This window comes from Ranitomeya imitator, chromosome 3, assembly GCF_032444005.1.
Source record: "Ranitomeya imitator isolate aRanImi1 chromosome 3, aRanImi1.pri, whole genome shotgun sequence".
Lineage (NCBI taxonomy): Eukaryota > Metazoa > Chordata > Amphibia > Anura > Dendrobatidae > Ranitomeya > Ranitomeya imitator.
The window spans coordinates 214,877,851-215,022,029 of NC_091284.1; the positions used below are offsets into that span (position 1 = coordinate 214,877,851).

Consider the following 144,179-nt stretch of genomic DNA (forward strand, 5'->3'; position numbering starts at 1 on the left):
GAAAGACACCCAATCATCCTGATCAGCAGACACAAAGCATCTCAAATAGGTCTCCAAGGTCTGATTAGTTCGCTCAGTTTGGCCATTAGTCTGAGGATGAAACGCCGAAGAAAAAGACAAATCAATGCCCATCCTAGCACAAAAGGCCCGCCAAAATCTAGAGACAAACTGAGAACCTCTGTCAGAGACAATATTCTCCGGAATGCCATGCAAACGAACCACATGCTGAAAAAATAAAGGAACCAGATCTGAGGAAGGCAACTTAGGCAAAGGTACCAGATGGACCATTTTAGAGAACCGGTCACAAACAACCCAGATAACAGACATCTTCTGGAAAACAGGAAGATCCGAAATAAAATCCATGGAAATATGCTTCCAGGGCCTCTCAGGGACTGGCAAAGGCAAAAGCAACCCACTAGCGCGGGAACAGCAAGGCTTGGCCCGGGCGCAAGTCCCACAGGACTCTGGTACCAAAAATCCCAGGAAGACCAGCCAACACTGAACAATGAACCTCAGAAATAACCTTACTTGTCCATCTATCAGGAACAAACAGCTTCCCCACTGGACAGCGGTCAGGCCTATCAGCCTGAAATTCCTGAAGCACCCGCCGCAAATCAGGGGAGATAGCAGAAAGAATTACCCCCTCCTTAAGAATGCCAACCGGCTCAAGGACTCCAGGAGAATCAGGCGAAAAACTCCTAGAGAGGGCATCAGCCTTAACATTCTTAGATCCCGGAAGATACGAGACCACAAAATCAAAACGGGAGAAAAACAGGGACCATCGAGCCTGTCTAGGATTCAGCCGCTTGGCCGACTCGAGGTAAATCAGATTCTTATGATCGGTCAGGACCACAACGCGGTGTTGAGCTCCCTCAAGCCAATGTCGCCACTCCTCAAACGCCCACTTCATAGCCAACAACTCCCGATTGTCGACATCATAATTGCATTCCGCAGGCGAAAACTTTCTGGAAAAAAAAGCACACGGTTTCATCAAAGAACCATCAGACTCCCTCTGAGACAAAACGGCCCCTGCCCCAATCTCAGAAGCGTCGACCTCAACCTGAAAAGGAAGAGAAACATCCGGCTGATGCAACACAGGGGCAGAAGTAAATCGGCGTTTAAGCTCCTGAAAGGCCTCAACAGCCTCAGAGGACCAATTCGTCACATCAGCGCCTTTCTTCGTCAAATCAGTAAGGAGCTTAACCACACTGGAAAAGTTGGCAATAAAACGGTGATAGAAATTAGCAAAGCCCAAAAATTTTTGAAGGCCCTTCACAGATGTGGGTTGGATCCAGTCATGAATAGCTTGGACCTTAACAGGATCCATTTCTATAGACAAGGGAGAAAAAATAAAACCCAAAAAAGAGACCTTCTGAACTCCGAATAGGCACTTAGACCCCTTCACAAACAAAGCATTATCACGAAGGATCTGGAACACCATCCTGACCTGCTTCACATGAGACTCCCAATCATCTGAAAAAATCAAAATATCATCCAAATATACGACCATGAATTTATCAAGAAAATTGTGGAAAATATCATGCATGAAAGACTGGAACACAGATGGAGCATTAGAGAGCCCAAATGGCATCACAAGATATTCAAAATGGCCTTCGGGCGTATTAAATGCAGTTTTCCATTCGTCACCCTGTTTAATACGAACAAGATTATATGCCCCTCGGAGGTCAATCTTAGTAATCCAACTATCCCCCTTAATCTGAGCAAACAAATCAGTAAGCAAAGGCAAGGGGTATTGGAATTTGACCGTTATCTTATTAAGAAGACGATAATCAATACAGGGTCTCAAGGAGCCATCCTTAGCAACAAAAAAGAAACCCGCTCCCAATGGTGACGAAGAGGGCCGAATATGCCCCTTCTCCAAAGACTCCTTAACATAACTCCGCATGGCGGCATGCTCTGGCACAGACAGATTGAAAAGTCGGCCCTTAGGGAACTTGCAACCAGGAATCAAGTTAATAGCACAATCACAGTCCCTGTGTGGAGGAAGGGAACTGGACTTGGGCTCATCAAATACATCCTGGAAATCCGACAAAAACTCAGAGACCTCAGAAGAGGGGGAAGAGGAAATTGACATCAAAGGAACGTCACTATGTACCCCTTGACAACCCCAACTAGTCACCGACATAGTTCCTGTAACCATGGAAAACCCAGTATAACAACATCATGCAGGTTATGCAACACCAGAAAACGGCAATCTTCCTGATGTGCTGGAGCCATGTACATAGTCATCTGTGTCCAGTACTGAGGTTTATCCTTGGCTAAGGGTGTAGCATCAATACCCCTCAAAGGAATAGGGCTCTGCAAAGGCTGCAAGGAAAAACCACAGCGCCTGGCGAATTCCAAGTCCATTAAGTTCAGGGCAGCGCCTGAATCCACAAATGCCATGACAGAAAAGGACGACAATGAGCAAATCAGGGTCACAGATAAGAGAAATTTAGGCTGTATATGGTAACAGACCTAGCGACTCTCTTAGTACGCTTAGGGCAATCAGAGATAACATGAGCAGAATCACCACAGTAAAAACACAGCCTATTCTGACGTCTGAATTCCTGCCGTTCTGTTCTAGTCAAAATCCTATCACACTGCATAGGTTCTGGACTCTGCTCAGAGGATACTGCCATATTGTGCACAGCTTTGCGCTCGCGCAGACGCCGATCGATCTGAATGGCCAGAGACATAGACTCGCTCAAACCGGCAGGCGTAGGAAAGCCCACCATAACATCTTTAAGGGCTTCAGAAAGACCTTTTCTGAAAATAGCAGCCAGAGCCTCTTCATTCCATTTAGTGAGCACAGACCATTTTCTAAATTTCTGGCAGTATAACTCTGCCGCTTCCTGACCTTGACACAAGGCCAACAGGGTTTTTTCTGCATGATCCACAGAATTAGGTTCGTCATACAATAATCCGAGCGCTTGAAAAAATGCATCAACATTCAATAATGCCGGATCCCCTGTTTCAAGAGAAAAAGCCCAGTCTTGAGGGTCACCACGCAGCAAGGATATGATGATTTTTACTTGCTGAATGGGATCACCAGAAGAACGGGGTTTCAAAGCAAAAAACAATCTGCAGTTATTTTTAAAGTTCAAAAACTTGGATCTGTCCCCAAAAAAACAAATCAGGAGTAGGAATTCTAGGCTCTAAAGCCGGAGTCTGGACAACATAGTCCTGGATACTCTGTACTCTTGCAGCAAGTTGATCCACACGAGAAAACAAACCCTGAACATCCATGCCAAAGCATAGATCCTGAACCACCCAGATATCAAGAGGAAAAAAAAGACAAACCAGAGCACAGAAAAAAAATGGTTCAGAACTTTATTTTCCTTCTTCTGAGATGCATTTAATTCATTTTTGGCCACTTGTACTGTTATGATGCGGTGGTCTAGGAGCAACATGGAACAAGCTCTGAAGGAAGTGGTAACTGTACTGACCGCAGTCTCTAAGCTCAACACAACACAGGAGGCCAGTCTAGCTTGATAGATAGGACAGGATGGAATACTGTGCAGGCAGTATTAAACACTACAAAAATCCACGCAGAGTTTACAAAAAAAATCTCCACACCTGACTAACGGTGTGGAGGGTAAATCTGCTTCCCAGAGCTTCCAGCAAGACAGAATTAATTCATACTGACAACGCTGGACAAACATAGAAAGCACTGAACGGATAAGTCCACAATCTGTGAACAGAAAAGCGCAAGCAAAAACTTAGCTTTGCTGAACTGGTCAGGATAACAGGGAAATCCAAAGAGATGTGAATCCAACCAGGAACCATTTACAAGTGGCACTGGCTGAAGGAACAGCCAGGCCTAAATAGCCGAGCAGAAGAGACGATAAGTGGAGGCAGCTGATGACAGCTAACTCCAAGGAGCAGCCATACCACTTGAAACCACAAGAGGGAGCCCAAGAGCAGAACCCACAAAAGTACCACTTACAACCACCGGAGGGAGCCCAAGAGTGGAATTCACAACAGCGGTGGTCCTGGGTCACTTCGTTGTCGTTTAGGTACCCGCTGGTCGTCATCTCTGCTCCTTGATCTGCAGTGGCACACACACGCTGCTCCTCCATTTTCTGGGGTTGGAGCTCCTGCATCCATGAGCTCGTCATCCTGCAGCTGTAGTCGGAGAGGGCGGTCGCTACTTTTGGCGCCGCTTTCCCGATCTCCTCCCATGGCACACCCTCCTTCTTCTCCTGCGCTTCTCGTGGCGCGGCAATGGCAGCGGTTTTGGCGGGAATCTTGGCGGCAAATAGCAATACACAGTCTTTGCAATAAATCACAGTTCAAGCACAATTCAATCACAGTTCCAAGGCAAACATGACCTGATTCTTCAGGCTTAAGTACATCCTGTTCGTGATGCCAAGTTGGAGTGCCCCAGACGCAGGGCCGTGGGGTTTTCGGTACCGGTCCTCTCTGTCTCGATGCTGGGGTTGTCACGGTGGCTGGACCCAGTCCGTGACCCTCCTAAGTGGCGTCCAATGAAAGGGTGATGAAAGTTTGTCAAGGGTTCGTGACGCCACCTGTGGTATTTGGTCAGGGTGACCGACGCTGCTTAGGGGTCCGCTGGGGTGATGGAATGGCAGCTAGATGGTATACCTTCTCACAGGTGAGGTATATCCCCAGGGCTTCCCAGTAGTGTAGGTGGCGATGATGTTAGGCGCAGTTAATAACGAGGACACAGGGTTGCAGTCTCTTTACCTTTTTACTGAAGACTTCGAGATCCGCAATCCAGAGCACTGCTAACAGGGCTGGCTGAGTCCGGCCGGTCCGAAGGCACATCCAGAGTTCCCTTTGCAGGTGGAGATCAGTGCCTACCAACTAGCGCCTGTGTGTTGTAGTCCTTCCCTGCTGAGCACCACGGGATAGTCCTCACAACTTTCGTATTCGTTCGTTCTCTCCATCCCCCAAGTTTATCTGGCTAGGACGCACCCGTTTGACGGGAAGGCCTGGAGTTATTCTGGGACCCTAGAGACGCCCCTCTCCCACAATTGCCCCCTATGTCTGCTTAGGTGATGTAAGGTAGACAGCCAACCTATAATCAACTGTCCTGCCGCTGTTTGAAGTAACGCTTGAATTCTGTTACTTCCTCGGCGTTCCGGCCACCGGCTATGCGCCTCAGTAGGATGTTGCCGATCTCGGGGCACGACTCCTACTGGTCTATCTCCTTGTGCTGTGATCTCATTTCTCACTTCTCCACAATATCCTTCGCTTCGTGTCCTTCCTTAGGATGCCGCCTGTTATGAACTGGTGATTCAGAAACACAATGGACCTGGTGTTTAAGAGCAAACAAAGTGACCTGATAGTTACTAACAACATAGGACGAGCTCTGAGACGTGGGAACTCTGCTGACCGCAATCCCTAATCCTAACACACCACACTAGAGGTAGCCGTGGAGCGCTCCTGACCAGACCTAGGCGCCTCGGGCACAGCCTGAGAAACTAGCTAGCCCTGAAGATAGAAAAATAAGCCTACCTTGCCTCAGAGAAATTCCCCAAAGGAAAAGGCAGCCCCCCACATATAATGACTGTGAGTAAAGATGAAAATACAAACACAGAGATGAAATAGGTATTAGCAAAGTGAGGCCCGACTTACTGAATAGACCGAGGATAGTAAAGATAGCTTTGCGGTCAGCACAAAAACCTACACACAACCACGCAGAGGGCACAAAAAGACCCTCCGTACCGACTAACGGCACGGAGGTGCTTCCTCTGCGTCCCAGAGCTTCCAGCAAGCAAGAAAAACCAATATAGCAAGCTGGACAGAAAAAATAGCATACAAAAGTAACACAAGCAGAACTTAGCTTATGCAGGGCAGACAGGCCACAACCCGATCCAGGAGAGAGCAAGACCAATACTGGAACATTGACTGGAGGCAAGGAACAAAGAACTAGGTAGAGTTAAATAGAGCAGCACCTAACGACCTAACCTCGTCACCTGAGGAAGGAAACTCAGAAGCCGCAGCCCCACTCACATCCACCAGATGAAGCTCATGGACAGAACCAGCCGAAGTACCACTCATGACCACAGGAGGGAGCTTGACCACAGAATTCACAACAGTACCCCCCCCCTTGAGGAGGGGTCACCGAACCCTCACCAGAGCCCCCAGGCCGACCAGGATGAGCCAAATGAAAGGCACGAACCAGATCGGCAGCATGAACATCAGAAGCAAAGACCCAGGAATTATCTTCCTGACCATAACCCTTCCACTTAACCAGGTACTGGAGTTTCCGTCTCGAAATACGAGAATCCAAAATCTTCTCAACTATATACTCCAACTCCCCCTCAACCAAAACCGGAGCAGGAGGATCAACGGATGGAACCACAGGTGCCACGTATCTCCGCAACAATGACCTATGGAATACATTATGGATGGAAAAAGAAGCTGGAAGGGTCAAACGAAAAGACACAGGATTAAGAACCTCAGAAATCCTATACGGACCAATGAAACGAGGCTTAAACTTAGGAGAGGAAACTTTCATAGGAATATAACGAGACGACAACCAAACCAAATCCCCAACACGAAGTCGGGGACCCACACAGCGCCTGCGGTTAGCGAAACGTTGAGCCTTCTCCTGGGACAATGTCAAATTGTCCACTACATGAGTCCAAATCTGCTGCAACCTATCCACCACAGTATCCACACCAGGACAGTCCGAAGACTCAACCTGCCCTGAAGAGAAACGAGGATGGAAACCAGAATTGCAGAAAAATGGCGAAACCAAAGTAGCCGAGCTGGCCCAATTATTAAGGGCGAACTCAGCCAAAGGCAAAAAGGACACCCAATCATCCTGATCAGCAGAAACAAAACATCTCAGATATGTTTCCAAGGTCTGATTGGTTCGTTCAGTTTGACCATTTGTCTGAGGATGGAAAGCCGAAGAAAAAGACAAATTAATGCCCATCCTAGCACAAAAGGCTCGCCAAAACCTCGAAACAAACTGGGAACCTCTGTCAGAAACGATGTTCTCCGGAATGCCATGTAAACGAACCTCATGCTGGAAAAACAATGGCACCAACTCAGAGGAGGAAGGCAATTTAGACAAGGGTACCAAATGGACCATCTTAGAGAAGCGATCACAAACCACCCAAATGACCGACATCTTTTGAGAGACAGGGAGATCCGAAATGAAATCCATAGAGATATGTGTCCAGGGCCTCTTCGGGACCGGCAAGGGCAAAAGCAACCCACTGGCACGAGAACAGCAGGGCTTAGCCCGAGCATAAATCCCACAGGACTGCACAAACGAACGCACATCCCGCGACAGAGACGGCCACCAAAAGGATCTAGCCACCAAATCTCTGGTACCAAAGATTCCAGGATGACCAGCCAACACCGAACAATGAACCTCAGAGATAACTCTACTCGTCCATTTATCAGGGACAAACAGTTTCTCCGCTGGGCAACGGTCAGGTCTATTAGCCTGAAATTTTTGCAGCACCCGCCGCAAATCAGGGGAGATGGCAGACAAAATTACCCCCTCTTTGAGAATACCCGCCGGCTCAGGCAAACCCGGAGAGTCGTGCACAAAACTCCTAGAAAGGGCATCCGCCTTCACATTCTTAGAGCCCGGAAGGTACGAAACCACAAAGTCAAAACAGGAGAAAAACAGCGACCAACGAGCCTGTCTAAGATTCAACCGTTTGGCAGACTCGAGATAAGTCAAGTTCTTGTGATCAGTCAAGACCACCACGTGATGCTTAGCTCCTTCAAGCCAATGACGCCACTCCTCGAATGCCCACTTCATGGCCAGCAACTCTCGATTTCCAACATCATAATTACGCTCAGCAGGCGAAAACTTCCTGGAAAAGAAGGCACATGGTTTCATCACCGAGCCATCAGAACTTCTTTGCGACAAAACAGACCCTGCTCCAATCTCAGAAGCATCAACCTCGACCTGGAACGGGAGCGAAACATCTGGCTGGCACAACACAGGGGCAGAAGAAAAACGACGCTTCAACTCCTGAAAAGCTTCCACAGCAGCAGAAAACCAATTAACCACATCAGCACCCTTCTTGGTTAAATCAGTCAACGGTTTAGCAATACTAGAAAAATTATTGATGAAGCGACGATAAAAATTAGCAAAGGCCAGGAACTTTTGCAGACTCTTCAGAGATGTTGGCTGAGTCCACTCATAAATGGCCTGAACTTTAACAGGGTCCATCTCGATAGTAGAAGAGGAAAAAATGAAACCCAAAAATGAAACCTTCTGAACACCAAAGAGACACTTTGACCCCTTCACAAACAAAGAATTCGCACGCAGGACCTGGAACACCATTCTAACCTGCTTCACGTGAGACTCCCAATCATCCGAGAAGACCAAAATATCATCCAAGTATACAATCAGGAATTTATCCAGGTACTCTCGGAAGATGTCATGCATAAAGGACTGAAATACTGATGGAGCATTGGAAAGCCCGAATGGCATAACCAGGTACTCAAAATGGCCCTCGGGCATATTAAATGCTGTTTTCCATTCATCGCCCTGTTTAATACGCACAAGATTATACGCACCACGAAGATCTATCTTGGTGAACCAACTAGCCCCCTTAATCCGAGCAAACAAATCAGACAGCAGCGGCAAGGGGTACTGAAATTTGACTGTGATTTTATTTAGAAGGCGGTAATCAATACAAGGTCTCAGCGAACCATCCTTTTTGGCCACAAAAAAGAACCCTGCTCCCAATGGTGACGACGACGGGCGAATATGACCCTTCTCCAAGGATTCCTTTACGTAACTCCGCATAGCGGCGTGCTCAGGCACAGACAAATTAAACAGTCGACCTTTAGGAAACTTACTGCCAGGAATCAAATTGATAGCACAATCGCAATCCCTATGCGGAGGTAGGGCACTGGACTTGGGCTCATCAAATACATCCCGGTAATCCGACAAGAACTCTGGGACCTCAGAAGGGGTGGATGACGAAACAGACAGAAATGGAACATCACCATGCACCCCCTGACAACCCCAGCTGGACACAGACATTGATTTCCAATCCAATACTGGGTTATGGACTTGTAGCAATGGCAATCCCAACACGACCACATCATGCAGATTATGCAACACCAAAAAGCGAATATCCTCCTGGTGCGCAGGAGCCATGCACATGGTCAGTTGGGTCCAGTACTGAGGCTTATTCTTGGCCAAAGGCGCAGCATCAATTCCTCTCAGTGGAATAGGATACTGCAAGGGCTCCAAGAAAAACCCACAGCGCCTGGCAAACTCCAAGTCCATCAAATTCAGGGCAGCGCCTGAATCCACAAATGCCATGACAGAATAGGACGACAAAGAGCAGATAAAAGTAACGGACAAAAGAAATTTCGACTGTACCGTACCAATGGTGGCAGACCTAGCGAACCGCCTAGTGCGCTTAGGACAATCGAAAATGGCATGAGTGGAATCACCACAGTAAAAACACAGCCCATTCCGACGTCTGTGTTCTTGCCGTTCAGCTCTGGTCAAAGTCCTATCACATTGCATAGGCTCAGGTTTATGTTCAGATAATACCGCCAAACGGTGCACAGTTTTACGCTCTCGTAAGCGTCGATCGATCTGAATGGCCAAAGACCTAGACTCATTCAGACCAGCAGGCATAGGAAATCCCACCATAACATCCTTAAGGGCTTCAGAGAGACCCTTTCTGAAAATTGCTGCCAGCGCACATTCATTCCATTGAGTGAGCACAGACCACTTCCTAAACTTCTGACAATATATCTCTACCTCATCCTGACCCTGACACAGAGCCAGCAAATTTTTCTCTGCCTGATCCACTGAATTAGGTTCATCATAAAGCAATCCGAGCGCCAGAAATAACGCATCAATATTACATAATGCAGGATCTCCTGGCACAAGGGAAAATGCCCAGTCTTGCGGGTCGCCACGTAATGAAGAAATAATGATCTTAACTTGTTGAACTGGGTCACCAGAGGAGCGGGGTTTCAAAGCCAGAAATAGTTTACAATTATTTTTAAAACTCAGAAACTTAGCTCTATCTCCAGAAAACAAATCAGGAATAGGAATTCTAGGTTCTAACATAGAATTCTGAACCACAAAGTCTTGAATATTTTGTACTCTTGCAGTGAGATGATCCACACAAGAAGACAGACCTTTAATGTCCATCACTACACCTGTGTCCTGAACCACCCAAATGTCTAGGGGAAAGGAAAGGCAAAACACAGTGCAGAGAAAAAAAAATGGTCTCAGAACTTCTCTTTTCCCTCTATTGAGAAGCATTAGTACTTTGGGCCTCCAGTACTGTTATGAACTGGTGATTCAGAAACACAATAGACCTGGTGTTTAAGAGCAAACAAAGTGACCTGATAGTTACTAACAACATAGGACGAGCTCTGAGACGTGGGAACTCTGCTGACCGCAATCCCTAATCCTATCACACCACACTAGAGGTAGCCGTGGAGCGCTCCTGACCAGACCTAGGCGCCTCGGGCACAGCCTGAGAAACTAGCTAGCCCTGAAGATAGAAAAATAATACTTTGCTAATACCTATTTCATCTCTGTGTTTGTATTTTCATCTTAACTCACAGTCATTATATGTGGGGGGCTGCCTTTTCCTTTGGGGAATTTCTCTGAGGCAAGGTAGGCTTATTTTTCTATCTTCAGGGCTAGTTAGTTTCTCAGGCTGTGCCGAGTTGCATAGGGAGCGTTAGGCGCAATCCACGGCTACCTCTAGTGTGGTATGATAGGATTAGGGATTGCGGTCAGCAGAGTTTCCACGTCTCAGAGCTCGTCCTTTGTTAGTAACTATCAGGTCACTTTGTGTGCTCTTAACCACTAGGTCCATTGTGGTTCTGAATCACCTGTTCATAACAGTACTGGAGGCCCTGGACACATATCTCTATGGATTTTATTTCGGATCTCCCCGTCTCTCAAAAAATGTCGGTCATTTGGGTTGTTTGTGATCGCTTCTCGAAGATGGTCCATTTGGTACCCTTGTCTAATTTGCCTTCCTCCTCTGATTTGGTACCATTGTTCTTCCAGCATGTGGTTCGTTTACATGGCATTCCGGAGAACATCGTTTCTGACAGAGGTTCCCAGTTTGTTTCGAGGTTTTGGCGAGCCTTTTGTGCTAGGATGGGCATTGATTTGTCTTTTTCCTCGGCTTTCCATCCTCACACAAATGGCCAGACTGAACGAACCAATCAGACCTTGGAAACATATCTGAGATGTTTTGTTTCTGCCAATCAGGATGATTGGGTGTCTTTTTTGCCTTTGGCTGAGTTCGCCCTTAATAATCTGGCCAGCTCGGCTACTTTGGTTTCGCCGTTTTTCTGCAATTCTGGTTTCCATCCTCATTTCTCTTCAGGGCAGGTTGAGTCTTCTGACTGTCCTGGTGTGGATACTGTGGTGGATAGGTTGCAGCAGATTTGGACTCATGTGGTGGACAATTTGACATTGTCTCAGGAGAAGGCTCAACGTTTCGCTAACCGCAGGCGCTGTGTGGGTCCCCAACTTCGTGTTGGGGATTTTGTTTGGTTGTCATCTCGTTATATTCCTATGAAAGTTTCCTCTCCTAAGTTTAAGCCTCGTTTCATTGGTCCGTATAGGATTTCTGAGGTTCTTAATCCTGTGTCTTTTCGTTTGACCCTTCCAGCTTCTTTTTCCATCCATAACGTATTCCATAGGTCATTGTTGCGGAGATACGTGGCACCTGTGGTTCCATCCGTTGATCCTCCTGCCCCGGTTTTGGTTGAGGGGGGAGTTGGAGTATATAGTGGAGAAGATTTTGGATTCTCGTATTTCGAGACGGAAACTTCAGTACCTGGTTAAGTGTAAGGGTTATGGTCAGGAAGATAATTCCTGGGTCTTTGCCTCTGATGTTCATGCTGCCAATCTGGTTCGTGCCTTTCATTTGGCTCATCCTGGTCGGCCTGGGGGCTCTGGTGAGGGTTCGGTGACCCCTCCTCAAGGGGGGGGTACTGTTGTGAATTCTGTGGTCAAGCTCCCTCCTGTGGTCATGAGTGGTACTTCGGCTGGTTCTGTCTATGAGCTTCCGCTGGTATATGTAAGTGGGGCTGCGGCTTCTGAGTTTCCTTCCTCAGGTGCCGAGGTTAAGTCGTTAGGTGCTGCTCTATTTAACTCCACCTAGTTCTTTGTTCCTGGCCTCCAGTCAATGTTCCAGTATTGGTCTTGCTCTCTCCTGGATCGTTCTTGTGGCCTGTCTGCCCTGCATAAGCTAAGTTCTGCTTGTGTTACTTTTGTTTGCTATATTTTCTGTCCAGCTTGCTATATTGGTTTTTCTTGCTTGCTGGAAGCTCTGAGACGCAGAGGGAGCACCTCCGTACCGTTAGTCGTGCGGAGGGTCTTTTTGCCCCTCTGCGTGGTTGTTTGTAGGTTTTTGTGTTGACCGCAAAGCTATCTTTCCTATCCTCGGTCTATTCAGTAAGTCGGGCCTCACTTTGCTAAATCTATTTAATCTCTGTGTTTGTATTTTCATCTTAACTCAGTCATTATATGTCTATCTTCAGTTATGCGGAGTTATGTTAAGGAGTCTTTGGAGAAGGGGCATATTCGGCCCTCTTCGTCACCATTGGGAGCGGGTTTCTTTTTTGTTGCTAAGAAGGATGGCTCCTTGAGACCCTGTATTGATTATCGTCTTCTTAATAAGATCACGGTCAAATTCCAATACCCCTTGCCTTTGCTTACTGATTTGTTTGCTCAGATTAAGGGGGCTAGTTGGTTTACTAAGATTGACCTCCGAGGGGCATATAATCTTGTTCGTATTAAACAGGGTGACGAATGGAAAACTGCATTTAATACGCCCGAAGGCCATTTGAATATCTTGTGATGCCATTTGGGCTCTCTAATGCTCCATCTGTGTTCCAGTCTTTCATGCATGATATTTTCCGCAATTATCTTGATAAATTAATGGTCGTATATTTGGATGATATTTTGATTTTTTCCGATGATTGGGAGTCTCATGTGAAGCAGGTCAGGATGGTGTTCCAGATCCTTCGTGATAATGCTTTGTTTATGAAGGGGTCTAAGTGCCTATTCGGAGTTCAGAAGGTCTCTTTTTTGGGTTTTATTTTTTCTCCCTCGTCTATAGAAATGGATCCTGTTAAGGTCCAAGCTATTCATGACTGGATCCAACCCACATCTGTGAAGGGCCTTCAAAAATTTTTGGGCTTTGCTAATTTCTATCACCGTTTTATTGCCAACTTTTCCAGTGTGGTTAAGCTCCTTACTGATTTGACGAAGAAAGGCGCTGATGTGACGAATTGGTCCTCTGAGGCTGTTGAGGCCTTTCAGGAGCTTAAACGCCGATTTACTCCTGCCCCTGTGTTGCGTCAGCCGGATGTTTCTCTTCCTTTTCAGGTTGAGATCGACGCTTCTGAGATTGGGGCAGGGGCCGTTTTGTCTCAGAGGGAGTCTGATGGTTCTTTGATGAAACCGTGTGCTTTTTTTTCCAGAAAGTTTTCGCCTGAGGAACGCAATTATGATGTCGGCAATCGGGAGTTGTTGGCTATGAAGTGGGCGTTTGAGGAGTGGCGACATTTGCTTGTCCGCGTTGTGGTCCTGACCGATCATAAGAATCTGATTTACCTCGAGTCGGCCAAGCGGCTGAATCCTAGACAGGCTTGATGGTCCCTGTTTTTCTCCCATTTTGATTTTGTGGTCTCGTATCTTCCGGGATCTAAGAATGTTAAGGCTGATGCCCTCTCTAGGAGTTTTTCGCCTGATTCTCCTGGAGTCCTTGAGCCGGTTGGCATTAAGGAGGGGGTGATTCTTTCTGCTATCTCCCCTGATTTGCGGCGGGTGCTTCAGGAATTTCAGGCTGATAGGCCTGACCGCTGTCCAGTGGGGAAGCTGTTTGTTCCTGATAGATGGACAAGTAAGGTTATTTCTGAGGTTCATTGTTCAGTGTTGGCTGGTCATCCTGGGATTTTTGGTACCAGAGATTTGGTTGCTAGGTCCTTTTGGTGGCCTTCCTTGTCACGCGATGTGCGTGCTTTTGTGCAGTCCTGTGGGACTTGCGCCCGGGCCAAGCCTTGCTGTTTCCGCGCTAGGGGGTTGCTTTTGCTTTTGCCGGTCCCTGAGAGGCCCTGGACGCATATTTCCATGGATTTTATTTCGGATCTTCCTGTTTCCCAGAAGATGTCTGTTATCTGGGTTGTTTGTGACCGGTTCTCTAAAATGGTCCATCTGGTACCTTTGCCTAAGTTGCCTTCCTCCTCAGATCTGGTTCCTTTATTTTTTCAGCATGTGGTTCGTTTGCATGGCATTCCGGAGAATATTGACTCTGACAGAGGTTCTGTTTGTCTCTAGATTTTGGCGGGCCTTTTGTGCTAGGATGGGCATTGATTTGTCTTTTTCTTCGGCGTTTCATCCTCAGACTAATGGCCAAACTGAGCGAACTAATCAGACCTTGGAGACCTATTTGAGATGCTTTGTGTCTGCTGATCAGGATGATTGGGTGTCTTTCTTGCCGTTGGCCGAGTGTGCCCTTAATAATCGGGCTAGTTCGGCTACTTTGGTTTCACCTTTCTTTTGTAATTTTGGTTTTCATCCTTGTTTTTCTTCTGGGCAGGTTGAGCCTTCTGATTGCCCTGGTGTTGATTCTGTGGTGGACAGGCTGCAGCAGATTTGGACTCGTGGTGGACAATTTGACGTCTCAGGAAAGGGCTCATCGTTTTGCTAACCGCCGTCGGTGTGTTGGTCCCCATCTTCGTGTGGGGGATTTCGTTTGGTTGTCTTCTCGTCATGTTCCTATGAAGGTTTCTTCCCCTAAGTTTAAGCCTCGGTTTATTGGTCCTTATAAAATTTCTGAAATTATTAATCCGGTGTCTTTTCGTTTGGCTCTTCCAGCCTCTTTTGCCATTCATAATGTTTTCCATAGATCTTTGTTGCGGAGATATGTGGTGCCCGCTGTTCCCTCGGTTGACCCTCCTGCCCCCGGTGTTGGTTGAGGGAGAGTTGGAATATGAGGTTGAGAAGATTTTGGATTCTCGCTTTTCGAGGCGGAGGCTTCAGTATCTTGTCAAGTGAAAGGGTTATGGCCAGGAGGATAATTCTTTAGTTGTTGCCTCCGATGTCCATGCCACCGATTTGGTTTGTGCTTTTCATTTGGCTCGTCCTGATCGGCCTGGGGGCTCTGGTGAGGGTTCGGTGACCCCTCCTCAAGGGGGGGGGGGTACTGTTGTGAATTCCGCTCTTGGGCTCCCTCCGGTGGTTGTAAGTGGCGCTTTTGTGAGTTCTGCTCTTGGGCTCCCTCTTGTGGTTTCAAGTGGTATGGCTGCTCCTTGGAGTTAGCTGTCATCAGCTGCCTCCACTTATCGTCTCTTCTGCTCGGCTATTTAGGCCTGGCTGTTCCTTCAGCCAGTGCCACTTGTAAATGGTTCCTGGTTGGATTCACATCTCTTTGGATTTCCCTGTTATCCTGACCAGTTCAGCAAAGCTAAGTTTTTGCTTGCGCTTTTCTGTTCACAGATTGTGGACTTATCCGTTCAGTGCTTTCTATGGTTGTCCAGCGTTATCAGTATGAATTAATTCTGTCTTGCTGGAAGCTCTGGGAAGCTCTGGGAAGCAAGAGCTTTAGTCAGGTGTGGAGATTATTTTTGTAAACTCTGCGTGGATTTTTGTAGTGTTTTATACTGACCGCACAGTATTCCATCCTGTCCTATCTATCAAGCTAGACTGGCCTCCTGTGCTCATCCTGGTTTCATTCTGTGTATGTCTTTTTCCTCTCCACTCACAGTCATTATTTGTGGGGGGCTAATCTATCCTTTGGGGATTTTCTCTGAGGCAAGATAGTTTTCCTGCTTCTGTCTTTAGGGGTAGTTAGCTCTTAGGCTGTGACGAGATGCCTAAGGAGAGTTAGGAGCATTCCACGGCTACTTCTAGTGTTGTGTTGAGCTTAGGGACTGCGGTCAGTACAGTTACCACTTCCTTCAAAGCTCGTTCCATGTTGCTCCTAGACCACCGCATCATAACAGATTGCCCAGCTTGCCCAGTCACATAGTATATTGGCCAGCCACATAGTATATTGCCCAGCCACGTGGTATACAGCACAGAGCCACGTAGTATACAGCACAGAGCCACGTAGTATACAGCACAGAGCCATGTAGTATACAGCACAGAGTCACGTAGTATACAGCACAGAGTCACGTAGTATACAGCACAGAGCCACATAGTATACAGCACAGAGCCACATAGTATACAGCACAGAGCCACGTAGTATACAGCACAGAGCCACGTAGTATACAGCACAGAGCCACATAGTATACAGCACAGAGCCACGTAGTATACAGCACAGAGCCAAGTAGTATACAGCACAGAGCCACGTAGTATACAGCACAGAGCCACGTAGTATACTACCCAGTCACGTAGTATATTGGCCAGTCATGTAGTATATTGGCCAGTCAGGTAGTATGCACCATATCCCTGTTAAAAAAAAAGAATTAAAATAAAAAATAGTTACATACTCACCTCCTGGAGCCTCCGGATCGAAGCGGCCAGTTCCAGATGCTCGTCGCGCGCTCCGGTCTGAAGATTGCATTGCGGTATCGCGAGATGATGACGTAGCGGTCTCGCGAGACCGCACATCATCATCTCGCGAGACCGCAAAGCATGCAGAGGTCACCGGGACGTCGCGCGGAGCGGGAAAGGCTGGTTCCTGATCCGGGGGGCCACCGGAGGGTGAGTATGTAACTATTTTTAATTTTTTTAATGATTTTTAACATTAGATATTTTTACTATTCATGCTGCATAGGCAGCATGAATAGTAAAAAGTTGGTCACACAGGGTTAATAGCAGCGTTAACCGAGTGCGTTACACCGCAGTCAACGCTGTCATTAACCCTGTGTGAGTGCTGACCAGAGGGGAGTATGCGGACGCCGGGCACTGACTGCGGGGAGGAAGGAGCAGCCATTTTCTTCCAGACTGTGCCCGTCGCTGATTGGTCGTGGCTGTTTTGCCACGACCAATCAGCGACTTGGATTTCCTTGACGGACAGAGGCCGCGACCAATGAATATCCGTGACAGACAGAAGGACAGATGGAAGTGACCCTTAGACAATTATATATATATATAGATAGATATATAGATATATATATATATATATAGATATGGCGATATACAGGTCCTTCTCAAAAAATTAGCATATAGTGTTAAATTTCATTATTTACCATAATGTAATGATTACAATTAAACTTTCATATATTATAGATTCATTATCCACCAACTGAAATTTGTCAGGTCTTTTATTGTTTTAATACTGATGATTTTGGCATACAACTCCTGATAACCCAAAAAAACCTGTCTCAATAAATTAGCATATCAAGAAAAGGTTCTCTAAACGACCTATTACCCTAATCTTCTGAATCAACTAATTAACTCTAAACACATGCAAAAGATACCTGAGGCTTTTATAAACTCCCTGCCTGGTTCATTACTCAAAACCCCCATCATGGGTAAGACTAGCGACCTGACAGATGTCAAGAAGGCCATCAATGACACCCTCAAGCAAGAGGGTAAGACCCAGAAAGAAATTTCTCAACAAATAGGCTGTTCCCAGAGTGCTGTATCAAGGCACCTCAATGGTAAGTCTGTTGGAAGGAAACAATGTGGCAGAAAACGCTGTACAACGAGAAGAGGAGACCGGACCCTGAGGAAGATTGTGGAGAAGTGGAAACATCCAGAGCCACCGTGCACAGGCGTGTGCAGGAAATGGGCTACAGGTGCCGCATTCCCCAGGTAAAGCCACTTTTGAACCATAAACAGCGGCAGAGGCGCCTGACCTGGGCTACAGAGAAGCAGCACTGGACTGTTGCTAAGTGGTCCCAAGTACTTTTTTCTGATGAAAGCAAATTTTGCATGTCATTCGGAAATCAAGGTGCCAGAGTCTGGAGGAAGACTGGGGAGAAGGAAATGCCAAAATGCCTGAAGTCCAGTGTCAAGTACCCACAGTCAGTGATGGTGTGGGGTGCCATGTCAGCTCCTGGTGTTGGTCCACTGTGTTTCATCAAGGGCAGGGTCAATGCAGCTAGCTATCAGGAGATTTTGGAGCACTTCATGCTTCCATCGGCTGAAATGCTTTATGGAGATGAAGATTTCATTTTTCAGCACGACCTGGCACCTGCTCACAGTGCCAAAACCACTGGTAAATGGTTTACTGACCATGGTATTACTGTGCTCAATTGGCCTGCCAACTCTCCTGACCTGAACCCCATAGAGAATCTGTGGGATATTGTGAAGAGAAAGTTGAGAGACGCAAGACCCAACACTCTGGATGAGCTTAAGGCCGCTATTAAAGCATCCTGGGCCTCCATAACATCTCAGCAGTGTCACAGGCTGATTGCCTCCATGCCACGCCGCATTGAAGCAGTCATTTCTGCCAAAGGATTCCCGACCAAGTATTGAGTGCATAACTGAACATTATTATTTGATGGTTTTTTTGTTTGTTATTAAAAAACACTTTTATTTGATTGGATGGGTGAAATATGCTAATTTATCGAGACAGGTTTTTTGGGTTATCAGGAGTTGTATGCCAAAATCATCAGTATTAAAACAATAAAAGACCTGACAAATTTCAGTTGGTGGATAATGAATCTATAATATATGAAAGTTTAATTGTAATCATTACATTATGGTAAATAATGAAATTTAACACTATATGCTAATTTTTTGAGAAGGACCTGTATAGATAGATATAGATATATATATATATATATACATATATATATAAATATATATTGATAGATATACAGTACAGACCAAAAGTTTGGACACACCCTCTCATTTAAAGATTTTTCTGTATTTTCATGACAATGAAAATTGTACATTCACACTGAAGGCATCAAAACTATGAATTAACACATGTGGAAATATATACTTAAGTGTGAAACAACTGAAATTGTCTCATATTCTAGGTTCTTCAAAGTAACCATCTTTTGCTTTGATGACTTCTTTGCACACTCTTGGCATTCTCTTGATGAGCTTCAAGAGGTAGTCACCGGGAATGGTCTTCCAACAATCTTGAAGGAGTTCCCAGAGATGCTTAGCACTTGTTGGCCCTTTTGCCTTCACTCTGTGGTCTAGCTCACCCCAAACCATCTCGATTGGGTTCAGGTCTGGTGACTGTGGAGGCTAGGTCATCTGGCGTAGCACCCCATCACTCTCCTTCTTGGTCAAATAGCCCTTACACAGCCTGGAGGTGTGTTTGGGGTCATTGACCTGTTGAAAAATAAATGATGGTTGAACTAAACGCAAGTCAGATGGAATAGCATGCCGCTGCAAGATGCTGTGGTAGCCATGCTGGTTCAGTATGCCTTCAATTTTGAATAAATCCCCAACAGTGTCACCAGCAAAGCACCCCCACATCATCACACCTCCTCCATGCTACACGGTTGGAACCAGGCATGTAGAGTTCATCCGTTCACCTTTTCTGCGTCGCACAAAGACACGGTTGGAACCAAAGATCTCAAATTTGAACTCATCAGACCAAAGCACAGATTTCCACTGGTCTAAGTCCATTCCTTGTGTTCTTTAGCCCAAACAAGTCTCTTCTGCTTGTTGCCTATCCTTAGCAGTGGTTTCCTAGCAGCTATTTTACCATGAAGGCCTGCTGTACAAAGTTTCCTTTTAACAGTTGTTGTAGAGATCTGTCTGCTGCTAGAACTGTGTGGCATTGACCTGGTCTCTAATCTGAGCTGCTGTTAACCTGTGATTTCTGAGGCTAGTGACTCAGAAAATCTTATCCTCAGAAGCAGAGGTGACTCTTGGTCTTCCTTTCCTGGGGCGGTCCTCATGTGAGCCAGTTTCTTTGTAGCGCTTGATGGTTTTTGCAACTGCACTTGGGGACACTTTCAAAATTTCCCCAATTTTTCGGACTGACCTTCATTTATTAAAGTAATGATGGCCACTTGTTTTTCTTTACTTAGAATTTGTATTATGGCAAGAAAAAGCAGCTAACAGTCTATTCAGTAGGACTATCAGCTGTGTATCCACCAGACTTCTGCACAACACAACTGATGGTCCCAACCCCATTTATAAGGCAAGAAATCCCACTTATTAAACCTGACAGGGCACACCTGTGAAGTGAAAACCACTTCCGGTGACTACCTCTTGAAGCTCATCAAGAGAATGCCAAGAGTGTGCAAAGCAGTCATCAAAGCAAAAGGTGGCTACTTTGAAGAACTTAGAATATTAGTTGTTTCACACTTTTTTGTTAAGTATATAATTCCACATGTGTTAATTCATAGTTTTGATGCCTTCAGTGTGAATTTACAATTTCCATAGTCCTGAAAATACAGAAAAATCTTTAAATGAGAAGGTGTGTCCAAGCTTTTGGTCTGTACTGGATATATATATAGAAAGTGTTATTGATCTTTATTTACACTGCCAGTTTGTAATGTGCTGCTGCAGTGTAGTATAGTGCAACCTCCACCAGGGGGTGCTGGTTAAGGAAAAGAGGTTGTACACACAGTTCAGCAATACTGAACAACAACACAGGTGTCACAGGTAATGAAAGAGAAGTCAGACAAGCCAAGGTCATACACAGAGAGATCAGCGCAGTACACAGGGGTGTCAGAGAAAAGGTCGGGGACAAACAAGAAGTCAGAGCCTACCGGGAACATGGTAACCAAAACGTGAGACATAAGACGAAGTCAGGATACAAGCCAGAGGTCAGAACTAGGGTTGAGCGAAACGGATCGGTCATTTTCATAAATCGGCAACTTTTAGGCAAAGTCGGGTTTCATGAAACCCGAACCGATCCTACAGTGGGATCGGCCATGCGGTACACGATCAGAGCGCCAAAGTCGCGTTTCATATGACGCTGTCACCGCCATTTTTCATCCAATGAAGGAGGACGCAGAGTGTGGGCAGCGTGATGACATAGGTCTCGGTCCCCACCATCTTTGAGAAGGGCATGGCAGTGATTGGCTTGCTGTCTGTGGCGTCACAGGGGGTATAAAGGGGCGTGCACGCCGACCGCCATCTTACTTCTGCCGATCTGAGCATAGGGAGAGGTGTTGCTGCAGTTAGTCAGAAGCAGGGACAGAGTTAGGGAGGAAATATAAACCCCCAAACTGCTTGTGCTGGAGCGATTTTTACTGTCCCACACCACCTTTTTGTGCAGGGACAGTGGAGGTCGTATTTTAGTGCAGCAGCTGCATAGCTGTGTGCAAGGTGCTGTGCAAACCAACTGCTTTTTTTAAAGCAAAATTCCTGTTGCTCCTTTCTGCACAGTTACCTATCTTGTTTATTTGTCCACATTTTTGTGTTAAGCAGTCCTTTTTATTGCTGCCATACTTGTCCTGAGCTCATTGTAGGGAGCTTGTTAGTTTTTTTTTTTTTTTAAAATAATAATTCCAGCCACTTTCTGGCACGTTCATAGTGTTGTGTTATACCACTGGGCCAGAGTTGTGGTTCTGTGTCTCCCCCCCCAAAAAAAAGGGAGATTAAAATTCGCACACAGTGTATATTCTGCTGTACTGCTAGTGTGTCGTATATATCAGGCAGCAACTTTCTGCCACGTTCATAGTTTACTGTTATACCACTGGGCCAGAGTTGTGGTTCTGTGTCTCCCCCCCAAAAAAAAGGGAGATTAAAATTTGCACACAGTGTATATTCTGCTGTACTGCTAGTGTGTCGTATATATCAGGCAGCCACTTTCTGCCACGTTCATAGTCTACTGTTATACCACTGGGCCAGAGTTGTGCTTCTGTGTCTCCCCCCCCCCAAAAAAAAGGGAGATTAAAATTCGCACACAGTGTATATTCTGCTGTACTGCTAGTGTGTCGTATATATCAGGCAGCCGCTTTCTGCCACGTTCATAGTGTTGTGTTATACCACTGGGCCAGAGTTGTGGTTCTGTGTCTCCCCCCCCCCCCCAAAAAAAAAGGGAGATTAAAATTCGCACACAGTGTATATTCTGCTGTACTGCTAGTGTGTCATATATATCAGGCAGCCACTTTCTGCCACGTTCATAGTTGACTGTTATACCACTGGGCCAGAGTTGTGCTTCTGTGTCTCCCCCCAAAAAAAGGGAGATTAAAATTCTCACACAGTGTATATTCTGCTGTACTGCTAGTGTGTCGTATATATCAGGCAGCCACTTTCTGGCACGTTCATAGTTTACTGTTATACCACTGGGCCAGAGTTGTGCTTCTGTGTCTCCCCCCCAAAAAAAGGTAGATTAAAATTCGCACACAGTGTATATTCTGCTGTATTGCTAGTGTGTCGTATATATCAGGCAGCCACTTTCTGCCACGTTCATAGTTAACTGTTATACCACTGGGCCAGAGTTGTGCTTCTGTGTCTCCCCCCCAAAAAAAGGGAGATTAAAATTCGCACACAGTGTATATTCTGCTGTACTGCTAGTGTGTCATATATATCAGGCAGCCACTTTCTGCCACGTTCATAGTTGACTGTTATACCACTGGACCAGAGTTGTGCTTCTGTGCCTCCCCCCAAAAAAAAGGGAGATTAAAATTTGCACACAGTGTATATTCTGCTGTACTGCTAGTGTGTCATATACAGTGGGGCAAAAAAGTATTTAGTCAGTCAGCAATAGTGCAAGTTCCACCACTTAAAAAGATGAGAGGCGTCTGTAATTTACATCATAGGTAGACCTCAAATATGAGAGACAAACTGAGAAAAAATAATCCAGAAAATCACATTGTCTGTTTTTTTAATCATTTTATTTGCATATTATGGTGGAAAATAAGTATTTGGTCAGAAACAAAATTTCATCTCAATACTTTGTAATATATCCTTTACTGGTAATGACAGAGGTCAAACGTTTTCTGTAAGTCTTCACAAGGTTGCCACACACTGTTGTTGGTATGTTGGCCCATTCCTCCATGCAGATCTCCTCTAGAGCAGTGATGTTTTTGGCTTTTCGCTTGGCAACACGGACTTTCAACTCCCTCCAAGGGTTTTCTATAGGGTTGAGATCTGGAGACTGGCTAGGCCACTCCAGGACCTTGAAATGCTTCTTACGAAGCCACTCCTTCGTTGCCCTGGCGGTGTGCTTTGGATCATTGTCATGTTGAAAGACCCAGCCACGTTTCATCTTCAATGCCCTTGCTGATGGATGGAGGTTTGCACTCAAAATCTCACGATACATGGCCCCATTCATTCTTTCATGTACCCGGATCAGTCGTCCTGGCCCCTTTGCAGAGAAACAGCCCCAAAGCATGATGTTTCCACCACCATGCTTTACAGTAGGTATGGTGTTTGATGGATGCAACTCAGTATTCTTTTTCCTCCAAACACGACAAGTTGTGTTTCTACCAAACAGTTCCAGTTTGGTTTCATCAGACCATAGGACATTCTCCCAAAACTCCTCTGGATCATCCAAATGCTCTCTAGCAAACTTCAGACGGGCCCGGACATGTACTGGTTTAAGCAGTGGGACACGTCTGGCACTGCAGGATCTGAGTCCATGGTGGCATAGTGTGTTACTTATGGTAGGCCTTGTTACATTGGTCCCAGCTCTCTGCAGTTCATTCACTAGGTCCCCCCGCGTGGTTCTGGGATTTTTGCTCACCGTTCTTGTGATCATTCTGACCCCACGGGGTGGGATTTTGCGTGGAGCCCCAGATCGAGGGAGATTATCAGTGGTCTCGTATGTCTTCCATTTTCTAATTATTGCTCCCACTGTTGATTTCTTCACTCCAAGCTGGTTGGCTATTGCAGATTCAGTCTTCCCAGCCTGGTGCAGGGCTACAATTTTGTTTCTGGTGTCCTTTGACAGCTCTTTGGTCTTCACCATTGTGGAGTTTGGAGTCAGACTGTTTGAGGGTGTGCACAGGTGTCTTTTTATACTGATAACAAGTTTAAACAGGTGCCATTACTACAGGTAATGAGTGGAGGAAAGAGGAGACTCTTAAAGAAGAAGTTACAGGTCTGTGAGAGCCAAAAATCTTGATTGTTTGTTTCTGACCAAATACTTATTTTCCACCATAATATGCAAAAAAAATGATAAAAAAACAGACAATGTGATTTTCTGGATTTTTTTTTCTCAGTTTGTCTCCCATAGTTGAGGTCTACCTATGATGTAAATTACAGACGCCTCTCATCTTTTTAAGTGGTGGAACTTGCACTATTGCTGACTGACTAAATACTTTTTTGCCCCACTGTATATCAGGCAGCCACTTTCTGCCACGTTCATAGTTTACTGTTATACCACTGGGCCAGAGTTGTGGTTCTGTGTCTCCCCCCCCCAAAAAAGGGAGATTAAAATTCGCACACAGTGTATATTCTGCTGTACTGCTAGTGTGTCATATATACAGTTAGGGCCAGAAATATTTGGACAGTGACACAAGTTTTGTTATTTTAGCTGTTTACAAAAACATGTTCAGAAATACAATTATATATATAATATGGGCTGAAAGTGCACACTCCCAGCTGCAATATGATAGTTTCCACATCCAAATCGGAGAAAGGGTTTAGGAATCATAGCTCTGTAATGCATAGCGTCCTCTTTTTCAAGGGACCAAAAGTAATTGGACAATGGACTCTAAGGGCTGCAATTAACTCTGAAGGCGTCTCCCTCGTTAACCTGTAATCAATGAAGTAGTTAAAAGGTCAGGGGTGGATTCCAGGTGTGTGGTTTTGCATTTGGAAGCTGTTGCTGTGAGCAGACAACATGCGGTCAAAGGAACTCTCAATTGAGGTGAAGCAGAACATCCTGAGGCTGAAAAAAAAGAAAAAATCCATCAGAGAGATAGCAGACATGCTTGGAGTAGCAAAATCAACAGTTGGGTACATTCTGAGAAAAAAGGAATTGACTGGTGAGCTTGGGAACTCAAAAAGGCCTGGGCGTCCACGGATGACAACAGTGGTGGATGATCGCCGCATACTTAATTTGGTGAAGAAGAACCCGTTCACAACATCAACTGAAGTCCAGAACACTCTCAGTGAAGTAGGTGTATCTGTCTCTAAGTCAACAGTAAAGAGAAAACTCCATGACAGTAAATACAAAGGGTTCACATCTAGATGCAAACCATTCATCAATACCAAAAATAAACAGGCCAGAGTTAAATTTGCAGAAAAACACCTCAAGAAGCCAGCTCAGTTCTGGAAAAGTATTCTATGGACAGATGAGACAAAGATCAACCTGTACCAGAATGATGGGAAGAAAAAAGTTTGGAGAAGAAAGGGAACGGCACATGATCCAAGGCACACCACATCCTCTGTAAACCATGGTGGAGGCAACGTGATGGCATGGGCATGCATGGCTTTCAATGGCACTGGGTCACTTGTGTTTATTGATGACATAAGAGCAGACAAGAGTAGCCGGATGAATTCTGAAGTGTACCGGGATATACTTTCAGCCCAGATTCAGCCAAATGCTGCAAAGTTGATTGGACGGCGCTTCATAGTACAGATGGACAATGACCCCAAGCATACAGCCAAAGCTACCCAGGAGTTCATGAGTGCCAAAAAGTGGAACATTCTGCAATGGCCAAGTCAATCTCCAGATCTAAACCCAATTGAGCATGCATTTCACTTGCTCAAATCCAGACTTAAGACGGAAAGACCCACAAACAAGCAAGACCTGAAGGCTGCGGCTGTAAAGGCCTGGCAAAGCATTAAGAAGGAGGAAACCCAGCGTTTGGTGATGTCCGTGGGTTCCAGACTTAAGGCAGTGATTGCCTCCAAAGGATTTGCAACAAAATATTGAAAATAAAAATATTTTGTTTGGGTTATGTTTATTTGTCCAATTACTTTTGACCTCCTAAAATGTGGAGTGTTTGTAAAGAAATGTGTACAATTCCTACATTTTCTATCAGATATTTTTGTTCAACCCTTCAAATTAAACGTTACAATCTGCACTTGAATTCTGTTGTAGAGGTTTCATTTCAAATCCAATGTGGTGGCATGCAGAGCCCAACTCGAAAATTGTGTCACTGTCCAAATATTTCTGGCCCTAACTGTATCAGGCACCCACTTTCTGCCACGTTCATAGTTTACTGTTATACCACTGGGCCAGAGTTGTGCTTCTGTGTCTCCCCCCCAAAAAAAGGGAGATTAAAATTTGCACACAGTGTATATTCTGCTGTACTGCTAGTGTGTCATATATATCAGGCAGCCACTTTCTGCCACGTTCATAGTTTACTGTTATACCACTGGGCCAGAGTTGTGCTTCTGTGTCTCCCCCCCAAAAATGGTAAAAAAGAGAAAGATACCAGCGCACTACTAAAACTATATACTGAAATAGAAGGGGTGCAGAAGAGTGGTATAATATGATAACGAGAGCAAAAAAAAGAGGGAAGAGAACCACTCTACAACACTGCACACGACAATAGGTAATCGAATATATCAAAAAGGCAAACTTTATTGATGCACGAATAAAAACATTTAAAACCAGTGAAAAACACCAAAAATCCCCACACTGATCCACTGAAGTAATAATAGCCAGACAGGGGCATGTACCCTGTAAATAATACAGAGATGGTGTATCACATAACCTAAGCAATGCACATATAATGGTAAGTCAATATAATGAACATACACTAGATACATTGCATAAAGTTAGCCCTGTATGGTAGCGCCTCCTAGATGTACATAAACTACCCCGAGTAGACAATATATAACTAATATGCATAAAAGTAAGGGCAAAGAAAGACCCTATCCAAAGGTATAAATAAAGGTGACAGACACTTATAAGTACCTGTATGTCAGTAAGCTATTTAGCCACCTATATAGGATAGCGCCAGATAGGGGTCAAAGCACAAAAGCGGATGCGCCCGACGCTCTACACATGGAGCTGCAATGGCCATATACCTAAAATGAGCATAAAGGTCCCAGGTCCAGCCATATGGAGCAATCAGCGCAAAACTGCCAGGGAGACAGAAAGTGAGGAGGCAAGGATCAGAGTGGGGAAAGACCTAGTAACCATACTGGACAAATGTTGTCTCCTGTCACTTTGAATTGATGCTGCAGTACCTGTCCTGTCTGCGGTCATTGTGAAATCACTCCACAACCTGGTCAGAAAACCCCTCTGTCCAACGCCACTTCTGATTTGTGCACCTCTAACACCTCTGCCCTGTTGCCCCCTGCAGCTCGTGTGAGAACCATCACCGGCGCTGTGCTGGGAATGCCTGAATCAAACGGTCTACCAGAGTTGCTTGTTTGGTTGCTAATATTTGTTCGAGGTTCTCATGTGGCATGATATTTTGCAATTTGCCTTTATTGCGACGACCGCTTTCAACTAACCGGTAGGGCATCATCTCTAATGAGATTAGTCTAGCAATGTGGGCGTTCAAACCCTGTGTACGCGGATGCGAGGATGAGTACTTCCTTTTCCTAACGAGAGTCTCATGTAGGGTGAGCTGGACTGGAGAGCTGCAGATCGTGGAACTAGCGAGGGTGCCGGTAGATATGGCAGACTGAGAGAGGGTTGGAGATGGTATTCTTGCTGGTGCCCTACATGCAGTGTTTCCTACTACGAAACTGGTGATTCCCTGACTGCTTTGGCCTGGCGACGAAACCTGCACATTTACTGCAGGTGGTGCGGGAAATGGTGGGCTTACAGTGAGGGAAGGGATGTAGCGTTGCTGACTAGTTTCATTGGCCGAGGGTGCTACAACCTTAGCGTCGCACTAGCGAGTTTTTTACGGACGTATGAGCGCATAAAATACGTCCGTAAAACACGCATTACACACGGCCCAATGCTTCTCTATGCCCCTGCTCCTATCTGCCGTATTTTACTGATCTGTATTATACGGCTTGCTACGGCCGTAGAAAATTGCAGCATGCTGCGTTTGTCACCGTATTGCGCAAAAAAAACGCCAATGAAAGTCTATGGAAGCCCCAAAAATACAGATTACACACGGACTAGCAGTGTGACTTGCGAGAAATACGCAGCGGTGTTAGAGAGAAAAGCCGGCAATTCAGTGCGGTGTACAGTAAAATCACACTGACAGCTTACAATAGAATAGATAGAATAAATGTGTACACATAGAATAGGTATATCTATCTATATCTAATATATAATTGCCTAGAATACTACTTCCTGCAATTTGTGCCAACTTCCGTGGCTTTGTCCGGAGCTAATGTCCGGAGCTAATGTCCGGAGCTAATGTCCGGAGATTAATTGCCTAGAATACTACTTCCTGCAATTTGTGCCAACTTCCGTGGCTTTGTCCGGAGCTAATGTCCGGAGCTAATGTGCGGAGATAATGTCCGGAGCTAATGTCTGGAGCTAATGTCCGGAGCTAATGTCCGGAGATAAGTGACGTCAACAGTGTCCAGTGTCTGATTGGTTGCCGCCTGCTGCGAGCGACCAATCAGAAACGTGCCGTACTGTGACACACTCCGCCCGCCATTTTGGTGTGATTTTTGAATTTTTACCTCACAGCAAGTTTCTACTGCGTGGAGGCGGGCCCAGTGACGTTGCTCTTCAAGCTCCTGCCGAATTTCAAGTATATATGGATTCTAGACTCCCGATTCTTTAGAATCAGGCTGCCATCTAGTATATATATAATTGTCTAAGGGTTTTTCTGTCTGTCTGCATTTCTGTCTGTCTGTCCTGGAAATCCCGCGTCTCTGATTGCGACGGGCACAGCATGGCGACGATGATGTCATAAAGGTTGCCTCGACCAATCAGCAACGGGCACAGTCTGCCGCGAATTCTGGAATCATCATTGTCCATATACTACGGGGACATGCATATTCTAGAATACCCGATGCGTTAGAATCGGGCCACAATCTAGTATATATATATATATATATATATATATATATATATATATATATATATATATATATATATATATATATATATATATATATATATATATATATATATGTCAGTAGACACATATATGTATATATATTATTACTTCATACAGCGCTAGGTAGCTTTAAAGCCGGTAATTCAATTACCGCCTTTTGCCATCTCCTTCCTAAACCCGACATGATATGAGACATGGTTTACATACAGTAAACCATCTCATATCACCATTTTTTTTGCATATTCCACACTACTAATGTTAGTAGTATGTATGTGCAAAATTTGGCCGTTCTAGATATTAAAGGGTTAAATGGCGGAAAAAATTGGCGTGGGCTCCCGCGCAATTTTCTCCGCCAGAGTAGTAAAGCCAGTGACTGAGGGCAGATATTAATAGCCTGGAGAGGGTCCATGGTTATTGGTCCCCCCTGGCTAAAAGCACCTGCCCCCAGCCACCCCAGAAAAGGCACATCTGGAAGATGCGCCTATTCCGGCACTTGGCCACTCTCTTCCCATTCCCGTGTAGCGGTGGGATATGGGGTAATGAAGGGTTAATGCCACCTTGCTATTGTAAGGTGACATTAAGCCAAATTAATAATGGAGAGGTGTCAATTATGACACCTATCCATTATTAATCCAATACTAGTAAAGGGTTAAAAAAACACACACATTATAAAAAATTATTTTATTGAAATAAAAACAAAGGTTGTTGTAATAATTTATTCTACGCTCAATCCTTCTGAAAACCCTCGCTCTGTAACAAAGTAAAAATAAACCAACAATATACATACCTTCCGAATATCTGTAAGGTCCCAGGATGTAAATCCATCTGAAGGGGTTAAAACATTTTGCAGCCAGGAGCTCTGCTAATGCAGCGCTGCTCCTGCCTGCAAAACCTCGGAGAATGAAGGTAAAGTAGGTCAATGACCTATATTTACCTTCATTTGCGGTGAGGCGCCCTCTGCTGGTTGTTCCTGGAGCGTGGGAACTTTCCTAGAAAGCTCCCAGGCTCGAGTTCATATGAGGACAACCAGACAAAACGAGACAAAAAACAACGCTTTATTATCATACTGCCGAACAAAAAGTGGAATAACACGCGATCAAAAAGACGGATATAAATAACCATGAAACCACTGAAAGCGTAATCTTGTCCCGCAAAAAACAAGCTGCCATACAGCAACATCAGCAAAAAAATAAAAAAGTTATAGTCCTCAGAATAAAGCGATGCAAAAATAATTATTTTTTCTATAAAATAGTTTTTATCGTATAAAAGCGCCAAAACATTAAAAAATGATATAAATGAGATATCGCTGTAATCGTACTGACCCGAAGAATAAAACTGCTTTATCAATTTTACCAAACGCGGAACGGTATAAACGCCTCCCCCAAAAGAAATTCATGAATAGCTGGTTTTTGGTTATTCTGCCTCACAAAAATCGGAATAAAAAGCGATCAAAAAACGTCACGTGCTCGAAAATGTTGCCAATAAAAACGTCAACTCATCCCGCAAAAAATAAGACCTCACATGATTCTGTGGACTCAAATATGGAAAAATTATAGCTCTCAAAATGTGGTAACGCAAAAAATATTTTTTGCAATAAAAAGCGTCTTTCAGTGTGTGACGGCTGGCAAACATAAAAATCCGCTAAAAAACCCGCTATAAAAGTAAATGAAACCCCCCTTCATCACCCCCTTAGTTAGGGAAAAATAAAAAAATTAAAAAAATGTATTTATTTCCATTTTCCCATTAGGGTTAGGGCTAGGGTTATGGTTATGGTTAGGGCTAGGGTTAGGGCTGGGGTTAGGGTTAGGGCTAGGGTTAAGGTTAAGGCTACAGTTAGGGTTGGGGCTAAAGTTAGGGTTTGGATTACATTTGCGGTTGGGAATAGGGTTGGGATTAGGGTTAGGGGTGTGTCTGGGTTAGAGGTGTGGTTAGGGTTACCGTTGGAATTAGGGTTAGGGGTGTGTTTGGATTAGGGTTTCAGTTATAATTGGGGGGTTTCCACTGTTTAGACACATAAGGGGCTCTCCAAACGCGACATGGCGTCCGATCTCAATTCCAGCCAATTCTGCGTTGAAAAAGTAAAACAGTGCTCCTTCCCTTCCGAGCTCTCCCATGTGTCCAAACAGGAGTTTACCCCAACATATGGCATATCAGCGTACTCAGGACAAATTGGACAACAACTTTTGGGGTCCAATTTCTCCTGTTACCCTCGAGAAAATACAAAACTGGGGGCTAAAAAATAATTTTGGGGGGAATTTTTTATTTTTATTTTCATGGCTCTGTGTTAGAAACTGTACTGAAACACTTGGGGGCTCAAAGTTCTCACAACACATCTAGATAAGTTCCTTGGGGGGGTCTAGTTTCCAATATGGGTTCACTTGTGGGGGGTTTCTTGTTATGGCTGGCAATCAGGCAACACAGCGTGCAGTAATCAGCGCACATACAGAGATCTGGCAATAACCAAAAACAATAGGACGAGCTCTGAGACGTGGAATCTCTGTAGACTGCAGTACCTGATCTATCCTCACACAACTATAAGCAGCAGTGGATTGCGCCTAACAACTACCTATGCAACTCGGCACTGCCTGAGGAGCTGACTAGCCTGAAGATAGAAATACAAGCCTGACTTACCTCAGAGAAATACCCCAAAGGAATAGGCAGCCCCCCACATATAATGACTGTTAGCAAGATGAAAAGACAAACGTAGGAATGAAATAGATTCAGCAAAGTGAGGCCCGATATTCTAGACAGAGCGAGGATAGCAAAGAGAACTATGCAGTCTACAAAAAACCCTAAAACGAAAACCACGCAAAGGGGCAAAAAGACCCACCGTGCCGAACTAACAGCACGGCGGTGCACCCCTCTGCTTCTCAGAGCTTCCAGCAAAAGACAATAGCAAGCTGGACAGAAAAAAACAGAAAACAAACTAGAAGCACTTATCTAGCAGAGCAGCAGGCCCAAGGAAAGATGCAGTAGCTCAGATCCAACACTGGAACATTGACAAGGAGCAAGGAAGACAGACTCAGGTGGAGCTAAATAGCAAGGCAGCCAACGAGCTCACCAAAACACCTGAGGGAGGAAGCCCAGAGACTGCAATACCACTTGTGACCACAGAAGTGAACTCAGCCACAGAATTCACAACAGTTTCTACTGTTTAGGTACATTAGGGGCTCTGCAAACGCAATGTGACGCCTGCAGACCATTTTATCTAAGTCTGTATTCCAAATGGCGCTCCTTCCCTTCCGAGCCCTCCCATGCGCCCAAACTGTGGTTCTCCCCCACATATGGGGTATCAGCGCACTCAGGACAAATTGCACAACAACTTTTGGGGTCCAATTTCTCCTGTTACCCTCGGGAAAATACAAAACTGGGGACTAAAAAATAATTTTTGTGGGAAAAAATTTTTGTTTTATTTTTACGGCTCTGCATTATGAACTTCTGTGAAGCTCTTGGTGGGTCAAAGTGCTCACCACACATCTAGATAAGTTCCTTAGGGGGTCTACTTTCCAAAATGGTGTCACTTGTGGGAGGTTTCAATGTTTAGGCACATCAGTGGCTCTCCAAACGCAACATGGCGTCTCATCTCAATTCCTGTAAATTTTGCATTGAAAAGTCAAACGGCGCTCCTTCCCTTCCGAGCTCTCCCATGCGCCCAAACAGTGTTGTACCCCCACATATGGGGTATCAGCGTACTCAGGACAAATTGTACAACAACTTTTTGGTTCCAATTTCTTCTCTTACCATTGGGAAAATAAAAAATTGGGGGCGAAAAGATAATTTTTGTTCTGCATTATAAACTTCTGTGAAGCACTTGGTGGGTCAAAGTGCTCACCACACCCCTAGATAAGTTCCTTAGGGGGTCTACTTTCCAAAATGGTGTCACTTGTGGGGGGTTTCAATGTTTAGGCACATCAGTGGCTCTTCAAACGCAACATGGCGTCCCATCTCAATTCCAGTCAATTTTGCATTAAAAAGTCAAATGGCGCGCCTTCGCTTCCAAGCTCTGTCATGCGCCCAAACAGTGGTTTACCTCCACTTATGGGGTATCGGCGTACTCAGGACAAATTGTACAATAAGGTTTGAGGTCCATTTTCTCCTGTAACCCTTGGTAAAATAAAACAAATTGGAGCTGAAGTAAATTTTTTGTGAAAAAAAGTTAAATGTTCATTTTTATTTAAACATTCCAAAAATTCCTGTGAAACACCTGAAGGGTTAATAAACTTCTTGAATGTGGTTTTGAGAACCTTGAGGGGTCCAGTTTTTAGAATGGTGTCACACTTGGGTATTTTCTATCATATAGACCCCTCAGAATGACTTCAAATGAGATGTGGTCCCTAAAATAAAATGGTGTTGTAAAAATGAGAAATTGCTGGTCAACTTTTAACCCTTATAACTCCCTAACAAAAAAATTTTGGTTCCAAAATTGTGCTGATGTAAAGTAGACATATGGGAAATGTTACTTATTAAGTATTTTGTGTGACATATCTCTGTGATTTAATTGCATAAAAATTCAAAGTTGGAAAATTGCGAAATTTTCATAATTTTCGCCAAATTTCCGTTTTTTTCACAAATAAACGCAGGTAATATCAAAGAAATTTTACTACTATCATGAAGTACAATATGTCATGAGAAAACAATGTCAGAATCACCAGGATCCGTTGAAGTGTTCCAGAGTTATAACCTCATAAAGGGACAGTGGTCAGAATTGTAAAAATTGGCCCGGTCCATAACATGCAAACCACCCTTGGGGGTAAAGGGGTTAAAGCTATCTAGCGCTGTATGAAGTAATAATATATATGCATATATGTGTCTACTGACATATATATATATATATATATATATATATATATATATATATATATATATATATATATATATATATAATGTTTTTTTTTTTTTTTTACACATGGATCCCTTGTATAGCCGTATGTTGGTTTTGCAAGCCTGCGAGAAAAACACGCAGTACGGATGCCATACGGATTACATACGGAGGATGCCATGCGCAAAAAAACGTTGAAACACCCTGCCTACGGAGGAGCTACGGACCACTATTTTGGGGACTTTTCAGCGTATTACGGCCGTAATATACGGACCGTATTGTCTTACGCTGAGTGTGACGCCGGCCTTAAGGGACGTTTGGTAGTTAGTCCAGGCTTGCAAATGCATGGTGGTTAAATGTCTATGCATGCAACTTGTATTTAGACTTTTAAGATTCTGACCTCTGCGTAAGGTAGTTGAACATTTTTGACAGATGACTTTACGCTGATCATTTGGATATTGTTTAACCCCTTCATGACCCAGCCTATTTTGACCTTAAAGACCTTGCCGTTTTTTGCAATTCTGACCAGTGTCCCTTTATGAGGTAATAACTCAGGAACGCTTCAATGGATCCTAGCGGTTCTCAGATTGTTTTTTCGTGACATATTGGGCTTCATGTTAGTGGTAAATTTAGGTCAATAAATTCTGTGTTTATTTGTGATAAAAACGGAAATTTGACGAAAATTTTGAAAATTTCGCAATTTTCACATTTTGAATTTTTATTCTGTTAAACCAGAGAGTTATGTGACACAAAATAGTTAATAAATAACATTTCCCACATGTCTACTTTACATCAGCACAATTTTGGAAACAAAATTTTTTTGCTAGGAAGTTATAAGGGTTAAAATTTGATCAGCGATTTCTCATTTTTACAACGAAATTTACAAAACCATTTTTTTTAGGGACCACCTCACATTTGAAGTCAGTTTGAGGGGTCTATATGGCTGAAAATACCCAAAAATGACACCATTCTAAAAACTGCACCCCTCAAGGTGCACAAAACCACATTCAAGAAGTTTATTAACCCTTCAGGTACTTCACAGCAGCAGAAGCAACATGGAAGGAAAAAATGAACATTTAACTTTTTAGTCACAAAAATGATTTTTCAGCAACAATTTTTTTATTTTCCCAATGGTAAAAGGAGAAACTGAACCACGAAAGTTGTTGTCCAATTTGTCCTGAGTATGCTGATAACTCATATGTGGGGGTAAACCACTGTTTGGGCGCACGGCAGGGCTTGGAAGGGAAGGAGCGCCATTTGACTTTTTGAATGAAAAATTGGCTGCACTCTTTAGCGGACACCATGTCACGTTTGGAGAGCCCCCGTGTGCCTAAAAATTGGAGCTCCCCCACAAGTGACCCCATTTTGGAAACTAGACGCCCCAAGGAACTTATCTACTTGCATAGTGAGCCCTTTAAACCCCCATGTGCTTTACAAATTGATCCGTAAAAATGAAAAAGTACTTTTTTTTCACAAAAAAATTCTTTTAGCCTCAATTTTTTCATTTTCACATGGACAACAGGATAAAATGGATCCTAAAATTTGTTGGGCAATTTCTCCTGAGTACATTGATACCTCACATGTGGAGGTAAACCACTGTTTGGGCACATGGTAAGGCTCGGAAGGGAAGGAGCGCCATTTGACTTTTTGAATGAAAAATTATCTCCATCGTTAGCGGACACCATGTCGCATTTGGAGAGACCCTGTGTGCCTAAACATTGGAGCTCCCCCACAAGTGACCCCATTTTGGAAACTGGACCCCCCAAGGAACTTATCTAGATGCCTAGTGAGCACTTTAAACCCTCAGGTGCTTCACAAATTGATCCGTAAAAATGAAAAAGTACTTTTTTTTCACAAAAAATTTATTTTCGCCTCAATTTTTTCATTTTCACATGGGCAATAGGATAAAATGGATCCTAAAATTTGTTGAGCAATTTCTCCCGAGTACACTGATACCTCATATGTGGGGGTAAACCACTGTTTGGGCACACGGCAGGGCTTGGAAGGGAAGGCGCGCCTTTTGACTTTTTGAATGGAAAATTAGCTCCAATTGTTAGCGGACACCATGTCGTGTTTGGAGAGCCCCTGTGTGCCTATGCATTGGAGCTCCCCCACAAGTGACCCCATTTTGGAAACTAGACCCCCCAAGGAACTTATCTAGATGCATACTGAGCACTTTAAACCCCCAGGTGCTTCACAGAAGTTTATAATGCAGAGCCATGAAAATAAAAAATAATTTTTCTTTTCTCAAAAATGATTTTTTAGCCTGGAATTTCCTATTTTGCCATTGGTAATAGGAGAAATTGGACCACAAATGTTGTTGTCCAGTTTGTCCTGAGTACGCAGATACCCCATATGTGGGGGTAAACCACTGTTTGGGCGCACGGCAGGGCTCAGAAGGGAAGGCACGCCATTTGGCTTTTTAAATGGAAAATTAGCTCCAATCATTAGCGGACACCATGTCGCGTTTGGAGAGCCCCTGTGTGCCTAAACATTGGAGATCCCCCACAAATGACCCCATTTTGGAAACTAAACCCCCAAAGGAACTAATCTAGATGTGTGGTGAGCACTTTGAACCCTCAAGTGCTTCACAGAAGTTTATAACGCAGAGCCATGAAAATTAAAAAAAAAAATTCTTTTCTCAAAAATGATTTTTTAGCCCGCTTTTTTTTTATTTTCCCAAGGGTAACAGGAGAAATTTGACCCCAAAAGTTGTTGTCCAGTTTCTCCCGAGTACGCTGATACCCCATTTGTGGGGGTAAACCACTGTTTAGGCACATGCTGGGGCTCGGAAGTGAAGTAGTGACGTTTTGAAATGCAGACTTTGATGGAATGCTCTGCGGGCGTCACGTTGCGTTTGCAGAGCCCCTGATGTGCCTAAACAGTAGAAACCCCCAAGTGACCCCATTTTGGAAACTAGACCCCGCAAGGAACTTATCTAGATATGTGGTGAGCACTTTGAACTCCCAAGTGTTTCACAGACGTTTACAACGCAGAGCCGTGAAAATAAAAAATAATTTTTCTTTCCTCAAAAATGATGTTTTAGCAAGCATTTTTTTATTTTCACAAGGGTAACAGGAGAAATTGGACCCCAGTAATTGTTGCGCAGTTTGTCCCGAGTATGCTGGCACCCCATATGTGGGGGTAAACCACTGTTTGGGCGCACGTCGGGGCTCGGAATTGAGGGAGCACCATTTGACTTTATGAATACAAGATTGGCTGGAATCCATGGTGGCGCCATGTTGCGTTTGGAGACCCCTGATGTGCCTAAACAGTGGAAACCCCTCAATTCTACCTCCAACACTAACCCCAACACACCCCTAACCCTAATCCCAACTGTAGCCATAACCCTAATCACAACCCTAACCACAACACACCCCTAACCACAACCCTAACCCCAACACACGCCTAACCCTAACTCCAACCCTAACCCTAAGGCTATGTGCCCACGTTGCGGATTCGTGTGAGATTTTTCAGCATCATTTTTGAAAAATCCGCGGGTAAAGGGCACTGCGTTTTACCTGCGGATTTACCGTGGATTTCCAGTGTTTTTTGTGCGGATTTCACCTGTGGATTCCTATTGAGGAACAGGTGTAAAACGCAGCGGAATCCGCACAAAGAATTGACATGCTGTGGAAAATACAACGCAGCATTTCCGCGTGGTATTTTCCGCACCATGGGCACAGCGGATTTGGTTTTCCACATGTTTACATGGAACTGCAAACCTGATGGAACACTGCTGCGAATCCGCAGCGGCCAATCCGCTGCAGATCCGCAGCAAAATCTGCACCGTGTGCACATAGCCTAATTCTAAAGGTATGTGCACACGCTGCGGAAAACGCTGCAGATCCGCAGCAGTTTCCCATGAGTTTACAGTTCAATGTAAACCTATGGGAAACAAAAATCGCTGTGCACCTGCTGCGGAAAAACTGCACGGAAACGCAGCGGTTTACATTCCGCAGCATGTCTCTTCTTTCTGCGGATTCCACAGTGGTTTTACAACTGCTCCAATAGAAAATCGCAGTTGTAAAACCGAAGTGAAATGCGCAGAAAAACCGCGGTAAATCCACGATAAATCCACAGCGGTTTAGCACTGCGGATTTATCAAATCCGCAGCGGAAAAATCCGCAGAGGAACAGAATACGTGTGCACATACCGAAACCCTAGCCCTAACCCTACCCCTAGCCCTACCCCTAACCCTAACCTTAGTGTAAAAAAAAAAAAAAATTCTTTATTTTTTTATTGTCCCTACCTATGGGGGTGACAAAGGGGGGGGGGGGTCATTTACTATTTTTTTTTATTTTGATCACTGAGATATAACCTATCTCAGTGATCAAAACTCACTTTGGAACGAATCTGCCGGCCGGCAGATTCGGCGGGCGCACTGCACATGCGCCCGCCATTTTGGAAGATGGCGGCGCCCAGGAAAGAAGACGGACGGATCCCGGGAGGTAAGTATAAGGGGGGGGGGAGATCAGGGCACGGGGGGAGCGTCGGAGCACGGGGGGGGGTGGATCGGAGCATGGGGGAGTGGATCGGAACACGGGGGGGTGGATTGGAGCACGGGGTGGGGGATCGCTGTGCAGGGGGGTGGATCGGAGCACGGGGGGGGAATCGGAGCACGGGGGGAGGATCGCTGTGTGGGGGGGGTGATCGGAGTGCGGGGGGGTTTGATTGGAGCACGGGGGGTGTGATTGGAGCACGGGGGGAGCTGAGCACAGGACGGAGGGGAGCGGACCACAGATCGGGGGGCTGGGGGGCGATCGGTGGGGTGGGGTGGGTGCACATAAGTGTTTCCAGCCATGGCCGATGATATTGCAGCATCGGCCATGGCTGGATTGTAATATTTCACCAGTTTTTTAGGTGAAATATTACAAATCGCTCTGATTGGCAGTTTCACTTTCAACAGCCAATCAGAGCGATCGTAGCCACGGGGGGGTGAAGCCACCCCCCCTGGGCTAAACTACCACTCCCCCTGTCCCTGCAGGCCGGGTGAAATTGGAGTTAACCCTTTCACCCGGCCTGCAGGGACGCGATCTTTCTGTGACACAGCATATGCGTCACAGGTTGGATTGGCACCGACTTTCATGACGCATACGCTGTGTCACAGGTCGGGAAGGGGTTAAAAAAATGCCAGACTGCACTCTTTCTACTATCAGATACCTTTTCAGGCATTGCAGACTGAGCTTCTTTAACCGGATGGCCACGCTGTCCTACAACTGGTTTAGGTTTTGCCATGCGTTTTTGGCCAGATACGGGCCTGGCAGATGGAACCTGTTGCGATGTTGATGCCTGCTGCGGCTCCTCCTCCTCCGCTTCAGAGCTACTGCCGCCTGCACCCTATTCCCCCAATGGCTGCCAATCGGGGTCAACAACTGAGTCATCTATGACCTCCTCTTCTATCTCGTGTGCAACTTCGTCTGTGTCACCGTGTAAGCCGGTGGTATAGCGTTCGTGACGGGGCACCATAGTTTCATCAGGGTCTGATTCTGGATCAGTACACTGTGAGGGCAATGTTCTGGTCTGAGTCAAAGGAACAGCATAGTAATCTGGCTGTGCATCTGTGCACTCCATGTCCGATTCAACTTGTAATGGGCATGGCCTGTTAACGGTTTCACTTTCTAACCCAGGAACGGTATGTGTAAAGAGCTCCATGGAGTAACCCATTGTGTCGCCTGACGCATCCTTCTCTGTTGTTCTTGGTGAAGAAGACAAGGAAGCGACTTGTCCCTGACCGTGAACATCCACTAACGACGCGCTGCTTTTACATTTAGCAGTTTCAGAAGAGGAGACGGAAGAGCTAGACGCTGAGTCAGCAAGGAAAGCCAAAATTGATTCTTGCTCCGGCTTTAAAAGCGGTTTTCCTACTCCCAGAAAAGGGAGCGTTCGAGGCCTTGTGTAGCCAGACGACAAACCAGGCTCAACAACTCGAGACTTAGGTGCTATATTGCTTTTCCCACGACCACCTGATGCTCCACCACCACTACCATCATTACCAGCTGGCAATGACCGCCCACGGCCACAACCTCTTCCACCAGACTTCCTCATTGTTTGAAAAACGTAACCAAACTAACGGTATTTGTTACTGTAAAACCAGTTACAAGGTGAACTCAAACTTCTGTTGGATTTATATATCCCTTTATAAGTGGGTGAGACTGCAGGGAAAATCAGGCCCAATGTATAACAGTACACAGCTTCAGTGGCAGACAGATATGCCACTAACAGGACTGACGCTGATGCAGACACTACCAATAAAAATCTCCCCCTTTTTATATTTTCTGGGAGAATATTGAAGAAATGTGGCCCACTCTTATACAGTATATGTTCTGTGGCACAAAATTAGAGACAGATGCCACACACAGCACTGGCAATGAGGCAGAATTGCCAATCTTAATCTCCCACTATTTTTATTTTTTCAGGGAGAATTTAAAAGAAATCTGGCCCAGTATTACACACTAGGATTAACGTGGCACAAAGTTAAAGACAGATGCCACACACAGCACTGGCACTGAGGCAAAATTGCCAATCTTAATCTCCCACTATTTTTATTTTTTATTTATGGGAGAATTGGCAAGAAATCAGGCCCACTGTTAGACTGCATGTTTTCTGTGCCAGAAAATGAGACACAGATGCCACACACAGGACTGCCACTGATACAGATTTGCCAATTTTAATCTGCACCTTTTTTTTTTTTTCTTCAGGGAGACTAGTGAATAAATCTGGGCCACTGTATTAGAGTATATTTTCTGTGGCAGAAAGTGGCTTGAAGAGATATAACGAAACAAAAAAAAGGGACTGTCCTACAATTACTATCTCCCTGCAGCAATCTCAGCAAGGTATGGCAGGCAGCAATAACAAGGAGTGGACTGCTGCACAAAAAAGTCAAAAGTGTGGACAAACAAACAAGAAAGCTGTGCAGAAAGGAAGGAGCAACAGAATTTGTGCTCTGAAAAAAGCAGTTGGTTTGCACAGCGGTGTACAAACAGCAATGCAGCTATCAGGGAGCCTTCCAGGGCAGCCCAATGAGCTACAGCGCTGAGGAAAAAAATGTAGCCTCCACTGTCCTTGCAAACAAAAGGTGGTGTTGGACAGTGGAAATCGCTACAGCACAAGCGGTTTGGGGGTTAATGTACCCTGCCTAACGCTATCCCTGCTTCTGACAAAGCGGCAGCAACCTCTCCCTATGCTCAGATCAGCAGCAGTAAGATGGCGGTCGGTGGGAACGCCCCTTTATAGCCCCTGTGATGCCGCAGAAAGCAAGCCAATCACTGCAATGCCCTTCTCTAAGATGGTGGGGACCGAGACCCATGTCATCACGCTGCCCACACTCCACGTCCACCTTCATTGGCTGAGAAATGGTGCTTTTCGCATCATTGAAACGCGACTTTGGTGCAAAAGTCGCGTACCGCATGGCCGACCCCACACAGGGATCGGGTCGGGTTTCATGAAACCCGACTTTGCCAAAAGTCAGCGACTTATGAAAATGACTGACCCGTTTCGCTCAACCCTATCCAAGACCTCTGTCAAGTCCAGTGTTTTGAGGAATGCACACGGTAAGTGCAGACGACGCCATCATAAGCACGAGCATCCCACTAATGTGTCTGCTGATGCAAAGTTTGACGCACATTAAGGAGCAGGTGTCTGCGACCGAGGAGGAGGGAAGGCTTGATGACAGTCAGCCATTGTCTGCTCAGGGAACTCTCCTGGACGAGATGGCGGACAAAGAGGAGGAGGATGATGATGATGGGGATGAATATTTATGGGAGGAGGATGCTTCTCGGGGCAATAGAAACTGGTGGCGTTGCAAGGTCAGGTACAGGGTTTTTGCAGAAGACAAGTGATGTTGATTTGCAAGAAAGTGCTCCTCAACCCAGCACAAGCAGTGAATTGGCACCTGGAACATTGGCCCACATGGCTGATTATGCCTTGCGTATCCTAAAAACGGACCCCCGCATTATAAAAATGATGACCGATTACTGGTTGGCCTGCCTCCTGGATCCACGATATAAAGGGAAATTACAAAATATCATGCCACATGAGAACCTTGAGCAAATATTGGCTACCAAACAAGCAACTCTTGTAGACCGTTTGGTCCAGGCATTCCCAGCACACAGCGGTGGTGATGGTTCTCACACAAGCTGTAGGGGGCAACATGGCAGAGGTGTTAGAGGTGCACAATTCAGAAGTGGCGTTGGACAGAGGGGTTTTATAACCAGGTTGTGGGGCGATTTCGCAATGACCGCAGACACGACAGGTACTGCTGCATCGATTCAAAGTGACTGGAGACAACATTTGTCCAGTATGGTTACGAACTATTTTTCCTCCCTTATCAATGTTCTCCCTCACAGGTCATTCCCCTTTGATTACTGGGCATCAAAAATAGACACCTGGCCTGAATTGGCAGAATATGCATTACAGGAGCTCGCTTGCCCAGCTGCTAGTGTGCGATCAGAAAGTCTCCAGTGCTGCTGATTCAATACTGACCGAAAAAAGGACTCGTCTGGCTACCCAAAATGTTAATGATCTAACCTTCATTAAAATGAACCAATCATGGATTTCAAATTATTTTGCCCCACCTTCCCCTGCAGACATGTAGCTTGCCTGAAAAATGTCTTGCTTTTGGCCTCCTCTTCCTGACTGCTCCAATTCCTCCATTTGCAGCTGCTGAATGTCCACATAGGCCATTTTTCTACCTCCCTAAACGGTCTGACTCCCCCTACAGGACAGTGGTCACCACTTGGCGCAAGCACCCGTGCGAGTGCCGTTTGCCTGGACAGGTGGGTGTGCCCACTTTTGGGCGACGGCACTGGCACAGGGTCCCTCATAGTACAATGAAGTGTCTCTGACGGTGGTGCACACCCAACGTCAGACACCGTCGTAATATGAGGGGCCCTGTGCCAGTACTGCTGCCCACGAGAGAGTGTTCCCCCCCCAGCTCGAACAGTGCTCTACCACTTGCAATACTTACCTCTCCCTGCTCCACCACTGTGTAGTCTGGGCTGTTAAATCCTTCAATGGCACTGCCAATACAAATTTGTTGAAATGAGAGATGATAGTTAAAATATACAGGGGCCCTGGCCTCCATTTAGACCAGTTAATACTTTGCGTCTACTACCACTGTCTGCTACTCAGCAGAGGAGCCAACCCCAGTACATAGCTATGCCACCTGGTTAGTCCTGTTACCAATTTTGAACTGCATTTAGCCTTTTTTATTTTAGGCCTACTAAGTCTGTGTGAGCCACTCATAACAGTTGTCCTCCTCCGCTGAACAAAGCAATGCCACCTGTGTACTCCTGTTACCAATTTTGAACTGCATTTAGCCTACTTAGTTACTTGGGCCTAGTAACTGTGTGAGCCTCTCATAACAGTTGTCCTCCTCCGCTGAACAAAGCTAAGCCGCCTGTTTACTCCTGTTACCAATTTTGAACTGCTTTGAGCCAACTTTTTTTATTTTAGGCCTTCTAAGTCTGTCTGCGCCACTCATTACAGCTGTCCTCCATTAAACTAAGCTAAGCCGCCTGTGTACTCCAGTTACCAATTTTGAACTGCATTTAGCCTACTTACTTATTTAGGCCTACTAACTGTGTCTGCCTCCCATTACAGTTGTCCTCCACTGAACAAAGCTGAACCTCAATTTTCACCGTTTTAGATATTAAACTGCATTTGGCCTACTTGTTTGGTTGGGCCTACCAACTGTGTCTGCCTCTCATTACAGTTGTCCTCCACTGAATAAAGCAATGCCGCCTGTTTAGTCCTGTTACCACTTTTGACCTGCATTTAGCCTACTTTATTATTTGGGCCTATATCTGTTTCCTCATCATCCTGCCCATTGGCCAGCCACTGCTAGATGAGTCTGCTGGTAGATTGACCCAGACCACTACATTCCCCTTGCAATCTACACAGCCAGAATCTGACCCTGCTGAAAGTCAGGTTCCCCTTCCCGCATACTATACCACCTTACACGGGGACAAAGAGGAAGGTGCAGATGAAAGTGCAGGGTCCTTCATCAGGTGGGGGGCCTACTCATTGGCACTGGCACAGGGCCCCTCATAGTACGCAAAAGTGTCTCTGGCAGTGCGAGGCGCCGTTCTCCGTCTAACACCGCCGTACTATGAGGGGCCCTGTGCCAGTGCCAACTAGTGGGCCCCCCTGCTTGCTCAGGATCGCAGCACTTGCAAAGTTGAAATACTTATCTCTCCCTGCTCCACCGCCATGACGTATTCTGCGTTTCCAGGGCCCACAGAAATCTTGAGCCCGCCCTACCCACCCACAATTTTAGCCAAATGAGCCCCTGTTTTCAAAGCCTAACTATTATTAAAAAGTAAATTAAGATTGACAAGCTTAAGAAATAAGAATTTATGTTTTTGGCATTAAAATGGGCAGTGTAGGTGTTTTCCTGTCCTCCACTCACTGCCGACTTTGATTCCCCATTGACTTGCATTGGGTTTCGTGTTACGGTCGGCCCCCGACTTTTCGCAATAATCGGCCGATTTCACCCGACCTGACTTTTGACAAAGTCCGGTTTCGCGAAACCCGACTCGATCCTAAAAAAGTAAAAGTCGCTCAACTCTACTGTGAAACACCTGAAGGGTTAATAAACTTCTTGAATGTGGTTTTGAGCACCTTGAGGGGTGCAGTTCTTAGAATGGTGTCACACTTGGGTATTTTCTATCATATAGACCCCTCAAAGTGACTTCAAATGTAATGTGGTCCCTAAAAAAAAAAAAATGGTGTTGTAAAAATGGGAAATTGCTGGTCAACTTTTAACCCTTAACACCATAACAAAAAAATTTTGCTTCCAAAATTGTGCTGATGTAAAGTAGACAAGTGGGAAATGTTAATTGTTAAGTACTTTGTGTGACATATCTCTGATTTAAGGGCATAAAAATTCAAAGTTGGAAAATTGAGAAATATTCAAAAAATTTTGCCAAATTTCCGTTTTTTTTTTTTCAGAAATAAACGCAAGTAATATCTAAGACATTTTACCACCATCATGAAGTACAATATGTCACAAGAAAACTGTCAGAATCATCAGGATCCGTAGAAGCATTGCAGAGTTCTAACCTCAAAGGGACAGTGGTCAGAATTGTAAAAATTGGCCCGGTCATGATGTGGAGCTGAGCGGACGTGCGAGGCTCGAGCTCCCTAACCACCAGCTATCATAAGCGGCCCAAAGCACAGTGAGGTGACCGGAGGAGGTCAGATCTGAAGATAAGATAAGCCAGGCGGTGGTGCACTCCAGGAATGAAGCGAGGGAGAAGGAGGGGGCAGGCGCCCAGCAGGGTCCAGGTCTTTGAAGCGATGGGTAGTTGGATCCAAGATGGCGACCGCAGCTCTTACCACGCGGCCACCGGCAACAGCAGGAGTAATGGCAGTGTGAAGCAAAGGTCAGAGCTGCACAGTGAATCACTCCACCAGCCCCAAACCCCCAGCAAAACTGCAAGATCCCTGAGCACACAGAGCTATTCACCAACGCTGCAGTCCCTGCTTTCCCCCCCTGCTAGGAATGCTGAAGGTTCAGAGCCTGAAGATTTACAGCCACTAAACGCAGCCCTGACCGTCTCCTCAGACTCTCCTATTACAGACTCCAATTCTGCCCCTGTCACTGTAGCTACACTCAGATCCCTGCTGGGAGACCTGAAGCAAGCCATTCACACTGATATCACAACAGCTTTCACTGAGCTACATAAAGAAATAACGCAGATTGGCGACAGAACCTCACACATAGAGGGGAAACTGGAGGAATATACTACGGCGCACAACCAACTAGTAGACGCGCATAATGAAGCGGACGAAGAAATCATGGCCCTAAAACTGAAGCTTGCAGAACTAGAAGACCGATCCAGGCGCAATAACCTACGTTTCAGAGGAATCCCTGAGAGTGTGCCAGCGGATACACTAAAGGAGTTTCTAATGGACTTCTTCACAGTTCTGGTGCCGTCAGCAGAACAGAGGGACCTGCTGATTGACAGAGCACATTGGATCCCCAAACCAAAGTCTGCTCCCAGCGCCGCACCGCGAGATGTGATAGCCAGGCTGCACTTCTACCACTTCAAGGAGGCTGTGACCAAGTCAGCGTCAGCAAAGCAAGAACTTCCAGAAAGATTCCGGAACATTCTGGTGTTCACCGACTTGTCTTCGATAACTCTGAACAGGAGGCGAGAATTCTCATCCGCAACCAAGATTCTACGGGACAACAGTATTGTCTACAAGCGGGGATATCCAGTAAAGCTCATCGTGACTAAAAACGGAACTTCACACGTCCTTGCGTCTCCCAGAGAGGCCATGACCCTGCTCCAGGAATGGTCCCTGACATCCGTGGATGAAGATACCAGCTCCCCACTAAAGAAAAGACCCCCGACGCTGAACAAAGAATGGTCCTGATTCTCACGCAAGTACTCTGTTACCATATGTATCCCCTGTGTGCCTATGCCGGGACACCACACTGTTATTTTTTTTGCCTGGCTGGCAGGTTGAAGGGGCATGAGAATATTGCTTTCGTTTTTTCTATTCTCTCCCCCCTTTAATACTGGATAGGAACGACTATCCAGTTGGTTCACATAGAACCGGACTCCGAGTTGTACAATTTGTACTTGTTCTGGTTGTTGTTAATTACTTTAACCCCTTTGTTTTCCTTATTATTATCCTGTATCTGGTGACTGATTGAATTTTTCTTTTTTGTAACTGATGGTATTTCAAATATCTAGCATTAATGTGAAAGGCCTAAACAGCCCTTTCAAGAGATCGTTATTATGGAAAGAAGCCCAGGCACTCAAAGCGGACATACTATGTGTCCAAGAAACTCATTTAAATCGTGACGATACACAGACTACAACATAAAAATTACCCCCATATCTATGTGTCATATGCGGCGAAAAAGAAGAGAGGGGTAGCGATTGCAATAAAAGACACTGTAGCGTTCCAGCTTGTTGATAGCGTTCTGGATGATGAAGGCAGATATGTAATATTGATATGCAATATCAATAATAAGGTGTATACAATTGCATCTATATATGCACCCAATACAGGTCAAATCACTTTTATTAAAGACCTCATAACTAAATTATCCAAAATAAAACAAGGATCCCTGCTAATCTGTGGAGATTTTAACATCGTCCCGATCCTCAATATAGACAAATCTTGGTGCTCAAAGAAAAAGTCCCAATCACATGCGTTGTCCCAGTGTCTTATATCAGAAGAACTGTATGACACGTGGAGGGTCCTTCATGCTTCTGAAAGGGATTATACATATTACTCCCACCCACACAAAGTATATTCAAGAATAGATCTAATAGTAGTGGATAAATGGCTCCTTCAAAATATACAATCAGCAAAAATTGGGAACATAACCTGGTTGGACCACGCTCCTGTAACATGCCAAATTAAAGAGACGTACAATAATTTAACTTCTTCTCCGTGGAGAATTAATAACTTCTTAATAGCCTCAGATAATATTAAATCCCAACTTAACGACCTTCTCCAGGAATTTTTTGATATCAATAGTACCATAGTTTGTAAGCTTGCGAGCAGGGCCCTCACTCCTCCTGGTATCTGTTTTGAACGGTATATAGAAAACTACAAAAGGCAAGATACGAACTATATCAGCTATTCCAATATAAATATGAGCATAATTTGAGGCGGAATAAAGCAAAATATTATTGGCAGGGGAATAAGGCGAGTAAAATACTTGCCAATAAGATTAAAGCGAGATTAACAAAGCAAAAAATAGCTCACATACAAGATGATCAAAAGAACAAAATATACAACCCTAAAGAAATTGCGAATACTTTCGCAAGATATTACTCCTCACTCTATAATCTCAAGACCGATAACCTTATCCCACAACCCAACGCTGAGCTAATTAATAATTTCCTGAATAGCATATCCCTACCCCAAATCCCAGAGGATAAATTGATTGCAATAAATCAACCTATAAGCCAAAAAGAAATCCAACAAACCATTCAGGCAACAAAAAATAATAAATCCCCAGGACCGGATGGTATAACTAATGAATACTTGAAGCTATTCAACCAAATATTGTCCCCACATCTATTATTAGTCTTCCAAAATATATTTGAAACAGGCAAAATACGAGAAGAAATGTTACAAGCGACTATAGTCCCCCTCCCCAAGCCAGGAAAAACGCCCGATCATCCAAGTAATTTCAGGCCAATATCCCTTCTAAATACTGACCTCAAGCTGTACTCAAAAATCTTAGCAAATAGACTCTCCGATGTAATCCCCTCCCTGGTGCACAGAGACCAGGTTGGATTTATCAAATCTAGACAGACATTGGACGGCACCAGACGAATCATTGACCTCATCCATGTGGCGGGGAGGGACCGGACGCCATCTTTGCTTCTATCCCTGGACGCGGAGAAGGCGTTCGATCGGGTGCATTGGGGATACCTGTTTGAGATTCTGGCCAGATTCGGATTTGCGGGTAATATTGCTAAAGCAATCACTCTGCTATATTCTCACCCATCAGCGTCGGTTTCTGTCTCTGGAATGATGTCGGACAGGTTTACTATTACTAATGGGACGAGACAGGGGTGTCCGCTATCACCCCTTATATTCGCTTTGGTGATTGAGCCTCTAGCGCAGAAAATTAGATCACACTCAATGATATCAGGAATTCAGGTGAATAAAACGGAACACAAAATAGGTTTATTTGCTGACGACATCATTCTAGCGTTAACAAACCCGACAGAATCATTACCGGCAGCAATGCAAGTAATCGACTCATATACTAAAATATCATATTATAAGCTGAACGTGTCTAAATGCCAGGTATTAAACCTAACCCCTCTCACAAAACACCCCAAAAATTTTGAGAATAAATACCCTTTTAAGTGGGAAAATGACCATATTGAGTATTTAGGTATTCGGCTGACACTCTCAGCAGATAAAATGCTATCACTGAATTATGAGTCTCTAAGGAAGAAAATCCAAACTGACATGTTACGTATGAAGAAACATGAACTGTCATGGCTGGGCAGGATTGCATCGGTAAAAATGTTCATTCTCCCACAAATACTGTATTTGTTCCGCAATCTCCCCATCATATTCCCAATGAAAATATTAAAAGAGATTCAAGCAATGATTTTAAAATACATTTGGCAAGAGAGAAAACCCAGAGTCCAAGCGGACACGCTTTACATCCCTATGAGTAAGGGTGGCCTAGGGTGCCCCTCAGTGGTCCGGTACTACAGGGCCGCATTATTCGAACAGTTACGATTCATGTGGAATAATGATGATGATCAGCACTGGATAGCAATTGAAAAACATCTGATGAGAACCTCCAATGTCTCAGCTTTTTACCATGCACATCAAACTAAAGTCCCTAATAGAAACCTAAAAATGTCCCCAACAGTAGACGCGGCTCTGGAGCTATGGAGTGTGTTGACTAATAAATTAGGCCTTATACAAACCGCATTCCTCAAAGCTCCTATAGAGACACTGGAGCATTGTATCCCGGACCTCAAACTTAAAAATTGGAATTTACCCAAAACCACCTCAATTGGGAACTTGTATGAGGGGGAGGAAATAATTACTTTTACATCATTACGAGATAAATATAATGTTCCTCAAAGGGATTTTTACAAATATTTGCAGATCCGGCATTTCCTAACTGAAAGGAAAAAACAGATGCCTGCACCACCATCTAAACTTTACTCTATGCTGATGAACCCGACATCACAGATTAGGGCGCTGTCCACAAGCTACCACTGTATGTTGGAGAATACCCTGCCCTCTCTAACTACATACCTGCAAAAGTGGGAAAAAGACCTAAACTGCACATTCACACCGGATCAGTGGAGGGCATCCTTCTTAGTTATTGGAAGCCAATCTAAATGTACTAACCACATAGAAAACGCCAGGAAATTGTTATATCGGTGGTATTTCACTCCCTGTAGATTGTCAAGGATGTTCCGCAGTTCCCCAGACACGTGCTGGAGGTGTGGAGACCCCTGTGCAGACATGCTACATATATGGTGGAGTTGTGACAGAATTAGACGTCTGTGGGAAGCCGTAGATCATCTGATGTCCCAGATTTGTGGTATACCGGTGAATCTTAATGCACAGCAGGCGTTACTCGCTATTGATTTGGACTCGTTTCCTTATGAGTTCCGTACAGTGATTGTACATATAATTGTAGCAACAAGAATCAAAATTGCTAGTTACTGGAAAAACTCCAAGTGCCCCTCACTGCCCGAGGTCGTATCACTGATCAACGAAAATTGCCTATCAGAAAAAATAATCGCTACATCTAATAATAATATAGCTCAATTTCATAAAAAAATGGAACAATTGGTTATCTTTCCGTTTAAATACCGTTCTTAAATAACTTTGCAGATTTGCATATAGAGAATGTGATTGGATAGTTATTGTAATGTCACCATTTCCCCTATCCTCTTCCCTTCCCTAATCCCCATAACGTTGTGTTAATTATTAAGAATTTAATGTCAATAAGATGTAATGCTTGACACAACTTGTAAATAAATAAAAATTTATGTTTAAAAAAAAAATTGGCCCGGTCATTAACGTGCAAACCACCCTTGGGGGTTAAATACAGGTTGAGTAAGTCTGTATAAGTATAACCCCACCAACTCAAATGATTGGCAGCTTTCTGGCTATGCACAGTATAAACAGAAAGCTGCCAATCAGTGGTGTGGGCAGGGTTATACAGAGCTCAGCATTCAGAAAACTGGTAGATCTGTAGTAAACAGGCATTATCATAAAGATGCCACCAAGCAGCCTAGTAATTGACAAATCACTGGAATTAGGATCTCTGCTCCCCTTCATCATGCTGCTCTCGAAGGGAGCCTGTCAGCAGGCTTTTTCTACCATATCCAAGTCCCCTGACCCACAAGAGAATATTGCTACCTCATCACCTACTGAGCTGTAGTTGGAGCTCAAGTAACAGATGACCAACCAAAATTGACTAGTGTTTGGATTGGGCACTTGACTGATCGTGGCCATTGGATCCACAGCAGTAGCGTAGCTACTGGGGGGGGCAGAGGGTGCGGGCGCCCCGGTGCTTTGAGGGGGCCCACCCGGAGCTACGCTACTGTAATGGCGCACGCAGCGCGCCGATAGTTACATTCTGCAGCAGAGCAGGGGAAAAAAAAAAAAAAATCGATCTCTCAGCTGTTCCGGTATTAAGCCGAACCAGCTGATCACATTGATGGGAGGAGCGCTGCGCTTCACCTCTAATCATACCCGTTGGTGTCAGCGTCTGACGTCGCCGACACTGACAGCGGGAGCGATGACATCACTGCCCAGTGCCCGGTCAGGAGATCAGCGGGAGCAGTGCAGGAACCAGGAAGAGAGGAGAGTAGTCATTTTATTTTTTATGGGTGCAGCCGCCGCCTTATTACGGTGTCTGCCTATGGTGGTCTGCCGCCTTATTACAGGGTCTATGGAGGGTACTGCCCAATTACAGGGTCTGCCTATGGGGGCTGCCTTATGCTATAGAGTCTGCCTATGGGGAGTGCATTATACTATATTGTGGAATATTTGGTGCATTATGCTACTGTATATGGAGGCTATCTAGGGGGCCATCATACAGTATGGAGATCACAGTGCAGGGGTCATTATACATTGTTGGAGCCATCAAACAGTTTGGAGGCTACTAAGGAGTCAGTATACTGTGTGGGTGGTACTATACAGTGAGGGGGCATTATACTGTGTATAAGAGCATCATACTGTGTATAGGGGAGCTGTACAGGGGGGAGACTCGAGACATTGTTAAATGTAAAGATGGCACTTGTTATAGGGGAACTCAGGTTACTGTGATTATCAAAGGGGCACACAGGGCAATATTACTTTCTAGGGGGCAAAATATGGGCACTGTTTTCTAGGGCACTTGCACCGGCCATTACTATATTATAGAGGGGTGCTTTAGAATTGAGGGTACACGGAACCCCACAGCAGTAATAGGGACACATACGGCAGCAGCGGCTCAGTATTGGGGTTTCAGGTGCAGTAATAGGGACACATACGGCAGCAGCAGCTCAGTATTGGGGTATCAGGTGCAGTAATAGGGACACATACAGCAGCAGCGGTTCAGTATTGGAGTAGCAGTTGCAGCAATAGGGACACATACGGCAGCAGCGGCTCAGTATTGGGGTATCAGCAGGATGAGGAGTTTGTGCAGGTTGGGAATAGATATGGATGGGGCTGGAATATGAGAAGTGAAATGTGTCTTTGTTGTATTCTCTGCAGACAAGTTGTAGCTGAAGAAGTTGTCATGTCGGTCTGGGCCAGATGGAAAAGATGGGAAAAAGCATTAAGCTACTTACTGGTAGCGGCATTTTTCGGAGGCCCATGACAGCACTACGAGAGAGGGGATCCGCCCTTCAGGAACAGGAAACCTACAGATACAAAAGGGCGGCACCTCTCCCCATGCATCAGTTGTATTTCAGAGCCTGAGAGGACTACCGCGGTTAGTAGCACACAAATATACATTATATACCGTTTATGTACAAAAATAATCCATCATATTGAACTATATACTACACGTGAGATCTATCTATCTCATTATATATACTATAGGAAGTGCAACCCCCATGTGAATAGGGAGGGAACTAAGGGTGCTGTCATGGGCCTCCGAAAAATGCCGCTACCAGTAAGTAGCTTAATGCTTTATTCGGACTCCCATGACAGCACTACGAGAGAATTACAGAGATGTAAACTACCTTAGGGAGGGACTATAGCCTGCAGCACCCTTAACCCGAAGGTGAGATCAGAAGAGAACCCCCAGTCCAACCTATAGTGTTTGAAAAAGGTGGAAGGGGATGACCACGTAGCCGCCTTACATATCTGGTCGATGGAGACTCCAGATCTCTCAGCCCAGGATGCAGCCATGACCCGAGTGGAATGTGCCCTCAGATTCTGCGGAACAGGACCTCCACCTGCAGTATAAGCCAGAGAGATAGCCTCCCTAATCCACTTTGCTAACGTGCACTTTGACACTCTAAGACCTTTCCTGGGACCTTGGAAGGATAGAAACAACGCATCCTCTCTCTTCCAAGCATCAGTGACTGATATATATTCTAAGAGACATCTCCTAACATCTAACGTATGGAGTAACTCCTCTTTGGAATTAGAAGGATTAGGGAGAAATGATGGTAGAACTATCTCCTGAGATCTATGAAAATCTGAGGCCACTTTTGGTAAATAAGCTGGATCTGGTCTGAGGACTACTCTGTCCTGTAGAAACTCTGTACAGGGGGAGAGCCTAGAAAGAGCCTGTATGTCTCCTACCCTACGAGCAGATGTAATTGCCACCAAAAACGCTGTTTTGAGGGATAGTAATTTAAGTGAGGCTGAATGTAAAGGCTCAAACGGTTCTTTAGTCAAGGCTGAGAGGACTAGGTTGAGATCCCAAGGCATTGACCTATTCCTGTGTATAGGTCTGGATCTACTAGCTGCTTTGATGAACCTTGATACCCAATAATTACCAGCAATGTTACAAGAAAATAGAGCCCCCAGGGCTGAGACTTGTACTTTTAGAGTACTTGTGGATAGATTTAGCTCTAGCCCCCTCTGCAGGAATTCTAGAATCTGGTTAATTGGTAAACCCTCTTCGATATTAAAATTTGAAGAGGCCAGAAACTTCCTCCAAGTTCTAGAGTAGATTTTAGTTGTTATGAGTTTTCTACTCTTCATAAGGGTATCAATGAGATTTGGAGAAAATCCTGTTTTTTAACAGTGACCTCTCAAAGACCATGCCGTCAAATGGAGACCCTTCACTTGTGGATGGTTGATCGAACCTTGATGAAGTAAGTCCGGAATGTCCGGCAGTACCCAGGGGTCTTCCACCGACATGGTCCTGAGCCAGGAGAACCAAGCCCTTCGGGGCCAGAACGGAGCGATCAGTATGATTCTCGCTTGATCCTCCCTTATCTTTCTGACCACCAGAGGCAACAGGTTTAGCGGGGGAAACGCATAAGCCAACCGGAAATCCCATCTGATCAGGAAGGCATCCACTGCCAGTGGATATTCCCTGGGATTTAAGGAACAGAATTTTTTCACTTTCCTGTTGTCCTTGTTGGCAAATAAGTCCACCTCTGGATGACCCCACCTGCGAACAATCTGGTTGAAGATCTTTGTGTTCAGAGACCATTCTCCTTGTCTTAAGGTGTTTCGACTTAGAAAGTCCGCCCTTATATTTTCCTTCCCTTTTATATGTACTGCTGTTAAAGATAGAAAATGGTTTTCCGCTATCTGGAGCAGGCGGTCCGCTATTTCCATCAGGGACTCGGAGCGTGTTCCACCTTGGTGATTCACGTAGGCAACTGCCACCTGATTGTCGGAGAGGATTTTGACATGGTGACCCTGTAGATACACGAGGAGTTCCTTAATTGAGAATTCAATTGCCATCAACTCCTTCTGATTGGAAGAGGCCGATGTCTGGGAGTCCCATAGACCCTGGACTACAACGTCACCCATGTGTGCCCCCCACCCCGTGGGGCTGGCGTCTCCCCTAGAATCACAAAGTATAAGGGGCCCGCGTCACTGAGTGAACATTCACGTAGATCACTTACCAGTGTACGCCAAAGAAAAAGGTACCGGAACACGAGGGGGCTCCTTGCCAGTCGAAGCTCTAGATCCTTGCCTGGACGAGCTTTTACGGCTGGACTGGTCACTTCTGATATGCTCCTTTCCCACGGCTTCCTGCCGCACTTTATCCAGAAGCTGAGGCTGCTGCTCACCATCATCTGCCATGATGAGACTGTGGCCAAAAGCAGGGTTCTATCGCCAACACCTGCTTATATCCCCTGTATTCCGGTCAGCAGGCCACCTGGCGTGTTCCCCATTGGTTCCTGATGATCAGGCTGCAGCTGGGATGTTAGCGGTGGTAATGCAGAAGAAACCGGCGACCGGACCATGGGCGCCGCCGGAAACGCTCAGTGAGCGATGCAGGACGCCGGGAATGCCCAGCAGTGCTCCGGACGGCGCTCCACTTCCGACGCCGCAACTGTACCACCGCACCTCACCGCCGCCGCCTGACCCAGGGGGGGGAAATGAAACATACCAACGCCGGCTTCCGGAGACAAGGAATCCTCCGGACCCTGCTCCCTGCTGCCAACGCCACTGACGTGCAGTCCAGCCTGGACCACCGTGGCGTCTCCAGGACTTTCCGCACCGGTCGAGGTAGGAGACCCCCCCGCTACCAGATTCGACCGGCCGGCCTGGGCTCCTTACGAGATGAAATCTGTAGGATCCTGTCCCTCCAGGAACAGGAAACCAACTGATGCATGGGGAGAGGTGCCGCCCTTTTGTATCTGTAGGTTTCCTGTTCCTGAAGGGCGGATCCCCTCTCTCGTAGTGCTGTCATGGGAGTCCGAATAAATTAACGATTCCATCAGAAAGGATGTCAGCGGTAAGTCATTATCTGTAACTGTGCTGTGATCTATGTTCTGTAGGGCTCGTATCTACCACTGACCATATGGCAGTAATATCCATGTTAGTCTTTATATGGAGATTATCTTCAGTAATAGTGCGGTCATCTGCTGAGGTTCTCCTCCAGTATTAGGGTGCGTCACCAAATTGTAATCAAGGTTACCTGGTTAGGGGCCCACTCAGAAGTTTCGCCTCCCCCTGAACCAAAACCCTAGCTATGCCTCTGATCCATAGAGAACCACTGAAGAAATATTTAAGGCATTGGAAGAACAAGGGTGCTAATGACAATTGGCCAGATGTCCTCATGCGAGACAAATCGGCCATCTGACGGCAGCCTGCGTTTAAGGTTCTGATTCCCTTCAGTGAAAAGCATTGAAGCAAATTAATGCAGCTGTAGCCATCTTTCTGTGGCGCTAATCGCTTTGAAAGTATAGCTTCTATATGGAGCGCATATGCTAAAAAATCGATATTGAACTTGTATAAAACACTGATCTGGTGTAAGTGTACAGCCACAGTTTTATGGAGCGGTGTGAGCGCTGACTGGAGGAGAGTATGGAGGGGGCACCAATCAGCTACGCGGGATTTCCGTGACAGACAGACGGAAGTGCCCCTTAGACGAAAATATATATATATACATACACACACTAGATGGTGGCCCGATTCTAACGCATCGGGTATCCTAGAATATGCATGTCCACTTAGTATATTGGCCAGCCACGTACTATGTTGGCCAGCCACGTCACAGGTTAAAAAATAAACATATACTCACCTTATGAGGGAGCCCTTGTAGTCATGTCACCTGTGTGCGGTGCACTCGGCAGCTTCCGGTCCCAGGGTTGGTAGCGCAGGACCCGTGATGACGTCGCGGTCACATGACCGTGACATCATGGCAGGTCCTTCTCGCATACCATCATTGCACCGGAACCTGCCGCTTGCATGGAGCGGTTACCAGAGCGTGGCGAGGAGCGGGAAAGGAAGCGGAATGCGAGTATATAATGATTTTTTTATTTTTAACATTAGATCCTTTTACCATTGACGCTGCATAGGCAGCATCAATAGTAAAAACTTGGTCACACAGGGTTAATAGCGGCGGTAACGGAGTGAGTTACCCGCGGAATAACGCGGTCCATTACCGCTGGCATTAACCCTGTGTGAGCGGTGACCGGAGGGGAGTATGCGGGCGCCAGGCACTGACTGCGGGGAGTAAGGAGTGGCCATTTTCTTCCGGATTGTGCCCATCGCTGATTGGTCGTGGCTGTTTTGCCACGACCAATCAGCGACTTGGATTTCCTTGACAGACAGAGGCCGCGGCCAATGAATATCCGTGACACACAGACAAAAGACAGACAGACGGAAGAGAACCTTAGACAATTATATAGTAGATAATTTGACTAAAGCTGGTACAATGCTTAAACATGGGACTATCTTGCCAAGAAGCAATGCTTCACGGTGGCGCAGTGGATAGCATTGCAGCACTGGAGTCCTGGGTTCAAACTCCACCTTGGACAACATCTGCAAAGAGTTTGTATGTTCTCTCCGTGTTTGCGTACTGATACATACTGATAGGGAATTTAGATTGCGAGCCCCAACGGGAACAGCGATGATAATGTGTGCAAACTGTAAAGCGCTGTGGAATATGTTAGTGCTATATAAAAATAAAGATTATTAAAGATTTTATAGATGGATAAATGGATAAAATGAGAATTAACATTATTTTCCGTTCAAAACTTGGTCACCAAAAGGAAGACATTATTTCAAAATTAATTGGTAAAACTTTATTCTATTTTTCATTTTCATTTTTTGCCATGAAACAGAAAAAAAAAAAAAATCATCAGAGCCAAGTTTTGTTTTTACAAATGTAAGAAGTCTTCAGCATAAGTTACCAGAAATGAAAAAGAGCAGGAGAAAAAAAAAAAAAAAATCAAAAGTTAAAAAAGAAAAAAAAAAAAAAAAAAAAAAAAAAAAGACCACCCATGGTTGAGTGAGCAGCCCGCTTCAGGTAGTGGCAGGTAAAAAGAAAGGTACCAAGTTTGTATTTACCTTGATGCATACAGCAATGCAATTATTAACCGTATAATGAGTAGTTCCTGTAGACTTTTAGGAACGAAGGATATATATAAAAAAAAAATAAATAAAAATAGAAATTAACCACACAGTTCAGGCACATTTTCTTCCTTTTGAATTTCTACATTTTGTAGCTGCTGTGTCTTAGCAGCAAGAACACAAAAAAAAAAACAAAAACAAACTGTGCGTTTTCAATTTTTTTTTTTTTTTTTAACCTTCACACTGATGGCACATGTCACCTCTGCGGATATCTGCATTTCCAGAGTCACTTGCTTAGGAAAAAAAAAAAAAACCCACAAAGAAAAAAAAGAAAAGAAAATGCTTTTAGAATCTAACAGCTTTCGTTCATAAATTTGAATTAAAATATTCAAATCTGATATATATAAAAACAAAAAAACAAAAAAAAACATTTGGCTGTCACTAGATGGAGAAAATGAGTCGCTGAATAGAACATATTCCACCATTACTATGTGGTCCTCTGAAGGATGGGAAGAGAAAATAAAATCAAATCAAAGTTTGCAACTATCGGAGGTAGAATATATCCTAAACAGTATCAGGTACAAAGCTCTGAAGGGTAAAGACATGAATTATTCTATTTGATAAGAAAGGGGAAGATGGGCATGGGTGAGGGAAAAAAAATAATGTTACTTTAAGATGCAAAACTCAAATCAAGCTTCTTAAGACAAAAAAAAAACAAAAACAAACAAAAAACAAAAACAAAAAAAACAAAAACACAAAGGCTCCATCTTAACGCCTCACTTGCAAATGTGCATAATTTAAAAAGGATTTGTTCAGGATTTTCCCGTCGAGTGCAAGATGGAATTTTTTATTTATTTATTTTATTTTTTTAAAAACGGATGTAATTAACAGAACACATTTTCTTGGGGGTGCAAATAGATTTTGCTCTTCAAAAACATCCCTTGATTTGATCATACTTTTAGGTAATGTGCTTTACCAGATGGGGAAAAACCAAAAGCAAGAAAATAAAGTAAATTAGTCGATGACACCAGCTTGACGGATCTTTCGCTCTATGCCGAATCCCTGTGAAACAAATGAGGAAAGCAATTAGGGGAAAACAAAAAAGAAAAAAAAAAATCTTTATATTCCACTTTATTATATACCTGGAGTTTCAATACATTTTAATATCTTTGCTGCTTTTTAATGTAGAGACTAAATCCCACTAAAATTATCACTTTCAAAAAGGATATTCAGAAATTAAGAGTGAGTTCAAAGGCGGGCAACTAGATTACTACAAGGGATGGAAGGTTGGAAACTTTGGGTCTGTTTAGCTTCTAAATGAGATCTCCTGTGAGGCGTCTTTTTTTTTCCTTCTATGTATTAATATGTATGATCAGTACAGGAGGATTGGCACATGACTTATTCCTCCCAAAGACCATACTAAGGACCAGGGGGCACTCATTACAGGTGGAAGAAAGGAGATTCTGGCAGCCAAACAGGAAAGGGTTCTTTACAGTTCGAGCAGTCAGACTGTGGAATGCCAAACACAAGAGGTAGTAATGGGAGACACTATAACCGCTTTTAAAAAAGGGCAGGATGATTTGCTCACTATAGAAACAGTGGGTTAAAAATAACTTCGTGATAAGAAAAAAAAAAATTGGTGTTAATTATGTAGCAAGCAAATAAACTTACTTTTGTGTTATCTGGGCCTCTTGGCTGACGCACGATCATGAGACGAGGAGCACTGGCATCATCTAATGTTATGCTCTTCAGACGACTCACTAACCTATCCGGGCGAGGAGCTGCCACCAGCTCGGGGCCTTTACTGCAAGAAGATGACAAAATATACAGGTGTTTAACTGTTTTAGGCTATGTTCACACCTTGCGTCGGGTCCCTGCGGGTTCTCCCGCAGCGGATTTGATAAATCTGCAGGGCAAAACAACTGCGGTTCTCCCTGCAGATTTATCGCGGTTTGTTCCACGTTTTCCGCTGCGGGTTTCCGCCTATACTATTGATGCTGCATATGCAGCAATATGCAGCATCAATAGTAATGTTAAAAATAATAAAAATTGGTTATACTCACCCTCTGATGTCCGGATCTCCTGGGCGCTGCACCCGGCGGTCCGGTTCCAAAGATGCTGTGGGAGAAGGACCCTTCGTGACATCACGGTCATGTGACCGCGACGTCACCGCAGGTCCTGGTCGCACAGCAACTCTGACCGGACAGCCGCGTGCAGCGCCCAGGAGCTCCGGACATCAGAGGGTGAGTATAATCAGATTTTTTATTTTTTAACCCCAAATATGGTTCCCAGGGCCTGGAGGAGAGTCTCCTCTCCTCCACCCCGGGTACCACCCGCACATTATCCGCTTACTTCCCGCAACGTGGGCACAGCCCCATGGGGGAAGTAAGCGGTTCAATGTATTCCTATGGGTGCAGAATCGCAGCGATTCTGCACAAAGAAGTGACATGCTGCGGGTTGTAAACCGCTGCGTTCCCGCGCGGTTTTTCCCGCAGCATGTGCACAGCGGTTTGCGGTTTCCATAGGGTTTACATGTTACTGTAAACGCTATGGAAACTGCTGCGGACCCGCAGCATCAAAATCGCCGCGGTTCCGCGGTAAAAACCGCTAAGTGTGAATATAGCCTTAAACGGTTTCAACTGTTTTGAGGCCAACGTTTTAAAGACACCCAAATCTACATGTTGGAGAAATTCTAAACTCCATGTTATTCAGACCTTGAGAGGTCACCCAGTGAATGCCAACACTGCTCCCCTCCCCAACTGACATTTATACAGACCCTTTGATTAAAAGATCAACTTTGGGGGTTATAACCATTGGCAGCATTGTCAGATAACTTGCATAGGTGCCCCCCAGGTATATCTAGCCTTCTTGAATCCTCGTACACCATCACTTAAACATGTAGGACTCATGAGCCATCATTTACCTGATCAGTGTAACATTACAACCACTGCATTTCCCAGTTCTCTGATTGAGAATAACGGAGAACTCCACCTCGTCCCCAGCCTGCAGCTCCACTCCATCTTGTATCTCTTTTACATGGAAAAAGAGTTTCTTGCTGTCACCAATTTCATAGTTAATGAACCCAAACTAAGAAAACAAAAATATAAGGGATAGAAAAAAAAAGTCACAATTGCATTAACGCATCACACTCCTGCATTCAAAAAAAAAAATAGAAAAACGTGGAAGTGAAAGATTACAAAAAAGCTAGCATTTCTATTACCCCCTCCCCTGTAAATGGGCAGCCTTTGCAGGGACGGTCCTCAGTCTCTTTGATTGGTTTAGTTCTTTTGATTGTACCTTATGCATTGTTAACAGTACCCTGGTATTAAAGGCATAATAAAATAATGATTTCTTACTCCTCACCAGAGAATTAAGCTCAAGCCGTTAGACCATACATGTGTAAAACGGTAAGGGCTAGCCCTGATGGGGCAGAATATTTCCACCACAAGGCAGATATAGCAAGATCTGCAAAGAATAATGTAGCGTTTTTAAAATCAACCACATGTAAAATGGTGGCTTCCACAGGATGCTGATGGGAGTTTTCAAACCATCATGCAGAGATTCGAGTACTGTGTAGTGATCTGTGGCAAGTTAGCCTGTACTACTTTAAGACAGTAGTGGTACAAGTTTGATATACGTGATCGCTGCAATCCACAGCCACAGGTCTTAAATTGTAGATGTCAATTACGGTTAAGTAAAATTCTGTGCAGCCCAGCGGTAACCAAAATGAATGTCTGTCTAAAGAGCCGATTTAAATTGTTGAAGAGCCATCAATGTTATAGACTACACTATTATTACGCGAGCTTATGGAGGAGAAAAAAGGATATTCACCTGATCTTTTACACACTCAACAGTACCCCGGCGGAGGGGCTCAATGTTGCAGGCCATGGTCTGCCCATTCTGGCTTAGAACGCAGAGCTGGAACTTGACGGTTTCACCTTTCTGTAGACAATCTGCTTTATTTACCATTCCCACGATGCCAAAGGGAAAAAGGCCTTTCATGCCACCTGAGACAATATAAAAAAGGTGAGCATCTGTACAATATTTTAGTAGGCAGCCAACAATTGCGATTCCCACAATACAGTTCGGCATAAACGGGGTTGGTCCACTACTTGGCACTGGCTATCCTGGGGATCGCAGAACATGGTTATGTCTCGAGATCCCTGGGACCAATCCGCTGGCTCCAGTCTCCCCGACCTTGAAAGTATCACAATCATCCTCAGGAAGTCAGAGCGGCTACCCTCCACCGATGTAGGAGTTTTGTCCGTAGGCGGGGAGAATGAAGTCAGCTCCGATTATGCAAAGGGATCACATGACATTGTTACACAAGCCCCAGGAAAGACTGAGCAGTCAGCACTGAAACAGTGCCAGAGGAACGTAGTTTTATCATTTTACAAGGAAAAACAGGAGGGAGAGGAGGATGAGGTGCCAGGACCAAGGTGCAACACTGACGAACAATACTTTTATTGAATAAAATAAAAAAACAAACACATACAATATAATCAAAGCAGATGTCCAAAATGCAGGTGCAAAGACAATGTTGCACCTTGATCCTGGCACTTTTTTTTTTATATACTTCATATGTGCCTCGTAGGAACCTTAACTATATAGTGAAATAAAAACTTGGGTTATTTGAGATTTATTTGATTTTACTTTACAAGAGGAAAGGTGACTTGAGAATAGGTTGTTCAAGTAGTAACCCCTTTAATGAGTTAATTTGATGAGATCATACCCATCTTATTTTTTGTTTCATTAACTATTATATTAATGGAAGCAATGTGTAACAGATGGGGCAGGATGCGGATTTGTGCCCTCCCATAAACACACTTTTTCCCCACAAGTATTTTAATTAGACATTTTATTAAACTCATTGACGCTCACTGTAAGAATACTGAAATACTAAGACTTTAATGCCAAAGTCATTAAAAGGTGCTGTCCCAAAACAATAATATGTTCTTATTTACTTGACCAGAGGTGTCAAACTGCATTCCTCGAGGGCTGCAAACAGGTCATGTTTTCAGGATTTCCTTAGTATTGCACAGGTGATGGAATCATTCTGTGCAGGCGATTCAATTATCACCTGTGCAACACAAGGAAATCCTGAAAACATGACCTGTTTGCAGCCCTCGAGGAATGCAGTTTGACACCTCTGTACTTGACTGTCACTGCAAATCCCCAAAAGCCGCCAGGTTTGCTTGCCTTTGGGGTGCCAGAACTGATACCTTCATGGGTTAAGACTGACCTTGCTTGTTGGTTTCAGTGCTGGCTTGAGCTTCTGCTTCCTCAGCTTGTTCAGGAGTCTCTTCTGCTATCTTTTGTTTGTCCACTACTATAAATCGAAAAAGAAAAAAAAAATCATTACATGAATAGATGAACCCCATTAACAAGAAAGACTATGTAACCTTTAAGGTACCGTTACACTAAACGATTTACCAACGATCACGACCAGCGATACGACCTGGCCGTGATCGTTGGTAAGTCGTTGTGTGGTCGCTGGAGAGCTGTCACAGACAGCTCTCCAGCGACCAACGATGCCGAAGTCCCCAGGTAACCAGGGTAAACATCGGGTTACTAAGCGCAGGGCCGCGCTTAGTAACCCGATGTTTACCCTGGTTACCATTGTAAATGTAAAAAAAAACACTACATACTCACATTCCGGTGTCTGTCACGTCCCTCGCCGTCAGCTTCCCGCACTGACTGTGAGCGCCGGCCGTAAAGCAGAGCACAGCGGTGACGTCACCGCTGTGCTTTACGGCCGGCGCTCACAGTCTGTGCGGGAAGCTGACGGCGAGGGACGTGACAGACACCGGAATGTGAGTATGTAGTGTTTTTTTTTTTTTTTTTTTTACATTTACAATGGTAACCAGGGTAAATAACGTGTTACTAACCGCGGCCCTGCACTTAGTAACCCGATGTTTACCAGTGAACACATCGATGGATCGGTGTCACACACGCCAATTCAGCGATGACAGCGGGTGATCAGCGACCAAAAAAAAGGTCCTGATCATTCCCAGCGACCAACGATCTCCCAGCAGGGGCCTGATCGTTGGTCGCTGTCACACATAACGATTTCGTTAACGATATCGTTGCTACATCACAAAAAGCAACGATATCATTAAAGAAATCGTTATGTGTGACGGTACCTTAACTTAGAAAGGCTGGTAATTAGACTTCATTTACATTTGCCTAACAAGATAGGGAGTGATTTATAGACATGGAACACTATTGTTCTTCATGCTGTGGAGTTCATGTGAATTTCCATTTTCCTTCAATATTACAGATTACACACATTATTACATTATTAATAATGTTTTACATGTGAAAAGGGGCATATATAGACAAGCAACATACATAAGCAATACAAGGCACACACAAATACAGGAGGAGAGAGGACCCTGCCTACGAGGGCTCACAGTCTACAGGGGATGGGTGAGGATACACTAGGAGAGGGTAGAGCTGGTCGTGCGGCAGTGGACTTCAGCTCAGAATCTGGACTTTTAAGGCATATAATTGGACAATAAATCTGTATATGGCATTGCATAGAACTTAAGAGTTTTTGGCATGCAGAAAGACTTCTACAAAACCGGTATGGGCATAGTTTCTTGAAAAAAAAAAAAAAAAAAAATGATAAAAGAAATTTCCTCTTTATTAGGGGCTAAGTAAATGGAACTAAATCAAGTTACAAGTGTGAATGAGACTTTACTACTATAAATCAGAAAGAACATAAGGCTTCAGAACGCAAACAAGGAAAAGCTGTAACGGATACTTACCCTCTTCTAGAAGTTCTATCATACCCTGGTATTCAGTCTGTGTTGGATCTACACTTCGTAAGGGTCGGACTACTTTACCCCAGTACACTACTGGATCAACTTCATCAGTTGACCCGTTAACTAATGATAACAAAGAAAAGATATTAGACCATTCATGGACAACAGTAATGCCTACAAGAGCAAGTTATTTTTTCGTCGTATCTATACATTGGTAGACAGCCAGTACAGCATGAAGAATCCAGATCCAGTCTTACCTTGGTGGACCTTGGTGACCCTTTCTGCACTGATCTTGTTTCCTTTTCCTTTGGACAAGCAGTACTCCACCCTATCTCCTAGCTCAAGCTTATCCACATCTCCAGAATACTCACTACAAAGAAAAGAAATGCAAGCTTTATAGTGTTCAAGTGGACATTTTAGCACTGTAAGCCTTCCGGGTAGGAATTACCTGTAGTGAAAGAAGATTTCTTTATCGTGATTTGCAGTCTCAATGAATCCAAAGTTATCTTTTAGTGTGGCCACATAACCATGAAACCTTTTACTGTTGGAACTCCGGCCGAGAACTTTCATGGTAACTGCGCTCTGCTGACCGGTCCTTTTTGTTTCACAAATGCTGAACTCTACCTGAAGAAAGAAACCCGGATGTGAAAAACTAGTCCAGATATTCCACAATGTTCCTTTTAATCTGCACAGAAATGCCACCATTATATTATTCCTCAGCGCTTAACTTGAAGGGTTAAATGGCCAAGGATGAAGTTTTCTTTATAATGTTCCTCACCGATTTGGCACCCCTACAGCGCGATACATTTTTAAAGCAGAACTTCACAGTTGGACGGCAAAAATTACTGTCCCCTCAAATCCCAAAATAATCAGCGATTCGGGAGTGTGGGGGTTAATTTATACAACGTGCTCCAAGACTGTCTCATTATGAAGAAACATCTGTATGACACAGCAGCAAAATGCTTTGGGAAACTTACCTTGTCTCCAACTTGCGGAGGAGGGGACCCTTCCAGATCTTTCAGGTGATAAGACACAGTGAGTCTTATGCCACAGTCTTCATACGAGATGATCCCTTCCTCCCCTTCCTATGGAAGTAAAAACACATTGCATTGACACATGAACCATGAATAAAGTTTTACAGAATAAGTAAAACTATAGATTACTTGTTAGTCTGCCCCATTCCACAATAAAAGCGTACTTCCTTAACAGCCCCTGAAACGCTTATTATATTATGTCACAATGGGTTTTTCCACCGGCATTTTTAGCGTTGATGACCTGTATTCAATCTAGTCCAAACCAGCATCATAAGCGGAGAACGTGTCACGATTACTACACGAGGGACAGGCAATAGTTATACGACGTAATAGGAGGGTGAAGGACCCAGGATCTGGACACATTTTGGTACGTTACTTTAGTCCCAAATAATACCATACATTATGGCTGCCATTAACAAACAATATGGTCATTTTCTCCAGTGTAGTCACAGTCTAGCAAGCATGGAAGTCTGCCTAATGAAGACAAGTTGTTGACTGCAAAACACCGGTTCAGACATTTCCCACCAGCAGGAAAAATTGCATAGATGCCTTTTACAACAAATAGCTGCTCATGTAATACACCGATGAGCTGGCAATTAGAAGGGACACTGAGCAGGAGACCCCACGTGGGATACCAGGACAGTGGTTGTCTTTACGACATAACCCCTTCACTTTGGGGTCTGCACGGCTCCTGTGGGACGCATGGTTCCATAACCTCACGCTACAGTCAGCTACTACAATTATGCACAGGTCATGGAACACCTGAGCTTTGTGAGATTAGTAGAGATCTCCTGAAAGACTTCCATGCAGTGAAAACAATATATGTGGAGATAACCCATCTGACGCACAGGCCTTCGCTTCACATCAGTCTCCATTCACTTGAGTTATGGAAAAATGGATACAACACTAGGCAGCCCCAAAATATTTTATAGGGCCTCACTTATCATGAGAGTCTAGAAGAAAAACCTATCTTGCACCCACACCAACCAACCAGACCTCAGGTTTTTTTCTTTAAGCTGCTTTAGTAAAACAAGAATTGTGCTGTGATTAGTTACTATATGCAACACAGTTTTTGGTCTAGACACACCATTGCGCTAACAGTTCTGAAACGGTCATGCTGTGAAAATGGGATAGTCATCACCCTTTACAAGGGGGGGGAACGGGGTTAAAACATGCACCAGATTCTTGAGCTAGCCGTAATTAAGCATAGAAACCTTACGGCCGGCCACTTGTAGAAACTTCAGGTCACAAACCAATGAGAGTGTGCAAAGTCAGTAAAATATGGGGTTCAGTTACTTTGTGAATTGGACTGTACCAATATTAGTAGTAGATTGGTGGAGTCCAGAGCACCCACTACTGATCTGCCAAAATTAGGTAGCACCCAACAGCTAATAAATAAGGTGCTCTTTAAAAAGGTGAACGGTCTCAAACATTACAGCTAAGGGTGGTCATACACAAGATGTCCGCCAAACATGAAGATTCTTGGAGGATGTGCTAACTATCACTTGTCCATAAATGCCTGTTTATTAATACAAAGTTAAGGTAAGGGGTGGGGGGGGGTTTGGGGTTGGTTGACTGAAAGCTACTAGAGCATATTCAAGTAAAAGATCTGACAATTTCGTAATTTTAAAAAGGATAATGTCAGCAGACCATGCTGAACAAGTCACAGGCAGCATGGATCAGAGCCTGACTGTGATTGCGGCCACATATACTTTTCTCTGAAACTCGCCAGTATATCAAAGAAAACATAGTTGGAAGACCTGGCTAGAGACCCCAGCCAGAGACCGGACAAGTGCGACTCTGCCCCCGGCTGGTTTTCCCTGGCACTGCTAGAGGCGATTGACCGGTCTCTCCATATACACACTAATGCACGCTTAAACACAGTCACTTGCAGAAACTTGCTATATATTAAAGGGAACTTGTCACCCCCAAAAATCGAAGATGAGCTAAGCCCACCAGCATCAGGGGCTTATCTACAGCATTCTGGAATGCTGTAGATAAGCCCCCGATGTATCCGGAAAGATGTGAAAAAGAGGTTACATTCTACTCAAAGGGGCAGTTCGGTCTGATGGGCGTCGCAGTCCGGTCCTCCCATCTTCATAGGAGGACGTCCTCTTCTTGTCTTCACGCTGCGGCTCCAGCGCAGGGGTACTTTGCCTTGTAGAGGGCAGAGCAAAGTACTGCAGTGCGCAGGCACTGGGCCTCTCGGACCTTTCCAGACGCCTGCACACAGCAGTACTTTGCTCTGCCCTCAACAGGGCAGACAAAGTACGCCTGCGCCAGAGCCGCAGAGTGAATACAAGAAGAGGATGTCATCGTAAGAAGATGGGCGTCCCGGCCTGGGGCCTCCCATCGGACCAGAACAGAACCGGGACCGCCCCTGGGTGAGTATAATCTAACCTTTTTCTCATCTTTCAGGATACATCGGGGACATTCTGTAATGCTGTAGATAAGCCCCTGATGCCGGTGGGCTTACCTCATCTTCGATTTTGGGGGTGACAGGTTCCCTTTGGGGTTTTATGATCTTGGCTCAGGTAGTACAAGGGCACATCACAAATGTTATGCAAGACCACTGGTCACACCATGCTAAATCAACTTACCTTTTCTTTTTTCTATGACAAAAAAAAAAATAAAGATGACTATTAGCTGGAGTGATTTGACACAGAATAGACTATTGGCCCTTAATTAAATAACTATTGCATTTAATCTCCTGGATTATCGGGCAATCAAAGCATAAGGGGCTGATCAAAAAGGTGTCCGATTTTGGTAAGAAAAATGTCAACCATGGTTTACTGATGAATAAAGAAAAAGGGAATCCAAACCAAAATTACCTTTTCCTTTCCTTTGTTTGGGCTGGAGGACTTGGCAGAGGCAGCAGTGGCTTCTTTTTCTATGATGCCAACGAAGCGATGATCGGACTGGGTGTGGAATGAGACGGTGCCTTTGGGGAGCTTTTTAATTCTGATAGCATGATTTCTCTGGGCAGAAAGCATGTCCTGTAAAACAATTTCACTGGTTACAATTAGTAACATGTTCACAGGAGCTGAACATGTTCCAACTAAAAAACCTCAGTGCAAGGCTTACAAGTTAAAGCGCTAATTTATGTCCAACAAAGGTTTAAGGACAAAAAAAAAACAACAAAAAAAAAATATATATCTTCTAAATTTCATGACTCTGGAGGATGAAAACAGGATTGGGGGGAAAACATCTACTTACAGGGACAACAGTAAACTCCACTTCATCTGAAATATGAAGCTGGTTTCCATCCAGGACTTCACTGAAGTGAAAGAACATTCTTGCGTCCCGATCAACGCATTTTATAAAACCAAACCCATCCCTCATTGCCGCAATCACACCCTGTGAAAGGGAAACGGCGACATCAATGCAAGTCACCAGGTTCTCAGCCTACAGCTACATTGTCTACCTGGCCCTAATGCCCATGGCCCTTACGTGGTGTACATTAATAAAAAATAGCCACAGGGAACACTGCAAATACTCGGGAGTGGAATAAAGAAAAACAAAACCACACTATCATGCCTTCAGCTCCTTTGCAGATCAATGTTTTAAGAGGTTAAAAAGAGAAAAATCCCTGTCACATTTCTGCCAATTTTCACTAATCTCCATTTAGTGGGTTAGCTAGACTTTGCAAAGTTGGGGAAAATGACAGCACAGTCGTGTGTGCAGCTGGCTATCAGACTCCTGGGTCTGCATCAAAGCTAAACATTTAGGCAAAATCATTCATTTAAAAGCATTGGAACAAAGAAGTATTGCAGAGGTGGATAGACTAAAAAGGAGGTAAAAAAAAAAGAAAGTCACCAGCCAGAAACCCTGGAACTTGGTTGTATCTTAAAGGACTATTCCAAATGTGAAGCAAGCACTAGTATAAACCACTTACCAACTTACAGACATTAGGAGGTTTTGTGCCAATGTCCTCCTCGGAGAAACATCACCCCTTCTCGGTATAGGTAATTTTTTTTTTTTTTGCCTGGTGCACAGCATGGCTGCTGAAGGAAGAGCACATGATAAAGCCCATCAACAACCTCCACTGAACACCGCACAGCTCAGGACGATGGTGCTGGGAATGAAGTAGGATTAATCAAGATCAAACGGTATACAATCTTCAGCTTTATTTTTACACCATTATACAGCCTCACATGCATCGTCAGTCCATAGATAACATTGATGCATTTGTGGTGCACCAGCAGCGTGTTGATGTTCCTATCTATGGACTAACGATGTATGAAGAGGTTTTAATCATGAAAAAAATAAAGCCAAATTTTTTATTCTGTTGAGCTTGATTTGTTACGTCCTTCAGAGGAATTATACAAATCCAGTGACCTGACTCTTCCCAAGCTTTTGCTGTGCTACTGACTGGCGATGGCTGAGGTCACATGCCCCTCCGACAGTGGCCTCCAGTCAACAGCACTGTGCACAGCACTAGCTCCCTAACTTGTGAACTTGTGCAGTGTTCACTGGAGGTTGATGATGGGGTTTAACAGAGGCCATTCCATTGGCAGCCATGTTGTGGGCCAACAGTACCATGTGGACAGACTCCATTAAATAAGTGGAGCTTCTCAGAGGCAGATTGTGGAAATTAATGCGTTTTAACCTTACACCGAGAGGGACTTGTCACCTGCAGGTAAAGAGTGTTTAAATCCTGTGTAGCCGACTTACTGGATCAGTGGCTAAAGGGAGAAACTGATGCTATTCTCTCTGCAGCAGCTCTCAGTCATTGGGGCGGTGCAGGAAGCGGTTACAGCTACTGCTCACTAGACTGAGTGCGGTGGTAATCACTCCCCAGCAATGACTGACAGCCAGCGCTGTACACACATAGGCTCCACAGCAGGCTATCAGTGTGCAGGGGAATGATCAGTGAGCTGCTTAGTGAGCAGTGACAAATCGCTTCCTGCACTGCCCTGATGACTGCAAGAGAGTGGGTGCCTGCAGGATATACGTTCATTGACTAAACAGGGTTTAAACGCCATGAACCTGCAGATTGCTCAAATATATCTGCAGGTAAATAGCATTTTTTTTTTTTTTTTTTGAGGTAACAGGTTCCCTTTAAGTGGCTTATAATACAGTTTCCAACACATTTGGCAAAAGAATGGTAAAGTGGCCAATCCCTATTAAGCCTTTTCTAACATATTACTTACAAAATTCTCTGTCACTTGATTTTAAAAACACAGCCAAATCATGCAGACTGCTTGTAGATAATACTAACCATTTCTCTGGACTCATCCGTAAACTCGAAGGTATCTAGAAGAACTTCAATATTTGTGGCACGTTCCAATTTGTCCCGACGATCTGTAGAAATGTTGAATCGTACATGGTCGCCTTCAAGCAGGGTCACCTTGGATTTTGTATCTTTGTCTCCAAAAGGAAGTTCTTTAGGAATCACAAAGTCAACTTTTATACGTCCTGGTAAAGGATCATTCTAGGAAATCAAAACCGAATGTAGAAGAGAAATTAAAACCAATCGTTTTACTGCACAAAGTAACACAAGGGTACAAAGAACTTGCAGTAATTAGGCATTAAATGGATTTCCAAAAGGCCTATCCTCACCTGGTTTTTATTGGGTACTTTAGGGATAACTTTGGTAACCACACCTTCAAAGTGTTCTATGCTGATATCTTCAAAAATAACAGTTCCTGGAGCCAGGAGCCTCACATCAGTTGCAACCTCCTTACCCTGCAAAGTCAAGCTCAAACAACTTAGTGAGTGATGAGTATTTTGGGGTGTCAAAAAACAAGCCCTAGGGGGTGGAGAGGAAAAAATTTAGAATAAGGCCAAAAACAGCTTTACACTTAACTTACATTGCGATCCTTGATTGTAAATTCCACATCATCTCCAGGTTGTAAGGCATCAATGTCTCCCTTAAATTCACTGTAGTGAAAGAAGATCTCTTTTACAACATCACCCCTTTCAATGAACCCAAAGGCTTCCTGTAGACAACAAAATTGTTACAAGGTCAAACAAAAAATCATCTACGTTGAAAGTGAAATAAAACAAAAAAAAAAAAAAAAAAAAAAAATAAAAAAAAGTCAAAAGAAAAACATAATTTACCTTCATGGCACAGACAACACCCTGACAACGCATTTGCTTCCTTTTCATAAGCAGCATGATGTTACGAGCACTTACTGCACCAGTGCTAAACAAAAAAAAAAAGTAGTAAGGGACACGTCTACATCACAGTAGAACCCCCAGTCACTTCTAGTTCAGCTATCTCAATCTGTCTAGTTAGGAAGCACAAGCCATTGTGAACCTATTTCACCTGCTCTGGTGCAAACAAAAGTGACAACAGGTTCACCAAAGAGAAAGAGCAAGACAAAAGGAATAGTTTTACAAGTTGTGACCCCTAGTGACTATTTTTCATTATTCTTCTCTAGGAATAAGTGTTTTAGCAATGACAAGGACACCAGCACTAGTATGAGGCGGTACATACAACGCATTTAGGCTTCACAGATAGCCCAGCTTCTCCAGGATGGAGAAATGTAGTCTCAAGAAGGCTTTCTTGTGTCTCAAGAAGATCACAAAAGAACAAATATATATATTTCAGCTAACCCTTGCCATTCCATCTGAGGTGGTAAGTATTGGTCTGAGCATGGAGATGAAGTGTTGCTGCCACAACGCTGAACAACGTATTGGAAAATGGCTCCAGCCAGTCTGTGTTCGAAACGCGTTCAGTCGGGTGTTTGTTATTCTCCCCCACCCACCATGCCGGTCATGTTTTAGCAGCATTTTAATACGTACCAATAAAGTCTCTACATTTTATTCCTGGAGCTGGAGCCATTTCTTCTTTTCCAATACGTCTCAAGAAGATACCATGAGTACGAGTAGTGGCAGACCATGCTGTAGAAGGCATTAACCCAGCAGCAGATACCGAATCTGCGCTTTAATTCAAAGAGCAGAGAGCCCTACAAAATGACTTCCAGCAGGCTACTGGTTTGAAGTTGCTAAACAAAGACTTCAAGAAGGCCCACCATCCTGTAGTAGAACCTGATCTCACATCCCAGCACTGTGCAGCTCAATTAGCATTCGCAAGAGAACTAAATTACCCGGTCTGCCAATTGGGGCCCATTCTCTTCACATATGAAAGCAAGTTCAGGGTGTCTCAGTGGTTAGCACTGATGTTCTACAGCGCTGGGATCCTGGCAAGTCCTGCCAAGGACAACATCTGCATGGAGTTTATATGTTTGCATGGGTTTCCTCCCACATTTTAAAGAGATAAGATAAGGAATCGAGATTGTGAGCCCCCATGGAGACGACGATAATGAGGTTTGTAAAGTGCTGGGGAATAGCATGGCGCTATGCAAAGTGTAATGAATAAATTATGTTCAGACCAGACATGTCAAAGTCTGTAGGTGACACAGTGAGTGTTATGGAGTTTGCAAACATCATCCAGCATGTTTAATTGTGGGTCAACGACGATCCAGAAGTAGCATATTCATTGGTACTTTGCACCAACCTCAACAGGATAGCCAACCATGGCAGCTTTCAGGGCCTCTAAACTAGTCAACCTAGTACCCATCAGGCCTTAGGTTTCTGCAGTGGGCTCTGGGTTCCTTCTGGCGTATGACAAGGCCCGACCTTATGACGGAAATTGCTGGATGATAAAAACCATTGATGTCATTGACTTGGTCCCACGTGCTCCAGACCTGGACCCAATTAAGACATTAGTACCAGTGCAGCCAAAATCATCAATATTTTTGGCTTCTATATTTCGTTAACCAAGATCTGATGTGATCTGTGTTATTTTTTTTAATCAGAGCAGATTCAAATTGAAATAAACCAAATTACACACTTGTGATGTACCTAGTTCTCACTGCAGTACCCATCCTGTAAGCCCACTGAAAGGGAGATTAACCACTTGATGTTGAGAGATAATTTATATTATAGAATTTATTTATTGCAGGCAAAGCAATAGCTTTCTTTGTGTAATTTTGACTTTCTTACTGACAAGCATGATAAGCAAATTCAGAAATGAGGGAGAAAATTACACAAAGAAAACTACTACTTTGCTTGGGTAAGAAAACCCTCACATACTGTAGTAATGTTGGTAAAGAAATGATAGTTGTCTTTAGATGAATTAAAAAAAAAAAAAAAAAAAAAAAAAAAAAAACACTGGGTGCGAACTTACTGTTTGTTAGTTTCAATAATAAAATTGATTTTGTCTCCAGTTTCAAGCTGAATATTTCCATCCACATCTTCTAGGGTATAGGTTAAATAAAATACTTCCTGCATTGGAGGAAAAAAAGACGAAAAAAAAAAAAAAAAAAAAATCAGCATCACAATCACAAAAGGGGGCAGGAATGTCTCCTCACCTGGCTGGGGCCATTTTACAGACAGCAGCCCCCCTTCATTTACAATGGAGAAGTAAAAAATAGCTCACTGGGTGGGTGTCAATCTCCGGCACAATGCTCCCCCCACAATGGACTGCTAGGTTGCTGCAGATGCATAGCTATAACGGATTGGTGCCGTCGTGAGACAAGGGTACACACAAAAATACTTCACCCGCCAGGTACAGCAGTAGCTGACCTTTCTTTGCAGTCTCCAAAATGGCTGACGACAGGCCTGCTCTGCAGTCAAGGCCATCACTAGCTATTAAATGTAAAAGGTTTTCCTAGGACAAAGGGATTTCAATTTATAAAATTGATTGGCCATCACAGATTGAAGAGTCGCACCCCACCGAGAAGGCTTAGCAATGATTTATCTAAAAGCAGAGCAGCGAGCGACGGTGTAACGCGTTGTACACAAACGCAGGACTTACTCCATTACGCTCATAGCATACACTCCCTGAGGGACTCTGGCCAGGGGCAGCAGGGGATTTACTTTCCAAATTATGAGGCACTGCACAGACGACCTGTTAAGATACGAAAAGGAGAGTATTTGAAACACGTTTATTGATGGCACAACAGAACTGCAACCCCCCCAAAAAGCAACTTAAAAGCTCTAAAATAAAAAATTAAAAAGACCTAAAACAGTTACCGTATATACTCGAGTATAAGCCGAGAGTTTCAGCCCACTTTTTTGGGCTGAAAGTCCCCCTCTCGGCGTATACTCTAGTCATACCCAGGGGTCGGCAGGGGAGGGGGGCAGGGGCTGTGTAATTATACTCACCTACTCCCGGCGCGGTCCCTGCTTCTTCCAGCGCTGCAGTTTCTTCCTGTACTGAGCGGTCACATGGTACCGCCCATTACAGTAATGAATATGCAGCCCCACCTCCCATAGAGGAGGAGCCGCATATTCATTACTGTAATGAGCGGTAACGGTGACCGTTCACTACAGGAAGAAAATGCGGCGCCGGGGGACAGACCTCCATCGACGGCGCCAGGAGCAGGTAAGTATGATGGGGGGGCAGTGAGCGATACTCACCTGCTCCTCATGCCATCGGCGGCGCCGCTGAGTCTTCCGCGTCCTCTGGAGTGACGCTCAGGTCAGAGGGCACGGTGACGTGATTAGTGCGCGCCGCCCTCTTCCTGAACGTCGGTGCAGAGGACGCGGAAGACACAGCGGCGGAACGGGAAAGGGGAGTATGTAATTTTTTTATTTTTTTAATCGCAGCAACAGCTTTTGGGCCAAATATCTGTATGGAGCATGTTATGTGGCCATGTGCAGCATTATATGGGGGCAAATGTCTGTATGGGGCATCTTATCCGGCCATGTGCAGCATTATATGGGGGCAAAGGTCTGTATGGGGCATCTTATCCGGCCATGTGCAGCATTATATGGGGGCAAATGTCTGTATGGGGCATCTTATCCGGCCATGTGCAGCATTATATGGGGGCAAATATCTGTATGGGGCATCTTATGTGGCCATGTGCAGCATTATATGGGGCAAATATCTGTATGGAGCATCTTATGGGGCCATGTGCAGCATTATATGGGGCAAATATCTGTATGGAGCATCTTATGGGGCCATAATAAACATTTGTGCAGCATTGTATGGGGCAAATGTCTGTATGGAGCATCTTATGGGGTCATAATCAACATTTGTGCAGCATTATATGGGCATATTTTAATATGGAGTATCTTATGGAGCCCATCATAAACTGTATGGAGCATTATATGGCGCTAAGGAAATTACGTATTCTGGTATAAAACACTCACATTTCCATTAATTCTTTCTTCTGGCATAATTTCAGTTTTGATCTTTAACAATTTAACGGCAATAGGTTTACCGGTCCGCCGATCTGAGGACACTTCAAACTCCACATCATCTGTAGAAACATAGCATTTTAATAAGGTTGTGAAGTCCGCTTATATTTTATCTACATTTATAAAAACAGTAATAATTTTACGTCAATGCAAAAATAAGCTGATGATCACCACAAAATGCTGAAAGCCCAAGTGGCCATTGATGTAAGGAGCGGGTTAGAACATGGAGTTACCGAACCAATATAGAGCAAATAGGTGTGAAGGAACGGGACGCAGGCAGAGCTCAGTAGTTACCTCCCACTTTAAGCTCTTGCAGGTTTCCATTGTATTGGGAGCAGTGGAAGAATAGTCTAGCCTGACGTTCTGAACACTGTATAAATCCATACGATGTTAGCAGTTTCTCAATCATGCCCGTTTCACGCAGTACGGAAGTACCGTTGGCGTACCCATTGTGTCCATTGTTGTGGAGAAGGTTGGGGTCAAAGCTCATCTAATAAAAACAGACATTATTAGTTTCAATGACATTGAAAAATGTAATAAAAAAGGAAACAAGTTAGATAAATAATTAAAAAAACAACAAATCACTGACAAAATAAAAATGCGGAAATTAAGAAGCGACATTAAAAACAGAAACATGAAAAACATGATGTGAATGAAGGACTGCAGTTAAAGAAAAAAAATAAAAAATAAAAAGTTTGCATTTTTCTGCCCGATGAGTCAAAATTAAAAAAGCCATTGATTACAATCTTATATATTAAGCTGGTCAGACAAAAAAAATGGACAACACCTGCCAAAGTAGATCTGGTATAGGCACAACAAAGCCACACATGCAACAAGATCACGTGTCTAAACCGACGAGACATCGCACGAGATGCCCAGAACTGGCCAAACCTCAGCCTCACAGAAGCCCAAATACTGTATTTAGTAGGTTAATGAAGACCTGGTGCTGGAAAATGCTCATGCTGCGGGCTTTGACTTACAGATCTCTGATACAGGGGGGTCCTCTTCTGCTTTTTAGGCCCACACGAGGTGGAAGTAGGACTAACAGGGAGGAGTGCAGCAGATGGTGGAAGAGGCTCTGACACAGTATAGAGCTTCTCCATCACATACAGCTAAGATAGACAATTCAAGGGAAAAAAAAAATCAGAAGAAACTAACTTAAGATGTTATAGGGGTTGTCCACATCTGTGAACATTTTTTTTTTTTTTTTTTTTTTATTTAAATGCGTAAATTTGGTGCAAAAAAATAGTTTTTACTATTTGGTTTAAAAAATAAAATTTTGCATGGTTTGGCTTTGACAGGCTTTATGTGTTGCTACATCCAACTTTGGTGTGGTCTGCTGTCAAATCAATTGGACTGTCAGCAAGGCTCACTGAGATTCTCATTTAACCCATTCTGCATCCCACAATGACTAGAAAAAAAACCTCCTGTTTAAATGCCATAGAATGCAAACCCCGCACATTTTTAATTAAGCCCAACTACAAAATTGATTTTTCTGCTCAGCCAATAATACATGCATTTAAAGAGTAACCATCATTTTAATGCAACTTTGTAAAAGATTTAGGCTATGTGACCACACTGCACAATTGCTGCAGAAATGTCCGCAGCATTTCCGCAACTCCCTGCCGCGGGTAAAGCGCATGCGGAATTCGCATGTGTTTTCCCGCAAAACACAAACACAAGCGTTTTTAGCTTGCAGAATGCTTGCGCTTTTACAAGCGATTTGAAGCATCGCTTGGAAAAGTGATTGACAGGTTGGTCGCACATGTCAAGCATAGTGCTTGACAAGTGTGACCAACTTTTTACTATTGATGCTGCCTATGCTGCATCAATAGTAAAAGATAGAATGTTAAAAATAATTTTAAAAAATGGTTATTCTCACCTGCCGACGGCCCCCCACTCTCCTCAGCAGAGCTCCCGATACTTTCCCAGGGATGCTTTGCGTGAGGGACCTTCTTGACGTTATCCCAGGTGATTCGCGCAATGCATCCCTGGGGACGGAAGCGGCCGCGTGCACCGCTGAGTAGCGGGAGGACTCCGGGGGCCATCAGAAGGTAAGTATATCCCTATTTCTTATTTCAATTTTTTTTTTTTTTTTTAAACAGAAATATGGTTCCCAAGGGCCTGGAGGAGAGAGTCTCCTCTCTTCCAGACCCGGGTACCACCGCATATGAAGCGCTCACTTTACGCATGGTGGGCGTAGCCATATGCGTAAAGTGAGTGTTTCAATACAATCCCATGGCTGCGGACTCGCCGCGATTCCCAAGGAATAATGAACACGCTGCGGATTTTACCGCTATGCGATTCCACAGCGGGAAAATTCGCAGCTTGGGCACAGCAACTGCAAATCCCATTGGATTGCATGGGAATGCGGTTTTTAAGAGTTTCCGCTGTGGCAAAAAACACAGCAGAAACGCATTAAAAAAAAAAAACAAAACAAAAAAAAAAACGCAAAGTGGGCACACGGCCTTAGAGAAATTGTCTTCCTTCTCCTCCTGCACGGATTCTCAATTTATGGGTGAAATGTTTTTACAGATTTTACCATTACAGAGATAGGAGATAACAGTTGGTGCTCATAAAGAATGTCCATCTGCTTCTAGCTGCTCCTTCATATAATTGTACAAGCTTCAACTGTCCGGTCCAATCTCAATAATGGGAAAATCTGTACTCCCTGTAGAAAGTTTTTACCCATGAAATAAGGGAAGATCAATGCAGGAGAAAGAAGCAGCTTTCTCTGATTAGATTACAAAAGTTGTTTATCTCTATTCATGTATACTATCGATTTATTAAATAAAAAAAAAATAAAACGAAGTGGACAGCCACTTTAAAAAAAGTTTGAGGCCAAAAACAATTTAAAAAAGGAAACCACCACTAAAGTTCTGGGACTATAAAAAGATTCTCCACCTTAATGTGCTAAAAGATCAAGAAGACATAGCCAGAGATGGGGAACAGAGTGGCGTTACTGAAGCCAAGACTTAAGGCCCCTTCACATTAAGCGACGCTGCAGGGATACCGACAACGATCCGGATCGCTGCAGCGTCGCTGTTTGGTCGCTGGAGAGCTGTCACACAGACAGCTCTCCAGCGACCAACGATCCCGAGGTCCCCGGTAACCAGGGTAAACATCGGGTTACTAAGCGCAGGGCCGCGCTTAGTAACCCGATGTTTACCCTGGTTACCAACGTAAAAGTAAGAAAAAACAAACACTACATACTTACCTACCGCTGTCTGTCCCTGGCGCTCTGCTTCTCTGCACTCCTCCTGTACTGGCTGTGAGCACAGCGGCCGGAAAGCAGAGCGGTGACATCACCGCTGTGCTTTCCGGCTGACCGACGCTCACAGCCAGTACAGGAGGAGTGCAGAGCACAGTGCCGGGGACAGACAGCGGTAGGTAAGTATGTAGTGTTTTTTTTTTTTTTTACTTTTACGCTGGTAACCAGGGTAAACATCGGGTTACTAAGCGCGGCCCTGCGCTTAGTTACCCGATGTTTACCCTGGTTACCAGTGAAGACATCGCTGGATCGGTGTCACACATGCCGATCCAGCGATGTCCACGGGAGATCCAGCGACGAAATAAAGTTCTGGACTTTGTTCAGCGACCAACGATCTCCCAGCAGGGGCCTGATCGTTGGTCGCTGTCACACATAACGATTTCCTTAACGATATCGTTGCTACGTCACAAAAAGCAACAATATCGTTAACGATATCGTTATGTGTGAAGGTACCTTAAGTTTTTCAATGGCCGGCCATCTCAGGCAGCATGCCCTCAGTGACATACACAGACCCTACACAAGGAAACATGGTGGGGGCATCTAGGAGAGACTATCCTTACACTAGACCAGTAAAGGTGCCAGATAAGAGGCCTCACATGGTGGCAAACATATCCATCACTACAATCAGGGCCGGCTCCAGGTTTTCATGGGCCCTGGGCGAAAGAGTCCCGGTGGGCCCCTTTAACACATACCACAATTCATAATGCACCAATACGGCAGAGAAATACAGGTATAGTACAATGGCAAAGATTTCACTTACTTCTTACATTGCATGAGTGATATCTATTGTGCATTCTACATTAGCTCAGAAACCGGACAGTATAGTCCTCTATACAGAATAATGAGCCCCATATATTGCTCCAAACAGAATAATGAGCCCCATATATTGCCCCATACAGTATAATGGCCCCATATAGTGCTTCATACAGTATAATTGGCACCACATAGTCCTCTATACAGAATAATGAGCCCCATATATTGCTCCAAACAGAATAATGAGCCCCATATATTGCCCCATACAGTATAATGGCCCCATATAGTGTTTCATACAGCATAATTGGCACCACACAGTCCTCTATACAGAATAATGAGCCCCATATATTGCTCCAAACAGAATGAGCCCAATATTATGCTCCATACAGAATAATGAGCCTCATATAATGCTCCATACAGTATAATGGGCACAACAGAGTGCTCCATACAGAATGAGCCGCTTATATTGCTCCATACGGAGTTGACCCCATATAATGCTCCATACAGTATAGTGAGCCACATAATTCTCCATAGAGTATATGATGGGCCCATCTATTGCTCCATATATAATGGGCCTCATATAATGCTCCATACAGTATATGATTGGCCCCATACAGTATACCGAGTCCCATATATTGCTCCATACATAATTGGCCCCATATAAAGGTCCATATATAATTGGCCATACAAAATGCTCCATATATAATAAGTCCCATAAGATGCTTCATATATTATTGGCCCCATATACTGCTCCATATGTAATTGTCCCCATAAGATGCGCCATATTAAATTGGCTCCATATTACATTGGTCCCATATAATGCTCCCTATAGAATTGGCTTCATAAGATGCTCCCTATATTATTGGCCCCATAAGATGCTCCATATAGAATTAGCCCCATATAATGCTCCATATATGGGCCCCTTCTGATGGTCCCCATATATTGTTCCAAATATATATAAAAAAAATAAAAAAAATGAAATACTCACCTCTCGTTGCTTGACGCTGCTCTGCTCTGGACTCCTCAGCGTCGGCGTCTTCCTGCTCTCTGTGCTGCGACTGCTCAGGCAGAGGACGCGCACTGGTGACATCATCACGCCCTCTGACCTGAACGTCACAGTCAGAGGATGGAAGAAGCTGCAGCGCTGGAAACGGGAGGAGGTAAGTATCGCAAGTACCGGGCACGGAGCAGGCTGGGGGTGGGCCCCCTGCCTGCTCAGGGCCCCGGCACTTGCCCGGGTGCTGACGCCGGCCCTGACTACAATCATAGGGGCAACACAACTGTAACCGGATTTTGGCAATATTCTAATACTTATTCAATGACAGCAAATAAAAATTCTGAAAATAGTAATGAACATGTACTGGAAACCCTGGGGAAGCATTTACCCATTGCTGGAAACCAGTTATACAGTATGACAGCAGTCACCCAACCTCACCGGAAACCAGACTGGTCAAAGCTCACAAAGGGAGATGCTATATGCGCTACCTCTAGCAAGGTCATTCCTAATTTATTCTATTGCAAAAGCGGAGTCTGAACAGAAAAAAAAAAAGAAGTGATGTGACCCATAATATAAGAACACTGGCTCATTTCAGAGGTCAGCATTGCGCCATTACTGGGTTATGTCCCAGAGAAATGTAGAAAGAAACAGACAAAAAGTGGGTTTGAGGTGGTGGGTGTTCCTACACAGTCCAAAATTGTCCAAATCGGTGAGGCCAAATTTCAAGAAGACGTAACATGAATAGTAAAGAGTTTAACTCCTTCCTGACAGTTTGTATTTGCGTTTTCATTTCTCCTCCCTTTCTTCCAACAGCTATATATTTATTTTTCCCCTCAACGATTTAGCTGTACGAGGGCTTGTTCTCTTGTTGGATAAGTTGCCCTTTTGAATAACACCAAATTCCAAATGTGCTAAAACTGGTAAAAAAAAAAAACAAACAAAAAACCCACACACTAATCTTGATTTTTACTGCATTCATTGTGTGGTAGAAAATGACTGGGCCCATACACTTTTGTCCCTTTTCATCCATACTGCCGGGAAAACATGGACGGGTCATTCCTTATCAAGTGATCCAAATATGGATATTTTTTTTTACTGGACGTCTTAAGATTTTTTCAATTTTTTGTTTTTATGAAGTACAACTTAAGTCAATTACAAATTAAAAGCTTAGAATTTTTTTCTTCATCAGTTAATTTTTTTACAGATTTTTAAAGTTTTGAAAAAGTGCGGATTTTGGCCTGGTATGGCTTTACATTTTTTATCATATCTCGGGCTAGAATTAAGATAAAGAGGTGGGAGAAGCATCATTTTTCTCAGAACGTTAACGGCTTTCATTTGCTTGGTCACAAGACTGTTTCTTGATATTTTGTTTTGGGGAAATCAAATTCAAAATTTTGATGCACAATTGTGAAAAAAACGTATGTTTTAAAATTGTGAAAACATGCATGTGTTTTACTTGTGTTCTTGTTTATATTTGTACAGGGATTCAACTTGGAACCTGTCAAATTTGTATTTTTTTTTTAAGCCTTGAATCATCTGATTTTATGTTTGAGTTTCTTCCCTTTTTCTTTTCAAATTACAACTTATCGAATTCAACATTTACGGTATACGCAACAATAAAGAAACACAAAAAAAACAAATCCCGAAGTGCCAGAACAAATACATCTTAGTCATCATAACACAACTTGCTCAGCATTTTCAACCTGAATGCATTGAACAAGCCAAAAGAAAAAAAAGGTGATCATATCCTCAAGTGTGATTTTCCAAATACAGTCTCATCCTAATTATGTTAAAAACAAGATTAAAAGAACCAATATTTTTACCACCCTATTTATACATGTAACAATTTTTTTTCTATTATATCTCTAAACATGTCATTATGAAGTATTTAAGACGACTAGTACAGTAGTTAAACCCTCGTTCTATAAAATATGAACTAATCAAAACAATAGTAGGTTTTTACATTGGCCTTTTATCATCAATGTGCCCCTTCTGGTGGGTGAAGTGTAATCTTCTCCATAAGCGATTACTAGCAATTAGTGTTGAGCGATACCGTCCGATACTTGAAAATATCGGTATCGGATAGTATCGGCCGATACCAGAAAAATATCGGATATCGCCGATACCGATATCCGATACCAATACAAGTCAATGGGACACCAAGTATCGGAAGGTATCCTGATGGTTCCCAGGGTCTGAAGGAGAGGAAACTCTCCTTCAGGCCCTGGGATCCATATTAATGTGTAAAATAAAGAATTAAAATAAAAAATATTGATATATTCACCTCTCCGGCGGCCCCTGGACATCACGCTGGTAACCGGCAGGCTTCTTTGTTTAAAATGAGCGCGTTTAGGACCTGCGAATGACTTCGCGGCTTCTGATTGGTCGCGTGGCGGTCACATGAGCGGCACGCGACCAATCAGAAGCCGCGACGTCATTCAAAGGTCCTAACCGCGCTCATTTTAAACAAAGAAGCCTGCCGGTTACCAGCGTGATGTCCAGGGGCCGCCGGAGAGGTGAATATATCAATATTTATTTTAATTCTTTATTTTACACATCCCTATGGATCCGATACCGATACCACAAAAGTATCGGATCTCAGTATCGGAATTCCGATACCGCAAGTATCGGCCGATACCTGATACTTGCGGTATCGGAATGCTCAACACTACTAGCAATGGCTATTTCCTTTTGTGTCAGAGTATGTACGGCCTGTCATGGCGTTCGGCTCCACCTGAGTTAATATCTGATTTTTGTAACTTTTACAGTGTCTGGTTTTCTTGGATACACAAAGAATGGCGCTGGACCAGAAGGTGCAAAAAAGTCAATTCTACTACAGTAGCCGCCACCAGCGCCAATCATATTCACAGGTCACATCACCAGTTCTGTCATCCATTGCCAATCTTGTGCCGCCTTCTACCACTTCATGGACTTCACTGTCTTTGCTGAATGAAAAAACCCTTGCTTTTATTTCTGTGTCACTACATGGGATGAGAGTCCGATATTGCGGAGTCCCTGTAACCGATGTTTTCACAAACTCTCCTCCTCTTCGTAGTCCTGGTTTGTACAATACATGGACTGGATGATAAGAAAATTTTTCTCCATTTGAGAAGTTGCCTGGGTGGCAAGATTTGGTGTGAATATGGCCTCTGGAGGCCCGAGCTGCCGGCCGGTCATTTGCTCTGCAGTCACTGCCTACCCCTGGTCATTCTCAGCCCTAACAAAGCTTTCCCCTCTGTCCTCTCCTGCTTCTAAGCTGTAGCATAATAAAATAAATACAGTAATATCTAAAAATCATGGATTATTTGGTAAATATGGACCCTACACTTCTAGACCACAGGCTGAACAGATCTGAATGCGAGATTTTCGAATTGACACTAATATTTTTATTTTTTTTAAATATGATCCCATCTTGTATCTTGGTACAGATGTGGCTAGGAGCCTAGCAGGCACATGGGCAGTTTTTGACATTTTTTAAATTTAACGTCTTTTTCGGAAATGCGTTTTCAAGTTTTGCGCTTGCGTTCGCATAGGTAAATTATCAAAGATAATCTTGTGACATATCTGGTGAAAGCCTGCACAGTTCTGAGTAGAATGGTGTTTATTTTGTTTCTCTCTTTTTTCTATCCTGAGTTATGGGGAGAAATGTAAAGGCAGGCAACACCGAAATTCGCACTTTCCGAACTTGGAAAATCAATAATAAAAAATAAAAAAAAATATCTAGAAATTTTTTTTCTTCACATTTTGCATTCTCTGACACACTATTACCAAATAACAAAATCTCAAAAGAATTAAAGATATAGAGGTAAAAATCATTGGGTCACTTGACATGGAATGACCCGGACACGTCTCCTTGTGTTTTCCACAGGCATACGGTCCGTGAAAATCATGGACATGTGTACAGCTGCGAAGTTTGGGTAGGTTGGGTACATGATGTATCCGGAAAAAAAAAAAAAAGTAGATACAAGACTTATTAAACAATATGGATGTCTTACTGAGGCCCAAAGCAAATGTCTAATGTCAGTGGCTTCTAGGAGTGAACCTCTTTAAATAAAGTGTCTTGCTTGTAAAATAAAAAACAGCTACTCCCCTCCTGCATTGGCGCGGTCACGTGAGTCATCACCGGTGCGGAGCAGGAGGAGAGCGCCTCACTGTTAGAATGAACTAGTCAGTCTCTCTCGTCAAATAAGAAATGGTTGTCCCAGTAGTGAAAAATCCCTTTAAGCAGTTTTGTGATTAGCCATCCGAAAACCGCAGTGACTTCTGGCCACTTCGGGCCTGATGTTTGGCCATATCCTAGAAGCCGCAATTGCCAAGGGGGAGGATCAACAGTGTACGTTTCGTTCAAAGTGTATGCCCACTGTGGAGGCTACATGAGCAAATTATTAAATGGCAAACACCCAACAGAATAACGCCACATTACTCCGTAGTCACAATATATGGTCACAAGCTACATTTTGAAGAAAAATTAAATTAACATACGCATGTGACAGGATGTGAAGAGTAATGATGGAAATTAACTAAAATTAGTAAAAGGTTTTGCACCAAAAATTCTACGTGGAAAAAAAAAAAAAAAGAGTTAAATTAACAAAAAAACCAAGCAGAATACAGAACGGAAAAAAAGGAAGGAAAAAAAAAAAAAAAAAAAATACGATGAGAAACAAATGGATAGATGGGCAGGGGATTAATAAGCCACTGTGAAAGGCATGTGCCCCAAATCTATATGGGCTACAGCGAGTGGTTAATCATTACTACTAGTGAAAAAAAAACCAAACTTACTGATCGGCCATATGGTGATAAAGTCAGTCCGACTGGAGATGCATTGCCCAGGTTGGCACTAACGTATGCAGTAGGGGGAGAAGACGGCATGGAAAATTCAACAAATTCTTTCCAGGTGCTTGCCATATTCCTACTCCTGTTTCAACTTAATTTTACAATGCTGCATATAACAAAATCAGACAAGACAACCTTATCAATTCCAGTGAGGCTGTAAATGAGGCAGCTCATTGCAAGATGGCAGGCCTAGGAGGGGAAAACAGGTTAGAGGTCTAGGCTACGATGGAGAGCAATTCATGGAAAATCATCGACTGAGGTTATGGAAGGATGCAGGGTGACTGACAGCAAAGACAAGACAGAAAAGGAGAAAACATTTACAAGTCCTCTGAAAGGTGGATTCTCCAGTGACCGCACATACCATGCATGGCGTGGAGAGGACACCGAGAAGGGAGCCAGGAGACCATCACTGATCTGGGCCATCTTGGAGAATTACTTTAAATTCATTCTCAAAAGGAAACAAACACTGGGAGCTTTCCCCGTAGCTTGGCGTTACATGCACCTGGCAGGAGTGGTCCAATACTAGGACATGTCCATCATTTCTCCTCTGACAGTCACGTATGTTACATGGGAATCAGAAAGCCAAGCTAAACAGGATACATTACGTGATGCTCAAAAGGGTGGTCCGGGCTGGGGACAAGAGTCTGCAATAACTGCAGCAGTGTGTGATGTGCATACTGTCAGCGGGTGGTCAGCTTTTCTGTACCTGGAGGGATTTCTTTGCTCCTGCGCCTCTGCCGCCTTGATACATGCATGCTCTTCAGTGTATGCAAATATAGTCGTTAGCCAAATTAGATTAGTCCTCCACTCTTCTCTATTGGAGTCTCTAGGACTGCGCCCAGGTGGCCAGCAAGTCTACATTTATACACAGCGAAGGGTGAGGGGTACAAATCTCTCAGGAACGGAGAGGTGTAGAAACAAAAATAAACATGCTAGATTCTGGAGAACAGTGCCATTTACACCAGACCGAAAAGGGGAAGAAGAAAAAAAAAAAAAAGTGCAAGGAAATACTGTAGAGGCATGTCTTCAGTGGGGCAACAGGGTGGATTTTCTTTGCTTTCTTTAGTTACGAGAACTAGTTGGACTACAGTTCTCAGTGCCCTAAAGCCAACTACCGACCTGCTGCTGTGTGCGGCTCGGGCCTTACATACCTGTCCAGAATCTCAGCAGAGTAGAAGAACAGCGCTACAGTGTTTGCTGGCCGTGTATTATCTCTTTTCCCAGTTCTCCCCACCGCCCCCAAATATATATGGACCCTCTACTAAGCTTGCATGTTCTTAAGGTGAGGGGGGAGAAATCTGCTACCAGACTCCTGGAGGAAGGTCAATTGTCAAGAACCACTGAAATCCAAGGGTAAAGGCCACGTGCCCACGATCCGGAATAGCAACATATTATATGCACAGTGGATGGGACTTATAGAAATACCATGCCCACTGTGCTTCTACTTAACGCTGTGCAAACTCATCCACGGTGCGGATTTCTGAGCCCCAGCATGTATTTTTAGCAAGTAGAATGTCATTACATGTGGTAAATCCACATCTACCTAAACGCAAGTGCAATATATTAGAAAGCAGAGTTTTGGATAAAGCAAAAATACGCTATGTCCAAAATGCTACTATTCCTGATAACAGGCACATAGCCCAAAGAAGTTCTTAAAAAAAAGTGCATAAGGGTGTTTGCTTAGCTACACACAGACCGCAGGTTTAGGGCATCTCAGTTTTATGCAATAGAGGCAATTAAGGTAATAAAGTAAACCACCTTGCCTGGAAAGACTAAAGGTACCTTCACACTGAGCAACTTTAGAACGATAACTATAGCGATCCGTGACGTTGCAGCGTCCTGGATAGCGATATCGTTATGTTTGACACGCAGCAGCGATCAGGATCCTGCTGTGACATCGCTGGTCGGAGCTAGAAGGCCAGAACTTTATTTCGTTGCTGGATCACCTGCTGACATCGCTGAATCGGCGTGTGTGACGCCGATCCAGCGAGGTCTTCACTTGTAACCAGGGTAAACATCGGGTTACTAAGCGCAGGGCCGCGCTTAGTAACCCAATATTTACCCTGGTTACCATTGTAAAAAAAAACAACAACACTACATACTTACATTCCAGTGTCTGGCGGTTCCCCCTGCGTGAGCTTCCCTGCACTTTGTCAGCGCCGGCCGGCCGTAAAGCAGAGCACAGCGGTGACGTCACCGCTCTGCTTTACGGCCGGCGCTTACACAGTGCAGGGAAGCTGACGCCGGGGGACGCGACAGACACCGGAATGTAAGTATGCAGAGTTTTTTTTTTTTTTACATTTACAATGGTAACCAGGGTAAACATCGGGTTACTAGGCGCGGCCCTGCGCTTAGTAACCCGATGTTTACCCTGGCTACCTGGGGACTTCGGCATCGTTGGTCGCTGGAGAGCTGTCTCTGTGACAGCTCTCCAGCGACCACACAACGACAAACAGCGACGCTGCAGCGATCGGCATCGTTGTCTATATCGCTGCAGCGTCGCTTAATGTGACGGTACCTTTAGATTAAAGAGAAAAAAAACAAGTGTGACAAGTAATGAGAACATGTATTTAAGGACTAGATGTGAGGCAAACTAAAAGACAAAGGGCATATCAGACACAAATGGGATAAGCCTCAAAGTAGAGAAATAACATCTTTGTTTATATAAAAAAATAAAAAACAGGTCCAGGTGGAGGACATAACAGGTTAAAATGCGACATGTACAGCAGGAGAGTGCATCCGAAATGTGGACCACATGAGTGCATGTAATACCACATAGGACAGTATGGGGGAAGTGCAATGTTATTAAAATATAAGCATATGCCGACAAATCGTAATACAGGCAAGTGTATTGCACATAACCACAGATGACTTCTCCTGCTGCAATGGCTCAAGCACAGACGCGCGTTTTTGCACAATGCGTCTGGGAGTCCTGGAAAGAGTGAAGATTGTGGTCTTTGGCTGTTCTGCAGTCATTTAGGCCAGGAATTACTAATAGTTTTCAAGACTGAGGCCATTACACCTCGCATCACTGCACATATGCTGGATGCCACTGGAGCTGGACTGTAGTTCCAGGCCTACAATGCCTCAGAGACCAGGACTTAAAGGAATCTGTCACCTATAGTACCTACAGTTCTGGCCAAAAGTATTGACACCCTTGCAATTCTGTCAGATAATACTCAGTTTCTTCCTGAAAATGATTGCAATTACAAATTCTTTGGTATTATCTTCATTTAATTTGTCTTAAATGAAAAAAAAAAACACAAAAGAGAATGAAGCAAAAAACTGGAGCTGTGTGTGGTTATACCTGACATCTGCAGGTGCCACCTGACAGGCAGACAGGGTTACCATATTGTTACCATACAGCAGAGCTCAGAGCTGCAAAAACAAAAACAATAAAAAAACAAAACTAAGGCTAGTTTCACACTAGCGTTCGGCAGTGCTGCGGATGAAAGCGTTCCTCTGTTAAGCCCTGCCCACCGTCGCACCTCTTCCTTCAGTTCCACCTACATCTGCATGCGTCCTGCGTACCCCATCTTTAACAGAATGTGGACAGCTGATTTAGCGGGGACATGGCTTTCTGCCCAACGCAGAATCTTTACCGCCTCTACCATAACCTGCTTGCTGCGAGTCCCGTCTTGGTGGTTTATGTAAGCCATTGCTGTGGTGTTGTCCGACTGAATGCGGACCGGCTTGCCCGTGAGGGACTGCCAGCGGAGGAGGGCAAGAAGGACTGCCCTGATCTCCAAGATAATGGTTGGGAGGAGGGCTTCCTGAACATTCCAGCGACCGTGTGCTGCAAGATGGAGGTAGACCGCTCCCTAACCCTGAAGACTGGTGCCTGTGCTGATGACCTGCCATCAGAGGGGGAGAAATGACATCCCGCGCAGGACAGAGGTGGATAGCGTCCACCATAAAAAAACAAAACTAAGGCTAGTTTCACACTAGCGTTCGGCAGTGCTGCGGATGAAAGCGTTCCTCTGTTAAGCCCTGCCCACCGTCGCACCTCTTCCTTCAGTTCCACCTACATCTGCATGCGTCCTGCGTACCCCATCTTTAACAGAATGTGGACAGCTGATTTAGCGGGGACATGGCTTTCTGCCCAACGCAGAATCTTTACCGCCTCTACCATAACCTGCTTGCTGCGAGTCCCGTCTTGGTGGTTTATGTAAGCCATTGCTGTGGTGTTGTCCGACTGAATGCGGACCGGCTTGCCCGTGAGGGACTGCCAGCGGAGGAGGGCAAGAAGGACTGCCCTGATCTCCAAGATAATGGTTGGGAGGAGGGCTTCCTGAACATTCCAGCGACCGTGTGCTGCAAGATGGAGGTAGACCGCTCCCTAACCCTGAAGACTGGTGCCTGTGCTGATGACCTGCCATCAGAGGGGGAGAAATGACATCCCGCGCAGGACAGAGGTGGATAGCGTCCACCAAGTGAGAGACTGCCTCACATTGAGAGGTAGGCGAACTGGATGATCCAAGGAAAGTGAGCTCCTGTCCCAGGTAGACAGGAGGGCCCGCTGGAGAGGGCGGGTGTGGAACTGGGCATAAGGTACTACTTCCATGGAGGCGATCATCTTCCCCAGTACTCTCAAGCAGACCCACAGGTGAAAAGGGACAGAGCGCTTTAGGGCTTTGATCCTCTGCCGGAGAGATAAGAACTTCTCCTTTGGAAGGAAAACTTGAGCTTGGATGGTGTCGAATTCCGTGCCCAGGAACACAAGATGCTGAGTTGGGATCAGGGTCGACTTTTTTGTTGATTATCCAACAGAGACGGATCAACGTGTCCAGAGTGATCTGGAGGCTGTGGTCGCAGTCTTGGGAGATGGGCCCTTTGACCAGGAGATCGTCGATATAAGGGATTATGACCACCCCTTTTGAACTAAGGATGGTCATGACCGCCGCCATGACCTTCGTGAAATCCCTGGGAGCGGACGCCAGGGAGTGCGGTGAACTGGTAATGGTGCTCCTGGATTGCGGCACAAAGGAACCTCTGATGCTGTACACAAACAGGAATGTGTAGGTACGCATCCTGAATGTCCACAGAGCAAAGATATTCCCCGGTTCCATGGAGGCGATCACAGAGCGCAAGGACTCCATTTTGAAGTGGCGAATTCAAAGGTGGTGATTCATCTGCTTGAGGTCCAAGATCGGGTGGAGTCAGTCTTTTTTTCGGGATTATGAACAGGTTTGAGTAAAAACCCGAAAACCGTTCGTGGCAAGGAACCCTTGAGCTGAGGAGGGAAGAGACTGCAAGGAGAAGCCCTGGGGCATTAGAAGGCTGTTTTGGAGGACGAGAGAGGAAGAAAATTCTATCTTGTAGCCGGATGTAACGATCTACCTAACCCAGGCATCGACCACCGATAACCAAGTCTCCCTGAAAAGCCTGCCTCCCACCCTGGAGAGATTTTCAGGTGGGGGAGACCCGTCATTTAGAAGAGAATCTGTGACTGCGGGATTCGGAGGGCTTAGAGGGGCGGCTCTTGGGCTTCCAGTGAGGGGTAGGCTTGAAGGAAGGTTTCCTTCTTTCCCCTTGAGCGGAAGAACGGTCCTGCTGAGAGGAACCGCTTGAGGAAGAGAAAGGCCGAATGGGACGAAAAAGGCTGGGGTCCCTTTCTATTGAAGGGACGTCTTGGTCTGGATTGGGGCAGAGAGGTGCTTTTACCTCCGGTGGCATCCGAGATGATCTGGTCCAGCTTTGTCCCAAAGAGCCTGGAGCCCTGGAACGGTAGACCAGTGAAAGATTTTTTTTTTAGATGTCGGGTCTGCTTTCCACGCCTTTAACCAAAGGATGCAGCGAATAGCAATGATGTTACCATTTGCTCTTGAAGAGCATGCAGCCGCATCCAAGAGGTATTTACCCGCAATCTGGTCTGCTAAATCTGCTAGCTCCTCTGTAGGAGCCACTGCCACGATGCCCCTGCAAAGTATCTTGGCCCAGGCAGATATGGCTTTCGCCACCCAAGTGGAGGCGAAATTAGGGCAGAGAGAAGCGCCAGACACCTCAAAGGCTGATTTGGTTAAAGCCTCAAATTGTCTGCAGCGTCTGAGATGCCGTATCAGGAAGGGACAGAACAGTCTGCGAGGATAAGCGTGATACTGGCGGATCCACCTTAGGGGATTCGGACCATTTGCTCACAAGGTCCGATTTAAATGGGTATAGAATGTCCAGTCGTTTTCTTCCCGGGAAACGTTTTCTGGAATGTTCCCAGTGTCTAGAGGTAGTATTCTCAAACGCTTTGTGGTTGGAAAAAACTCTGGAGGGACGTTTCACCCATTTGAATGAAACAGAGTCGGCTTGAGTAGCCGCATCTTCGTCTTATTTCGAGGGTTTGAATAATAGCCGAAATAAAGCTATTTACCATGTCCTGTGTCCCAGAAGTCTGATCCACATCAGTCAGACTCCGACTGAGAAGCTACATCTGACCTGATGTCGAGGGGGGAACGGGTAGAGAGGGGTATTCTGGATGCCGCAGCGTGGTCCTGTGAACAGGATGAGGAGCTAGACAGAGTCCGCTTCCTAGATCTTTTCCCTGATCTGTCCCTGTGAACGTCGTGGTCAGGTGCATGCGAATCACCATGGGAGGAGTTTGTGGCACTGGTGGCGGCAGATAGATGTGGCATACGTTCCAGGACCTGTGCCAAGGACTGCAATATTTTAGTCAGGTCTGAGACATGGCAACAGCCCACTCCGGAGGGAAAGGGGGGGGGGGGAGGGGGGTGCTTTCATCCAGACATGGTGGAAGGACTGCAGGATGGACAGAAGGGCGACGGCTGGCCTGAAGCCCACTTCCTCTTACAGAGGGCATAAGCGTAGTGAGTCACAGTAGGATTGTAGCCGGAGGCCCCAGTGGAGTTGGGCATAGGTAGAGACTGTGTGACAACTGCAGCAGGACACTATGAAGGCGATACTGCTGAGGGGAGTTAAGCCAAAGAAAAGTGGCCAGGGCTGGAAGTGTGCAGAGCCTACCAGACACCCAGCGATTATGCAGCGGCAGTGCAGGAAGCCGTGTCCCCCGCTAGGTTACTGAGGAAGCTGCAGGAGCACAGGTAGCTGTGTCTTCCTCCGGATAGGTGAAAATTCTGCAGGAGCTCGGCTGCCAAGATGGACGCTGTGCCCCCTGTGGCCACGCGACGCGCTGAAGTGAACGGTGGGCGGGGTTATTCTCCTGAGACAGGGATGATAAGGCCTCCCTGTAATTGGCCTGTCGGGCTGGGCGCGCAGAAGAGGGAGGGGGCGTGCCCGGCCGAAGAAAGTGAAACCTGCTTCCTGATAGGCTGATATGCCTGAGTGGGGCGTATCCAGCCTGAGAGTGAGCACAAAGCCAGTGCCGGGACAAACACGAGCAAGGGGGGCGTGCCTGGCGCTGGAAAATGAAAGTGTAGCGGTGATTGGCTAGGCCGGCAAGGGGGCGTGACCGGCATTGAGATGTGCTGTGAATGAGTGCCGTGACTGAAAAACCGCCAAGCGGGGGGGGGGGGGGGAATGGGGAGTGTGCGACCGAAGAGAGGAGCACGCCAACAGGAGGAATGCCGGAGGGGGTGTGGCCTAAACGGAGAACAGTCGAGGGAGAAGGAGGCTGCAAGATGTCGGGTACCGCGCGCGTTAGAAGAAAAAAGGGTGCGAAATTTGAAAAATAGTGCTGGGAAGGAGGAGAGGAAGGTGAGCACTGCTGCGGGGAGTCATACTACCTGCTTGTGAATCCGGCTCCTCTTCATAGATGAGTGAGAGAGAGAGATCCTCCTTCTCACACAGTCTCCGGACGACGCAGAAGATGGCGTCAACCCATTACGAGAAGGCGGAGGTCACCATCGGTAACCACAGTCTTCTTCTCAGCCCTCTCTGAGGAGAGGGGTGAGGAGGGGGAAAAGGCGAGGACTGACCACCAAGAGTCACCCTGAAGCACCCATAAGAGTGACAGGGGACAGAGTCATGCCAGCGGGTCCGAGAGTGGACGATGTATGTAATACCTTACTGCTCCCGGCCGCGTAAACGTGGGGAAAACAGGGTGAGAAACTGCACCCCGTTACCCAAAGAAATGAATCTGAAAGAGAAAGGGAAAATTATTAAATAAACGCCACATCCCTGTAAAAGAAAATAATGCGAATCTGGTGGTTAGATCCACGTCCGCCTCCTACAGACACTAAGCAAAAACTGAGTTGATTTGTGCCTGTCGGTAGGTGTATACTGCCAAGGAGGAGCTAGTTTTTCCTTATTTGCATAGTGTCAGCCTCCTAGCGATAGCAGCATACACCCATGGTAACCTGTGTACCCCAATGAAGCAAGAAATTGAAAATATGTCATGATCTAAATGCCCATATAGACTGCTTAGGACAAATCCTACTGACATTCCATTTAACTCTTTCTAGGTAGCATTTTTTTTATTAGTATTTTTTAAAAAAGAAGCACTCATAATATGATCGCAATATATTAGAGGATAAAAAAAATGTTAATAGAACTGTATCTACAATTGCTCATTTTGTCATTCCACCCAGCTTATTCTTCTGTTTTCTAGTTGGTCTGACATCAAGCGCATAAAAAACAACTAGCTGAATCTAAGCTCTATGTAGAAATAGGAGGTCAACTATCCCTGTAGGATTCACAAATCACTGAAAAAGTCCCCAGCAGGAGGGAGGTGGGAGAAGCTGGGTCAGTGATGGAAGAAGAGAATGATTTGCATAGGGGAAGAGACTTCTGGTTTCTACATCGAGAAGAAAAGAATTATCTGTGTAAAAAGGCAAAATGAGCAATTGTAAGTACACAGCGCTATATAATATGACTGCAATATATTAGGAGTATTAAAACTAATGGGAGGAGTGCTTCTTTAACATTCCAAATCTACATCTTTACAGTTTCTCATCCAGTACAACTCGAGGCAATTTATGGACAATATTTTATGACAAGGCTCCCTTGAAGTCTCACAAAGTGGATAAAATGTTGTCATTTGTAGGAGAAAACGATAGTGTTAATTCATCTATTACAGCACTACTAGAGTTATTGTTAGAAGCAATAGTATGTTTAAATTGGTTGTACACTACTAGGACAACCCCTGCTTAACCCCTTAAGGACTAGGGGTATTTTAGTTTTTTGCGTTTATTCTTTTGCTTCTTCCCACGGCCAAAAAAAAGTACAATTCCACAATTGTTTTTTGGATTTTTTTATTTTTTTTTACCATGTTCACCAAATGCTAAAACTGACCTGCCGTTAGGATTCTCCAGGTCATTATGAGTTGACAGACGCCAAACATGTCTAGGTTCTTTTTTATTTAAGTGGTAAAAAAAAAAAAAAAAAAAAAAAAAGTTGCCATTTTCTGATACCCAGAACATATTCATTTTTCGTGGTCTCGGGTTGGGTGAGGGCTTGTTTTATGCGTGCTGATCTGTCGTTTTTATGGATACTGTTTTGGTGCAGATACGATCTCTTGCTCACCCGTTGCCATGCCAATCGATCGGCGACCTGCGGTCATGTGACACGGGCACCGATGGGAGGAGGTAATGACGCACATCCTGCACGTGCATGTTAAATGCCACGGTCAGAACTTGAAAGCGGCATTAACATGTTAACAGCCGCGGGTGAATCGCGATTCCACCCGCAGCTGTTCCGGGCACATCGCCAGAGCCTGCACCAAACAAGGGTAGGCGTCCAATGACGGACTCTCTCTCTATGTATCTATATATCTTTGGCCAAACGTAACCAATACTTGGTCCAAATAGTAATAATCTGAGCATTCAGAATATTGGGCACCCCAGTGACTTTTTTGGTATTTGATGTCAGTTTCAGTGAAATGATTCAATAAACCAAGTCAGGGTATATGCACACTGAGGGACCGATTCATGAAAGCACATAAGCATTGAAAAGTCGCAAAGCGAGGAAGCGGCAAAAAACTTAGTGATGTGGCGTTTACACCATTTTAACTTGGCTCCAACAACCAGGGCAGAGCTGGGGCAACCCCTGCTCATCAAATTCATGACGAACAGCAGCAGTGTTCCTTTACAGGAGTAAGATTTGTGGTGAGGCAGTTGCACACCACTTTTCACAAGTGCCGGATTCAGGCACGGCAGTCTCCAGCACGCATCATCAAGAGAAATCTTTTTAAAAGGAGTTTTCGGAGCAGAAACTCCAAGGATATGAAGAGGATTTGGAGACATTCTTCTACAATAACTTTGTACATACTCACATAAATTTTTAGTGCTGCTTTCATTCGTCTCTGCAGGGTTATTGGAGGCAACCCTCAGGAGGATTGCTCCCATTTCAGATTTATCTTACTGTGCCTTTTCCTCGCTTAATTCCTTAGTGTAAGAACATGCTTAATTTTACAGAAAAGCAGGTGTGTCCAGTGAGTGGTGAAGGTAAAATATAACTTAATGAAAATAAATTAAAAATATATCCATACATATGGTATCCAGCACTCAGTACAAACTGGTTATAGAACCTACTGACGATCTACGAGTTTCGATCTGGTGGTCTTAATCATGATCTCTAAGCCCCCGATGTAACCTGAAAGATGAGAAATAAAGGTTAGATTATACTCACCCAGCGGCGGTCCCGCTGCGGTCTGGGTCCGATGGGCGCGCAGTCCAGTCCAGCGCCTCCTATCTTCATACGATGACATCCTCTTCTTGTCACGGCTCCGGCGCAGGCGTACTTTGTCTGCCCTTTTGAGGGCAGAGTACTGCAGTGCGCAGGTGCTGGGCCTCTCTGACATTTCCCGGCGCCTGCGCACTGCAGTACTTTGCTCTGCCCTTTAACAGGGCAGACAAAGTACGCCTGCGCCGGAGCATGAAGACAAGAAGAGGACGTCATCATATGAAGATAGAAGGCGCTGGACCGGACCGCCCCTGGGTGAGTATAATATAACCTTTATTTGTCATCTTTCAGGATACATCGGGGGCTTACCTACAGCATTACAGAATAGATAAGCCCCTGATGCCGGTGGCTGCAGCTCATATACGAATTTGGGGGCGACAGGTTCCCTTTAATTTTTATCCACAGATAATAGATAGGTAGAGTCCACACATGGTTGGGGGTTCTATTGAAAAATTGTTCACAATCTTTAATAAAACCACATGAAGACCTCATCCCAAGCATTGCCAAGGATAAAAGTCAGCAGCTTCTCCATAACAGAGCGAGCATGCTCAGCTTTCAGCAAATTTTGTTGAGAGGTTGAAAAACCACATCTACTTGTGTTGTACTGTAAGTTGCTGTAAATTTGCTGTGCAGAAATCAAGACCAATACTGCAACGATTTTTGGTGGTCCAACATCTTTCTCTCTAAATGTACATACGTTATATAGTTTCCTTGAGTTAAACAGCTGCAAAGTCTCAAAGATGGCCACATCACTATGCAACTTGTGTAGGCAGAAACAAGTTCACTAGATGTCAAGTCTGGCTATCAAAGTCCACGAAAATTAAAAAAATATATCTTAAAGGGGTCTCATTATTGATCTTCAGGAGCACGGCACCTGACCTGCCTGCGTGTCAGGGAACAGTGCGCTCCTGATGTCTGACAATTCAGACCAGAGGCAATGTTGGGCACACAGGTCCAAACGGAGCGATATTTGATGCTTCTGTAGTATCGAAGAAGTGCACAGGCATTGAAACATGCCAGATCCAGGCAACCTTGAAAGTGCTAGACTCCTTACCTGGAAAGCCAGCTATTACCGACACTGCAGAGGTGGCCGGGCACCTAGGCAACGAGCAGCAAATTAGACTTCAGAGTCCCTCAACTCTTTAAGAGGATTTTCAATAAGGCAACAAAGTCCAAATATTCATGTTTTTGCAAGCACTTCACAAGATTACAAATTTGAGAAAAGTTGGCTTGTCTAGTGAGTGCAAGAAACCTACATAACCTTCCGAATGACAATCAGCCAAAACCTAAAGGGGTAGAGAGTAAAGACAAATCCTACTTAAGGCCATGCGCGAACATTGAGTAATTTCTTGCAGAAATTTCTGCAATGTTTCTGCATCTTTTGGCAGCAAAAACCCTGTGGAAAATTCTGTTGCATTTTTGGTGCGTTTTTTTTCCTGTGCATTCAATGGGCCAAAAACTCACAAAGAATTGACATGCTGCGGATTTAAACGCACAGCAAACCCTGAAAGGAAAAATACTGATCGTGTGCACAGCACTTCAGGATTCTCATGGACTTTGCTCGCATAAGGATTCCAGAGCAGTTTTGGGCCAATTCCGCGTGAAAAAAAAAAAAAAAAAAAAAAGGCATCGTGTGCACACAGCCTAAAAATCTAAGCTAACCTGGCAGGCGGCAGCAGATCGCTATGGGTTTTTAAAACCATATCAAGTTAGTACTTAATTTCCTTTTTTTGTTATGAAAATATTTTAGTGTTCCACCGTCTATATTGAACTTGCAACTTCTTAACAGTAAAAAATAAATAAATAATGTATAATTTGAATTTGAGGTTCAGGAATCCCATGCAAGATTTTGGGTTACCAAGAGAGAAACCAGCAATGCAGTCTTTTTGAGGATATCACACAGAAAATTGGGGACACATCTGTAAAGAGGAGCAACACAAGTTTGAAAAGAGCTATTCCCATCTCCAAGATGGCATCCAAAATATGTAGTAGGTGTAATAATATTAACAAATACCTCTTTCCTCATGCGCAGGCACTGCAGGACCTTCGGTATCCATGGTTACGACCACTCGCAACATGCTAACTATATCAGTGGTCGTAACAATGAATACCTTCATTTCTGCAATGCCTGCACATGAGGAAAGACATCGCGAATGAGAAGAACTATACTACATTTCTAATTGGAAGTATTTGCCAATATTATTACTACATATCTTGATTGAGTCTTGGAGATGGGAATAGCCCTTTAAGCCTCATACAGACAACTGTATGGACAGTAATGCATGGACTGATCACGGGAATATAGCCACTCAAGTTTGGATCAGTAGATCCACAGCCAGTCCCATCCATGCATCAGCGTCCGTACACGAGCTGTGATATATGGATATCTGAATGAGGATTTAAGGAAGTTACTGAAAATCTCACAGAAAAAAAAAAAAAAAAAAATGAAGTTACCTGTTAACCACAAACTGCAATTAAATGGACATTTTTTAATGGAAACGGCAACAACACAGTACCCACCTTGCTGAGATATTCGGGTATTGCACTCAGTAGTATTACCGGCTGGTGTAGACAGCAGATGGTACAGAAGGTTGTCGGTTGCTAGTTTAAAAAGAGATAGTGAGAAAATGATCTACTGAGCTAAGAAAGACGACTCCCGCCACACAATGCGAGTGCAGAGTGCGGCGCTGAGAATAAAACAAAGACTAATAGCAGCGTTGGGAAGTGCTCTTGTGTAGCTGTTGAGTAGGCACAAACTTCTTGTTTCAGATCAAGCGTTGTGTCTTCAGCGCAAGTTCTCTTCTTTGGTCTTGTAGGTTACTATTGTGGCGGATGTTCCTTGACTGATCTGAACTTGAAGCAGCAGTTTCAGGTGGTAGTTTCTGTTCTGTTACACTTCATACTGAAAAACAAGACGCCACTATGAATGAATTACAGGGGAAAAAAGCGCAGTCACTGGCAAACAGAATATGGTGCTTGCTCATGGTTTCACATTTGTAATCAGAAAGTGAGCACATGCAGCAGAGAATTCAGCTGGATAACCACAGACCCCCTCACCACCGGTGCAAAATGGGACTTGTATACCTGTAATACATACTCTATAGCCAAAGGCTGCTGCTCCACCCTGCACCATGGAAGGAGGGGAAAGTGTGGTTCTCCTCACTCCATTGTGCTCCTCATTCCTATGATGCAACCATTTTAGGCAAAGCAGAGGAGCAGCAGCAAAGCACGGACCACTAGGTACCATGCCTATACGTTAGTAATGTACAGGATCTATACCTAGTCAAATTTAATATGGGGGTAGACCTTTAAGTGGTTGTCCACTACAAAACCCTGCCTAATTAATTCGGAGTCCTTTTGATAACAACGTATTGGTTGCAGCAGTCACATGACACCATGGGAACAGAATTAATATTTTTTAATCTTCTATGAACCCCTGAATTGTTTAAGCAGGGGTTATGCTATGCAGAAGTGGACAAATCCCTTTAAGAGGTTGTCCACTACTTTAGCATTGATGATCTATCCTTAGGATAGTTCAGCAATGTCTGATCGGTTGGGGTCTGACACCCAGCCAATCAGCCATCATCAGTGTCCGTAAACGCTCACTTGCAGAGTTTGCGGTCTTCTGGCACTGGCCGAGATCGGGTACTGCACATCTACCTCTCATTCAAATCAATAGGAGGCGGATGTGTAGAACCCTACAGCAGCCACTGTCAGAAGACAGCCAGCTCTGCAAGTGAGGATTCCTGGCCAGCAGCATCAAAGATAACAAGCGATAAGCAGGGGTGCAGGGTGTCGGATCCTGACTGATCAGACATTGATCATCACCCTGCTTCCTCTCTCTGGGAAGCTCCATGATCTCTTTACTTCCCGCAACCTTTCCTTCCTGGCCCTCACTGACGCCCCCTGACACGGCCTCCCCTGCTGCACTAAGTTACAGTGGCCTCCACTTTACCCACTCGTCGCTCTGGCAACAGACATGGTGGAGGAGTGGGTCTCCTTTCTAAAAACTGCTACTTCAACCCTATCCAACCCCTACCCTCCCCTCTTTCAAGGTTCACTCTGTCCGTATCTAATCTCCCTCTCATCTCCAAATGGCTGTCATATACCGACCACCGGGCTCAGCCACTGCCTTCATTGACCAATTCTCCACCTGGCTTCTTCATCTTCTCTCTGCTGACATCCCCACCATCATAATGGGTGACTTTAATATCCCTACTGACACCCGCCAGCCAGCAGCCTCCAAGCTCCTGGTCCTTACTTCATCCTTTGGACTTACACAGTGGTCCTCCACAGCCACCCACGCAGACGGACATACACTAGACCTCATCTTCACCTGCCTCTGTTCCTTATCTAATCTCACAACCTCTCCCTTCCCCCTATCTGACCACCATCTACTCACCTTCTCATCCTTTGTCCTCCTCACCAGCCCCCCATATCCAGCCACTACCACATCCTTGCAGAAACCTTGCACACCTAGACATTCAGACTCTCTTCTACCCCGGTTCTCCATATATTCACTCCACGACATGAACAGCGCCACCGCTTTCTATAACTCCACCCTCACATCAGCCATAGACTCAGTTGCCCCTGTCATGCATGGCAAAGTGCGACAAATCAATACGCAACCCTGGCATAACAACCTCACAAAAAAAACTCCAACAAGCATCCAGGGTCGTGGAGCGGCGCTGGAACAAAAAAAAAAACAAAAAAAAAAAACAGGCCTGCCAGGCGACTTCACTGCTTTCAAACAAGCTACACTTGCCTTCAAACTAGCCCTCACTTCTGCTAAACAGACCTATTTCACTAACCTTGTATCTTCATTATCATACAACCCAAAACAACTGTTCAGCACATTTACCTCTCTCCTCCACCCACCACCGCCACCGCCCCTCATCTCTGAGGAGTTTGCCACCTACTTCAAAAACTAGATCGATCAAACAAGGCAAACCTTTTCTGTTCTACCACCCCAACCACTCCGTATACCAGACATCAGCCCTTCCCTAATAACGTCCCTCTCCAACATCACTGAAGGAGAACTTACTCACCTTCTTTCCAAATCACACCGCACCACCTGTGCACTTGACCCCATCCCTTCCCACCTGCTCCCCAAATCTCACCAACATGCTCATTCCAGCCCTAACCCATCTCTTCAACCTATCGCTATCTTCTGGTACCTTCCCCTCTGCCTTCAAACATGCCACCATCACACCCATCCTCAAAAAAGCTAACCTTGACCCAACTGCTATGCCCAACTATTGCCCCATATCACTGCTCCCGTTTGCTTCCAAACTCCTTGAGCAGCATGTCCATGCTCAACTTTCCTCCCACCTCTCTTCTTGACAACCTCCAATCTGGCTTCCACCCCCACCAAACCTGCTCTGACCAAAATTACTAGACATACTCACAGCCAAAGCTAACAGACAGTCCTCCATCCTCAACCTATCCTTTGCTTACGACAGTCGACCACTGCCTACTGCTACAGAGATTCTTTATTCCCTTGGCATCAAAGGCCTTGCCCTGTCCAGGATTGCTTCATACCTTTCCAACCGCACATTTAGCATTTCCCATTCCCACACTACCTCCTCGTCCCGCCCTCTCACTGTTGGGAGTCCCTCAAGGTTCTGCCCTAGGGCCCCTACTTTTTTCCCCCATCTATACCCTTGGCCTAGGACAACTCATGAATAGTGACGAGCGAATATACTCGTTACTCGACATTTGTCGAGCATGCTCGGGGGTCCTCCTAGTATTTTTTAGTGTGTGGAGATTTAGTTTTTCTTGCCGCAGCTGAATGATTTACATCTGTTAGCCAGCATAAGTACATGTGGGGATTCCCTAGCAACCAGGCAACCCCCACATGTACTTATGCTGGCTAACAGATGTAAATCATTCAGCTGCGGCAAGAAAAACTAAATCTCTGCTCACTAAAAAATACTTGGGAGGACCCAGAGCATGCTCGAGAAATCTCGAGTAACAAGTATATTCGCTCATTACTACTCAAAGTCCCATGGCTTCCAGTACCACCTGTATGTGGACAACACTCAGATCTACCTCTCTGGCCCAGATGTCACCTCTTTGATGTCCAGAATCCCAGAGTGTCTATCAGCCATAACCTCCTTCAACTCTCGCTTCCTAAAACTCAATGTAGACAAAACCGAACTCATCATCTTTCCCCCCCCCATCTCGCGTATTACCCCCTACCTGATCTATCAGGCTGTGTGCACACGTTCCGAATTTCACGTTTTTTCGCGATAAAAACGCATCCATTAAGCATCCTATTAGAATACAATCCGTAATTTTTGTGCATATGTTGCGTTTTTTTCCCCCGCGGAAAATACGCATCGTGGAAAATAAAAACGCAGCATGTTCATTAATTTTGCTGATTTTTCACGGATTTCTCACCATTTAATGCATTGGGAAGCTCCAGAAAAAAACGTGAAGAATCCGCACAAAAAAAAAAAAAGGCGAGAAAAAAAAAAAAAAACGCGCAAAAAAACTCATGCAGATTTCTTGTGGAAAAAGTCCGGTTTTATTCAGGAAATTTCTGCAAATAATCGTGATGTGTGCACATAGCGTGATGCCGTTTACCGTAAGGCTCTCTCCTGCACCTGAAGTCCGCTGCCTCGGGGTAACTCTCGACTCTGCCCTGTCCTTCAAATCGCACGCCCAAACTCGTCACCTCCAACTCAAAAATATTGCCAGAGTCCGTCCTTCCTCAGCCCACAATCTACTAAAACTCTTGTGCATGTCCTCATCATCTCCAGCCTCGATTAAATAAATCAACTGTGAACAGGCACCAAATTGGGAGCCATGATCCAAACACCACAAAGACAGGAAACAAACTGATTGTTCTTTTTTATTGACCACATAAAACTGTGTCTGGTTTCGCCTATTAAATTAAACACTCTACCGAGTACTTAAGTTAAGTTACTAAATGTTTAATTTCATTTTTACAAGTTCTGTGATGCGAACGCCACACCTTCATTATTCCAAATGCTAGTCAAAACCTGTCGCGCTGGCTAGATTGCCGATGAGGTATGCTCTGAGCCAGTGGTCTGCTGAAGACCCCACGCCTATCATGTTGGTACTGGAGTTCACACGAGACTGATTTCTGACAATCGCAGGATCAGGTCCCCCCAAAGACAAAAACAGGGATTTTTGTGTACTCACCGTAAAATCCTTTTCTCCGAGCCAATCATTGGGGGACACAGGACCATGGGTGTTATGCTGCTGCCACTAGGAGGACACTAATACAGAAAGAATAGCTCCTCCCCTGCAGTATACACCCTCCTGCTGGCGGTAACAAAGCAGTAGGAGCTTAACATTTAACCAGGATGAACTATGTCAAAACCAAGCCAACACAGAAAACCAAAGCTGTTAGGCTAACAGGGTGGGTGCTGTGTCCCCCAATGATTGGCTCGGAGAAAAGGATTTTACGGTGAGTACACAAAAATCCCTGTTTCTCCTACACCTCATTGGGGGACACAGGACCACGGGATGTCCTAAAGCAGTCCCTGGGTGGGGAACAAATCAACTGTAATTGCTCCTTGTACCCACAGGTTACAGATGCGGCACAGCCGTCTGCAAAATTCGTCTGCCGACGGTCGCATCTGCCGAGGACTGACAATGAATATGGTAACGTTTTGTAAACTTATGCAGACTGGACCAGGTTGCAGCTCTGCAAACTTGTGCTGCCGAAGCTTATTGCCAGATGGCCCAAGACGCACCCACTGACCGAGTGGAATGAGCCTTAATCCCTGCTGAGACAGAATGACCTCTGACTCGGTAGGACTCCTGAACGAATCCATTTTGCTATTGTCGCCTTGGAAGCGGGAAACCCCTTCCTTGGCCCTTCCGGGAGCACAAACAGGGCATCCGACCTACGGAAGGACGCCGTCCGCGAGACGTATCTCTTGAGAGCTCTCAGTAAATCCAGTGTGTGGAGGGCCTTCTCAATGCAATGTACTGGAGCTGGACAGAGAGACGATAAGAATCTCCTGATTGAGATGAAAGGATGAGACAACTTTTGGCAAAAAGGATGGGGATGTTCTCAAAACCACCTTAACCTGATGAAAATTCAGGAGCGGAACTTGACAAGCCAGGACAGCCAGCTCCAAGACTCATCTAATGGACGTGACCGCAACCAGGAAGGCAACCTTCCATGAAAGAAATGACAGGGAAATCTCCTGTAGAGGTTCGAAAGGAGCTTCTTGCAAGACTCCGGAGGACCAGATTAAGGTCCCATGGTTCCAACAGCATCTTAGAGGGCGGCACCCTATGGGAGACTCCCTAAATGAATGTCTTCACTTGTAGTCTGTTGGCAATCCTGCGTTGGAACAGAACGGACAGGGCTGAAGTCTGCCCTTTGAGAGAACTAAAGGCGAGACCCAAGTCCAAACCAGTTTGTAAAAATTTGAGGATGGAAGGAATAGAAAATTCAAGAGGAGAACGTCCCCGGTCGTTGCACCAGGAATAGAAGGCTTTCCAAGTGCGATGATAAATGCACATAGACGTAGGCTTTCTAGCACTGATCATGGTAGAGATGACTTCCGGAGAGAAACCTGCCTGGGTTAGAACCCAGGACTCAACAGCCATGCCGTCAACCACAGGGCCTCAGAATTCTGGTGGTAAATGGGGCCCTGTGATAGAAGGTCTGCGCGATTCGGTAATCTCCAGGGAACATCGGCGACTAGTTGAACTAGTTCCGCGTACCATGCCCGGCGCAGCCAATCTGGCGCAATCAGGATTACCGGTATTCCCTCCGCTCTGATCTTCTTGATGACTCGGCAGTAAGGCGAGCAGGGAAAATATGTACGGAAGCCGAAAATTATGCCACGGGAGTACGAGTACATCTGCCCCGATTGCTGCTGGATCGTGGGACTGAGCTATGAAGTCGGGAACCTTGGAATTTAGCCGTGAGGCCATCAGATCCACGTTTGGGGTTCCCTAACAACATCTCCGGATGGAGAGACCACTCCCCGGAGTCGAGGCCTTGACGACTGAGGAAATCTGCCTCCCAATTGTCCACTCCCGGGATGTGAACCGCAGAAATCATTGAGCAGTTTTCCTCGGCCCAACGGAGAATGTAGCCTACCTCGTTCATGGCTGCCATGGTTCCTCCTTATCGGTTGATGTATGCCACTGCAGTGGCATTGTCGGACTGAATCCTAATGGGACGGACCGCCAGGAAGGGATGGAATTGAAGAGCTAACCTGATCGCCCTAATTTCTAAGATGTTGATCGGAAGGCGTGATTCCTGATGTGACCAGCGGCCCTGAGCAGTGTGATGTATGAACACCGCTCCCCAGCCTAGAAGACCGGCATCTGTTATCACAACTAGCCAATGTACTGGAAGAAAAGACTTCCCTTGATTCAGGGGAGGACGTTAATGTCCACCACCTGAGAAACTGTCTGACTCGCTGGGGAAGGAAGAACCGACGGTCGAGGCAGAACAGGTTCCTGTCCCAAACAGCTAGGAAAGCAAGCTGTAAAGGACGGAGGTGTAATTGGGCAAATGGAACCGCTTCCAAGGCTGCTACCATCCTGCCGAGGACACTCATACTGAAGCGCAGAGAGAGTGCGAGGTTGAGAGTTTCTGAGCTTCCCGCTGTAAGGCCGAGATCTTTTTCAGGGAAAAAAGCACCAACCCATGGGACGAGTCCAGTATCATTCCTAGGAAGGAAATTTGCTGAGCTGGCACTGGGGAAGAGGTTTTGAAGTTTATCTTCCAACCCAGGCGAGAAAGAATCTATTGTGATGTTCACAGCCTCCTTGCAGGCGCGGAAAAGGGGCCCTTGATGAGGATATAGTCTAGATACAGTAGCACCACCACTCCTCGGGTGTGGAGTATGACCACGGCAGCCGCCATGACCTTGGTGAATACCCTGGGGGCGATGGCGGGGCCGAAGGGCAGAGCAACGAATTGGAAGTGTTCCTGAACTGCAAAGCGAAGAAACCTTTAGTGAGAAGGTTAAATAGGAATGTGGAGGTACGCGTCCTGGATGTCTATAGACGCCAGGAACTCGCCTTTTCCCATGGAGGCGATGACCGAATGAAGCGATTCCATCCGGAACCGTCGCACCCTGACGAACTTGTTCAGCAGTTTTAGGTCCAGCATGGGCCGTACTGTACCGTACTTCTTTGGAACAATGAAGAGGTTTGAATAAAAACCTTGAAACCTTTCGCTTTGAGGGACTGGAATAATAACACCGTCTTTTCTCAGAGAGCTTATAGCTTGGAAGAACTTTAATGCTTTTGCCCTAAGAGGAGAAGACAGGAAAAAACGTTCTGAGGACGAGATAAGAAGTCTATCTTGTATCCGGAGAACACCAAGTCGCGGACCCACTCGTCGTGAACAACCGAGAGCCACGTGGCATTGAAGGAAAGCAGGTGTCCCCCGGATACCACAGGGAGTCATTGTGCGGAAGATCTGCCCGTTCTGGAGCCTCTGGATCCCGACTGCCTAGGCCTGCCTCTCCATCAAGGGGAAAGTTTATAAAAGAGGCCTGAGAACCTCTGTCTCCACGTTGTACCCGGCCGGAACCGGGAGATGCGGAAGTAGAGTACCAGCTTGAGTTGTAGAAGGGGGGAGGGGGGGGGGAACAAAAAAAAAAAAAGAAAAAAAAAAACACCACACACCGGGACCGAACCTGTGGTTGTGGAAGAAATTTACTCTTCCCTCCAGTGGCGTTAGAAATTGATTGGTCAAGCTTTTCGCCAAAAAAGGCGACCACTCTGATATGGTAGAGAAGTCGATGACTTTCTGGAAGCAGGATCCACGCGCCAGTCTCTGAGCCATAAGGACCTCTGGATGGTGATTGCTGCTTAAGAAGCGCAGTTAGCGGCATCCAGGGATGCGGTCACTACAAAATCTCCAGCTCTGGCTGAGTAGCGAGGTCTGCTATCTCGGTGTGTGTGGGGGGGTTCGAGATTGGTATCCAGCCCCGCTGAAGACAAGACCTCAGCCCAGTGGGTCATAGCCTTAGCCACCCACATAGCGGCAAAAGATGGGAAGAGTGCGGCTGCTGAGGCTTCAAAGGCTGAAAGCGCCATATTGTCGATCTGATGGGTTTTTAATAGAGGCGCCCTCAAAAGTGGATAAAAGATTTAGTAGGCAGGTGCGATCGGGGGAGACTGCGACCAATCTTTTCTTGGATCCTGGGCAAAGGGATATTTTGGCTCCATGGGCTTCTGCCCTGTGAATCATTTATCTGGACGGATCTTGTGAGATTCAACAATTTCCTTAAATTCGGGATGAGTGGGGAACACTGAGCTCGCTTGGTCCTCTTAAAGGACACGGCATGATCCGTTTTAGATAAAGGTTCCTCCTGAAGCTTCAAAGCCTTATTTACTGACTCAAGAGTCTCCTGATCGTGATGAAATTCCTGATCTAGGGACGTATCATAATCGTCCTCTGAAACAGGTTCTCTACTAGCCCCAATGGAAGGGGAGCGAGAAATGGAGCTCTCAGAACCCGAATCCCGGTGATGGTCTGAGGATATGGCACGAATCCTGTTCCTGGAAGAGCAAGAGCTCCTTGGCAAGGTACGACCCCTGGAGTACAAGTGGAGTACAAGGGGTTCTGATCATTGAAAGAGTCGTCCGAAATAGTGCCCCGGTTAGAGGAAGGGTCTCAGAACGAGTCTAACGCTTTTGCCAGGGATGCCATAGACCGGGTAAGGGAGGTCACCCACTCGGGGGGACTAGGCTCAGTGGGTTCGGTATCAGTAACAGGTGGTTCCTGAGCAGTCACCGGTTCACAAGCTGTGGATAATGCAGTATTGACACCCCGGGGTAATGACACCTTACAAGCGGTACATGCCACAAAGAACATAGTGTGGGTTTTCCCAGACTTTTTGTAAGGCTTTGATTGAGGCATAGCATAGCCTTGAGGAGAGCGCTTACTACCGTAACAGGGGAAGGGTTAAGCTATGTTTCTGGAGCTTACCCAGGTCCTGTGTCTTGAGTCCCCAGGGGAGGACCGCAGTGTATGCACAGAAATCGCTAGTCCTGAAGGCTGTAATTCAGAAGGCTGGAGCAGTGCTGCAGCATCAGCCCTGTGGGTGTACCAAGATGGCCACCGAGATCAGGAAGTGAGAGCGCTTCCCAGAGAACGAGAAGCGCCCGAAAGAGTGGGCGGCAGTAACTGCCGGTGGGAGTGGCCAAAACTCCAGCCTGTATAAAATTTAGCCCCCGGCTTTTCTTTCAAACCTGCGGTTGCGGCCTGCAACGCCGTGACCGCTATTAGCGCCATTCTTAAGCCACACTCCTTCAATGAATTGCCGCACTGCAGACCACCCACGGATCCGGGCTTTAAGGTGCGGACCTCCCATACCCCGGGGACCAGGACCGCCCCATTGCCTCGGCCCCAGCAGTGTACTCACGGTAGATGCGGTGGGCCGGTGCTCAATCCAACGTCGTCATAGTCAGGGAGGGGATGGAGAGCTTCTGCCACCTTGCGTCATCCGCTATAACAGTGGTGTTGCAGTGGGGGGCTGCATGGATGCCATACATATTTATGTCCGGCTATGCACCTGGCTCCTGGAGAGGTAGATGGAGGGCTACTCCATGTGGTCGCCTGCTATGGACTTGGGTTTATAGGAAACCATCAGGGCCCTTGTCCAATCTTGTACACTAGCAGAAGAGGCTAGCTCGACCACGGATTTATCAAATACCATTCTAATGCTACGTTCACACTTACGTAGCGGGGATTTGCAGAGGGCTGCGTACTTCCTGTTAAACTCTGCCCACTTCTGCACTTTGGTTTAGGTCCGCCTATTTCTGCATGCGTCTTGTGTACCCATCTTTAACATTGGGTACACAGGACATGCGGATGCGTTGTTTTGACACGCCCGCATGGGAACGCAATGTGTGGCATTTTGTGTGGACGGCAGGTGCGTCAAAACGACGCATCCGCACACATCCGCATGTCCTGCGTACCCAGTGTTAAAGATAGGTACGCAGGAAACATTCAGGAGTAGGCGGACCTAAACCAAAGTGCGGAAGTGGGCGGGGCTTAACGGAGGAAGTCTGCAGCCTTCCGCAAAGCCCCAGTACGCAAGTGTGAACCCGGCCTAAAAGGGCCAAGATAATCTATAGAAAACCATGGATACCCTACTAAACTAATGGGCATAGACAAACAGTGGGCTTCTAAAACCCTTTTAAAGCCTCCCAAACTTCTTGGTTATGTGGGCCTCCCAGCACTACCCTAATAAATAATAATCTTTATTTTTATATAGCGCTAACATATTCCGCAGCGCTTTACAGTTTTTGCACACATCATCGCTGTCCCTGATGGGGCTCACAATCTAAATTCCCTATCAGTATGTCTTTGGAATGTGGGGGGAAACTGGAGTGCCCGGAGGAAACCCACGCAAACTCCTTGCAGATGTTGTCCTTGGCGGGATTAGAACCCAGGACTCCAGTGCTGCAAGGTTGCAGTGCTAACCACTGAGCCACCGTGCCGCCCAGATATCACGTAAGAAGGACCTAGCCCGGTGGACTTCCAATAGCTCATCCTTTTCAGCTCCGGGAGATAAGGTGCTGCCAGAGAAGTCTACGGAACACAGGACCATTCTGAGGAGGAGAAGGCCGTTTAGCCGACAACTACCCAATATGTATGGGGGCCTGAAGTGTATACTCCCAAAGTCTCCACTATAAATCTGCACTTCAGACAAACTTGGCAACAAATCTGCCAAGAACACATCCTGAGAGTTTGAGGCTGCAACTTCACAACCCAAACCATAATTGTGAAATCACACCACTTAGGCTACTTTCACACTAGCGTCGTACGACGCATGTCGAAATGCGTCGTTTTGCAGAAAAAAAACGCAATCTGCAAAGTTGTTTGCAGGATGTGTTTTTTTTCTCCATAGGCTTGTATTAGCGACGCATTGCCACACGTCGCAACCGTCGTGCGACGGTTGCGTCGTGTTGTGGCGGACCGTCGGCACCAAAAAAACGTTGCTTGTAACGTTTTTTGGTGCATTGTGTCCGCCATTTCTGACCGCGCATGCGCGGCCGGAACTTAGCCCCCTCCTCCCCGCAACTCACAATGGGGCAGCGGATGCGTTGTAATAATGCATCCGCTGCCCCCGTTGTGCTGCGTTGTCACAGGATGCATCGGCCCGACGCCGACGCTAGTGTGAAAGTAGCCTTACAAGACCAGAGCTGCTGGTCAAAAACGTTACACTTCAGCTCTAAAGGCTTGTTCAATGGGGAGAGGAAAGTTCCACTACAATTTTAGGAAGAGACTGCAAGAACGAAAGGTGAAAGTGCCACCACCATGAAATAGCTCCGAAGTGATGTATGGCTCTTTTGTGCAAATACGCCTTTAACAGCTGTTGTTCCATCTGAAAGAATTCCTCTGTAGTTGTTCCATGGCCCAACTAGTAACTATTAATAGGCTGTCAATTCGGAGTATTGTGTGCAGCAGCTGAGAGCCCAAGCCGCTTTATTCTGGCCATGTGGCTACAGCATCGCAGATGTAAGTGATTGCAATACGGCTGAGATCAGCTCATGGAAACAGTGGATGAAGCCACTACTATAACAAGGCAGTACTCCGGTGACTGATCTACATTTTATATTCTCGCACTACAGTCCCACAATATAGAAAAAATAAAGCTGTCCACTTATTTTATTTAAAGTGATTTAAGCCAGGACATTACCCCATTAGTTGTTCCATTCTATCTGAAAATTTGTGGCCGGTTTCTCTGGAGTTGGATCGTGTGAATACATGGCGACACCCCCACAACAACTCAGCCCCTCAGACGTTACACGCCTTTATATTTTCTGGAGGAGGCCCCTAGAAGTTGCATGGTACAGAGCATGTAGCTCGGAAGACCTATGACTTCTGCAGCTGATCGCCGGACAGTTCATTTTTTTCCCCCCTTTGAAAAATCACTGATGGTAAAAATAGAGACTCAGATGAAAATCTGATTCAAAACACTGAGGAAAAGTGATTTTTTGTGAAGAATCTTTATCAGTGTAAGCACGATATACAAATTTTAAAGTGAACTTGACTGATCCTTGGCCAACATATATCAGACTGGCTTGATGGCACCTAGTCGGACAAGCATGTCACCGGCAGCTTCTCCGCACTGGAGTGACAGTTCCCTCCATATATACACACACACACACACATGTAAGGAGACACCTGGCACTCCAAGGTAGCAGGCAAGGAGAAGCGGCTGGGGACCAGCCTATGACTAGTCTCCAGGGCAGCTCAGTCACCGGCAGCTTTTAACCCCTTTACCCCCAAGGGTGGTTTGCACGTTATGGACCGGGCCAATTTTTACAATTCTGACCACTGTCCCTTTATGAGGTTATAACTCTGGAACGCTTCAACGGATCCCGGTGATTCTGACATTGTTTTCTTGAGACATATTGTACTTCATGATAGTGGTAAAATTTCTTTGATATTACCTGCGTTTATTTGTGAAAAAAACGGAAATTTGGCAAAAATTTTGAAAATTTCGCAATTTTCCAACTTTGAATTTTTATGCAATTAAATCACAGAGATATGACACACAAAATACTTAATAAGTAACATTTCCCACATGTCTACTTTACATCAGCACAATTTTGTAACAAAAAAAAATTTTTGGTCAGGGAGTTATAAGGGTTAAAAGTTGACCAGCAATTTCTCATTTTAACAACACCATTTTTTTTTTTTTAGGGACCACATCTCATTTGAAGTTATTTTGAGGGGTCTATATGATAGAAAATAACCAAGTGTGACACCAATCTAAAAACTGCACCCCTCAAGGTGCTCAAAACCACATTTAAGAAGTTTATTAACCCTTCAGATGTTTCACAGGAATTTTTGGATGACGAGGAAAAAGCTTACATATTAAACACCTTCTTCTCCACGGTATTCACGGTGGAAAATGAAATGCTAGATGAAATCCCAAGAAACAATGAAAACCCTATATTAAGGGTCACCAATCTAACCCAAGAAGAGGTGCGAAACCGGCTAAATAAGATTAAAATAGATAAATCTCCGGGTCCGGATGGCATACACCCACGAGTACTAAGAGAACTAAGTAATGTAATAGATAAACCATTATTTCTTATTTTTAGGGACTCTATAGTGACGGGGTCTGTTCCGCAGGACTGGCGCATAGCAAATGTGGTGCCAATATTCAAAAAGGGTTCTAAAAGTGAACCTGGAAATTATAGGCCAGTAAGTCTAACCTCTATTGTTGGTAAAATATTTGAAGGGTTTCTGAGGGATGTTATTCTGGATTATCTCAATGAGAATAACTGTTTAACTCCATATCAGCATGGGTTTATGAGAAATCGCTCCTGTCAAACCAATCTAATCAGTTTTTATGAAGAGGTAAGCTATAGGCTGGACCACGGTGAGTCATTGGACGTGGTATATCTCGATTTTTCCAAAGCGTTTGATACTGTGCCGCACAAGAGGTTGGTACACAAAATGAGAATGCTTGGTCTGGGGGAAAATGTGTGTAAATGGGTTAGTAACTGGCTTAGTGATAGAAAGCAGAGGGTGGTTATAAATGGTATAGTCTCTAACTGGGTCGCTGTGACCAGTGGGGTACCGCAGGGGTCAGTATTGGGACCTGTTCTCTTCAACATATTCATTAATGATCTGGTAGAAGGTTTACACAGTAAAATATCGATATTTGCAGATGATACAAAACTATGTAAAGCAGTTAATACAAGAGAAGATAGTATTCTGCTACAGATGGATCTGGATAAGTTGGAAACTTGGGCTGAAAGGTGGCAGATGAGGTTTAACAATGATAAATGTAAGGTTATACACATGGGAAGAAGGAATCAATATCACCATTACACACTGAACGGGAAACCACTGGGTAAATCTGACAGGGAGAAGGACTTGGGGATCCTAGTTAATGATAAACTTACCTGGAGCAGCCAGTGCCAGGCAGCAGCTGCCAAGGCAAACAGGATCATGGGGTGCATTAAAAGAGGTCTGGATACACATGAAGAGAGCATTATACTGCCTCTGTACAAATCCCTAGTGAGACCGCACATGGAGTACTGTGTCCAGTTTTGGGCACCGGTGCTCAGAAAGGATATAATGGAACTAGAGAGAGTACAAAGGAGGGCAACAAAATTAATAAAGGGGATGGGAGAACTACAATACCCAGATAGATTAGCGAAATTAGGATTATTTAGTGTAGAAAAAAGACGACTGAGGGGCGATCTAATAACCATGTATAAGTATATAAGGGGACAATACAAATATCTCGCTGAGGATCTGTTTATACCAAGGAAGGTTACGGGCACAAGGGGGCATTCTTTGCGTCTGGAGGAGAGAAGGTTTGTCCACCAACATAGAAGAGGATTCTTTACTGTTAGGGCAGTGAGAATCTGGAATTGCTTGCCTGAGGAGGTGGTGATGGCGAACTCAGTCGAGGTGTTCAAGAGAGGCCTGGATGTCTTCCTGGAGCAGAACAATATTGTATCATACAATTATTAGGTTCTGTAGAAGGACGTAGATCTGGGGATTTATTACGATGGAATATAGGCTGAACTGGATGGACAAATGTCTTTCTTCGGCCTTACTAACTATGTTACTATGTTACGATGTTTAAATAAAAATGAACATTTAACTTTTTTTCACAAAAAAATTACTTCAGCTCCAATTTGTTTTATTTTACCAAGGGTAACAGGAGAAAATGGACCCCAAAAGTTGTTGTCCTATTTGTCCTGAGTACGCTGATACCCCATATGTTGGGGTGAACCCCTGTTTGGGCACACGGGAGAGCTCGGAAGGGAAGGAGCACTGTTTTACTTTTTCAACGCAGAATTGGCTGGAATTGAGATCGGACGCCATGTCGCGTTTGGAGAGCCCCTGATGTGCCTAAACAGTGGAAACCCCCCAATTATAACTGAAACCCTAATCCAAACACACCCCTAACCCTAATCCCAACAGTAACCCTAACCACACCTCTAACCCAGACACACCCCTAACCCTAATCCCAACCGTAAATGTAATCCAAACCCTAACCCTAACTTTAGCCCCAACCCTAACTGTAGCCTTAACCCTAGCCCCAACCCTAACCCCAGCCCTAACGGGAGAATGGAAATAAATACATTTTTTAATTTTTCCCTAACTAAGGGGGTGATGAAGGGGGGTTTGATTTACTTTTATAGCGGGTTTTTTTAGCGGATTTTTATGATTGGCAACCGTCACACACTAAAAGACGCTTTTTATTGCAAAAAATATTTTTTTGCGTTACCACATTTTGAGAGCTACCATTTTTCCATATTTTGGTCCACAGAGTCATGTGAGGTCTTGTTTTTTGTGGGACGAGTGGACGTTTTTATTGGTAACATTTTCTGACACGTGACATTTTTTGATCGCTTTTTATTCCGATTTTTGTGAGGCAGAATGACCAAAAACCAGCTGTTCATGAATTTCTTTTGGGGGAGGCGTTTATACCGTTCCGCGTTTGGTAAAATTGATAAAGCAGTTTTATTCTTTGGGTCAGTACGATTACAGCGATACCTCATTTATATCATTTTTTAATGTTTTGGCGCTTTTATACGATAAAAACTATTTTATAGAAAAAATAATTATTTTTGCATCGCTGTTGCAGTCGCTGAGGACTATAACTTTTATTTTTTTGCTGATGATGCTGTATGGCGGCAAGTTTTTTGCGGGACAAGATGACGCTTTCAGCGGTACCATGGTTATTTATATCTGTCTTTTTGATCGCGTGTTATTCCGCTTTTTGTTCGGCGGTATGATAATAAAGCGTTGTTTTTTGCCTCTTTTTCTTACGGTGTTTACTGAAGTGGTTAACTAGTGATACAGTTTTATAGGTGGGTCGTTACGGACGCGGCGATACTAAATATGTGTACTTTTGTTTTTTTTATTTAGATAAAGAAATGAATTTATGGGAATATATATATATATATATATATATATATATATATATATATATATATATATATATATATATATATATATATATTTTAATTTTTTTTTCATTATTTAGGATTTTTTTTTTTTTTTTTAACTTTTTACTTTGTCCCGGGGGGGGACATCACAGATCGATGATCTGACAGTTTGCATAGCACTCTGTCAGATCAGTGATCTGACTTGCAGCACTGCAGGCTTCACAGTGCCTGCTCTGAGCAGGCTCTGTGAAGCCACCTCCCTCCCTGCAGGACCCGGATGCCGCAGCCATCTTGGATTCGGGCCTGGAGCAGGGAGGGAGGTAGGCAGACCCTCGCAGCAACGCGATCACATCGCGTTGCTGCGGCGGGCTCAGGAAAGCCCGCAGGGAGCCCGCTCCCTGCGCGATGCTTCCCTATACCGCCGGCACATCGCGATCATGTTTGATCGCGGTGTGCCGGGGGTGGTCCGTGACCGCTCCTGGCACATAGTGCCGGATGTCAGCTGCGATAGGCAGCTGACACCCAGCCGCGCTCCCCCCCCGTGAGCGCGGCCGATCACGCTGGACGTACTATTCCGTCCTTGGGGAGTAGGGCCCACCCCACATGAACGGAATAGTACGTCCATTGGCAGAAAGGGGTTAAAGTCTGTTTAAGGGGAAAAAAATAAAAAAAATACCTGGCTGAGATCACATACGCAGTGCCTGATACATGACGACTGCTTCAGTAACTTTATGGCTATGTGCACACGTTCAGGTTTTTTTTCGCTTTTTTCACGGTAAAAATGCTATAAAAACTCATTAAAAATGCATCCTATCATTTAGAATGCATTCTGCATGTTTTGTGCACATGATGCATTTTTTTCCGCAAAAAAAAACACATCGTGGTAAAAAAAAGCAGCATATTCATTAATTTTGCTGATTTTCTGCGTTATTCCCGCTATTCTATGCTTTTGGGAAAAAACGCACGAAAAAACGCGATTTCTGGCAGAAATGTTTGTTTTTTGTCAGGAAAATTTCTGCAAGAAATCCTGACGTGTGCACAAACCCTTAAGCTTCTTAAACTACTGTCTCTCTACTTAGCATTTCCCAAATATGCCTTCATCACAAAGGGAATGGGTTGGGGGAGGAAAACCTTTTAGAAGAGCAGAGGTGACTGCATTGATTTTATGGCATGGTAAACTAAAGCAGCAACTACACACACCAGTGGCTGATGGTAGTTGTGGGGGAGGGCACTTTATTGTGACCACCATGAACCTTGCTGTGTGGCTCTTAAGCCCCCCCCCCACCCCCGTCACACATAGCGAGATCGCTAGCGAGATCGCTGCTGAGTCACAAGTTTTGTGACGCAACAGCGACCTCAGTAGCGATCTCGCTATGTTTGACACGTAGCAGCGACCAGGCCCCTGCTGTGAGATCGCTGGTTGTGTCGGAATGGCCTGGACCGTTTTTTGATCGTTGAGGTCCCGCTGGGTAGCACACATCGCTGTGTTTGACACCTTACCAACGACCTCGTTGACAGGACGTCCCATTGAATCGTCATGAAATAGCATCGTTGTACAGGTCGCTACATCGCTGCTGCGTCGTTGGGGAGATCGCACTGTGTGACATCTCACCAGCGACCACATAGCGACGCAGCAACGATCCCTGACAGGTCGTATCGTTGTCGGGATCGCTTAAGCGTCGTTATGTGTGACGGGGCCTTTACCTACTGAACATGAATACATCACCATCCACATTAATAAGGTGTCCGTACATCCAACAGTCAGCACCAAGATGTCAGCGTACAGGAGCCCACAATGTAGCCGATGTGCATCTATTGTAACGCCTGGGTATCCGAGAACAGTAGATTTGGAAAGGGGGTGAGAACTCGGCGCATTGGGTCTCATCATACACAGCACCGTGCCTTTCCTATAGGTTAGGCCGCTTATTGCCAGATGCCCTCTTTGAAAAAGGCCCAAACTAGTTTAGTACAACTTATTTTCCCCCAAGAAATAACAGGTTATTTTTCAATAGGTTATGGCAGCGCAGTCTGTGTATTGATATCCCGGACAGATGACTGATGAGGCTGGGAGAACAGTGAGGGACGCCACAGCAGCAGGAAGGAGTGCCCGATGCCGGGGGAAGGGATTTTTACTTTAGGACCATAGTTGATTGTATTTGTATCCCAATAAACTGGAGCTTAAACCTGCTACATAGAAGCTACTATACTTAGCTTATATAGCGCCATCATATGCTGCTGCGCTGTACAGATACTAGCATCACTGTCCCCATTGGGGCTCACAGTCTAGATTCCCTAGCAGTATGTCTTTGGACTGTGGGAGGAAACCCACGCAAACACGGGGAGAACATAAAATCCTTGTGGAGTCGGGAAGGAATTTTTTTCCCCCAATGTGGAGCTTACTCTTTGCCTTCCTCTGGATCAACATGTTAGGTTAGGCTATGGGTTAAACTAGACGGACTTTAAGTCTTCCTTGAACCTTAATAACTATGTTACTATGTTAGATGTTGTCCTTGGTGGGAAGCTTGGCCATCATGCACATATATATATATATATATACACACATATACAGTTAGGGCCAGAAATATTTGGACAGTGACACAAGTTTTGTTATTTTAGCTGTTTAAAAAAACATGTTCAGAAATACAATTATATATATAATATGGGCTGAAAGTGCACACTCCCAGCTGCAATATGATAGTTTCCAAATCGGAGAAAGGGTTTAGGAATCATAGCTCTGTAATGCATAGCATCCTCTTTTTCAAGGGACCAAAAGTAATTGGACAATGGACTCTAAGGGCTGCAATTAACTCTGAAGGCGTCTCCCTCGTTAACCTGTAATCAATGAAGTAGTTAAAAGGTCAGGGGTGGATTCCAGGTGTGTGGTTTTGCATTTGGAAGCTGTTGCTGTGAGCAGACAACATGCGGTCAAAGGAACTCTCAATTGAGGTGAAGCAGAACATCCTGAGGCTGAAAAAAATAAAAAATCCATCAGAGAGATAGCAGACATGCTTGGAGTAGCAAAATCAACAGTTGGGTACATTCTGAGAAAAAAGGAATTGACTGGTGAGCTTGGGAACTCAAAAAGGCCTGGGCGTCCACGGATGACAACAGTGGTGGATGATCGCCGCATACTTAATTTGGTGAAGAAGAACCCGTTCACAACATCAACTGAAGTCCAGAACACTCTCAGTGAAGTAGGTGTATCTGTCTCTAAGTCAACAGTAAAGAGAAAACTCCATGACAGTAAATACAAAGGGTTCACATCTAGATGCAAACCATTCATCAATACCAAAAATAGACAGGCCAGAGTTAAATTTGCAGAAAAACACCTCAAGAAGCCAGCTCAGTTCTGGAAAAGTATTCTATGGACAGATGAGACAGAGATCAACCTGTACCAGAATGATGGGAAGAAAAAAGTTTGGAGAAGAAAGGGAACGGCACATGATCCAAGGCACACCACATCCTCTGTAAAACATGGTGGAGGCAACGTGATGGCATGGGCATGCATGGCTTTCAATGGCACTGGGTCACTTGTGTTTATTGACGACATAAGAGCAGACAAGAGTAGCCGGATGAATTCTGAAGTGTACCGGGATATACTTTCAGCCCAGATTCAGCCAAATGCTGCAAAGTTGATTGGACGGCGCTTCATAGTACAGATGGACAATGACCCCAAGCATACATCCAAAGCTACCCAGGAGTTCATGAGTGCCAAAAAGTGGAACATTCTGCAATGGCCAAGTCAATCTCCAGATCTAAACCCAATTGAGCATGCATTTCACTTGCTCAAATCCAGACTTAAGACGGAAAGACCCACAAACAAGCAAGACCTGAAGGCTGCGGCTGTAAAGGCCTGGCAAAGCATTAAGAAGGAGGAAACCCAGCGTTTGGTGATGTCCGTGGGTTCCAGACTTAAGGCAGTGATTGCCTCCAAAGGATTTGCAACAAAATATTGAAAATAAAAATATTTTGTTTGGGTTATGTTTATTTGTCCAATTACTTTTGACCTCCTAAAATGTGGAGTGTTTGTAAAGAAATGTGTACAATTCCTACATTTTCTATCAGATATTTTTGTTCAACCCTTCAAATTAAACGTTACAATCTGCACTTGAATTCTGTTGTAGAGGTTTCATTTCAAATCCAATGTGGTGGCATGCAGAGCCCAACTCGCGAAAATTGTGTCACTGTCCAAATATTTCTGGCTATATATATATATATATATATATATATATATATATATATATATATATATATATATATATATATATTTAAGGGGTACTTACGTCTGTCGGCAACTTCCGTCACAGAGATCCCGTGTCGCTGATTGGTCTCGCCAGCTGCCTGTCATGGATGCCGCGACCAATCAGCGACGGGCACAGTCCGATTCGTCCCTCCCTACTCCCTTGCAGTCAGTGCCCGGCACCCGCTCCATACTCCCCTCACCACTCACACAGGGTTAATGCCAGCGGTAACGGGACACGGGTACCGCACCCAGTAACCGCTACTATTAACCCTGTATGACCAAGTTTTTACTATTGATACTGCGTATGCAGCATCAATAGTAAAAAGATCTAAGGTTACAAAAAAAACGTGATTCTCACCCTCCGACGTGCGCGCTGTCCTCGGCAGTGCAAGCGGCAGGTTCCGGTGCTAAGGATGCTATGCGAGACCGCGATGTCATTACAGATCTTGCGCTCATGCCAACCCTGGGACCGGAAGCTGCCGCGTGCACCGCACACAAGCACCAAGACTAAAAGTGGCCCTCAGAAGGGGAGTATGTGTTTATTTTAAGTCTTTTTTAGCCTGTTACATACGTGGCAATATACTACGTGGACATACATATTCTAGAATACCCAATGCGTTAGAATCGGGCCACCATCTAGTGTAAAATAAAGGAACCATTTATGGTTTCCAGCTTTTGTCATCCCTACCCCTAATATTGTGCCATTACAGAGACATTCCCTCTAGATGTTGATTTTGGGGGGGAAACCATTTGTATCCCATGTATTTCAGAGGAACCTGCCCCGATTTATCGCCGGACAGAATACACTCCGGTACTGTGGGACCCATCAGTCACCAGCACAGCCCACAGATTAGAGCCTTGCAGTGGGCTTTACGCAAACAGCTGATTTTGGAGAGCCATTGCCCTACAGCCAATGTATAGGTCGGTAAGACCCCGGCACAGACTATGGAAGCCACCTGGGGAGTCGCCGACTGACCACATCGGTGCTGGCTATGCACGAGTGGACTGCTGACGATCAGGTCTCGGCAGAGGGCGGTGTGCGCTGCTCGGGCCCACGGCGCCACATCACGGATTCCTCTAGGCCGGGGATTGCGACACTCGGCTGAGTGGAAACAAGCACACTGCATTTCACAAACCACGTTCATCACCGGCGCTGTGCATTCTGGGACACGTAGTCCCAAGGCGCTGGCTATGAAAAGCGAGAGCCCGCTCAGGACTACAACTCCCATGTCCCCCCGCGGCGATCACCAGGAGACAGTCGGTTCGCACCCTGCCTGCCAGCTGCGGACTAGCCGCTCCACCCGCCGCCTGATTGGACGCCCAAACACCCGGTCCCCGCCCCCACCCTGCATTGTGAGGCTCTTTGTCCGCCCGCTACATGCATCACTGCCAGATACGTACGGGCACTGCCCAAGTCTCGGGTGATGCAGTGCAGGCGGGAATCCGGTGCCACGTCCCGCTCAGATACCAGCCCCGGCCAGTACAGACACGAGACCAGCCCAGTAACGTCCCGCTGACGGGGCACGGCATGACAAAGCAGCTCCGCCCGGGTCATACGGTGCCACTCATTGCCAGGAAGCACGCCTGTCACCCGCTAATCCCACACAGAGGCTAAACCGGCCATTCCCGGCCCCCAAAGCCAGAGAGAACCGCAAACTCACCCCAACAGCTCACAGCACTATCACCAGCGCCGCCATAAGCAGCACGGCACATTACGTAGGAATAAAACACTGACTTCTCGCGAGAACTTGTATTCCCATAGGAGGAGTCGGGTACATTGCACATGCGCAGTCTGCTCCAGACAATGCGGAGCTGGCTGCGGCCCCACGCCTGCGCACTGGGCGCCTTCTAGGCGCGCTGGGATGATGTCATTTCATGGCTCGGTCACCCCCGTGTTTCTCCCCTTGTCCTGACGGTAACTCTGCATTGCGGGACCCTCTGACCTTCTCCTTACTAACGTTAGGCGGAAGCCACCCTCGTGAATGGCTGACGCCTCACTTTCTGTGCTTTAAGTACACTCATGGCTGATCCCTTATTATTATTTATTATTATAGCGCCATTTATTCCATGGCGCTTTACATGTGAGGAGGGGTATACATAATAAAAACAAGTACAATAATCTTAAACAATACAAGTCATAACTGGTACAGGAGGAATGAGGACCCTGCCCGCGAAGGCTCACAATCTACAAGGGATGGGTGAGAATACAGTAGGTGAGGATAGAGCTGGTCATGCAGCGGTTTGGTCGATCGGTGGTTACTGCAGGTTGTAGGCTTGTCGGAAGAGGTGGGTCTTCAGGTTCTTTTTGAAGGTTTCGATGGTAGGCGAGCGTCTGATGTGTTGTGGTAGAGAATTCCAGAGTAGGGGTGATGCGCGAAAGAAATCTTGCATGCGATTGTGGGAAGAGGAGATAATAGGGGAGTAGAGAAGGAGATCTTGTGAGGATCGGAGGTTGCGTGTAGGTAAGTACCAGGAGACGAGGTCACAGATGTATGGAGGAGACAGGTTGTGGATGGCTTTGTATGTCATGGTTAGGGTTTTGTACTGGAGTCTCTGGGCAATGGGGAGCCAGTGAAGGGATTGACAGAGGGGAGAGGCCGGGGAATAGCGGGGGGACAGGTGGATTAGTCGGGCAGCAGAGTTTAGAATAGATTGGAGGGGTGCAAGAGTGTTAGAGGGGAGGCCACAGAGCAGGAGGTTACAGTAGTCAAGGCGGGAGATGATGAGGGCATGGACTAGGGTCTTTGCGGATTCTTGGTTTAGGAATGTGCGGATCCATGAAATATTTTTGAGTTGGAGGCGGCAGGAAGTGGAAAGGGTTTGGATATGTGGTTTAAAAGAGAGATCAGTGTCAAGGATTACCCCAAGACAGCGGGCTTGTGGGACTGGGGAGAGTGGGCAGCCGTTTACTGTAATGGATAGGTTCGTTGGGGAGGTCGTGTGAGATGGGGGAAAGATGATGAATTCTGTTTTGTCCATGTTAAGTTTTAGAAATCTAGTGGAGAAGAAGGATGAAATAGTGGACAGACATTGAGGGATTCTGGTTAGTAACGTGGTAATATCTGGTCCAGAGATGTAGATCTGTGTCGTCAGCATAGAGATGATACTGAAAGCCATGAGATTCTATGAGCTGTCCCAGGCCAAAGGTGTAAATGGAGAAGAGCAGGGGTCCTAGAACTGAACCTTGCGGGACTCCAACAGATATGGGGCGAGGTGAGGAGGTGGTGTGTGAGTGGGAGACGCTGAATGTACGGTCAGTTAGGTATGACGAGATCCAGGATAGGGCCAAGTCTGTGATTCCAAGAGATGAGAGGGTCTGCAGCAGCAGGGAATGGTCCACTGTGTCAAAGGCAGAGGACAGGTCCAGGAGGAGGATAGAGTAGTGTCGCTTGCTCTTGGCGGTTAATAGGTCATTGGTGACCTTAGGGCAGTTTCAGTGGAGTGGTGTGACCGAAAGCCTGATTGAAAGCGGTCGAAAAAGGTGCAGGAGGATAGATGGGAGGACAGTTCAAGATGGACATGTTGTTCCAGTAGTTTTGAGGCAAAGGGGAGAAGTGATATAGGGCGATAGCTAGATACAGAGGATGGGTCAAGAGAGGGCTTTTTGAGGATAGGTGTGATTGAGGCATGTTTAAAGCTTGAGGGGAAAATGCCAGTTGTTAGTGATAGGTTGAAGAGATGGGTTAGGGTTGGGATGAAGACTGTGGTGAGGTTTGGGATGAAGTGGGATGGGAGTGGGTTAAGTGCACAGGTGGTGAGATGCGATCTTGAGAGTAGAGTGGAGAGTCCGTCTTCTGTAATGGTGGAGAAGTTGGCCAACATTATGTGCCAACATTTCCAAAATGTCTATGGGAATTGCTCCCAGCAATATGTGCTGGCGTATTTGCTTAGCCACACCCACTTCCCATCAGACCATGCCCTATATAAATAGACATATACACCTGGATGCTCCCAGTGTCTGATCGTCTGCAGTGCTGACCACGTCATTAGAGCTGCAGTCAATGTAGTGAGCTCAGTGGCATGTGCCGTCAATTCAGGTAGTCACTGAGCTCACTGGATGCAGCGCTATTGACGTGATGTCAGCGCTGCAGACGATCACAGGCACCAGGAACAGCGGCAGAGTAAGCATAGCGCCTGGGGCACCCCTCTAAGGTGGCAAGAGTGGTGGCTTCATACATATTTAGGGGGCAAAGTGGATCTTTTTATGTACAGGGAAATCGTGGTGGCACCATACTGTTATGAAAGGTAATTCAGTACCACAATGGACATAGAGGTCAGCGCACATACAGTGACCTGGCAATAACCCAAAAAACAAGAACGAGCTCTGAGACGTGGGAACTCTGTTGACCGCAATCCCTAATCCTCTCCAACCACACTAAAGGCAGCCGTGGATTGCGCCTAACGCTCCCTATGCAACTCGGCACGGCCTGAGAAACTAGCTAGCCTGAAGATAGAAAATAAGCCTACCTTGCCTCAGAGAAATACCCCAAAGGAAAAGGCAGCTCCCACATATAATGACTGTGAGTTAAGATGAAAAGACAAACGTAGAGATGAAATAGATTTAGCAAAGTGAGGCCCAACTTTCTGAACAGAGCGAGGATAGGAAAGGTAACTTTGCGGTCAACACAAAACCCTACAAAAACCACGCAAAGGGGGAAAAAAGACCCTTCGTACCGAACTAACGGCACGGAGGTACACCCTCTGCGTCTCAGAGCTTCCAGCAAGCAGAAAAAAACAAATAGACAAGCTGGACAGAAAAAAACAGCAAACAAATAGCAAAGAGGAACTTAGCTATGCAGAGCAGCAGGCCACAGGAACGATCCAGGAGGAAACAGGTCCAATACTAGAACATTGACTGGAGGCCAGGATCAAAGCACTAGGTGGAGTTAAATAGAGCAGCACCAAACGACTTCACCACATCACCTGAGGAAGGAAACTCAAGCCGCAGTACCACTTTCCTCCACCAACGGAAGCTCACAGAGAGAACCAGCCGAAGTACCACTTGTGACCACAGGAGGGAGCTCTGCCACAGAATTCACAACACCATACATAATCTCGGGCGAAGTGATAATTTTGGGGGTACAACGGGCTGGCTGGCACTTTTCATCCTAGGGGGGCAATCACAAGGCAGTGGCCCTCGAGTTGCACCTTTGCCCTACTTATCTCTGGCCACTGCATTAAAGCAACTGAGATAACAGGCTTTAAAAACAGGCTTGTACATAGATATATAAATAGAACAGAGCTTGCTGCACACATATGGGAGCAGAACCAAGCTTACTGCCCACATAGATACTGTAACAGAAGCCAGCTGGCTACATAGACACCAGAAGGATGGATTTCTACGTAGATAAGGAAGCAGAACCAAGCTTACTACAGAGACATGGGAGCAGACCCGAGCTCACTACAGAGATATGGGAGCAAAAACGAGCTTACTACAGAGATATGGGAGCAAAACCAAGCTTACGACAGATATATGGAAGCAGATCTGAGCTTACTGTAGAGATATGGGAGCAGATCTGAGCTTACTATAGAGATATGGGAGCAGACCCGAGCTCACTACAGAGATATGGGAGCACAACTGAGCTTACTACAGAGATAAGGGAGCAGATCTGAGCTTACTATAGAGACATGGGAGCAGAACCGAGCTTACTACAGTGTTATGGCTGGTAATTCAGTACCACAATGGACATAGAGGTCAGTGCACATACAGTGACCTGGCAATAACCCAAAAAATAAGAACGAGCTCTGAGACGTGGGAACTCTGTTGACCGCAATCCCTAATCCTCTCCAACACAACTAGAGGCAGCCGTGGATTGCGCCCAACGCTACCTATGCAACTCGGCACGGCCTGAGAAACTAGCTAGCCTGAAGATGGAAAATAAGCCTACCTTGCCTCAGAGAAATACCCCAAAGGAAAAGGCAGCCCCCACATATAATGACTGTGAGTTAAGATGAATAGACAAACGCAGAGATGAAATAGATCTAGCAAAGTGAGGCCCAACTTCCTGAACAGAGCGAGGATAGAAAAGGCAACTTTGCGGTCAACACAAAACCCTACAAAATCCACGCAAAGGGGGCAAAAAGACCCTCCGTACCGAACTAACGGCACGGAGGTACACCCTCTGCGTCCCAGAGCTTCCAGCTAGCAGAAAAAACAAATTGACAAGCTGGAAAGAAAAAACAGCAAACAAATAGCAAAGAGGAACTTAGCTATGCAGATCAGCAGGCCACAGGAACACTCCAGGAGCAAACAGGTCCAACACTAGAACATTGACTGGAAGCAAGGATCCAAGCACCAGGTGGAGTTAAATAGGGTAGCACCTAATGACTTCACCATATCACCTGAGGAAGGAAACTCAGAAGCCGCAGTACCACTTTTCTCCACTAACGGAAGATCACAGAGAGAATCAGCCGAAGTACCACTTGTGACCACAAGAGGGAACTCTGTCACAGAATTCACAACAGTACCCTCCCTTGAGGAGGGGTCACCGAACCCTCACCAGAGCTCCCAGGACGACCAGGATGAGCCATATGAAAGGTACGAACAAGATCGGGAGCATGGACATCAGAGGCAAAGACCCAGAAATTATCTTCCTGAGCATAACCCTTCCACTTAACCAGATACTGGAGTTTCCGTCTAGAAACACGAGAATCTAAAATCTTCTCCACAATATACTCCAACTCCCCCTCCACCAAAACCGGAGCAGGAGGATCAACAGATGGAACCACGGGTGCCACGTATCTCCGCAACAATGACCTATGGAATACGTTATGTATGGAAAAAGAATCTGGAAGGGTCAGACGAAAAGTCACAGGATTAAGGACCTCAGAAATCCTATACGGACCAATAAAACGCGGTTTAAACTTAGGAGAGGAGACCTTCATAGGAATATGATGAGAAGATAACCAAACCAAGTCCCCAACCCGAAGTCGGGGACCCACACAGCGTCTGCGATTAGCGAAACGTTGAGCCTTCTCCTGGGACAAGGTCAAATTGTCCACTACATGAGTCCAAATCTGCTGCAACCTGTCCACACAGTATCCACACCAGGACAGTCCGAAGACTCAACCTGCCCTGAAGAGAAACGAGGATGGAACCCAGAGTTGCAGAAAAATGGTGAAACCAAGGTAGCCGAGCTGGCCCGATTATTAAGGGCGAACTCAGCCAAAGGCAAAAAGGACACCCAGTCATCCTGATCAGCAGAAACAAAGCATCTCAGATATGTCTCCAAGGTCTGGTTGGTTCGTTCGGTCTGGCCATTAGTCTGAGGATGGAAAGCCGAGGAAAAAGACAAGTCAATGCCCATCCTACTACAAAAGGCTCGCCAAAACCTCGAAACAAACTGGGAACCTCTGTCAGAAATGATATTCTCTGGAATGCCATGTAAACGAACCACATGCTGGAAAAACAATGGCACCAAATCAGAGGAGGAAGGCAATTTAGACAAGGGTACCAAATGGACCATCTTAGAGAAGCGATCACAGACCACCCAAATGACTGACATCTTTTGAGAGACGGGAAGATCTGAAATAAAATCCATAGAGATATGTGTCCAAGGCCTCTTCGGGACCGGCAAGGGTAAGAGCAACCCACTGGCACGAGAACAGCAGGGCTTAGCCCGAGCACAAATCCCACAGGACTGCACAAAAGTACGCACATCCCGCGACAGAGATGGCCACCAAAAGGATCTAGCCACTAACTCTCTGGTACCAAAGATTCCAGGATGACTAGCCAACACCGAACAATGAACCTCAGAGATGACTTTATTCGTCCACCTATCAGGGACAAACAGTCTCTCCGCTGGGCAACGATAAGGTTATTAGCCTGAAATTTCTGCAGCACCCGCCGCAAATCAGGGGAGATGGCAGACACAATTACTCCCTCTTTGAGGATACCCGCCGGCTCAGATACATCCGGAGAGTCGGGCACAAAACTCCTAGATAGAGCATCCGCCTTCAAATTTTTAGAGCCCGGAAGGTATGAAATAACAAAGTCAAAACGGGCAAAAAACAACGACCAACGAGCTTGTCTAGGATTCAACCGCTTGGCGGACTCGAGATAAGTCAAGTTCTTATGATCAGTCAAGACCACCACGCGATGCTTAGCTCCTTCAAGCCAATGACGCCACTCCTCGAATGCCCACTTCATGGCCAGCAACTCTCGATTGCCCACATCATAATTTCGCTCAGCAGGCGAAAACTTCCTGGAAAAGAAGGCACATGGTTTCATCACCGAGCAATCAGAACTTCTCTGCGACAAAACAGCCCCTGCTCCAATCTCAGAAGCATCAACCTCGACCTGGAACGGAAGCGAAACATCTGGCTGACACAACACAGGGGCAGAAGAAAAACGACGCTTCAACTCTTGAAAAGCTTCCACAGCAGCAGAAGACCAATTGACCACATCAGCACCTTTCTTGGTCAAATCGGTCAATGGTTTAGCAATACTAGAAAAATTGCAGATGAAGCGACGATAAAAATTAGCAAAGCCCAGGAACTTTTGCAGACTTTTCAGAGATGTCGGCTGAGTCCAATTATGGATGGCTTGGACCTTAACAGGGTCCATCTCGATAGTAGAAGGGGAAAAAATGAACCCCAAAAATGAAACCTTCTGAACACCAAAGAGACACTTTGATCCCTTTACAAACAAAGAATTAGCACGCAGGACCTGAAACACCATTCTGACCTGCTTCACATGAGACTCCCAATCATCCGAGAAGATCAAAATGTCATCTAAGTACACAATCAGGAATTTATCCAGGTACTCTCGGAAGATGTCATGCATAAAGGACTGAAACACTGACGGAGCATTGGCAAGTCCGAATGGCATTACTAGATACTCAAAATGGCCCTCGGGCGTATTAAATGCAGTTTTCCACTCATCGCCTCGCTTAATACGCACAAGATTATACGCACCACGAAGATCTATCTTGGTGAACCAACTAGCCCCCTTAATCCGAGCAAACAAATCAGAAAACAATGGCAAGGGGTACTGAAATTTAACCGTGATCTTATTCAGAAGGCGGTAATCTATACAAGGTCTCAGTGAACCATCCTTCTTGGCTACAAAAAAGAACCCTGCTCCCAATGGCGACGATGACGGGCGAATATGCCCCTTCTCCAAAGACTCCTTCACATAACTCCGCATAGCGGCGTGCTCAGGCACAGATAAATTAAACAGACGACCTTTTGGGAATTTACTACCAGGAATCAAATCGATAGCACAATCACAATCCCTATGCGGAGGTAGGGTATCGGACTTGGGCTCATCAAATAGATCCCGGTAATCAGACAAAAACTCAGGAACCTCGGAAGGGGTGGATGACGAAATAGTCAGAAATAGGACATCACCATGTACCGCCTGACAACCCCAGCTGGACACAGACATGGATTTCCAATCTAATACTGGATTATGGACTTGTAGCCATGGCAACCCCAACACGACCACATCATGCAGATTATGCAACACCAGAAAGCGAATAACCTCCTGATGTGCAGGAGCCATGCACATGGTCAGCTGGGTCCAATACTGAGGCTTATTCTTGGCCAAAGGCGTAGCATCAATTCCTCTCAATGGAATAGGACACTGCAAGGGCTCCAAGACAAACCCACAACGCCTAGCATACTCCAAGTCCATCAAATTCAAAGCAGCGCCTGAGTCCACAAAAGCCATGACAGAATACGATGACAAAGAGCAGATCAAGGTAACGGACAGAAGAAATTTTGACTGTACCGTACCAATGGTGGCAGACCTAGCGAACCGTTTAGTGCGCTTAGGACAATCAGAGATAGCATGAGTGGAATCACTGTTGTGAATTCTGTGGCTGAGTTCACTTCTGTGGTCACAAGTGGTATTGCAGTCTCTGGGCTTCCTCCCTCAGGTGTTTTGGTGAGCTCGTTGGCTGCCTTGCTATTTAGCTCCACCTGAGTCTGTCTTCCTTGCTCCGTGTCAATGTTCCAGTGTTGGATCTGAGCTACTGCATCTTTCCTTGGGCCTGCTGCTCTGCTAGATAAGTGCTTCTAGTTTGTTTTCTGTTTTTTCTGTCCAGCTTGTTATTATCTTTTGCTGGAAGCTCTGAGAAGCAAAGGGGTGCACCGCCGTGCTGTTAGTTCGGCACGGTGGGTCTTTTTGCCCCTTTGCGTGGTTTTCGTTTTAGGGTTTTTTGTAGACTGCATAGTTCTCTTTGCTATCCTCGCTCTGTCTAGAATATCGGGCCTCACTTTGCTGAATCTATTTCATTCCTACGTTTGTCTTTTCATCTTGCCAACAGTACAAGGAGCCTTTCAATGATTTCCAATAGAGGGAAAAAAGAAATCCTGACATCATTTTTTTTTCTTAGCTCTGTCTTCAGTCTTTTTTTTCCCCTAGACATTAGAGTGCTTCAGGACACAGCTGTGGACATGGATATTCAGGCTCTGTGCTCCTCAATGGATAATCTCGTTGTAAATGTACAAAAGATTCAAGATACTATTGATCAGAAATCGATGCTAGAACCAAGAATTCCGATTCCTGATTTGTTTTTTGGTGACAGAACTAAGTTCCTGAGCTTCAGAAATAATTGTAAGCTATTTTTGGCCTTGAAACCTCATTCTTCTGGTAATCCTATTCAACAGGTTTTGATTATTATTTCTTTTTTGCGCGGCGACCCACAGGACTGGGCGTTTTCTCTTGCACCAGGAGATTCTGCATTGAGTAATGTTGATGCATTTTTCCAGGCGCTGGGATTGCTTTACGATGAGCCTAATTCAGTGGATCAAGCTGAGAAAAATCTGCTGGCTTTATGCCAGGGTCAGGATGATGTAGAAGTATATTGTCAGAAATTTAGAAAATGGTCAGTACTCACTCTGTGGAATGAATCTGCACTAGCGGCTTTGTTCAGAAAGGGTCTCTCTGAAGCTCTTAAGGATGTAATGGTGGGATTTCCTATGCCTGCTGGTTTGAATGAGTCTATGTCCTTGGCCATTCAGATCGGTCGTCGCTTGCGCGAGCGTAAATCTGTGCACCATCTGGCGGTATTGTCTGAGAGTAAGCCTGAGCCTATGCAGTGCGACAGGACTATGACTAAAGTAGAACGGCACGAACACAGACGTCTGAACAGACTGTGTTTCTATTGTGGTGATTCTACTCATGCTATTTCTAATTGTCCTAAACGCACTAGGCGGTTCGATAGCTCTGCCGTTATTGGTACTGTACAGTCCAAATTCCTTTTGTCCATTACCTTAATGTGCTCTTTGTCATCATATTCTGTCATGGCGTTTGTGGATTCAGGCGCTGCCCTGAATCTGATGGATTTGGATTATGCTAAACGTTGTGGATTTTTCTTGGAGCCTTTGCGGTGTCCTATTCCGTTGAGAGGAATTGATGCTACACCTCTGGCCAAGAATAAGCCTCAGTACTGGGCCCAGCTGACCATGTGCATGGCTCCTGCACATCAGGAAGTTATTCGCTTTTTGGTACTGCATAATTTGCATGATGTGGTCGTGTTGGGGTTGCCATGGCTACAAACCCATAATCCAGTATTGGATTGGAACTCTATGTCGGTAACCAGCTGGGGTTGTCAGGGAGTACATGGTGATGTTCCATTTTTGTCTATTTCGTCATCCATTCCTTCTGACATCCCAGAGTTCTTGTCGGACTTTCAGGATGTATTTGAAGAGTCCAAGTCTGATGCCCTTCCTCCGCATAGGAATTGTGATTGTGCTATCGATTTGATTCCTGGTAGTAAATTCCCTAAGGGTCGTTTATTTAATTTGTCCGTACCTGAACACACCGCTATGCGCAGTTATGTGAAGGAGTCCCTGGAGAAGGGACATATTCGCCCATCGTCGTCACCATTGGGAGCAGGGTTCTTTTTTGTAGCCAAGAAGGATGGTTCGCTAAGACCGTGTATTGATTACCGCCTTCTTAATAAGATCACTGTTAAGTTTCAGTATCCCTTGCCATTGATTTCTGACTTGTTTGCTCGGATTAAGGGGGCTAGTTGGTTTACTAAGATTGATCTTCGTGGTGCGTATAATCTGGTGAGAACCAGGCAGGGAGATGAATGGAAAACGGCATTTAATACGCCCGAGGGTCATTTTGAGTATCTGGTGATGCCGTTCGGACTTGCCAATGCTCCATCTGTTTTTCAGTCTTTTATGCATGACATTTTCCGTGAGTATCTGGATAAATTCTTGATTGTTTACTTGGATGACATTTTGATCTTCTCAGATGATTGGGAGTCTCATGTGAAGCAAGTCAGAATGGTTTTCCAGGTACTGCGTGCTAATTCCTTGTTCGTGAAGGGATCAAAGTGTCTCTTCGGTGTGCAGAAAGTTTCATTTTTGGGGTTCATCTTTTCCCCTTCTACTATCGAGATGGATCCGGTTAAGGTTCAGGCCATCCAGGATTGGACTCAGCCGACATCTCTAAAAAGTTTGCAGAAATTCCTGGGCTTTGCTAATTTTTATCGTCGCTTCATCTGTAATTTTTCTAGCATTGCCAGACCATTGACCGATTTGACCAAGAAGGGTGCTGATTTGGTTAATTGGTCTTCTGCTGCCGTGGAAGCTTTTCAGGAGTTGAAGCGTCGTTTTTGCTGTGCCCCTGTGTTGTGTCAACCTGATGTTTCTCTTCCGTTCCAGGTCGAGGTTGATGCTTCTGAGATTGGTGCAGGGGCGGTTTTGTCACAGAGAGGTTCTGGTTGCTCAGTGTTCAAACCATGTGCTTTCTTTTCCAGGAAATTTTCTGCTGCTGAGCGTAATTATGATGTGGGCAACCGAGAGTTGCTGGCCATGAAGTGGGCATTCGAGGAGTGGCGTCATTGGCTTGAGGGTGCTAAGCATCGCGTGGTGGTTTTGACTGATCATAAGAACCTTACTTATCTTGAGTCTGCCAAGCGCTTGAATCCTAGACAGGCCCGTTGGTCGTTATTTTTTGCTCGTTTTGATTTTGTGATTTCATACCTTCCGGGCTCTAAAAATGTGAAGGCGGATGCTCTGTCTAGGAGTTTTGTGCCCGACTCTCCGGGGTTATCTGAGCCGGCGAGTATCCTCAAGGAAGGAGTCATTGTGTCTGCCATCTCCCCTGATTTGCGGAGAGTGTTGCAGAAATTTCAGGCTAATAAACCTGATCGTTGTCCGGCCGAGAAACTGTTCGTCCCTGATAGGTGGACTAGTAAAGTTATCTCTGAACTTCATTGTTCGGTGCTGGCCGGTCATCCAGGAATCTTTGGTACCAGGGAGTTGGTTGCTAGATCCTTCTGGTGGCCATCTCTGTCACGGGATGTGCGTGCTTTTGTGCAGTCCTGTGGAATTTGTGCTAGGGCTAAGCCCTGCTGTTCACGTGCCAGTGGGTTGCTTTTGCCCTTGCCGGTCCCGAAGAGGCCTTGGACACATATTTCGATGGATTTCATTTCTGACCTTCCCGTTTCTCAAAAGATGTCTGTCATTTGGGTGGTCTGTGATCGCTTTTCTAAAATGGTCCATCTGGTGCCCTTGGTTAAATTGCCTTCCTCCTCTGATTTGGTGCCTTTGTTCTTCCAGCATGTGGTTCGTTTACATGGCATTCCTGAGAATATTGTTTCTGACAGAGGTTCCCAGTTTGTCTCGAGGTTCTGGCGAGCCTTTTGTGGTAGGATGGGCATTGACCTATCTTTTTCCTCGGCCTTCCATCCTCAGACTAATGGCCAAACCGAACGAACCAATCAGACCTTGGAAACATATCTGAGATGTTTTGTTTCCGCTGACCAGGATGATTGGGTGTCATTTTTGCCGTTGGCTGAGTTCGCCCTTAATAATCGGGCCAGCTCGGCTACCTTGGTCTCTCCATTTTTCTGCAATTCTGGGTTCCATCCTCGTTTCTCTTCAGGACAGGTTGAGTCTTCGGACTGTCCTGGTGTGGATTATGTGGTGGACAGGTTGCAGCAGATCTGGACTCAGGTAGTGGACAATTTGACCTTGTCCCAGGAGAAGGCTCAGCTTTTCGCTAATCGCAGACGCCGTGTGGGACCCCGACTTCGTGTTGGGGATCTGGTTTGGTTATCTTCTCGTCATATACCTATGAAGGTTTCCTCTCCTAAATTTAAACCTCGTTTTATTGGTCCGTATAGGATTTCTGAGATTCTCAATCCGGTGTCTTTTCGTCTGACCCTCCCAGACTCCTTTTCCATACATAATGTATTCCATAGGTCGTTGTTGAGGAGATACGTGGCACCTATGGTTCCATCTGTGGAGCCTCCTGCCCCTGTTTTGGTGGAGGGGGAATTGGAGTATATTGTGGAGAAGATTTTGGATTCTCGTGTCTCTAGACGGAAACTCCAGTATCTGGTCAAATGGAAGGGTTATGCTCAGGAAGATAATTCCTGGGTTTTTGCCTCTGATGTCCATGCCCCAGATCTTGTTCGTGCCTTTCATGTGGCTCATCCTGGTCGGCCTGGGGGTTCTGGTGAGGGTTCGGTGACCCCTCCTCAAGGCGGGGGTACTGTTGTGAATTCTGTGGCTGAGTTCACTTCTGTGGTCACAAGTGGTATTGCAGTCTCTGGGCTTCCTCCCTCAGGTGTTTTGGTGAGCTCGTTGGCTGCCTTGCTATTTAGCTCCACCTGAGTCTGTCTTCCTTGCTCCGTGTCAATGTTCCAGTGTTGGATCTGAGCTACTGCATCTTTCCTTGGGCCTGCTGCTCTGCTAGATAAGTGCTTCTAGTTTGTTTTCTGTTTTTTCTGTCCAGCTTGTTATTATCTTTTGCTGGAAGCTCTGAGAAGCAAAGGGGTGCACCGCCGTGCTGTTAGTTCGGCACGGTGGGTCTTTTTGCCCCTTTGCGTGGTTTTCGTTTTTGGGTTATTGCCAGATCTCTGTATGTGCGCTGATTACTGCACGCTGTGTTGCCTGATTGCCAGCCATAACAAATCACCACAGTAGAAACACAGCCCATTCAGACGTCTGTGTTCTTGCCGTTCAACTCTGGTCAAAGTCCTATCGCACTGCATAGGCTCAGGTCTAAGCTCAGGTACTACCACCAAATAGTGCACAGATTTACGCTCGCGCAAGCGTCGACCGATCTGAATGGCCAAAGACATAGACTCATTCAGACCAGCAGGCATAGGAAATCCCACCATGACATCCTTAAGGGCTTCAGAGAGACCTTTTCTGAAAATAGCTGCGAGCGCACCTTCATTCCACTGAGTGAGTACGGACCACTTTCTAAATTTCTGACAGTATACCTCTATTTCATCCTGACCCTGACACAGAGCCATCAAATTCTTCTCTGCCTGATCCACAGAATTAGGCTCATCGTACAGCAATCCGAGCGCCAGGAAAAACGCATCGATATTACTTAATGCAGGATCTCCTGACGCAAGAGAAAATGCCCAGTCCTGAGGGTCGCCACGCAAAAAAGAAATAACGATCCTAACTTGTTGACCTGGGTCACCAGAGGAACGAGGTTTCAAAGCCAGAAATAGTTTGCAATTATTTTTGAAACTCAGAAATTTGGTTCTATCTCCAAAAAACAAATCAGGAATAGGAATTCTCGGTTCTAACATAGAATTCTGAACCACAAAGTCTTGAATACTTTGTACTCTTGCCGTGAGCTGATCCACACATGATGACAGACCTTTAATGTCCATTGCTACACCTGTGTCCTGAACCACCCAAATGTCTAGGGGGGAAAAAAAAATACAAAACACAGTGCAAAGAAAAAAAAATGGTCTCAGAACTTCTTTTTTCCCTCTATTGAGAATCATTAGTACTTTTGGCTTCCAGTACTGTTATGGCTGGTAATTCAGTACCACAATGGACATAGAGGTCAGTGCACATACAGTGACCTGGCAATAACCCAAAAAATAAGAACGAGCTCTGAGACGTGGGAACTCTGTTGACCGCAATCCCTAATCCTCTCCAACACAACTAGAGGCAGCCGTGGATTGCGCCCAACGCTACCTATGCAACTCGGCACGGCCTGAGAAACTAGCTAGCCTGAAGATGGAAAATAAGCCTACCTTGCCTCAGAGAAATACCCCAAAGGAAAAGGCAGCCCCCACATATAATGACTGTGAGTTAAGATGAATAGACAAACGCAGAGATGAAATAGATCTAGCAAAGTGAGGCCCAACTTCCTGAACAGAGCGAGGATAGAAAAAACAACTTTGCGGTCAACACAAAACCCTACAAAATCCACGCAAAGGGGGCAAAAAGACCCTCCGTACTGAACTAACGGCACGGAGGTACACCCTCTGCGTCCCAGAGCTTCCAGCTAGCAGAAAAAACAAATTGACAAGCTGGAAAGAAAAAACAGCAAACAAATAGCAAAGAGGAACTTAGCTATGCAGATCAGCAGGCCACAGGAACACTCCAGGAGGAAACAGGTCCAACACTAGAACATTGACTGGAAGCAAGGATCCAAGAACCAGGTGGAGTTAAATAGGGTAGCACGTAAAGACTTCACCATATCACCTGAGGAAGGAAACTCAGAAGCCGCAGTACCACTTTTCTCCACTAACGGAAGATCACAGAGAGAATCAGCCGAAGTACCACTTGTGACCACAAGAGGGAACTCTGCCACAGAATTCACAACACTACAGAGATAAAGGAGCAGATCTGAGCTTACTATAGAGACATGGGAGCAGACCCGAGCTTACTACAGAGATATGGGAGCAGAACCAAGCTTACTACAGAGATATAGGAGCACAACCAAGCTTACTACAGAGATATGGGAGCAGAACTGAGCTTACTACAGAGAAGGGAGGAGATCAGAGCTTGCTACAGAGATATGAGAGCAGAACCAAGCTTACTACACAGATATGAGAGCAGAACCAAGCTTACTACAGAGATAAGGGAGCAGAACCGAGCTTATTACAGAGATATGGGAGCAGAACCAAGCTTACTACAGAGATATGGGAGCAGAACCGAGCTTACTACAGAGATAAGGGAGCAGAACAGAGCTTACTACAGAGATAAGGGAGCAGAACCGAGCTTACACCAGATATGGGAGCAGAACCGAGCTTACTACAGAGATAAGGGAGCAGATCTGAGCTTATTATAGAGACATGGGAGCAGACCCGAGCTCACTACAGAGATATGGGAGCAGACCCAAGCTCACTACAGAGATATGGGAGCAGAACTGAGCTTACTACAGAGATAAGGGAGCAGATCTGAGCTTACTATAGAGATATGGGAGCAGAACCAAGCTTACTACAGAGATATGGGAGCAGAACTGAGCTTACTACAGAGATAAGGGAGGAGAACCGAGCTTACTACAGAGATAAGGGAGGAGAACAGAGCTTACTACAGAGATATGGGAGCAGAACCAAGCTTACTACACATATATGGGAGCAGAACCAAGGTTACTACAGAGATAAGGGAGGAGAACAGAGCTTACACAGAGATAAGGGAGCAGAACCGAGCTTACTACAGAGATATGGGAGCAGAACCGAGCTTGCTACAGAGATATGGGAGCAGAACAGAGCTTACAACAGATATGGGAGCAGAACCGAGCTTACTACATAGGGTTCCATTCTAGCAAATGATGGACAGCAACGGATCCGTCGTCTGTTTTTTCGACGGACACAAAAAACGTTACTATGTTTCCTCCGGCCGCCGGAAAACCAATTTTCGACGGATCTGGTGAAGAACAGATGAAACGTGAGGCCATCCGTAGCAAATACAAGCCTATGAGAAAAAAAAAGGATCCGGCGGCAACTTTTGCCGGATCCATTTTTTTCCAAATTTGCTGGATTGTGACTGACGGCAAAAAACTGATGTGTGAAAGCAGCCTTATAACCTTCAAAGGAGCATACAGGCCTTTGCACAGTGGGGGTATTAATACTTTCTATGGGACGCTTTAATTTTTGGGGAGGGAGTAATGATAGTAATGACACAGTTTTTTAAATATTGGGGTCAGTATTCTATGCCTCAGGTGCATGCAGAGTGGGGAGTTTTTGTAGGTTGGGAAGAGATGGAGAGATCACTAGAAATGTGAGAAGGCAAATGTGTTTTTGTTGTAATCTGTGCAAGTTGTGGCTGGAGAAGTGGTAATGGAGGTATGGGCGAGATGGAAAAGACGGGAAAAGTGAGCGACCCAAATCAGAAAGATCGACAGCTATAAGTTACTATATATACAATAACTGTACTGTACTCACGTGTATGTTCTGTGGGACTGGTACCTTCCAATATACGGTTACAGTAAGGTCGTTATATTGCTCTTTATAGTAGTCTTTTTTTTTTTGTAACAGCTAAATTTGTTTCAGTCATTATGTAGTAGAAGGTGTATGGTGGTGTCATTGGTCTCTGTATAGTGTTTTGTTATGTAAAGGTAATGGTCATATTATATTATGTATTCGCTGTGTAGTGGTGATGGTGGTGGACATTGAGTAGTTTTATTGTTTTGGTCTTTTATAGTAGTAATTTTGATAATATTGGTCTTTGCATTGTATGTTTTTGGTTAACAACAGTGGTATACTGTGATTATATACTGTATGTATAGATGCTCTTTTAAATGGTTATAGGGGGTTTAGATGGGGAGACATGCACTTTGGGGCTTAGACTACTGATCTTTTAGAACCCTAGCAATGTCCCTGCCGTACTGTGTGTTTTCTTGTCAGTGTTTCTAGAGACATATGTATGTTTGTAAGCTCAGCAATGGTACCATATCTAAGCAGTAAGCTTGGTTCTGGTACTGTATCGATGTAGTAATCTAGATTCTGGTACCATAAGCATGCCATAAGCTTGGTTCTGTTCCCTTATCTATGTACCCCTTCTGAGGAAGATATAAGATCGAAACAAGCGTTAAGGGATACGCTGGACCTGCACCTATATAGGGTAATATATAACTCTGGATATTTTACATTTGATATTTTTATTCCTATATTTGGGTACTTCAAAGTTATGGTGTGCACATTTTTTTTGGTCATTTAGCCTGATACTATGTTATTAATGGTACTTACTTAATGTGTATTGTTTCATGCCTTTGGATATATTATAGACACATAAATTAATCTAACTGCTTTTGTACTATGCACTTTATATCTTGTATTTAGTTTTATCTGCACCTTAATTTATATTGGGATTGTGGTCTCTTGTATGTGGCATACCCTATATATACATACCGCCCTATTTAACCCCTTCATGACCCAGCCTTTTTTGACCTTAATGACCTGGCCGTTTTTTGCAATTCTGACCAGTGCCCCTTTATGAGGTAATAACTCAGGAACGCTTCAACGAATCTTAGCGGTTCTGAGATTGTTTTTTTCGTGACATATTGGGCTTCATGATAGTGGTAAATTTAGGTAGATAATTTTTGCGTTTGTGAAAAAAATGGAAATTTGGCTAAAATTTTGAAAATTTCGCAATTTTCAAATTTTGAATTTTTATTCTGTTAAACGAGAGAGTTATGTGACACAAAATAGTTAATAAATAACATTACCCACTTGTCTACTTCACATCAGTGCAATTTTGGAAACAATTATTTTTTTTTTGCCAGGAAGTTATATGGGTTAAAAGTTGACCAGCGATTTCTCATTTTTACAGCAAAATTTACAAAACCATTTTTTTAGGGACCACCTCACATTTGAAGTCAGTTTGAGGGGTCTATATGGCTGAAAATACCCAAAAGGGACACCATTCTAAAAACTGCACCCCTCAGGGTGCTCATAACCACATTCAAGAAGTTTATTAACCCTTCAGGTGCTTCACAGCAGCAGAAGCAACATGGAAGGAAAAAATGAACATTTAACTTTTTAGTCACAAAAATGATCTTTTAGCAACAATTTTTTTATTTTCCCAAGAAAAAGAGAAACTGGACCCCAAAAGTTATTGTACAATTTGTCCTGAGTACGCCGATACCCCATATGTGGGGGGGAACTACTGTTTGGGCGCACAACAGGGCTCGAAGGGAAGGAGCGCCATTTGACTTTTTCAATAAAAAATTGGCTCCAATCTTTAGCGGACACCATGTCGCGTTTGGAGAGCCCCTGTGTGCCTAAACATTGGAGCTCCCCCACAAGTGACCCCATTTTGGAAACTAGACCCCCCCAAGGAGCTTATCTAGATGCATAGTGAGCACTTTGAACCCCCAGGTGCTTCACAAATTGATCTGTAAAAATTAAAAAGTACTTTTTTTTCACACAAAATTTCTTTTAGCCTCAATTTGTTCATTTCCACATGGGCAACAGGATAAAATGGATCCTAAAATGTGTTGGGCAATTTCTCCTGAGTACACTGATACCTCATATTGTGAAGGAACAAATTATGAAAGATTCTCCATTTTGTGCTTTGACTTCATTTTGTTGTTGGTTAAAGATAAATTCTGTTATTTACTTAGGTAGAAGGTTGCAGCTGCTATGAAGTAACTGTCCTGTTTCTCACGAAGATAATATTTTGTTATTCAGCTAGTCTATGGTTCATAATTGGTATAAAGACCTTGAGTGTTCTAATTGGAACCGAGCCAGATAAGAGACTCGTGGGTGTATCGCTATACAAGACTGAGGCATCTGTTAATATGTTTTTCTATGCCAAAAAGACATGACCATATCTGTAGTTTCCATTTTTCCTGTATCCTCATGGGTTAAGTTTTTCCTGTATTCTTATAGGTTAAGAACTGTGAGCGTATTCTTATGCTGATTGGTTGAAGTATAATTTCTATGACTATGAAAACTCATACACAATAAACGGGGGCCCAGAGATCTGCTCGATCCCCCACACAGAGGCACGAGTCTCCGTCTGGTAATTTTCAGTTGCCGGCAACGCCCTTTAGATTAATTTGGAAATCACTGAGTCAACCGTGAAGGATCACTTTAGATCCTCCCTCAACAATATGTGGTCACAAACCACTGTTTGCGCACACGGCAAGGCTCGGAAGGGAAGGAGCGCCATTTGATTTTTGAATGAAAAATTAGCTCCAATCGTTAGCGGACACCATGTCGCGTTTGGAGAGCCCCTGTATGCCTAAACATTGAAGCTCCCCCACGTGACCCCATTTTGGAAACTAGAGCCCCCAAGGAACTTATCTAGATGCATAGTGAGCACTTTGAACCCCCAGGTGCTTCACAAATTAATCCATAAAAATGAAAAAGTATTTTTTTTTTCACAAAAAATTTATTTTAGCCTCAATTTGTTCATTTCCACATGGGCAACAGGATAAGATGGATCCTAAAATTTATTGGGCAATTTCTCCTGAGTACACTGATACCTCACATGTGGGGGTAAACCACTGTTTGGGCACACGGCAGGGCTCCGAAGGGAAGGAGTGCCATTTGACTTTTTGAATGAAAAATTAGCTCCAATCGTTATCGGACACCATGTCGCATTTGGAGAGCCCCTGTGTGCCTAAACATTTGAGCTCCCCCACATGTGACCCCATTTTGAAAACTAGACCTCCCATGGAACTAACCTAGATGTGTGGTGACCACTTTAATCCCCCAAGTGCTTCACAGAAGTTTATAACGCAGAGCCGTGAAAATAAAAAATCATTTTTCTTTCCTCAAAAATTATTTTTTAGCCCGCAATTTTTTATTTTCACAAGAGTAACAGGAGAAATTGGACCCCAAAAGTTGTTGTTCAGTTTGTCCTGAGTATGCTGATACCCCATTTGTGGGGGGGAACCACTGTTTGGGCACACGTCGGGGCTCAGAAGGGAAGTAGTGACGTTTTGGAATGCAGACTTTGATAGAATGGTCTGCGGGCATCATGTTACGTTTGCAGAGCCACTGATGTGCCTAAACAGTAGAAACCCCCCACAAGTGACCCCATTTTGAAAACTAGACCCCCCAAGGAACTTATCTAGGTATGTGGTGAGCACTTTGAACCCCCAAGTGCTTCACAGAAGTTTACAACGCAGAGCCGTGAAAATAAAAAAATAATGTTTCTTTCCTCAAAAATGATGTTTTAGCAAGCAATTTTTTATTTTCACAAGGGTAACAGGAGAAATTGGACCCCAGTAATTGTTTCCCAGTTTGCACTGAGTATGCTGGTACCCCATATGTGGGGGTAAACCACTGTTTGGGCACACGTCGGGGCTCGGAAGGGAAGTAGTGACGCTTTGAAATGCAGACTTTGATGGAATGGTCTGTGGGCGTCATGTTGCATTTGCAGAGCCCCTGATGTGCCTAAACAGTAGAAACTCCCCACAAGTGACCCCATTTTGGAAACTAGACCCCCCAAGGAGCTTATCTAGATATGTGGTGAGCACTTTGAACCCCCAAGTGCTTCACAGAAGTTTACAACGCAGAGCCGTGAAAATAAAAAATAGAATTATTCTTACCGTTAATTCGGTTTCTAGGAACCTTCCACGACGGCATACGGAGGTTGCCTCTTTGCCCTAATGGGGAACAGGAAATACAGAGAGGTTGACAGGCCCTCCCACCTCCTCCTCACCAGTGACTTATAAGCCAAAACCATAGCACCGGTTTACCTTGAATCCCAGATTTAAATCCAGGAGTATAGGGAGAGAACTAGCGCCGTCGTTGAAGGTTCCTAGAAACCGAATTAACGGTAAGAATAATTCTATTTTCTCTAGTCACCTTCCACGACTGCATACGGAGGAATACCAACTAATTTGGCGCTAGGGAGGGACAACGGCCTGGAGCACTTTCCGGCCAAAGGCTAAATCCTTGTTGGGCATTATGTCCAATCTATAATGTCTGGAGAAAGTATGTAACGAAGACCATGTAGCTGCCCTGCAGATTTGTTCTGCTGATGCACCTGCTCTTTCTGCCCAGGAGACTGAAGTTGATCTAGTCGAATGAGCCTTGATTCCCACTGGAGGAGTTTTGTTTTGAGCAAGATATGCTTCTGCTATCGCTTTCTTGATCCAGTTAGCAATAGTACTCTTTGCAACTTTCTTCCATTTATTTTGTCCTGAGGGATGGACAAATAGATTTTGATCAAGTCTGTAAGAGCTGGTTGGCTCTAGGTAAAATAATACAATGCGTCTGACGTCCAGAGTATGAAATCTCTCTTCTTTTGGATTTGCTGGATTTTGGCAAAAAGAAGGTAGAACAATTTCCTGGGAGCGTTGGAATTCTGACACAACTTTTGGAAGAAAAGAAGGGTCGAGGTGCAGTATTATAGAGTCATCTCTAATGAACAAATATGGTTCTCTCATTGAGAGGGCCTGTAGCTCTCCCACCTTCCTTGCTGAGGTAATGGCCACTAGAAAAATTGTTTTATAGATAAGATTTTTCGGAGAACAGGAGGATAATGGTTCAAAAGGTGGACCTGTAAGCCCTTGTAATACCAGATTAAGGTCCCATAATGGTACTGTTATCTGCGTTTCAGGGTTCATCCTAGAAGCTGATATCATGAACCTCTTAATCCAGCGATGATTTGCCAGATCCTGGTCAAATATTGAACTGAGGGCAGAAACTTGGACTTTTAGGGTGCTAGGGCTGAGGCCTATTTCTAAGCCTTTTTGCAGAAAATCTAGAATTTGTGATAAATTGGGATTGAAAGGATCTGGTATTCCAGGAAGACAAAATGATGAGAATTTCTTCCAGACTTTATTGTATATAGCATTGGTTACTGGTGTCCTTGATTTTTGAAGTGTGGAAACCACTGGTTCTGATAGTCCTTTGGCTCTCAACACCTGGGCCTCAGTAGCCATGCCGCTAGATTCCATTTGTGAGCATCTAAAAGACGGATTGGTCCTTGTGAAAGAAGGTTCTCTTCCATCGGAAACTGGATCGGGCCATCCACCTGTAAATCCACTATCAGGTTGTACCAGCTCCTCTTTGGCCACAACGGGGCTACCAATATAGTTTGTGTTTGTTCTTCCCGAATTTTCTGCAAGACTTTTGCCAGTATTGGGATTGGTGGAAACGCGTAGGCCAGCCAAAAATGCCATGTCTGGACCAGTGCATCCACCCCTCTGGAACCGTCCCTGGGGTTTAGGGAGAAGAAGACTTCGACTTTCGTGTTTTGGCGGGATGCGAAGAGGTCGATTTCTGAAAGACCCCATTTGTTCACAAGTATCTCGAAATTCCGGTTGCTCAAACACCATTCCCCCGGATGTATGTACTGGCGACTCAGATAGTCTGCTTGAGTGTTGGATGAGCCTTTCAGGTGAACTGCCGTCAGGGATAGTAGATGCCTTTCTGCCCAGGAACATAATCGGGTAGATATGTTCTTTAGGTTGTTGTTCTTTGAACTGCCCTGATGTCTGATGTGAGCAACCGCAGTCATATTGTCCGAATATACTTGAACGTGATGTCCCTTGATAAGTTGACCCCCTACTAGAAGGGCTTCCTCTATAGCCTTTAGTTCTCTTCCTTCTTGTTGTCCGGTCCCAGAGACCTTGGAAAGGGGTATGATTTATCATGGCCCCCCAGCCTCTCTTGCTGGCATCTGTTGTAACTGTAGCCAATGGGACTTGGGTCCAATTGACTCCTTTTTGTAAATTTTTTGGGTTTACCCACCATGCCAGGGAGGCTATGACACGACCCGGTGTGTATAACCTCTTGTTCAAAGAACTGGGATGACCGTTCCAATTCTGCAGGATATGTGCCTGAAGAATTCTGGAGTGGGCTTGGGCCCATGGTACCGATTGGATGCAGGCTGTCATGGATTCTAGAAGTGACATGCCTTCTCTGATTGTAGGGGATCTGGTATCTCTGAACGTCTTGACTTTCGATAGCAGGGTTAGACGATGGTCCAATGGAAGGAAGGACATTTGTCTTGCAGAGTCCAGAAGAACTCCCAGGAATTTCCTGGATTTGGAGGGTCGTAGCTGTGATTTTTCCAGATTCGGGACCCATCCAAGAGATGTCAGGATATTGAGAGTCTTTGACACATGAGACTCCAAGATTAGTTTGGTGGAAGCCACTATCAAAAGGTCGTCTAGATAAGGCACTATACAGATGCCTTGCCTCCGGATAAAGGAGACTACTTCCCCCATTATTTTGGAAAATACTCTTGGTGCAGAGGAGATCCCAAAAGGAAGGACATTGAACTGATAGTGCTCTATCAGACGTCCCCTTTGTACTGCAAATTTGAGATACTGTCGATGTCTCTGGTGAATTGGGATGTGAAAGTATGCATCTTTCAGATCGATAGTAGCCATGAAGGAGTGAGGGCTTATCAAGGGAATAGCAGTTTTTACTGATTCCATCTTGAATCTTCGGTATTTCACATGCCGGTTGAGGCCTTTCAGATTTATAATAATACGGGACTCGCCCGAAGGTTTGGGTACCAGAAAAAGACGGGAGTAATGCCCCCGATCTCTCTCTGATTCCGGAACCTGAGATATCACATTTGATATATTCCAATATGGATTGGTCTTTTAAGGAGGGAAGAGAGGTAATCTTTAGACCCCGCGGGGGGAGGAAATTAATTCTATTAGAAGACCCTCTTTGATGACGTTGAGGACCCAGGGGCAAATGGTGATGTTTTGCCACAGAAGTACAAAATTTGAGAGTCTCCCCCCCACTGGGTCGAAGTCACCGCTTCTCCTGCTGAGACTGTTGTTGCTGTTGTTGAGGGATAAGGATACTTCTCCCTCCTCCCTTCGGGTAACTCCATCTTCCAGACTTGCCTTTTCCTCTCTGAGAGGTTTGGGACTGAAAGCGACGAAAAAACTTTTTCTTAGGAGTTTTTGTTCTGGGAGGGCTTTCTTCTTATCGGTTGCCTTTTCCAAGATGTCATCTAGGGAAGGCCCGAAGACAATAGTTACCCTTAAACGGTATGGCGCATAAT

The 144,179-nt window shown here is 45.1% G+C and overlaps 1 protein-coding gene across 4 annotated transcripts; it reads right to left on the reverse strand.

Moving 5' to 3' along the window:
- Nucleotides 1-56,703: 56,703 nt before the first annotated feature.
- CSDE1 (cold shock domain containing E1) lies at nucleotides 56,704-120,271 on the reverse strand. Of its 4 annotated transcripts, XM_069756126.1 has the most exons (22): nucleotides 120,182-120,271; nucleotides 97,904-98,285; nucleotides 84,743-84,902; nucleotides 75,237-75,432; nucleotides 74,895-75,004; nucleotides 73,555-73,647; nucleotides 72,925-73,022; nucleotides 70,851-70,935; nucleotides 70,601-70,729; nucleotides 70,350-70,475; nucleotides 70,009-70,221; nucleotides 68,004-68,144; nucleotides 67,619-67,783; nucleotides 64,731-64,838; nucleotides 64,202-64,377; nucleotides 64,011-64,123; nucleotides 63,757-63,876; nucleotides 62,229-62,315; nucleotides 60,818-60,993; nucleotides 59,910-60,073; nucleotides 58,658-58,790; nucleotides 56,704-58,048 (listed from the first exon to the last, which is right to left on the reverse strand). In XM_069756126.1, the coding sequence occupies exons 3-22, from the start codon at nucleotides 84,866-84,868 to the stop codon at nucleotides 58,001-58,003; spliced, it is 2,607 nt and encodes an 868-aa protein (XP_069612227.1). In that variant the 5' UTR covers nucleotides 84,869-84,902; nucleotides 97,904-98,285; nucleotides 120,182-120,271; the 3' UTR covers nucleotides 56,704-58,000. The 4 variants fall into 4 exon arrangements, with proteins under 4 accessions (XP_069612227.1, XP_069612228.1, XP_069612229.1 ...); XM_069756127.1 differs by lacking the exon at nucleotides 84,743-84,902; XM_069756128.1 differs by lacking the exon at nucleotides 68,004-68,144.
- Between the last annotated feature and the right edge of the window lie 23,908 nt (nucleotides 120,272-144,179).

Bases quoted from the DNA above. Each gene is read 5' to 3' on its own strand.
- CSDE1 (XM_069756126.1), bottom strand. From the start codon at position 84,868: ATGGCAAGCACCTGGAAAGAATTTGTTGAATTTTCCATGCCGTCTTCT. The intron at 70,222-70,349 runs GTGAGGATAGGC...TTGATTTCCTAG, and splicing joins AAGTACCCAATAAAAACCAG to AATGATCCTTTACCAGGACG. The intron at 63,877-64,010 runs GTAAGACTGGAT...TGTTATCATTAG, and splicing joins GGTCACCAAGGTCCACCAAG to TTAACGGGTCAACTGATGAA.